This window comes from Nelumbo lutea, chromosome 4, assembly GCF_056320005.1.
Source record: "Nelumbo lutea isolate HS-2025 chromosome 4, American lotus-T2T, whole genome shotgun sequence".
Taxonomy (NCBI): domain Eukaryota; kingdom Viridiplantae; phylum Streptophyta; class Magnoliopsida; order Proteales; family Nelumbonaceae; genus Nelumbo; species Nelumbo lutea.
The window spans coordinates 18,164,244-18,295,858 of NC_142687.1; the positions used below are offsets into that span (position 1 = coordinate 18,164,244).

Below are 131,615 nucleotides of genomic sequence, written 5' to 3' on the forward strand. Positions count from 1 at the left end.
TAAGGCAGAGACGTGCTTCTTCTTGGTGCTGGCGGTGCCAATCATGTTAACCATGCAAGGTGACTGCTCATCCAAGATCATCAGGGTGTCGAGGTGAGGCGTCGGTGCAGCTTTGGCCTGTATCATGAAGTCCATTCCAAAGACAATATTGAAATCATCTATGTGGACGACAAAGATGTCAATCTCTCCATCCCAGGTACCGAGTTGTAGTCTTACTCGGCAGGCTATGCCTTCAATAGGTTTGGCACCTGTGTTAACTGCTTTGAGCCAGCCAGGCTCTTTGGAAATGGCCAAGTTTAGTCTCTTGGCCTCTGCAATGGATATGAAGTTGTGAGTGGCCCCTGTATCAACTAGGGCCCTGGTTGGCCTCCCGCCAATGGTTACATCAACATACCTTAGTCCTCTTTTGACTGAGGAGGGCTGTTTAGAGGTAGCCCCTTTCTTCTTCATGGCATTGAAAAGTTGGAGGGCGCCCACTCTTGGCGCTTGGGTACTCCATTCCCCATCACTCTGCTCATCATCACTTAGCTTGGCAATGAGGGCATTCAGCTTTGCTCGCTTTGGGCAATTCCTGGTGAAGTGCTCCTCCCCACAAATGTAGCAAATGGGAGGACGGCTTGGTCTCCCTTGATATCTGTTGTTGTAGTAGCTTTGACTTCCTTGCGGCTGCTTCCCCTTGTGGTGCTCAACTGGTTTGTGGTTGAAGGGTGGCTTCTCTTTCGGGGGACTGGGTTGTCTATCTCCCCCACTCAAATGCGTAGTACGCGGGTTGGCTGGTCTGCTTCCTTTGTCATCCGACAATCTTTGTTCACTAAGTTGTTCGGCCACGGCCATGGCGGAGGCAAGGTCCTGAACATTGCGTCGTTGGAGCTCAAGCTCGGCCCAGGGCTTTAGACCATCCATGAAGTTGAGTAATAAGTCCTTGTCTGACATATCGGTGACATCTAATTTGAGGGCTGAAAACTCTTTGACATAGTCATGGAGGGCATCGTCGTGCTTGAGAGTCTTCATCTTGCGACGAGCGAGGTATTCCACATTCTCTGGGTAGATTTGTCTCTTCAGCTCTCTTTTAAAGTCAGCCCAGGTACGGATAACACACGTACCACGTTCTATATCAACACACCTTCTGCGCCACCACAACATAGTGACATCAGTCAAATACATAGTAACAGTACGTACCTGAGTCATTTCATCAGTCATATTGGCGGCAGAAAGGTACTGTTCCATTTGCCATAGAAAGTTGTCAAGCTCTCTTGCATTGCGGGTTCCTGAATAGGGGGTTGGCTTCCTAATCTTGATGTGGGACGGAGTATGTGTAAAGGAAGTGCTGGTTGGATTAGCGATGGCCCTCTTCAGGATTGCACATTCTGCTTTAAGCTCCTCTAATTGAGCTTGGGTGTCGGAGGAGGAACATGCGGCGAACTTCATTGAGGCCCACTCCGCTTTCATCTCATCTAGCTGGGCCTGGACGGCCATTGATGTGGAGGTGCTTCTTCTCCACATTGCCCACTCATTCTTCATCTCATCGAGCTGGGCTTGAAAACTATCAAACCTGTCTTGGACCTACGAGTTGGAGGAGCTTGCTTCTTGCTGGCGCGCAGTGCTGCAAATTTGCTTGAGCGTGCCATTGATTATGTCTCGGACCTCGTCAAGGACTCCACTCAAGAGACCTTCAATCTCGACCAGTGTGTTGTCCATGGCTTCCATGTTTTGATGCAGCTCATCTATCGAGTCTCGCATCTCACCTACGGTGGCTTCACAACGTAGCATGCGCAACTCAATGGCTGCATGCTTGTTGGAAGATTTCTCACGTTTGCTGGACTTCGGTTCCTTGTCCTTGCCGATGTCATCGGCGGGCACATCATCGGCCTCATGGGCTGTGGAGAGTCCATGCTTGATCTCCACCACGATGTCCTTGTTATGCTTCATGCTATCACTCACGTCGCGGGCCGAATGGCTTAAGAGGAGCTCCTGCTCTAATACCAACTGTCACGGGGATAATTGTTGGGGCCCCGTGCGGCACTCGAAAGGGGCGAGTAAGCCTACGCAACAAAGCAAACACAAACAAAAAAGCAACAAGATGGAACGCGAATTAGCAAAAGGCTATTTGTATTGCATTAATCAGTGGCAAGCACAAGCACACAATACAGTGTCGAGGGGATCTCGTGCTTAACGTTTACACGCTTATGAACTCACTCGACTACCTACCTCCCCTCAAAGAGTACGTTAAGCTTTTGGGGGAGTGACAATAAGAAACATAAAAAATGGGAAAAAGAATACTATAGTATTACAATAGTGCCATTGGCAATCCCCCATACAAAAGTAAATGCATAGACCACCCATGGCACACACTTGGACGCTGGAGTGGCGGCTGTAGGCATGGTGATTGGCACTTGAAGGCGCGACGAAGAGAACACTTGTTACAATAGTGCAGGCCAGTTCGGTGAGGTGAGCCCCGAACTGCTATAAGGCAGGTCAGTTCGTTGAGGTGTGTCCCGAACTGCTATAAGGCAGGCCAGTTCGGCGAGGTGTGTCCCGAACTGCTATAAGGCAGGCCAGTTCGACGAGGTGTGTTCCGAATTGCCATAGGGCGGGCCAATTCGGGTTTCACTTGGGGCCCAAGGGAGAGTTCGGGTTCCCAGTAGTGAGTTCAGACTACTGGTAGGGAGTTCGGATCGCTGGTTCCTCCCTTTAGTGCTCTTGCCTTAGGCGCGTTGTTTGTGCCGAGCTGTTGCCTTTGCCACGTGTTGCGTAATTACGAGATCGGGCCAAATCTTCCTTCATCAATTGGCTCCCACTCCTCATGCCAAGAATCCTGCCCTGGCGCATGGAGTTTCGTGAGGTGGTAGGTGGATTTGTCCCATACTTCAGATCTTGATAGCGCGAGATGCATTGTCAAGGTTCTTCGGTTTTCTCAAGCGTTCAAAAGGCGGGAGACGCGCCTACCTGCTTACAAATGCTGACAGACGTGGTGGCGCACGCTTATTTTGAATTTCAAAAAAAAAGGCACGCCGTGACAGCGGGTCTTTTCAATTTTGAAAATATGCACTGCGGCCGTTTGAAAGGCGAGGAGACGTGCACTGGCAGTTTTGTCAATTACAGAAAGACATGTGTGGCGCATCATCAATTTTAGAAAGACGTGCACCGGTGCATCGTCATTTTTAGAAAGACATGCACCGATGTTTTGTTAGTTTCAGAAAGACATGCACCAATCACGTCTCAGTCTCAGGGGACGTGCGGTCAGCACGAATGCAGGCCGTCGGATTGGCTCTGATCTGCACAGTTGGTTCTCAGTTACTGTGGGTATAAATAGTAGGGGACCCCAGTCGATTTGTCACTTCCGCACTTTGCTTCTTGAGCTCGCGTCCAACTTTTCAGCTCGCGTCCAGGCCTTTCAACTCGTGCCTAGGCTTGTTAGTTCGCCTTCAAGGTTTTTTGCTTGTTCTAGTTTCCGGAGCCTTCAAACCTTTTTCTGGGTGAGTACTTTCCTGAATCCACCTTTTCTCCTCGGTGTCTAGCTTGGATAGCTCAGATGGTTCTTCAAGTAGGTCTAATGTAGGTTCTACCAACCGAGTCGCATCCCCTGATGGCCTTAGTAAACCTGAGGTGGAACTTGAGGACGAGTTTGAACCCGTAGGCTGAGCCGCTTCGGGCAATTTGGCGTCTACCTCTCGTCGAGGTCGAATGGTAGATAGGTTCGGTCCTTTGACCATGACGCCCAAGGGGCTCCAATCTCTTATTATCTCTTACAATTTGCTTGGGGGGTATTCCTATTTCATTCATTTGGGTAGCTTTCCTTGGGAATACGGTCCTGATGAGATCGTGATATTTTGGGAGCAGCTCGCTGCGGGGCTGCGATTGCCTTTCCACCCCTTCTCGCCGAGGTCATAAACCACTTCGGCGTTACCGTTGGCCAGCTTCATCCAAACTCTATTTGTAACTTGGTGGGGGCAATCTCCCTCTTTTGCGAACAGGGCTTCTCTTTATACTTGGAGATATTCTCCTCCATTTTAATGTTCAAGAAACAAGCGAGTTCTCTTCCCGGGGGTAGGCGGGCGTATCACCTGTCTCCTCGCCTAGGTTTTAAGCTTTTGCACGAACTTCCCAACAAGGTCCCGGCATGGAAGCGGGACTACTTCGGGGTGCAAAGTGCATAAGGGTGGCCTTGTCAAACCGGGTGGGGGGAGGCCGCCCTTGATTCTGGTGTCACTCTCAATAAAGAGACGGTGAAGGGCCTCCGACAATAGGCACGGCTAGGGCTGAAATGTCATTAGTACCTAACGAAGGCCAAGCTTATTGCGACCGGCCTGAGTTTGGGTAGGTTCCTTGCTCAGAGGTTTCTTGTTTCGCTTTGTTCTTTCATTTTTTTCTGATGTCGAACTCTTTTTTGCAGGTGTGATGGACTCAGAGAGGACTCGCGGTGGGCACCTATTCCAAGGCATGAAGAGGAGGAAGCGGGTCGCCAAGCAAACTCATACCAAGTTGCCCCAGGATGTGGAGCCTCAAGTTCCAGACTACACGTCGGAGGATCCGCCCAGGGAGCCTAAGGTGGCTCCTTCAATGTAGGAAGCGGCAAGGGCCCCTTATGCTGAGACAACTCACACGAGTGCTCCCGCCTACTCTAGTGCTCCTGCCTACTCTAGGTCCGCTCATATGCGAGCGGGCCCTCGGGCTCGGGAGCTCAAGGGGAGTTCAGGAGCGTGTTGTTGCCGAACTACACTCTTCAGAAGAGTAGAGAGGCCACTTTCCCCGAGGAGATCGCGGCATGGACCGATCTTCCCTTGAACCAGATCACCTGTCGTGCCGCAACTCATGCTATGGTGGTGAGTCAAATTTCTTGTCGGTCCTCTTTGTTTTTATCCTTCTTGTTGTCGTTCTTTTAATCACTTGTTCCTTTTGGTAGGTGAACTCTTCTATTCACGCCTTAGTGGCCCAGGTGGAGAGGAGCTCGAGGCAGGCGCGAGCTTCCGAAGAGGCTTTTCGTGCCGCCGAGGCGACTACCCGAGCAGCGGAGGCGGCTGCTCACGCTGCCGAGGAGGCCGCTCGCGTTGCTATGGCCAGGCAGGCGAGGTTTTAGAGGGATGTCGAGGCCATGGGGGTGGTTGTGAAGCATATGGCGGACCTTAGGCTGAACCTACAACATCAGGTCGAATACCTTCAGGAGGACATAAGGGAGAAAACGCAGATCTTTTCCCAAGGCATCGAAGTTGCTAAGAAGAAGGCCGTTGATGACTATATCGCCTCGTCGCGCTTTGACAACCTGATGGTGGATTCTTACAGAAGGGGATTCAAACTGAGCCGGTGGATGATCCAGAACACGTACCCTGAGCTCGATATTAGTGCAATATTCACTTCGCGTATAACTCAGGAGATGGCCAACACAGCTGATGGCGAGCCGGATTCCGAGGGTGAGGCAGGACCTTCGGGTGTCGTTGAAGTGCCTTATGATGAGGAAGAAGTAGCTCCAGGCTTGTGACTTTTTTTTAAATGTACTCTTCCTTTTCTTGCAATTGAATGGGCTTTTCTTTTGTTTAAGTATTGTTGTTCTTTCTCCTGAACTGACTTAATTGTCGAACTGATAATATGCCTGATCTATTTCTTGCCCAGGTTATTGCACTCACGTGACCTGTTTTGGTGTTTAATACTTCGCTTCGCCCGTCTCTTTGCCTATGCCGAGGTTTTGTTGTTAGCTCAGCATCTTGGCTTAGGCTTTGGTAGCGATTTCGTCCACTTCGCTTGGCGGTCTATAGGTAGTATCGCCTCAAGTTGACGATGTTCCGCGCTCGGGGTACTTGTTTGCCTTCCAAGGTTTCAAGATCGTATGCCCCTTCAAGCGCTCTCTTTACTCTGTAGGGCCCTTCCCAATTTGGTCTAAGTTTGCCTACGCCGGGTTCGGGCACCATAATCTTACGGAGAACCAGGTTGCCGACTCGGAAACTTCGCTTCTTTACTCTGGCATTGTAGTACTGAGCTACTTGCTGCTGGTAGGCCGCTGTTCGTATGTGCGCGAGGTCTCTTACCTCATCCAGTAGGTCGAGGTTGGTACGTAGCTCGTCTCCGTTTGTCTGATCGTCGTATGCTTCTAGTCGTAGTGTAGGTATTTTGACTTTCACTGGGATTACCGCTTCAGTGTCGTAGGTGAGGTTGAAGGGGGTCTCTCCCGTGGTGATTTTTTCTGTAGTCTAGTGAGCCCATAAAACACTTGGTAGCTCGTCCGCCCACAACCCTTTAGCTCGGTCTAGACATGCTTTCAGTCCGCACAGGATGGCTCTATTCATTACTTCTGCCTGACCCTTTGCCTATGGATGTGCGACCGATGTGAAGTTCTGACGAATTCCCATATTCTAGCACCATTCTTGGAATTTGATATCATCGAACTGCTTGCCGTTGTTGGAGATCAGTACTCGAGGTAGCCCGAAGTGACATACTATGTTCTTCCAAAAGAAGTTATGTATGTTACGGGCTGTAACTATTGCTAGAGGTTCAACTTCTATCCATTTTGTGAAGTAATCTACTGCCACCACTAGGAACTTTCTCCCACCTATTGCTGGTGGGAATGGCCCCAGGAGGTTGATGCCCCATTGCGCAAAGGGCCATGGGCTGGTGAGGTATTTGAGGTCGGAAGCAGACTGGTGGTGGATATTGGCATGCTTCTAACACTTGTCTCATTTTCTGACGAGCTCGATGGTTTCTACCTTCATCGTTGGCCAGCAGTATCCTTGTCAAAGTGCCTTTTGTGCGAGGGCTCTGCCCCTCAGGTGTCCACCGCATAGACCTTCATGAGTGTCGCAGAGTACTAGCTCGGCTTCGGCAGGTCGCAAGCAACGCAAGTAGGGGAGCGTGTAGGACCGTCGGTACAACTGTTCGTCTATTATGATGTATTTGGCTGCCTGGCACTGCACCCTCTTAGCTACATTGCGGTCCGCAGGGATGGTTCCGTCTAGCAAGAAGCTCGCGAGTGGGTCGATCCAGCTCGACTCTGCTTCAAGGACGAGAGCAACCTCCTCTGCCCCACCGAGAATGCTAGGCCAAAGTAAGTCCTCTATGTACACGATTCTCATGGTGTTGTGGCTTGTGCTGGCTAACCGGGACATGGCGTCGGCCTCAATGTTCTTGGACCTCGGGATTTGCCTGATGAAGTGTGACTGGAAGTTGAGCAGAGCCTCTTTTACTTTTGCCAAGTATGCGGTCATAGAGAGCTCGCGTGCTTCGTACTCGCTCGTAACCTGGTTGACCACGAGGTGGGAATCACTGCAGATGACTATGTGCTTTGCTCTTACCTTTTGTGCAAGGTTCAGCCCGGCTATCAGTGCCTCATACTCTGCCTCATTGTTGGATGCTGCGAACTCAAAGCGTAGTGCGTATTCCAATTTCGTGCCACCCGGGCCGCATAAGACTATTCCGGCCCCGCTACCCTATTGGTTCGAGGAGCCATCTACATGAAGGATCTAGGGCTCCTCATCTCAGTTCGTGTTTGGCCTAACCAGGAGAGATGCCACACTGGCTGCTACTTCACGGGGTTCAGACTCTATTGGCTTGGGAGCTCCGGGTTCACCCGAACTGGGGATCTCGGACTCAACCGGCCCAGGCGCTTCGAGGCTAAATGTGCACTCAGCGATAAAATCTGCTAAGGCTTGGGCCTTAATGGCAGTCCGTGGCTTGTACTGGAGGTCATACTCGCTGAGCTCGATGGCCCACTTCATCAGCCGACCTGAAACCTCGGGCTTGAGTAAGACTTGCCTCAGAGGTTTGTCAGTCAAGACGACGACGGGGTGAGCCTGGAAATATGGGCGGAGTTTCCGAGCTGCAATTACCAATGCATACGCTAGCTTTTCTATCTACGGGTATCTCGCCTCTGCTCCCTATAGAATTTTACTGACATAATAGACAGACCGCTGGACCCGATCCACTTCCTTTATTAGTACTGAACTGACCACCTCATCGCTCGCCGAAAGGTACAATTCTAAGACATCGCCCTCCTCGGGTCTGGCTAAGGTTGGCATAGTGGCGAGGTAGGTCTTTAGCTCGTCGAACGTGAGCTGGCAATCTCGGGTCCATTCGAACCCTTTGCCTTTGATTGACTTAAAGAAAGGCAGACAGCGGTCTGCTGATTTGAACATGAAGCGGCTGAGGGCGGCTATGCGGCCGTTTAGCCTCTGAACCTCTTTTACTTTTCGGGGTGGTCTCATATTTAGGATGGCCTTTATTTTGTCTGGATTGGCTTCAATACCTCGCCAGTTGACAATGTACCCTAGAAACTTACTCGAGATGACACCGAAGACACACTTGTTTGGGTTCAGTCTCATTATATATTGATGCAAAATTTGGAAGACAGAATCTAAGTCTTTTATTAATTCCTATGAGAACTTCATTTTGACGACCATGTCGTCTACATAACATTCTATTTTCGTTCCAATTAAGGGCCGAAAAAGCTTATTTACAAGTCTTTGGAAGATCGCCCCATCATTCTTTAGTTCGAAGGGCATGACCTTGTAACAGTGCAAGCCGAACTCAGTTATGAAGCTGGTTTTTTCTTCATCGGATTGGTCCATCTTGATTTGGTTGTAGCCTGAGTAGGCATCCAAGAAGCTTAGTAGCTCATGTCTCGAGGTCGTCTCCACTAGTCGGTCAATTCGGGGCAGGGGGAAGCAGTCTTTTGGGCAAGCTCAATTCAGGTTGGTGTAGTCAACGCACATGCGCCACTTGCCGTTTGCTTTTTTCACCAGCACTGGGTTGGCTACCCAGCTCGGGTAATGAACTTCCCTTATGAAGTCCGCTGCGAGGAGTTTTTCGACTTCTCCATCGACCGCCCTCCAGCACTCCAGGGCTAAGTTGCATTTCTTCTGTCTAATGGGTCTAACCACAGGGTCAGTGTTAAGTTTGTGAGTTATAAGGCCAGGGTCAATATCGGGCATATCAGTCGCGGACCATGCAAAAATATCTAAATTTTTAAGTAAAAAACTCACCAGTTCAGTTCGTAGAGGCTCCTTGACAGAAGCACCGATCTGTAGCGTTCATGCTGGATCTGTAGCCAAGGTCGGGATCACGACCGTTTCCTTAGTGGGCAAACCCTGCTCCGTAGGCCGCTCCAGTTCGAGGTCATCGGCTGCCTTGGTTTTTCCCTTCAGGGCGGCAACATAACATTTGCGGGACTCAAGCTGGTCGCCCCACGCTACCCCCACACCGAAGTCCGTGGGGAACTTCATTGCCAGATAGTAGGTGGAGACCACTACCCGCAGAATATGCGTAATTGGCCGCCCTATTATGACATTGTATGGGGAGGGGGTCGCGACCACCAGGAAATCGTGGTTGAGTCTGACTACGCAAGGCCATGTGTCGACTTCCACAGGTACTGTTATCTTCACCAGGGGCCTAACTTTCTCTCCGCTGAAGCCCACTAGAGAAGTGCTTACGGGCTTCAACTCGCTTCTCTACAACTGTAGTTGGTCGAACGCCGATTTGAAGAGGATGTCCGTCGAACTGCTTGAGTCTACAAGTACGTGCCGGACTTCGAAGTCGTTGATCCTTATTTTTATGACGAACGTGTCATCATGGGGATAGTGGACACCTCGCGCGTTGTCTTCTGTGAAAAAGATTGGTTCTTCCGTCTGAGGCCTCTTTGGAGGGTTCTGTTCTTCTCAGTCTGCCTCGTGAACTGACGTCTGTGCTGCTGCCGAAGTGCAACCTGCTACCACCAAACCACCCACTATCACATGGATGGTTCCCCGAACTGGCCTCTCTTCTGGAGGAGGTCACTGCAAGGCTTCGATCGGTTTGCTGCTGGACTCGGGAGCATCCTTTTCGTGCTCCCCTTGCCGATCTCCTTTATTATTATTGTCATTTTGTACAAAATTTCTCAAGTATCCGCGACGGATGAGTCCCTCTATCTCGTCCCGGAGATTATTACATTGTTCGGTACTATGACCGTGATCTTTATGAAAACTACAATATAGATTTTTATTTCTCTTGTTTGGATTACTCTTTAGGCGAGGTGGCCACTTTATGTAGGGGGCGTCCTTGATCGTCATCAAGATCTTAGTCCGCCTTGTGTTCAACGGCGTATAATCCGTCCGAACTGCTAAGGGAGCTCGGGACGGCTGGCTTGGCTTCGCCTCTCGGGCCTGACTTCTTCTGTCGCCTGGGTTGGCGGGCTCACCTTCTCTTTTTCTTTTCTCGACCCCGCTTTCTGTTCTTTGGTTGATTTCTTCCTCTGTTCTCATGAACTTGTCCGCGAGCTTGAGGAAATCGGCCACGGTTGCGAGTTGGCTAGCCACCATGTGCCATTTGAACTCCTTGTGCGTTGCCCCTCTCTTGGCCGCAACGAGTTGTACTGCGGGGTCTAATCGCGATATCTGCAAGCATGCTTCATTGAACCGCTTGATGTAGCTCCGGATGGATTCTCCTTCCCTCTGGACTACCCCGAAGATACTTTCCTCGGTTCTGGGGCACCGCTTGCTGGTACGAAATGTGCAGTGAAGATCTGCACGAACTGGGCCCAGCTTCTTATTGACCCGGGGGCTAGGTTCCGGTACCAGGTGCAGGCTACCCCCTTGAAGGTGGTGGTGAAAGCCACACACATGCACGACTTGCTGGCCCTAGCGAGGTGCATTTGCGACTGGGAAGCGTCGACGTGGTCGTTGGGGTCAAAGTACCCATCATACTTGTCCAAAGATGGAAGCTTGAAGTCTCTAGGCATGGGGACTACCAGGAGTTCTGACGCGAGGGGGGAAGGAACTGAGAGAATTGGGATAGTTTTTACCTTGTCCGAGCTCGTCTCTTCCTTGCCTCTAAGCTCGGGTAGGACACGGGTAGCAGTTCGGCGACTTCGCCGATGCCTTCGTTGAGCGGGCCTGGTGCTGGCGGTACTGGCCTCTGTGTTGCCGAGCTCGATGGGCCCAGAATGTTGGTCTGCTGCTAGGGCGCTGAACCGGTTCTCCATGAGTGGTAACTCAGGCTTAGAGCGCCGAGGTGGCTTTGTGGGCGAGGTTCCCGACCCACCTGCGAGCTACGAGGTGGGGGTAATTTTTCTTTGCTTTCGGCCTGGGGATGAGGCCTGGCTATTAGGGGGGTTCTGGAGTTGGGAAGCTTCTCCTCGGTGAGGGCGTCCACCTTGAGGGGAGGCCTTAACTGGCTTCGGGACAGGGTGTCAGGGGGGAAGCAGTGACTGGTTTAGGGGTAGCTGAGGGAACTGCTGCTGATAATGGTGTTGGGAGAGGTGGTGTAATACCTAGTGTTGCTGGAGTTGATGCTGCTGGAATTGTTGCATTTGGGCTTGCATTGCCCACATGCATTGCATTAGGTCATCCAGCTGGTTCTGGCGGGTCACTAGTGGCGAAGGTTGTTTCGATAGGGAGTGGAAGAGGGGTGTTTAATGTAGGAAGGTTCAGGGGTGCCACCGCTTGTGGCGCATTCAAACTGGGGATCCCATCCACTGAAAGAGGGATGGTGAACTGCCCTATGCACACCACGGGAACTTGGAGTTGCTCTCTAGTGGTGGTCGTTTCTGTGCCACGTCCGACATTGTTGGAGGAAGCCATGGGTGTTGGAGTTTTTTGGAAGAAGAGTAGGTAAGAGAGGTAAGAGAGATTTAGAGGGAGGCTTTTAGAAGCTATCCCATAGACGGCGCCAATTGATGGAGCGCAATCCGGCCGGTCTTAGCTATCAACAATCTTGTCTCTGACTGGAGCAACGGGGAGCCTGAAAATGGAGAAGATGAGGGAACTCTGGGGGGAACCCGGTGAGATAACTCCGAAGCTCAAGTTAGTATTCTCTCAAAGGCAAGATAAAGACCAGATGGCGCAATGTTCACATACCTTGTTGTTGGGGGTAGGGGGCCTTCTATAACCACTTCGGCGAGGTGTGTTCCGAACTGCCATAGGGCGGGCCAATTCGGGTTTGACTTGGGGCCCAAGGGAGAGTTCAGGTTCCCAGTAGTGAGTTTAGACCGCCGATTCCTCCCTTTAGTGCTCTTGCCTTAGGTGCGCTGTTTGTGCCGAGCTGTTGCCTTTGCCACGTGTTGCGTAATTACGAGGTCGGGCCAAATCTTCCTTCATCAAAACCCTTTCGATCCTTCCAAAACATCGAAAAAACCAAAAAACCAACTTTCACCCCGAGATCCATCAGATCCACCATTAAAACTGCCCGATACCTATTTGATGGCCCCAATCAATCCCCACTTACACCTCAACCATTAGACCTAGGACCTCCCAAAGCACCTACCCATGAAATTTCATCCTAAAACACCTTTGTCTACCCCTTGATCACACTTAGATTCTGTTTTGAGGCTCTAGATTAGTCGTAACAAACCTTTTCTAGATTTGCCCCATCTAGGCCTAGTTGAGCCAATCTAACCCCACCAATCAACCCATAAAACGTCAAAAACCTCTTTGACTGATCCCCAGAATACCCCATGACTTAATACCCCTCCTAAAATCACCAAAATATCCCTTCTTCCAAAATTACCAAAATACCCTTGACCAAAATTACCTCAATTACTCCTTTTGATCGATTCCCAAACTACCATCAATATTCCCATCACACCCTAAATTCCCAAAATGCCCTAGGAAAAATTACCAAAATACCCTTGAAATAATCCCTAAATTATCCTCTTTCCAAAATACCCTTGTCTAGATTACCCAAATTACCCCTTGAATCAAATCCCAAATTACTCTTCCTCCAAAAGTTACCAAAATCCTCTTACCCAAAATTATCAAAATACCCCTTTCTAAATTCCTAAAATACCCCTCGTACAAAATTCCCAAATTCCCCCAAATTCCCAAAAATACCAAAATGCCCTTCATACCTCAAATTTCTTAAATACCCCCTCTAAGCCTACCCCTTTGGACCCCAAGTTACCATTTTTCCCTTCCTTCCCCAAATTAACCTTTTTGACCCTTGAAACACTGACATGGGAGGATGCCCCCCTCCAAATCCTAACTTACCTACCACAGACCCCTCATTCATTTTGAGGAATTTCGAAAAACACGAGCACTCGAGAGAGAAAACGAGAGAGAGTTTCGAGGTTAGAGAGAAGAGCAGAATGTGAGAGGTTTTTGAGAAAAACAACAGAAAGGGCGAGAGACCGAGAGAGTTTGAGAAGAGGAGAGAGGTATTCGAACTGAGAAAGAGAGAAAAGCGGAGATAAGAGGGTAGAGACGACGGGAGAGAGAGAGCTCGGGTGGAGAGCAGAGAAAATTTGAGAGAAAGAAGAGAAAATCTGAGAGAGAGAGAGGAGCGGCGATTCAGAACAAAACCCGCGATCTCCATCTCCCCACCGGCGCTACAATCCTTCGTCGGACGAGTTTCGGCCTCCAGTTGATTTCCCGTTAGAACCTCAACTTATCACTTTTCTGCCGTCGATCTGCTTCCACTGCTACTATCGAACTGCCGACCTAAGAATTCCATATCGTCCATTCGAGTTCTTCAAACCCATCTGCGAATACCAGCATCGTTGATACTTGTAAAGGCCACAGAGGTAAAACTCATTACCTCATCCTCTTGCTTGAGGTGTTTTTAGCAATTCGAAGGTAGTTTAGTCTTCATCTTTTTGCCGTTCATATAATGTTTTTCTACTTGCTTGCTTTGGTGGTTGATTCTTGATTGGTTCGGAGTGTTCTCTTGTAACCGAGAGGCTGGCGTGTTTATTCACTCTTCAGACAGGTTTACTGAGTCCGAAGGTGGGGTTCTGATAGAAAGGGGGTGAAGGATTCCTCATCCTTTTGCTCAGTCCCCTGCGTCTAAAAGGGGACTGGTCTAGAAGAGAAGAAAGAAACACTATATTCCTTCGAGTTGCTAGAGAACCCGATTCTTAGATCCATTGTAATTGTAAGCAGAGAAGGGAAATCCAGTATTCACACTGACCAGAGAGAGGGGTGCCTAACCCCTTTCCTTTCTCTCTCAACTTACCCGGAATAGCCTTGTCTCGACCGGGCAGTATGGAGTGATTTTAATTCCGGGAGACCCATCACTCCCCATTACTGATTTCTTATGGGTGGCGACTCCGTCTGTTTGGCCATGAAGTGAACTGCCGGGGAGGTATTTTTCCGGCGTTCACAACCCTATTGGGAACCTTTTTTTTACATTGAAAAACGTGGCATTGAACCTTTTTCTTTTGCTTTTTTGCTTTCTCGCTTTTAGGTGTAAAGTACTTTTGGGCCTTTGGGGAGCCTTTGAGAGATTTCTCTAAAAACATCAAAGCTCGACGTTACAAGGTATTAGGTGAATAATAGTAAGCTTCGGAAGCTGCTCTACCGTTGTATCGGTAGCAGATAGGGAACCATGCCGTTCATGAGAGGAGATCTTCTAACGAGGACTAGGAAACTCGTAAAGGGTCTCGCCAAGGCCAAACCCATATGGCTCAAGGCCATGGAAGAGTTTGTTATCCACCTTCTTCATTTTGTTTTCTGTTTTTTCGATTTCATGATTGTGATAGATTTCTTAGCATTTTGTCTTGAAAAGAATTGGATTATTCTGCTCATTCTTACGCTTGATTGCATAAAACAGGGCTCCACCTGTGACTTTTCCTCGCACTGATGGAAAATTTGAGAAGATTAGTCTTCCTGAGGATGTATATATAAAGAAGTTCTTTAAGAAGTACCCAGATTCTAAACATGAAGATGCTATCAGGTATTGTTTTTGTTCAATAGAAGTAGCAATATGTATTTCTGTTATATATTGCATTCATTATATTTCTTCTGCATCACTTGTATTTGAAATGCTTCCAAAGTTATATGTTACTGTTTTTAGCTGCCACCGAAGATTCTCTAAAGAAATGGAAACGAATTAGGTTTTTTCATTTTTACTAGTATTGAAATTGGTATTTTTTTTACCTTGTTTGAGGAAATAGAGTTGTGCACTGGGATGCAACTTGACTTGCTGAACCAATGCTTGCCTTACCTAGCATGAGGAAAGCTGAGATGGGCACCAAACTCAGTTTTTGAAAGTTGAATCCAGGCTTAACTATTGTGAAATGGGACAGTCATTAGCTACTTTTATTTCAAAGGAATCTGAATGAGCATATTATGTGGAAAAAACAAGTAATTAGCTGTTAAAATCGTTCCCATTTTGTTTTTGAGTGTTGAAGAACAGAGACAAGAGCTTTATAGTAGATACACATATTGCAGAAATTACCAAGGGTTAATAAAAGAAATATAGATAAATATAACTATCTCAATGATTATTTAACAAATATATGAAGAACAGCTTTTATTTGTGTCAAATGTTGTTCTTATATTAAGCTCTGTTCACCCACTTTACTGTATCTAGGCTACAGGTAAGTCTCAAGTCCTCACATCTTTGTTCCTACTTCAACCAATGCCCCTTTTTTCTCTATCCCTGCTCCTTTAAGCCCTTCAAACTGCATCAGATAGTTCTGTGACATCAGGAAATTATTGGCTTTTAATACACTTCACCAAACCATTTCAATTCCTCTATATTTTTACTTAAAGATGCATTAGTTTTCAATTTATCTTTCTTAGCCTTCATATATAGCATTTGTCCTCAACAATCTCAGCTTGACCATTCTTATCTTCACCAATATTTTCTTCTTAATTATTGGATTTTTTTTTTTCATGGATCATGACTAGTCTAATGATAATCTTAAGGGTAAAAGACTTAAACATACCCTGAGTTTTCATAAATTGACTTAAATGTACCCTAAGTTTTTCAGAAAGACTTAAATATACCTTGTAACCCTTTTACACTTCATTTTCTTTTAAAGATTCAAAATATACCCTACATATTTCTAACCTGAGGGAAGAACACCACATTATTGCAACCCTAGTGGGGTGCATCACAAGAAGGCTATGCCAAACTCATGGCACACTCAAGGGCAAAAAACACAATCACTTTTGTATAGGAAACTTAGCGAGAACTCTGTGCCACCTGCAATTATGGAAGCTAGAGAAAGCAAAAAGTGGCACCATCATCTATTGTCCAAAAAACATAGGAATGGTAAACCATGCATATAGACATTTACCAAGAGAGCAACAACCTAAACCCCAGGAATAAAGCAATTACAAAATCCTTTACGGCAAGGTCAAGGTGTCTGGAAAAGTTGGCGTCATTCAACCTGTGATTGCCCATTACAAATGTAGTTATTGGCCCCGGCACCACATACTAGGATCCTAGATGTAGATATGGACCAGCATAATCATGAAGACGAAAATAGAAAACCAATCTTCTCCCTTATGAATTTCACTTTCATCCCACTAGATAAACCTGTGACGATAAAGAAAAAAACCCATAACAATGATTATTCTGATAGTGATGATGATCAGCTTGAAATTTAATACACACAATCCCCCAAAACCAAACTTCACCTGCAGCTAAACGGAATCAGGACTGAACCCACATTGCCGAAAAGACTTTTTTACGATCAGGTGGGGGCTATTCACATATGGAGACAAAAAAAGAAAGACACTATTGATTGTGCAAACTGGCCCCTTTGCATACAGACAATGTGCAAATGGCAGCATGACTTTTATTCATCTCTAAAATCTTCTCTCCTTCTGGGGAATGGATCAAGATGTCAAAATTGATTTCTTTTTATTATCAAAAGAAAAAAAATACAAATCTCATTTTGTAGCTCTGTGCATCACCCTCTGCACGTGGCAAGTTTAACCAAACAAACCACCCATATGATCAAAGAAAGTTTGGTTATTGAACTTTTTTAGTCATAAATCCTCAATGAAGGGGCCAAAAGGTCTTCTTGAAGAGTAGAAAGGTATTCTCACAGATCACTTGAGAATTCTAATAGACACCTCTTATTTCAACACTACACTGTCATGATAAGATGTAGCCTGTCTAGACTGCCCATCAAATAAGGAACAATCTGAATTTGTCATGTGGATCAACCTTACAGCTTGCCATGTCTGTGAACTTTTCCAATTTATGCTAGGTTCTGAGAAAAGGGATTTCTTTATAATTTGACATGTAGCATGGCCCAAAATGTGAAGCATTTTTGTATATGAAATGCAAAGAAATTTGGTCAGCCTAAGCTGCCAAGTGGAAGATTTTTTAAATGAATCATCTAGATTTATTTGTCTTGCAAGGTTATCCTTCCTTATCATTGACTACCAAGTCATCACTTCAAAAAAAGAATACCCGAATAAGGTATTAGCATTTTGGAAATCTTGAAATATCTGAGATGTGGCTGGTAGGAGGTTGAACAACTAAGAGATTTAAAATTCATTGGTTAGAGCTTAACCAGAACTTAGGTTATTGGTCTTTTGTAGTCTTATTGATATTCAATGCTTTCATAAGTGCAACATTAGTACTGATATCTTTTGAATCAGTAATTGAGTACTAAAAAACTGTTTATGCATGTTAGAAATTAGGTTATTGGTTTTCATTGTTTGTTTCTGTTACTGGCATGTCTGTTCCTCTTTCCATCAATTTCTCATGCGCTGCTTGGTGAGCTGTATTATTTTTTAGGGTAAAAAAGGTTTTAGACTTTTAGTTTCAGAAGCATTGGGAGATTTTGATTTGATTCAGAGCCTTGTAATTGTTCTTTTGTTTTGATTTACTAGAGAATAAAACAACTTACACCCAGTGGCTAATTGTTTTTTAATCAATGCTGAGCTGATGAGTTTTCTGATGGACTTATGAGTGATTTTGGCAGGCAACAGCCTATTGTTTCTGGCATTGCACATTTGCACTAGAGCAGTTCATGCTTTGGCATCCAAGATTGACGAAAGATGTGCCTGTTGTTCCTTTATAGAAGATGATTAATAGTTTTGATATGTCATGGAGTTTATATTTATCCTTATTTCATTTCTCTCATGTTACACGTGCACAAACACACATACATACAAACAAACAAACAAACTAGGAGATGGTTTTTTGGGTTTAGAAGTTGGATGTGTTAGCCTATCTTAAATTAAGTGCCAAAGTAAATTATGATTTTTAACTGGTTTAATCTCATATTGATGGTAAAATGCTCTTTTATTCTTTTAATATGAACGTTTGCACCTTTTGTTTTCTTTTATTTTTTATCCACTTTCTTGATTATGTTTTTCCATTATATTGTTTAGCTTCAACCATTAAGAGCTCAAAAGTAAGTTACAAGTTAAGCCTGTTTTCTTCTGATACAAAAAGTTTGCCAAGGAAAAGCTTTTGTGAATGGACATCCTAAAGACCCTTAGGTTATACCATTTTTTGGGAGGATATTGCTTTACAGTATGACATGAAATTGGTTAAAATTGTATGAGTGAACCAATTATTTGTTCAAAAAAAAAAAGTGCAGGGGTTGCAGAAATTTTGCAAGTTTTTTTTCGAGAATCTTAATTTATTAGATGTTCAGAAATCTTGTAAAAATGTTGGTACAGAAAAATCTATTGTAACTATAATATGTAGGTAAATATTAAGTTCATTCATTGCTGATGTTTGAACAGGATTTGTGGTTTTGAACCACCTCCAGCTCGTGTTTTTGGTTGGCGGGTGCTTGAATTGAAAGAACAGGGAGCAACTGAAGAGGAAGCGATGGCTGTAGCTGATGTATATATTTCTACGTGTCCATATGTTCATTCATTGTTGTCAGGATTATGCATTATATCTTCTTAGTTCTTACTTTACCACTCAACTTCTCTGGCTGTAGATGGAGTATCGAGCAGAGAAGAAGGCAAAGAAGCTAGCATACAAACGACTCAAGCAAATTGCACATCTCCAAGGGAAGAAGCCACCCCCCAACCCATACCCCAGTGCCATTAAGGAGATACAGGCCGAGGAGAGAAAGTATGTACGTGAGCGTTTTAACAATCCTAAGATACTTGAGATTGTGCAGAAATTGAAAGAAGAGAGAAAGCTACAGATGCAAGACAGGAGAGCAAATGGTTGGTAACTGAGACTGATCGAATAGCAGTTCAATAAGCTTGTCTCTCAATAGGGTCAGCCATAAGCTTGTTTTATGGGCTCTCTGTCTTAGTTTCAGACTTGTCAAATCTTGCAAGACAAAGTGCAGGATGTTTTTGTTGATTTGGGTTCCAGGTGCCGCAAAAATGGAATTTTGAGGACATGGTTAATTAACAATTTGGTATTGATGCCAGTTCGAGCCCTTTGGAAGATGTCTGATACTCAGGACCATCAGGAAAGGAAACTTGTTTGTTGGTTCTCTTTTCTGTTATTTTCCATCTTTTCTCTTTTTATTAATTCAAAATTCAAAAATCAAAATATTGAGTTCGAATCTGATCCTCAGAGTGCGCCTCACACCGACCTCATAGCAGTTTCAGCCATGCATCTGGAACATCTCCCATAAATAAAAGATTTACAAGCATGGAGATGTTTCAGATCAACGGTCAAAACGTGCTGTGAGGTCGGTGTGAGGCATGCTCTGTGAGGAGCATAGAGATCGGATCTGCTCCTCGCTGCGTGCCTCACGCCAACCTCACAGGAGTTTCAGCTGTCCATCTGGAACGTTTCCCATAAATAAATTCTGGCATTTTGAATTTCGAGGAGCAGATCCGAACTCGTACGAAGGTGATGGGATTCAGTCAGTGTAATGTCAGTTCAAACAACCATCTATCTTCCCATCAAATAAAGGATAGAAGTACGAAAATGTTCTCGATGCAAGGTTGTGCAGGCTGTTCGAACAATACTCAAACGGGCCTTGCATTAACAATACTCGTACGAAGGTTGTGCTGGCTGTTCATAGGACATTATCAAACCAAAAAAAAAAAAAAAAAAAGGTGTTCAGATGAAAGCAACCCTTGATATGCCATCATAAAAAAAATAAAAAAGGTGTTTTAATGGTTTCATATTTTAATAGTTCACCATATCAAATGACAAATTATCTAACCAAAAAATAAATAAATAAAGGTGTTTAGATTTCTACATATCGTAATGATATTGATACTTTTTGTAGGTTTCAAAGTATCAATACGTATTGGTATATCATAAGATTACAACATATATTAAAAGCCATTTTTAAAGGTTAATACCTTTTTAGATGCCTTGACTCGATTCTTAAAACTTAAAATAAATAAATAAATTAAGAGTATCACCTAAGGTTCAAAGTATCGATAGGGCATATCAGCCTTTTTTTTTAAGTTGCACTTTTTTTTTTTTTTGATTTTGGTTCAGAGGGGCTAATTTAAGTCCTAGCTACCCTCTAACCAAGCCTTGACCCGATATAACCCCTTGTAAGGGTGTATCAGGAAGGGCTTGATATGATATGTATCGATCGATATGGGTTGATATGCAACAATTTTTTGAACCTTGGTATCACCCCTATATCATGTAATAATGGATTTTAGGTATTGTGTATTAAGAATGGCAACAAGGTGGAGATTGCATTCCCCATCCCCGACCTTGACCCCTCAAATCAGCCCCCATCCCCATCCTTGACCCCTGTCAGGGAAAGGAATTCTCCATCCCCGAGCGGGGATGAATTCCCCGTCGAAGACCCGAATCCCTGGTGTGGCCATTTGGGGATGGGGATGGGGAACCCCAAGACTGATGAGAGAGAGAGAGAGAGAGAGAGAGAGAGAGAGAGAGAGAGAGAGAGAGAGGACCGTTGTGATTTGAGGTCAGCGATGAGAGAGTTTGATGGGCAACCATGGACGAAAGAAGATTGAAGAACTGGGTTTTAGTTTTCAATTCTTTCTTCTTTGAGTCTCTTTGTCCTCTGTCGAGTGGTAGTCGACGATGATAGACATCCGACGGACGAGTGGTGATAGCAACGACGATCGACGAGTCGACGACGAAGACGAAGGAAGAAGTGAATAACTAGGGTTCAGGGTTCTCTTTCTATCGAGTGTTTTTTAGAATGAATGGTATTAGTTTTTGTTTTTAAGCTTTAATCTTTTACAAAAAAATGAATAAAATAATATAATAATATTATAATATATGGGCCAGGGCAGGGCTGGGATTGCATTCCCCATCCCCGTCACCAAACCCGATTGGGGATTCAGGAATAACCCCATCCCCAACCCCGATCCTGCCAAAGTACTCCCCATACCCGACCCCGTCGAATCGGGGAGCCTGGGTACCCATCGGGGACAGGGAAAATTGCCACCCCTATTGTGTATCGATACTCTAAAATTCTCCCAGGATGGGGGTGAACACAATGGATTCATTAATTTGAAAATTTGTCATTGTTCGCCACAGAGTATTATTCAAGATTTCTCTTGAACAGTTGAACTTCCATGGGAACCTCCTTTTAATTTTTTATACTTTAATCATTATCATGACAACCTCCACGTACAACACATGTGCACACTTACTAGTAAAAAAATGTGTTTGAATTCTTGAACCTTTCTCGGTGGGCTAGAGGCCATGAGCCTTTGATTAAAGGGGAATGTCATAAAGCCATTCTTTCTTGATGTCAGTCCTAACATGGAGTAGGATACTTTGTTGCCAGCCCACATGTGCTATTTTTTCATGCAATACAGTGATATGAGCAAATTTCAAAGTATTGAAAACACCAAGTGTATCGATAAGGCAATTTTAAGAGACGTATCAGGATATGCCTTTGATACACATGCGTATCGGAGAAAAATTAAGATATGCTTGGAAACACTATAAATACTTTAATAAATCATAAAAATGCATCGATAACACTAAATATATGACCTCAACGAGATGTATATACATTAAATTAATATATTTTAATTGGTTTATAAATAAATATATTGTAGTTAATTATAATTTCATTAAAAATCTCATACTTAACTATAATTTATAAATTATATTTCTTAAGTTATAATTAATTTTTAATTCTAAAAATATAAAAATAAAAAAATAAATACTAAAAAAAATATCAATTGGTTTGTGGATATGATAGATCATCCATAGAATTATAATATATTCAATTATTGCGATCAAATGATAAAATATAATTAATTATTATTTATTTTTTAATTCTAAAAATATAAAAAAATATTAAAGAAGAAATTTCAATTACTCTATGGATATGATAGATAAATCCATAGATCTAACACATATTTAGTCTTTATAGGTGGAGAAAAAATTACATTTTCAAATTTTTTGTTAATTTATGTTTTCCCAAAAATCTTCATGAAATTTCCATAAATCTACTAATAACACAAAAAAATTATGATTTTGAATGTAAGTGTAAATGAACATAAATTTAAACATTCAAGAAAAAAAAGAGATCACAAGATATTATAAAAAATCAAAAAGCTTACCTACTTTTGCCATATTTATTCAAAATTTGAAAATTCTTCAAAAAAATTATCGATTCACACTTGTTTCTTGTAAATTTTTTGAAATCTAGCACTCTAAGAATGAGGTTTGGAGTTTTAGAGTCATTTGAGGGTGAAAGAAGGCTTACTGATACACCCCCGATACAGCCCAATACGGGTTTGATACTCATGAAAAAAGAAAAAGATGCCCAATATATTTTAGACCTTGGATATGAGGATGTACAATTACACGTGGAATTTTGCTGTGAAAGTTGCAAAGGTCATGGAATGAGATTAGGAGGGTGAAATTGGGGAAGGCTAGGGGGATTAGAGATGTGTCCTTTGATGAATGTCGTGGGGATGGGTATGTTGTAATGCAGTTCTGGCTCCACCGGTCCATCCAGAATTCCCGATAAGGATGGTTAGGAGAACAAAGAGGCGAAATCCCTGTCTGGTCCGGCTGGATGGCAGCACTGATGAGTGGAGATTGTAGACAGGACAGGAAAAGGAATGACGTCTCTAATGCAGTGGAATTGGAAATTAGAAATGGACAGGATTTCAAATGTAAGCCATGTAGCTGAAACCTGAAGGTGATGCCGGTATGTTTTCATCTATACAATTTAAGACTAACTCTGATTTTGTAAAATTATCTTGAGCAAAATAAATGTGCTGCATTGACACGGAATAGGTTCTTGTCTAATAGGTAGTTTTTTTTTTGTAATTGTACACTCCATAAGCTTATAGATAACCAAATTAGTGCATGAGCTTCCAATTTTGCTTTGAATCCTCTTGGTGAGCTTCAATTTCAGCCTCTTATTTGAACTACTCTGAGTCAGAATCTGATAATGGCATCTGGTATGCATCTTTTGGTTCTGCATCAGTCATGGAAGGAGGTAGTTGATCTTGTTTTGATGGTTTCATCCTATTTCTCTGACTGGGTCTGACCTTTTCCTGAAAGAAGCATGAAAACTTATTACTTCACTAATCTGCATTCACACTAAAGAAAATATAAAAACAAACAAATAAAAGAAAATATATTTGCTTTTGATCTTTTAAAAAAGTCTCATTTACTTACAAAAAAAAGGTTAATGAGTTAATTAAAGTCTGGGCCACTAAGGAGGATATCAACCTGGCTCTCCCTCTTTCATTCTTCACTCATATGAGAAGTAGTTACATAACCACCTCAATCCCTATTTAATCTCTCCCTTAGAGGGGAGGCAACAAGCCCCCCCTCCCTTCTGGAGAAAGATTGCTAAGCAACCCCAACAACTTCGAGATTCTTAGGGTGCTCAATCTCTAAAGAGTGAAGAGAGAAAGAAAAAAGAAATCGTAGATAGAAAGGAGAAAACCCCCAAAATATCTTTTTTGGGGATTACCTAACAAGAGAAGAGGAAAGACCTTTTCTTCTAGGTATCTACAGGTAGGTAGGTAAGTTTCTTTGCAAATATCCTCTTATATGTCTTCTCTTCATATTGCAATCTTCTTATCAACTTCTTGCTTTCACTCAGTCTCTAAATCTCATTCATGAAGGAAGAAATTGCAAACCATCCACAGTTGAGTGTTTCATTTGGTTGATTATGGTTCCTCTATACAAAAGACGGCTATTCAAAGAAATGTACAGGGATTAAGCAATGCAGTCTTGCTCTTTAACTTGGCTGACTTTTTTTTTTGTTCAGTTTTAACTTGGCTGACAATTGCCCCTTACAAATGCAAACCCATCAGCAGGTCAATTGTTTAATCCAATGACTAAGGTTCCCTCCAAGTGGCAAGATTCAGAATAACATTGTCTACAGCCAAATTACTTCGGCCGGTTATGGTCTTCCATATGAAGAAAAGAACCTCCCAAGTATTTGTAACAAACTATCAATTATCATATTTGTAAAAAGTGATGATAGCATAAATTTATTGATTATATTTCTCATTTCTATGAAGTTTGTGAAATTATACGAAAATAAATGAAGGATGGCATTAAGTGGCTAATATTGTACATATTGGTTTGTGCTTTAAATGATGATGTATTTCAAAAGGTTTTCTCTCTTCTTTTCAAAGATGTAATTAAGAAGACTATCTATAAGAGACCCCAAATTGACCTTACCCAAACAATAAATAAAAACTTAATTATTTAATTGAGTGAATTGTGGTATGAAAATTTCTTTAAATTTTCACACGGAAGTACATGAGCATAAACATGCCTTGAAGATGATTATAGCACTAACTTAAGTATCGAGTTGCAGATGTGCACTTGTGCTTTAGTTATTTATCAAATTCTTTAGACGTTGTTATATAGAAGAAGAATGCTACTTCAGAGGGCTTGTAGAGACAGGCAGATATGATAGTGGCTTGAAAAAACAAAATGTTGGTTTTGTGCAGAAAAGATTAGAGAGACTACAGGGAAGAGGAAAAAGAAACAAAAAACGTGTTTTTGCAGTACTTGATGGGTCTCGACAGTACTACAACTGGGTATTCAAGAAAGGGACTCTAAAAGAACTTGAAAGACAAGTGAAATAGAAAATACCAGACTCAAGGAATATAAAAATAGAAACCTTTTCATAAAAAAAGTACTATAAAACAAAAGGTAGCATAAATAACTTACAATTGGGTATTCAAGTAACCATTATAGACCCATTTTGTCTATAATGCAAAAATACTTTCAGATCATGTTTAAATCATTTAATTTTTGGCTTGTCTAGTAGGACATTGAATATATTTTCTAATATACCAAAATGATAACCTTTTGAGAAAGGTACAATCACAATTAAAGTGATGAGCAGCTAGATTAATATGTATAATGCAGCTACTTTCTCTCTAAGATGTACAATACATGGTCATCCAAAGAGATATTTTGAGTAAAGCTGACCTTTGTACTTTGTTGACTAGGCTGAGTTGATTGACTCCTACGCAAGTATATACTACCAAAAGAGATCAATGCTCCTAAGAGAAAGATTGGGCCAAGCCTTGGATCTCCCAAGAAATCAAAGATACTGTTTTTGATGCTCTGAGACTTCTGTTTAATTCCCTTACTCGTAGACAGAATACTTTGGGCACCTCTTGACCAGATTGGATCTGCCTCCTCAGGAATAAGCTCAGGGGTCTTTGTTCTCTGCAAGAAAAATGGATTATGATGGATACAAAATAGGATGGTCCAGAAAAGCATCATACAGTTTCGCAATTGTAACTTTATGGCAATATACAACATAGATCAGGCTCAACAAATTGGGGGGCGGGGGGGGGCGACTTTTCAACAAGTGGCATTATTGTCACTCTATCCCTGAGATTTTCATGGGGCAGCACTATATAAATTGCAAGGTGTTATTCAATGGATAATTGTTACTACAAAAACACTTGCATAAAAAATTTGGGTGCTACAAAGAAAACAAGTTTCAGACCATATCTCTTAGTAAAGCATGTACAATTAAGTGCAGAAATGTCTCTGATGTCTGATCTTGAAAGCATGCCACAAGGTTATGAATGGTAACTTACAAAGAAGGGGAGATCCCTGGAGTCACCATCTTTGATTATTTGTGATACCCACTTAATGACCTGCAGATAGAATATAATAAGATGGGACATGAGAAAAGCATAATATTGAGTAACAGATGGAGATATTAATTTACGCCATGGTTTGTGACTTTGTTTTGATCAGCAAGAAAAATTTATTTTATTAATTGAAAAGAGAGACTAGTACAAAGTGATGAATAGACCGCCAACCCAAACAACTAAAACAATTACAGTGAAGCCCAAAAGAGTTGCTGTCTCATGACCCCCTGTTTAGCAAGGGTATCAGCCATCTCATTTGCAGTCCAACCCACTTAAATTCAGCATTTAGTTCCTTGGAGATACTTTCCACTTCTCTGAAGGCATGCCTGCTGAAAGTCCACAGAACATGACTACTACATCTTGCTCATGAAGTAAACAATCTTAGAATCTTCTTCTGCCTCCACCTGTCAGTATCCCAGTTGCTTTGCTAATCAAAGTCCTTGCAACAGTGCACACAGTTCTGCTTTCAGAAAGTTTCCAACTCCAATAGGTCATGAATATAACACCACCATCCCGTCTTCAGAATTTCTGAAGACACCTCCTATTCCTGCCAATCCCGGATTGCCCATGGTTTGTAACTTGCTCATCAGTCACAGATATACATTTATGTTTCTAGGAAAATATGAATAATTAAAACTTCAATACCATTGCTCAGTTTCTAAATTATGAAATATAAGCAATTAACTCTGGACATCAGTTATTCAAAACAGAAAGAGCATATGATCCATAAGAGTTTATGCTTAAACCTTATTACAAATATAGCTTTGTTCTGTGGGGTCAGTTTGGAAAGAGTATAAATACAAATATGTAGAGTACAAAACCTTGTACTTTGTATATATTTGTATTGTACATATTTATATTTGTACTTTTTCCAAACTGAGTCATGGTAGAAAAAAAGAGGAGATGGAATAATGTAACTGCCAAAAGGAAAAGGAAAAAAATCTTGATAGGATGATAAATGGGTATTGCATTGTATTTTTCCTATCAAGTTTGTTGAACTTGCATCCTTATCTCTGATATCCAGTGAGATTAGAAACAAAAGACACTAAAAAGTTAGTTGGGAGTGTAACTGATATGTTACAAAAATATAATTATCAAATTGCTAGTTATCAGCAGTAATGTAACAAGCTTGCAATCTAAATGGTGAAAAGCAAACCATTTTTGAATAATTGCATTTCATACCTGTGGAATATCCCCTGAACCATTATATCTTGCCACTAGCTGTGATGCTGGATCCACATCGTTGTCTTGAAGTGTATCCCAAATGGTTCTGGGTTTCCTCTCAACCTTTATATCAGCCTCTGTAGAATTTCTTTTGTAACGCACAATAAATAATTGAGGTATATCATTAGGATCCCTTCTTGGACCACAGGTTTCATAGCTATTTTCTGAATGGAGGTAGAAAAAACAATATCCCTGGATCAACAGAAAATGTTAGTGGATTAACATTAGCCGATCATTTTATATTAAAGAAATGCAATGTTTCAGATAATGCCAGAATGAGCACTTATACATGAAATTCCTTCAGTGTGTCAGGGTGATGGAAAATATAATACAAGGAAAAAGACCTTTCACTTCAACAACCAAAAACAGTTTGCAAAGGTGCCCCTGAGGTGACGGCACCTACAAAATACAAATTGCCTGAGGAAGGAGGTGCTAAACAAGGTGCTTGTCTCAGTCAAACAAGACAAAAGGTCTTGCAACAAAACATTTCGTATCAATAAATTTTGTTGGTGACATTATAAAATAGCAACAATGGCAACAAAACATTTCGGAATATGCAGGAGAAGGGAGTAGAAGAAAAGGTAAGGGTAAGATCATCAGGGGTTAAGATGAAAATCCTGAGCTGGAATGTAAGGGGGTTGGGTGGAGAAATAAAGAGAAGCTTAGTAAAAGATACTTTCCGAAGAGAGAATCCTGACATTATTCTGATTCAAGAAACCAAAAAGGAAGAGGTGGACAGAAAGTTAATCAGAGCAATCTGGGGTTTAAGAGGCAGAAAATGGGATAGACTCCCAGCCATAGGCACTTCAGGAGAAATCCTTGTCATGTGGAGAGAAGATGTGGTTTCAGGAGTGGAAGTTGATAGAGGTGAATCCTCTCTTTCACTGCTTTTCACGAACAAGCCAGATGATTTTACCTGGACCCTAACAGCAGTTTATGGCCCTAATGATCCATCAAATAGGAGTAGATTTTGGGAAGAGCTGGATTCACTGCATGAACATGATGAGATTCCATGGGTTGTGGGAGGAGACTTCAATGTCACGAGATTCAGTCAAGAACATTTGAATGGGAAGAGGGTAAATAGAAGCATGAGGGAGTTCTCCAACTTCATATCCAGACACAGGCTGCATGACCTCCCCCTAAGGAATGGTAACTTTACCTGGTCGAACATGCAGGAGAATGCCATAAAGTTGTAGGCTTGACAGATTCTTAATTACTTCAGATTGGGAAGCTGATTACCCCTTGACCTTTCAGGAGATCTGCTCCTGATGTACTTCGGACCACTGGCCTATCACCTTAAGTAGAGATTTGGTGATCAGAGGAAAAAACCCTTTTAGGCTGGAAAAATTCTGGATGGATCACAAAGATTTCTGCAAAAAGGTTGCCTCATGATGGGAGGAATGCAAGACAGAAGGTTGGCCAGGGGATACAGATTTCTGGAAAAATTAAAATATGTAAAAAGGAAGCTAAAAGGATGGGCCAAAGAGGAATTTAAAGCCTTCAAGGAAGAGAAATCAGCAATCTTATCCGAATTGGATGATATAGACCAAAAGGAGCAAAGTAGGCACCTAAATGAGAACGAAAGAAGGAGAAGATTTGAGCTAAGAAAAGAATGGGAACAGGTAGTAAGAAGAGAAGAAGTTTACTGGAGACAGCGATCTAGGGTCAGATGGTTAAAGGAGGGGGACAATAACTCCAGGTTCTTCCACATATATGCATCTGGGAGGCGGAAAAGAAATCTTATAACAAAATTAAAAATTGGGCAACGAGAAGTGGAGGACCCTGAGGAAATTTCTGAAGCTTTCCTATACTTCTTTAAAGATCTTTACTCAGAAAGAAAACAGAGCTCTCTCCATAACCTTTTGGGAAGGGTTTAAACTGTCGGAGGAGAATAGTCTGTGGTTAGAAAGAGAGTTTCAAGATCAAGAAGTGAAGGATGCTATCTTTAGCATGGATGGAGATAGAGCCCTAGGCCCTGATGGTTTCCCAGTTCTATTTTATCAGATTTGTTGGAGCATAATTAGTTCAGATTTGATGCAGGTGTTTAATGATTTCTATCATTCAGCCATTGTCAATAAAGGAAACAATTCTAATTTCATATGCTTGATTCCCAAGAGAAAGGGTACTTTAGAAGCAAAAGATTTCAGACCTATCAGCTTCTGGGAATGTATACAAAATTTTAGCAAAGGTTCTAGCCGAAAGACTAAAAGTCCTAGGGGGAATCATTTCCCCAAATCAGTTTGCTTTCGTCAAAGGGCGACAAATCATTGACAGCATCCTAATAGCAAACGAATGCGTTGAAGAGAGGAAGATGAATGGCAAACCAGGGGTGATTGTGAAACTCGATTTGGAAAAAGCATACGACAAAGTAGATTGGGAGTGTCTCACAGAAATAATGAGATTAATGGGATTTGGATACAAGTGGATTCAGTGGGTTGAGGGATGTATAAGCTCCACCTGGTTCTCAGTTCTAATAAACGGGCAACCAAAAGGATATTTTAATGCTAGCAGAGGATTAAGACAAGGCTGCCCCCTCTCCCCATTGCTCTTTACTCTAGTCACATAAATCTTTAGCCAACTGGTGAATAAGGCTATCTCTCTTGGTCTTTTGAGAGGTTTTGAAGTCGGACGGGAAGCCACCCAGATATCTCATCTCCAGTTTGCCTATGATACCATCCTTTTCCTAGAGGCTGATGAAGAATTTGTATCAAATCTGAAATGGGTCATCACCTGCTTTGAATGGATTTTTGGACTGCTAGTAAACTTCGCAAAGAGCAGTATTGCTGGCCTAAATCTATCTGGTGCTCACTCCTTGGACACTTTCACAGAGATCTTGGGCTGTAAGGCAGAAAACCTCCCCTTCCTCTATCTGGGGATGCCCCTTGGAGGAAACCCGAGAAATCAAAACTTTTGGGAACCAATTCCAGAAAAATGTGAGAAGAAGTTAGCCACATGGAAAAGGAACTACTAATCAAAAGGGGGGAGGCTCAATCTAGTTAGAGCAGCATTGGCAAACCTTCCCACATACTACCTCTCTATCTTCTGCATGCCCAACAAGATAGCGGTTCAGGTAGAAAAACTTCAGAGAAACATCATTTGGGATGGAGGCGGGGAAAGGGGCTCTCACCTTGTGAAGTGGTCTCAGGTTAGCAAACCAAAGGAGGGAGGTGGATTGGGAGTAGGCCACTTGAAAGAAAGAAACTCAGCTCTTCTCAGTAAATGGTTGTGGCGATTCCCTCTTGAACCAAATGCGCTTTGGACTGCTGTAATTACTAGCAAATACGGAAAGCACGCCAACGGTTGGGATAGCAAGCTCCACTTGAATCGGGTCAAAGACACCCACCCTTGGAAAGGCATAATCTCAAACTACACTTTTTTCATATCCTTTATCAGATATAAGGTGGGAAAGGGCAATAGAATTAAGTTTTGGACAGATCTATGGTGGGGTAATTCTACCCTAGCCAACTCCTTCCCTCGCCTATTCAGCCTTACCATAAACCAAGAAGCTTCCATATCCCAGGTTTTACCCCCCTCCCCCCCTTACTTCAATTGGAATCTAAATCTTAGGAGACCTCTAAGGGACCTGGAACTTAGTGAAATCACTAGCTTCTTGCATACCCTGAGAGAGGTATACCTCTCCCAAATTTTCCCAGATCTCCATGTTTGGACCCTGAACCCATCAGGTAAGTTTTCAACCAAGTCTTGCTTCAAGGCTTTAGTTAGGGAAGATCAATCTACTGATCAGTACCCCTACAAGAGAATTTGGTGTGCTCATATCCCTTCCAGGGTATGCTTTTTTGTGTGGGAAGCCAGCTTAAAGAAAATCAATACTTACGACCTCCTTCAGAAAAAGAACCATGGAAAGTATTATCTTTCTCCCCATGTGTGCTGTTTCTGCCTTAAAGCTGGGGAATCTATCAACCACATCCTGATTCACTGTGAGGAAACTAGAAAATTTTGGAATTTCTTTCTATCACTCTTTGAATACAGCTGGGTATTCCCAGAAAATGTGGTTGATTGCTTAGGGCAATGGTCCGGAAGAGGTTTAAGCAAAAGAGGAAAAACTTTATGGCTGTCTGCTGCTCATGCTATCTTCTGGAGCATTTGGGAAGAGAGAAACAACCGGGTGTTTACCAACAGAACAAAAAACTTTGAGGAGCTGATTTCTATAATCTGTTATAGATGTTTCTTGTGGACCTTCAACTCAATTTACTCCAGAGGAGTTACTTTTGATGACCTTCAAAGAAACACCATAAATTTTCTTCACTCTAATCATAAACAGCTCATCACTTCCCGCAGTTTCAGATCTGAAGTGGAAGGGTAGACGATCTTGTACTTTGACGGGAGTGCTTTTGGAAACCCAGGTGCTGCGGGTATTGGAGGGGTAATTCAAAACAGAAATGGCAATATCAGATGGGCTTTTAGTGGGCCAATTGGGATAGCCTCCTCAACAAAGGCCGACGTCATGGCAGCTCTAACTGGCATCAGGATTGCAAAAGACATGGGCTTACTAAACCTTACCATTAAAGGAGATTCAGCCAACACCATTAACTGGCTTTCTAACCCTGACAGTGGGCCTTGGACTTTAGCCCATTACCTGGCTGAAGCGAGAGACATCCTCTCTTCTCTAAATGCTCATGTAGTCTGGATTCCGAGGGAGCTAAATTCTAAAGCCGACAGTCTAGCTAAATCTGGCGCTCACAGGGATTCCCTTTTTAGTGATAGTTTTTTGCCTATGTAACTTTCTGAGTGCTTAATTGCTATGTACATCTCCTCATGTACCTTTCTTTTCTTCGAATAAAGTTAACTTTTTCTTCAAAAAAAAAAATAATACAAATTTGTGGAGGACAATATACTTGGTTTGTGGATTTCATATATGTATCAAGATATTCAAAAGAACTGAATACAAAATCATTTTAAGATAACGTAATATATGACTATGTTTCATCTTAAACTAAATAAAGTAGAAAAAGGGCTGCCCAGTACACAAGGCTCCTGCCAATGTGGGGTCTGGGGAGGGACAGAGCAGAAACCCAACCATTGAGTCAAGGTCCACCCTCATAAATAAAATACTATATAAAGTACTACATGTTAATATAACCCACATAAGAAAGAAGATCAATCTCGTTATCCACTTAAAACAATAAGATGTAATAGGCAAAGATATCATAATTCACATTCACACATTGCAAGTTTGTCTCCTCACATTTGCTCCTACTCCTTTAGGCTGAGTTTGGAAGGAGTACAAATGCAAATATGTAGTGCAAAACCTTATATTTTGTATGTATTTAAGTTATACATATTTGCATTTGTACTCTTTCCAAACTGAGCCTTTAGGACAGAAAGTATCTTCATTACAACTCTTAGCTATGGATCCTCACCATTGTCTTGTTGAAAATCATGTCCATAAGGTTATATAACTAGGTAGATGTAAGGCTAGTTGTTGTATAGTGATAGCTTGGGAAATTATGTACATGAAAAACTAGGCGGATATAATTTCCAAAAATCATTTCAATAGATTTTATATATAATTTAACACAGCTTTTTATCTACCTAGGCTTTTGTACAATGATAGCTTTAACTATGTGGAAATTATAATTATGCAAAAGAACTGAATACAAAATGGCGTTTTCTACATATATTATTCAAAGTTTTGTTACCCTTTCTCAAGAATGTTTTCTTTTTAAATTAGATCAGCCTTTTTCTTGTTTGTAAAACGTTAATTATAATGTAGCCTCCTCTCTCTCTGTAATAGACAACCTAGGTCCTTCAACAGATTAGATTTGGTTCCGACTATATATTTATAATATCATAATTCTAAACAATCAAACTAAATCAGACTTTGATATATTATCAACTTTACAGAATTAGCAAAAAGATGAGACTCTATAACCCTTACCCTTCACTTGATAACTGAATGCCCCAACCAACTTAATGATAAATATATGTCAGCAATATGCATGTATACTTGTATACATACAAATACACTATTCAGATAGGATCAGGACAAACCCAAATTTGATAATATTATAAATGGATCTGCCAAGTGCAAAACTGCTTAGTTGGACTTGATTTGGATCATGAATCTTGATCTGTTGACAGCCCCACTCTGACTTCAAATAGAGCAGCGACTCTATGGATCAGAACTTGATAAAAATCAACCCAACCTTAAGGGTATCATTTTGGCAGTATTTATACTACTGCTGTAAGTGAAAAGGCTACAGCAACTTCACAGAAAGTTCTCTCTCTCTATATTTGAGTGCAACATACATCCATAGATGCTACCTTAGAGCTGCATGCAACCTTGCTTTTAAGGCTTCATTAAACATCCCAATTTCCATGCTTCTATGCTATAATCTCCAAAGTATTTATAACTGTTAGAGAATAAAAACCTATTCTGGGACCTCACCTAACAGCTTAATCTTTTAGGTTGAACGATTCCTTGACATGGTACCAAAGCCTGTTTGACCAAGTGGTCTAGTGCTTGATCCTCATCTCCCCCTTATAATTAATTAAATTTCAGCACAAGGTATTGGTGATTTGGTGGACCTTTACTTATTCACACTTCAAGCCCAACAGGCTTTCATGTGAGGGGGCATGTTGGAGAATAAAACCTATACAGGGATCTAACCTAACAGCTTAAACTTTTAAGTTGAACTGTTCCTTGAAAATAACTACCACTCCAGAAATCACATGACTGAAATCATACTCAAACTTTGTATTTGGTTGCTTCACATTTTTTTTAAATCAATCATGTTGGTAAAGACTCACCTTTTGGGCTTCTCCATCAAGCCATGTAAATGTTAAACGTTTCTCCTTCAACGCATCAGTTGCAGGCCTTAAATCCAAGAAATGAACACTATCAGCTGCATTGGGTTTATCATCATTTGATAATATAACTTGGACCCTGCGCATGGTCTATGAGAGTGTAAAATATATCTGTTATTAATGGCCATTAGATAATATAGACAAATTAATGACAAACAATGAATGCAAACATGAGACAGTAATGATGGTATCTAGTAGTGATGCCTAAAGATTGTATCAAGTTATCAATCATGCCATATAGCTGCCTAAGAATCTTAAGAACAAGATTGAAAAAAAAGAACACATTAGAGAACAGAACTTACTTCACGCATTTTATTAAGTTCCAGGCTTGGCCTTCCGGCAAGAATCACACAGTACCAAGTTGTGGTATCATATCCTGCACGGGAATAGCCCCGTGCATCACAACCCAACTCCATTGATGTTATGCTCCTCAATTGTGGAAGTTCTGGAAAGACAAGAAAGAAAAAATAATAATAATAAGGAACAGCCCTTAATCTGGAAACTGAATTGTTTAAGCTGCAAAGTACACCATCATTTATTGTCAACATTATCTAAGCCCCACACCAACTATCTAGGGTTGACCAAATCAATTCCTTCTTGCCATTCATTGATTTTAGGATTCATGAAATTGTATAGCAGAAGGTTTTTCTGGCTGCCAACTGATGCAACTGCCCTCCATTTGGGATTGTAACCAGCAATGCAAGGAAAAAGCCTGAGACTTAAAAACCTAGTCATATGCCCATACTATCAAAAGAATGATAATAATATCAAAGAGTAACTCCAATCATTCCAAGCCTCATTCTTCTCAGAAAAAAAAAATCTTCCTTTCTGAGAGATGCAATTGCAACCATTCCAGACATCCAAAATCAAGAAAGGCATAATCACTCAGTTATAGGGTTGTCACAAACAGAAATTAGTAATATTTACTATGTTCCAGCTAGAAGCATCAGAAATTGTGGCTCCTAAGCATCCTACACCAGTTCTCCATTTCCAGAGGCAAGATATGACAGAAAGATTGCACTTTCCAGAAATGGAATTTGCCAACTGATTACTAGAAGCCATCATAAACAATCATCCAATCAATTTGCCTCACTACTTAGACATTCCTAATTTCCTGCTTTTTCTCCATTGGCATTAACCAGAAAATCATTAACCATGGATCTAATATTTGTTTCTATATACTTTTCATCTTGACTGTTCCAACCCCAAACCTCTATTGATACCATAACTAGATCATATACAATGCAAATAATGAAGTTACAACTTGCAACTCCTAAACCCAAATTAAGAATAAAACCTAACCAAAAATCAATTCCTAGAAAATAAATTTAAAGCATGAAAACTCATTCAAATCTCAAATAACTCAAAACTAGAGTCTTAGAGTTATTCAGCATCAATAAGCTGGTCATAAGTCGTTCAATCTATGCCCACATCCAGGTGTTCTTTTCTTCTCTTTTTTCCTTAGCATAATCCTTATTTTTTTTTACGAACTCTTATCATTAAAGTGGAAAAGAAAACAAATACGTTTAACACTGGAGAATAGAAACAATGAGATACATTTTTCAACTTTTTTTTATTTGATATCTAGTTCAGAACACCATTTCTGAGTCAACCACTATAGCAACTTCCAGAGCTTAATTTTTTTTTTTTTTGATAAGTGAGAGCAATTTTATTAAATCAAATAACAAAAATACAATCAGCCTAGGAGGAGGCACGAGATATTACCCCCCTAGGACTGAACCATATACACCAAAACTGCCCAAGCCTGAGACACAATTACAAAGTAGCCCAAAATAGATCTCCCCTTGGCACCCCCCTTCTTGGCCAGAGAATCAGCCATTGCATTTGCTGATCTTCTAACCCACTGAAACCTGACAGTCATACTCCTTGTCATCCATTTAACTTTCTTTAACAGATCCCTGTAGCCCCAACAAACTGTTTCTGGCCTAATTAGCCAGCCTACTACCACCTTGGAATCCCCTTCTACTAGCAGATTTGTCACACCACTTTGACTAGCCATCTGTATACCTTGTACCGCTGCTAGTAGCTCTGCCCTTTTGAATCACCTTCACCCACTGGTCCTGAAAATAGAGACAACATATTGCTGTCTTTGTCTCTCAGAATCCCACCAATTCCCGATGGTCCTGGATTGCCTTGGCAACTTCCATCAAAATTCAATTTTACCACACCATCCGGTGGGGGAAGGTACTCGCCGAAAGTGTTCCTTCACAAAAGAGGGTAAAGTTTTCCATGAAGCAAAAGGATGTGAGCAATTAAATTTAAAACAAGTTACCTAATGCCAGCAGAGATTCAAAAGAATAGTGCTATTACCGTGCTGTTTATTTTTTTCCACAATATTTAAGAACTCTGAATTGTTGATGGATCCTGCAATGTAGAACAAAAATAGTTAGCTTGTTGAAGCTGGCAACATTAACTACAGCTTTTAGAAACAGCAACATAAGGGACAAAAGGAAAAATGCAAAAAGGAGTAACTGACACTCATAGTTAGCTTACCATGGTACACCATAGGTTTAACCCCTGGATCTTTCAGAAACACAATAGCAGGAGCTGACTCCACCTCAAGCCTGTTGTCAATTACAAAGGAAATGCCAGTCATAATGCATCCATTTACTGAAATTATAAAGCACCATACAGAAGATGGTGGGAGACTAAACATAGAGCTTTTTTACCACCAATTACATCTGTTAGTGCTGTTCAGCCGAACTGAGGAAAGAGAGAGAAGAGAGAAGAAGAAGAAGAGAATGAATAGTGTTGAACTGAGAAGACTGTTCGTCTAACCCAGTCGACCATATGCTTAAACATAACAAAATAAAAGTACAAAGACTGAAATGCCCCCGCATATGAGACATACAGCTAACACCTTACTTGGGGGAAAAGACTAAACTACCCCTCTTTAGTCGACTCTAACACCCCCTCAAGCTGGAGAGTATATATCATATAATCCCAGCTTGTTACATATATAGCTCACTCTTCCCAAACTTAACCTTTTTGTGAACAGATCTGCCCATTGATCACTTGTTCTCACATGCTCAGTAATTATATCACCATTGATGACCTTTTCCCTTACAAAGTGGCAATCTTCCTCTATGTGTTTAGTTCTCTCATGAAAAATTGGGCTGGATGAGATGTGAATTGCAGCCTGGTTGTCACAGTATAATTTCATGGGTTTGCTTATTGAAAACCCGATTTCCTGCAATAGATTCTTCAACCATACTAGTTCACATGTAGTATGTGCCATGGCCCTATATTTTGTTTCTGCACTGCTCCTTGCTACAACGGTCTGCTTCTTGCTCTTCCATGTCACTAGATTTCCTCCTAGGAAGGTGCAATAACCTGTAGTGGATCTCCTGTCTGATATAAAGCCAGCCCAATCTATGTCAGTGTATCCAACTATTTCAAGATCACCTCCTGGCTTGTATAGTAACCCACAACCTAGGGCCCCCTTCAAATACCGCACAATTCTAAGAACTGCATCCCAGTGAGGCACCTAAGGATTCTGCATAAACTGGTTTACCACATTGACAACAAAAGAGATGTCAGGCATAGTGATAGTTAGATAATTCAGTTTTCCCACTAGCCTTCTATACCTTCCAAGATTATCAAACAATTCACCTGTGTCACTTCCCAACTTCACATTCAGTTCCATGGGAGTTTCAGCTGGTTTAGCACCTTATAACCTTGTTTCTTCCAACTGGTTAAAAACATATTCTGCTGACAGAGGTTGATGCCTTCCCTTTGATCTAGCAACATCTATACCTAGAAAATACTTCAACTTCCCAAGACCTTTTGTCATAAAGTGATTTTATAGGAATGTCTTCAATCTATCAATCCCAACTCTATCACTGTCAATTATGACTATGTCATCCACATACACTACTAGTAAGATCTTCCCGGCCACAGAGTCATCGCTAAATACTGAATGGACAACTTGACATTGCCTCGTTCCAAACTCCTTAACCACTTCACTGAATTTTCCAAAACAAGCACGGGGAGACTGTTTGAGCCCATAGATCGCCTTCTTGAGCTTACACACCTTACCATCCTCCCCCTCAGCAACAAACCTTGGTGGTTGCTCCATGTACACTTCCTCTAGAAGATCACCATGGAGAAAGGCATTTTTAATATCAAGTTGAAAGAGAGGCCAATCATGCAAGACAGCCGAGGAAATCAACACACGTATTGAGCCAATCTTTGCAACTGGAGAAAAGGTTTAGACATAGTCTATACCATAAAGTTGAGAGTACCCTTTTGCAACTAAACAGGTTTTCAGGCGTTCCACTCTCCCATCTGGTAGATACTTAACAGTATACGCCCACTTACAACCAACATGTTTACCTGGGGGAAGATTGGTGAGTTCCCATGTATGATTGTGATGAAGAGCAGAGATTTCCTCTTCCATAGCTTTTCGCTACCCTGGTGAGGTAAGAGCCTCCTGAACATCCTTGGGTGTGGATACAGAGGACAACGGGGTAATAAACTCATGATGGGAAGCAGAAAGGTGAGATACAAAAACATAATTGGATATAGGATGTAGCGTGCAACTACGTTTACCTTTCCGCAATGCAATAGGAAGGTCATGATCAGAAGGCAATTCGGTTGGGGAAAGAGTTGGATCAACCATTAGAGTAGAAGGTGGTGGGGATGCTGGCCTTTGTCGATGAGTATACACTTGACGAATTGGTGGTCTTTCAATACACTCCTACATTGGGTAGGATTAGGTTCAGGCATAATGGGAACCACCAAGATGGAATTATCAACCAGAAGAGGAAGAGGAACCTCTGTAGGAAGAAAAGAGATATCAATAGTAGAGAAGTATGGCATCGACTCGAAAAATGTAACATCAGGACACAAAGGATTTTCGAGTAATAGGGTTGTAGCATTTATATCCTTTCTGCTTCTAGAGTAGCCAAGGAAGATACATTTAATGGAACAAGTATCCAACTTGTCTAGCCCAAGACCAAGATTCTGAAAAAAGCACACACACACACACGAAGATCTTGGAAGTCAGAGGATATGGAGACAAAGTGGGAAATAAGATGGAGAATGGAGAACGACCATCAAGAATGAACGAGGGCATGCAATTAATGAGAAAACAAGCAGTTAGGACTGCATCACTCCAAAAACGTTTAGGAACATTCATATGATGAAGAAGAGACTGAACTGTTTCAAGTAGATGTCGGTTCTTCCTCTCCACCACCCCATTTTGCTGAAGGGTGTGGGCACAAGATGTCTGATGAATAATACCATGTTGTTCCAAGTATTGCTGAAATGAAGAAAGAAAATACTCTTTGCCATTGTTGGAACGAAGAATTTTAAGTGAAACACCAAATTGTGTGTACACTTCAGCATGAAACTTTTGGAAAATGGAAAATAATTCACTTCTTTCTTTCATTAAATAAAGCCATGTCATTCTTGAACAATCATCAACAAAGATGACAAAATATTTGTAACCATTATAAGACTCAATTCCGATTGGAGCCTAACCATCTGAATGAACTAAATCAAAAGGACTCAACATGCGACTATCGACTCTAGGACTGAAGGAAACCCAATGGTGTTTCCCATACTAACACGACTCACTGCAAAGACGACAGACGACTCAATGATGGAACAAGAAGCTTGAGAGCTTTAAGAGATGGATGGCCAAGTCTACAATGCCACTGAAGAGGAGTCAAAGAGGTTTGAAGTGCAATGTAGATCCACCACCGTCAAGATAATACAATCCGCCAGTTTCATGCCCTCCACCAATCTTCTTCCCTGTCGTTAGATCCTGAAAAACACAAGAGGAAGGGTAAAATGTGATAGAACAATTGAGGGATTTGGTTAGTTTACTAACAAACATAAGATTAGAAGGAAACTTGGGAATGTAAAAAACAGAAGTCAAAGAAAGAGATGTTGTGTTAACATTACCAACACCATAGATGGGAGAAGTAGATCCATTGGCAAGGGTAACATTATTTGATGTAGAGGTTGGAGAAAGGGAGGAAAACACGCTTGGAGTCCCGGTCATGTGATCAGAGGCTCCAGAGTCAATTATCCAGAGTGAAGGTTTGGATGCTAGGCAAGCTATACCTGAATGAGCAAGGGTGGCAATATTCTGATGTGAGGTGGCCTTAAGAAATCTCTCATACTCCTCTCTTGGAATACTCATCATCTCCTTCCTAGAAGTAGTGGTGACTGTAGAAGATGCTGGATCAATTGGTTGAATATCACTGACTTCACTACCACCAACAACTGCATGATTAGCCCAAGTTGATGGTGGACCATGCAAATCATAGTAGAAGTTAACTGTGTGTCCTTCTCTCCCACAATGTGTGCATTTTCTAGTAGTGCTCCCCCTTCCTCTACTACAGCCTCCCCCTGAATCACGACCTCCTCCACTACCACGACCACCCATAGGGTTACCACAGTCTCCCTTAACCATACGACCACCTCCTTTGTGCCCATAAGAATCACCTCGAGTGCTAACAAGTGCTGATCTGTCAGATGGTATGTTACACTCTATGGGGGTAAGAGATATCCTACGGAGACGGGCAAACACTTCTTCTAGAGTAGGGAGAGTAGATCCTCCCAATATCTATGCTTTAACCGGTTCATACTTTGCTTTCAGTCCCACCAAGAATCGTGTAACATAGTTGTTCCCCTTGTTGATGCTGAATTTTGACATCCGGAGTCAAGGGATGATAGACATTAAGTTCATACCAAAGATTTCTCATACTGGCGTAATATTCTTCAAGAGTCTGATTTCCCTGCTGCAAACTAAAGTAATCTTGATAAAGCTGATAAACCCTTGTGGTGTTGTCTTGTCCAGAATAGAGCTTCTTGGCATGTTCCCATATATCCCTTGCTGTATCTAAAAACATGAAATTAACACTGATTCTAGGCTCCATACTGTTCCAACAACCACGTCATAATTTGAGCATCCTCTTGCTCCCAATCACTAAAACCCGGGAATTCAGCACTAGGTTTCTCCTCCCGTACATGTTTCACTTTCTTCTTAGCCTTCAGAAACACCTCCACTGACTTGGCCCACGGAATATAGTTTTCACCATTGAGTTTGATGGAGGTCATTTGGACATTTAAAAAACTAGAGGAGATCATTACACTAGATTTCTGGTCACCACTCGCATTACCCATCGATGCCATTTCAGTCTACAAAGTCGGTTCTGCCCGTCACACACAAAAAAACAGTTCCAACCACTGCACTACCGTTCAGCAACTACCACACCAGCACACTTGCAATCACCATGTACTAGACCTAGCACACATTCGGCCACTTCAAACACCACTGTACTGTGAACAAGCAGATTTAAAACCACAAAGAATCCCTCTTGAAACTGCTCATTAGAGAGTTCAGACCACCACAACTGCACCTACTCGACCACCACAGCTGTCACGCATGGTGACAGCAGTCCACATGAGATTTTTTTTTTTTTTTCTGTTCACTTGACTGCTGTACTCTTCCCTTGTCACCAGAAGTCAAGCCACCGAAACCCTAAAGGTTGCCATAGGAATCTGGGTTTTGCCAGTCTTCTACCCCAGATTTCTCGAACCAGAAAAAAATGGAAAAAAAAAGAAGACGAACTGAGAAATGTTAGTTGAGAAAGCTGTAATCGACTGTTATCAATGGCGCTCTGATACCATGTTAGTGCTGTTCAGCCGAACTGAGAAGACTGTTCGTCTAACCCAGTCGACCATATGCTTAAACATAACAAAATAAATGTACAAGGACTGAAATACCCCTGCATATGAGGAGACATACAGTGAAGACCTTACTTGGGGGAAAAGACTAAACTTCCCCTCTTTAGTCGATTCTAACAACATAGATGTGATTCAAAACTAATAAAATCAGTAGAATATTTCAGAATAAAGTAAAAGAAATCAGAGAAGAAGAAGGAGACGGCAAGGAGGAAGATTGGACAAGAAAGGAGGAGCTCGAATGTCTCCTCTTTCCCCTACTCTTTATCTTTTATAAAACATGCTTAAGTTACATAAATTACAAGGAGGCCCTTAAGTAGGCATCCACATCAACACTAAACTTAAAAAAACATAAAAAGAACTAAAGGCCCAATAAGAAAACATAACATGAATGAACTAATAAGAAAGACACTAATGGGCTAGGGCCCATTCGGCCCAGTCTCTCTACAAACATCAATGATAAAAACCACCAGAAAAGGATTAAATAAACAAAAACAATACAAATGAACATCAGGTAGATGATTGTTGAGTTGGGCCTAGTTGTTTTTTTATTCTTATTTTAAGCTATTTAGTTAGGAAGTTGTTGGGCTTTAGGCCCATTAGTTTATGTTTTTAAGTTGACTGTTCAACTACATTAGTAGCCGCCCTACTACTGAAATCTTTATCTTCCTACTCTTTTCTCCCTCTCTTTTCTTCTCTACTACTGAAATCTTTATCTTCTTCCCCTTTTCCTTTCACAAGAAATTCAACTAAATCCACAATCAATGATTTCTACTTGGTACCAGAGTAGGCCGAAGGTTCCTTGAGTTGTTTCCTCATGCAGCCCTAGATCGGCCGACTACATGGTGATTTAAGAGGCTGATCGAAGTTCTCAGGTAAGCCCAATTTTTGGATTTTTTGGTGGACCTATGTGCCCTGTAGCTGGTCTAGGGTTTCTCATAAAAATCAGGAAAAACTGGAGAAAGGGGAAGAGTCATGTTTCTATTGGACTCTTCAATTTTGACCTAGGAAGTGGCACCCTAATTTTTTAGGGTTCCTTGGAGTTTTTTGTAAGGGGCAGTTCAAGTCCTGCCTGATTTGGAGGCTTCAAGAGAGAGCGGCTGCCTCTTCTCTCTCTTTTCCCATCCCACAGAAAAATGAATCTTTTGTGAGAAGACAGTCTAGGACACTAGAAAGGTATTGTTGGTTCCAGAAGTGTTTCGTTTGATCTTGTTACATATTTTAGTTATTTTCTTTACATTTTTTGAGAAGCATGGAGGGTCACAGAGTTGAAAATAAGCCCGAGAGTGAAATGGGACCAGTGGGAGGATGTGATGGAGACCTTTTCGGGACTGAGACCATTACTACAGTTAGGTTGGATGGTGCAAATTACTTAGAATGGTCACAATATGCAAAGATGACCATTGGTGCTCGTGGGAAATTAGGGTATATCACTGGTGAGGAAGTGAAACCTGAAACTAGCAACTCCCGGTGGGTACAGGAGAATTATATGGTGATGACTTGGTTGTGTAATTCCATGTTGCCCCATATAGGTAAAAATTTTTTATGGGCAAATACAGCTAAGGAAATATGGGATGGGGTTGCAAAAACCTATTCACAGAGGGAGAATGTTGCTAGGGCTTATCAGTTGAGAAATCAGATTATTTCTACAAGGCAGGGAGATAGACCTATTGCAGCCTATTTTTCAGCCCTTAAAACCCTGTGGCAGGAGATTGACCATTTAGAGACATTTGCTTGGGAAACCACTAAGGATGCAGCTACCTATCAGAAACATCTAGAGAAGTATAGGGTGTTTGAATTTTTTACTGGCTTTAATCATGAGTATGATATTGCAAGACAACATCTTCTTTCTAGGGATAGTGTTACCCTCTCCCAGGCATATGCCTTTGTGTCAGGGGAGGAGAGCAAGAGAGATGTGATGATGAAAAATCCTGTTTCTGATCAATCTGCCATGGTGAGTACTGTGAAACCTAAACAAAGTGGAGATCGGGGTGGCAGTGAAATCAAGAAGGAAGATAAAAGAGATTTGAACTGTGACTACTGTAAGAAGCCTAAACACACAAGAAATACTTGCTGGAAGCTTAACCACATCTTGTGCCAACATGACTGAAAAATAAGAAGGGAAATGCACATATGACAGTTCTGGTGACATTCCGGCCCCTCCTACTACAACTACTCTGGAGTCTGTTGCAGCTGCTGCAGTAAGGGCCAAACTTGAGAGGTATGGGCAACTTTAGAACCAACGGGATACAGCCAGTTCCAGTTCAACAGCAAGCAGACAAAGTACAGGTGGCACTGGTGGAGTCTACTCTACCGCCTTTGCTCACACAAGTAGTTCACACGTCACTGCAAATTATGTTTCTACTTCAGGCAAGGAAGGACCTCCTTGGATTATAGATTTTGGAGCCTCAGAGAACATGACCCATAGCTCTACTATTTTTTCTTCTTACCAGCTCTGTTCTGGCAGAGATAGGGAAGGGATCTGTCAAGATTAGTGATTCTATTTCTCTACCCCCAGTCCTTCATGTTCCTAGATTGAGCACTAATTTGTTATCTGTTAGTAGTTTGATTAAGAACCTGAACTGCTCAGTAATTTTTTCTCCTGGTAATTGTATTTTGCAAGATCTGGATTCAAAGAGGGCGATTGGGAGTGGTCATGAAGAGAATGGGATCTACCTCCTGGATGTTCTTCCTCCTCATCAGAGTCATCATGTCAGTAGGGATAGTGAGTCAGGGTCTGTGGGTCAAATTATGCTTTGGCATAATCGTTTGGGCCATTTACCTTTTTCTTCTTTGAGTCTTTTATTTCCAAAACTTTTTGAGTTTGTTAGTTTGTCAAGTCTGGAATGTGAAGGTTGTCAACTTGGAAAGCATTGTAGACATTCATTTAAACCTATTAATAAAAGGTTTTCTTCTTCTTTTGATGTTATTCATTCGGATGTGTGGGGACCTTACCATGTTCCTTCTATGGGAGGCTATCGATATTTTCTCTTATTTGTGGATGATTTCTCACAATACTCTTGGATTTACCTGATGAGATCCCGCGATGAAGAACCATCCTTGGTGAGGCAATTCCATCAAATGGTGCTAACACAATTTGGAACAAGAATAAAGGTGTTTAGATCAGACAATGCCAGGGAATATTTTGAAAAACACCTTGCTTCATATCTGCTAGAATATGGTGTTCCATCAGAGCAGTTGTCCCTACAGTCCACAACAAAATTGTGTTGCAGAAAGGAAGAATAGACACATTGATGAGATTGCAAGAAGCATGATGAGCACATCTACAGCTCCAGTTCGGTTTTGGGGTGATGCAATTCTCACAGCAGTATATCTGATTAACAGGGTGCCCTCTCGTATACTTGGATTCAACACCCCATTCAGTCTCCTTTTTCTTGAGGGGGAGATGTTTCATATTTCTCTCAGGGTGTTTGGGTGTGTTTGCTTTGTACATGTCCTTGGTCCTCACTGCTCGAAGCTTGACCCCAAGGCAAAGAAGTGTGTCTTCCTTGGATATGTAGAAAATCAGAAAGGGTATTGCTGCTATGATCCATTCTTTGGGAGCCGGTATGTTACAATGGATGTCACCTTTTTTGAATCCACATACTTCTTTTCAAATAATCCTTCTCAGGGGGAGTGTTTTGGGGAAGTGAGTCAGCAGTCTATTCCTCTCCCAGTTCCAGTCCCTGTGTCTACTCCTATGCTTGACCATCCTGTGTCACCTACCTTACCACCTCCTTTGCGTCCTGCTTCTCAGCATTACTTACGACAAAGACTTCACAAGGAGGTTGATTCCAATGCAGCAGAACTCACATCACTTCCTATCGATTCCTTGGGGACCCCAGATTCGGCCGACATGGATTCAGGTATTCCTCTTGGTCCCGCTACTGTTTCAATTTCCAATGATTCTACTAACCCTATTACAGATAACCTTGATCTTCCTATTGCTCTTAAAAAAGGGAAGAGAAAGTGCATTGCTCATTGTATTTCACAATACTTATCCTACAGTGGACTTTCTCCTTCCTACCGTGTTTTTCTTTCCACCCTTGACTCAGTGTCTATACCCAAGGGTGTTAGTGAGGCTCTCTCCAAACCTGAGTGGAAGACAAGTATGCAGGAAGAGATGGCAGCTTTGATTAAGAATCAGACATGGGACATTGTGGATCTACCAGAAAGCAAGGAGACAGTTGGATGCAGATGGGTTTACACGGTAAAATATAAGGCAGATGGAAGTATAGAAAGGTACAAGGCAAGACTTGTTGCAAAAGGTACACACAGACCTATGGTATTGATTACTTAGAGACCTTTGCACCAATTGCAAAGATGACCTCTGTTTGGATACTTCTTTCTCTTGCTGCCTCATACTCTTGGCCCTTGTTTCAACTTTATGTGAAGAATGCTTTCCTAAATGGGGATCTGCAAAAGGAAGTGTATATGAATCTTCCTGCTGGCTTTTACAGTGATACTGAAAAGGGAAAGGTATGCAGCCTTAAGAAGTCACTTTATGGCTTGAAACAATCTCCCAGAGCATGGTTTGACAGATTCAAAAAAGGCCTTGATTGCTTTTCGATACACTCAGACTCAATCCGATCATACCTTGTTTGTGAAGCGAAGGGGATCTTTGGTGTCAGTCCTAATTGTTTATGTGGATGATATCATTGTCATGGGGAATGACCTAAGTGAGATTGATTGTCTGAAAAGGAATCTGCATAAAGAATTTGAAATTAAGGATCTTGGAGAACTGAGATACTTCCTAGGCATTGAAGTTGCAAGATCAAAACATGGAATTTTTATCTCTCAAAGGAAGTATGCCTTGGATCTTCTTCAAGAGACAGAGAAGCTTGGAACGAAGGCAACCAATACCCCTATTGATCAGAACCATAGAATCAATGCATCAGAAGGTGAACCAGTAAAGGACATTGGGAGATGTCAGAGACTTGTGGGTTGGCTGCTATACTTGTGTATGACAAGACCAGACATTTCCTATGAAGTAAGTGTGGTAAGTCAATACATGCATGCTCCACGAGTCCAGCATTGGGAAGTAGCTATCAGGATTCTTGCTTATCTAAAGGGACACCCGGGCAGAGGCATATTGTTTACTGATCATGGACAGTTGAAACAAGAGGCTTATACAGATGCAGATTGGGTAGGGTGCCTTGATGACAGGAGATCAACTTCAGGAGTGTGCACCCTTGTTGGGGGAAACCTTGTCTCATGGAGAGTAAGAAACAAACAGTGGTGGCAGGATCAACTGCTAAAGCTGAATGCAGGGCCATAGCACATGGAGTTTCAGAACTTCTCTGGATCCGTTTCCTATTAGAAGAAATTGGTGTACAGGCAGAGGAACCTATGATGTTATACTGTGATAACCAGGCAGCAATTAACATTAATCATAACCCAATCCGGCATGACCAGACTAAGCACATTGAAGTGGATAAACATTTTATTAGAGAAAGAGTAACTTCTGGAGAAGTTTGTCTTCCATACATTGCTTCTAATCTACAGCTCGTGGATGTTCTCACAAAAGGTATTGCAAAGAACAAGCTGGAGCATGATCTACACAAGTTGGGAATGTGTGACATTTACTCCCAACTTGAGGGGGAGTGTTGAGTTGGGCCTAGTTGTTTTTATTCTTATTTTAAGCTATTTAGTTAGGAAGTTGTTGGGCTTTAGGCCCATTAGTTTATGTTTTTAAGTTGTGACTGTTCAGCTACATTAGTAGCCGCCCTACTAAGGGCATCCTTGTAATATCTCATCCTTTAAGTTAAGTATAAATATAATGAGGGGTTGGCGGCTAGGGTTAATTCAAGAATCCTGGTTGACTTCCTACTTTTTTCTTCTCTACTACTGAAATCTTTATCTTCCTCCCCTTTTTCCTTTCACAAGAAATTCAACTAAATCCACAATCAGTGATTTCTACTATGATTATTAAAGTAAAGCCTTTTAGGCTACAACAAATACAAAGGGATTTTCATTTACCATTACGGTGGTACTGGTTTAGAAAAGCATCAGTTTTTTTTTTTTTGTCCAATGGGTATGCATCAAGAGCACCTTCTCCAATCTTTTGGTGGGAAAGTTCAACTTGAAGCCTTGAAAACACAACCTTGAAGTAACCGACACTCATATAGCCTCATACCCAAATATCCCCAAATAATAAAGCTTCTGGATATTCTAATCACCAGACATGAAGAAAACAGAAAATGAGCCAAAAAAAAAGGTTTGTGAAATTAGAGAAGATATGCACATTGAGCATCCTCTGAAACACGGGAACTGGTGGAGCTTATTGAATACTTGCAAGGAGCCTTTCTTGATAGTTTATCTTATGATTGTAGAGTTTGGATTAACATAATGGATCTTCCTCTTGTGCCTCCTTTTCTGCCATTGATTCTTCTGTTCCTTAGATAACTTTCCAATGAAAGCAGTCTGGAAAGGCCTGGTTTCTCTCACAATTAGAGACTTTGTTAAGAGGTGGTCCACCTAACTGGTGTCTATCACTCCATATGTGCCTTTTTTGTAAGGCAAGTTGTGAGACTATGTACCATTTACTAATTTCCTACTCTTGCATCTCCAGCATGTAGGAGTTTCCTTTTCTCTATTTCAATGCACGTTGTCCTGAGAAAGTGAGGAATTTATTTTTAGATTCTTTCTTTTCTCCCACCAAAAAAGGAGAGCATGTGGAGACATACTGAGGCTGCAGTTATATGGACAATTTGGGAAGAAATGCCCGAAGCTTCAAGGATGAATATCATACCAGAGAAGCATTGATTGATAGCATATTAGTAAGGGTTGCCCATTGGGTGAAAACTGTTGTAATTCTGTTAGAGTGTGCTGCAGGGGTGTTTTAGTCTTTCTCTTATTCTTCTCTATTGTAAAGCTGTTGCCCTAAGTATATATTAGCAATAGTAGCGCTGCCAGCTCATTCTTTTGGTGCTCTAGTCTTCCTCTCTTCTTTCTCCTCTTCTTCTTCCTCTCTTTCTTATTTTCTTCTTGGATTTCATGGTATTGGAGCAGGGATCTGGGCTCTAAAAATATTCAAATCATGTTTTCTCAGCTAGAACTTACCTTTTTTGACTGGGAAAGGAGAATGCTTAAATTGGACTGATCTGGACACTTTTTTCTCCTTTTTTCCTCTCTCTTGGATGTTGTACTAAGAAGAGGTAGTGATACTTGTGGTGACAGCTGAATGCAGTGAACAGCTTTTTTGAGGTGTGAAGCTTCCTTTTTTGTACTGTAGATCATGGGATCCTTTCTTTTACTCCAGGTATGTACTGTAGTTTTGGTGACAACTGAAATGTGCAGTGAGCTGTGAATGTCAAAGCTTGTAGTTTTGGGGGACTGTCTCTTTTTTATGAAGTATAAGGGCAAGGTATCTGTCCGTCTAGGGTTTCCAGACCTCTATTATTGTTGAGTTTACCGTTTGGGTGTGCTGTTATAGCCTTTTGTGATCAGACTGATCTATTACAGCTTGGTAGCTGTGGTGTGAGGTGTGTAGAACCTTGTTTTCTCTTGAGAAATCAACAATGTGAGTGGTTGTTTGATGGCTACTGTAGACTTGGCATCATCTAGTGTTACTTCCTCTCAAGGAAACCTCAATGGAGGGATGGACAGTCTAAGTTTTTCCATGACTATAACTCCCTTGGATGGGCTAAACTACTTGGAGTGGTCCAAGGGTATTAAATTGTATGTCACGGTTAGGGGAAAGGCTGGTTGCATGAATGGGAAGATTAAAGACCCTAAATCAGGTTCAGTGGAACATGATAGGTGGGATCAGGAAAATAGTATTGTGATATCTTGGCTTCTGGGTTCCATGTTACCCCATGTGAGGAAGAACTTTATGTGGGCTGATACTGCTTGTGAGGTTTTATTTATTTATTTTTTTTATAGGAAATGATAACTTTCATTAATTTACTATGAGAATAAATACAACTGTCATCTACAGAGACATAAGGTGATCAAAACAGCCCAAAACAAAGACTCTCGATTAACTCCTTGCTTTTCTAGAGTATCAACTAAAGCATTTACTGGCCTCCTAGTCCATTGCTTAGCCATCTGAGCCCCTGGAGGAGGGCCAGCACTTCTGCTCTAAACGAGTCACCCAACCCAATTGGGTGAGGTTCAATAATTCCCTTATAGGTTGTCTAAGGGACCATGTTCCCAAACTATTTGTTTGCATCCAGCCTACTAATAATTTTGAGTCTCTCTCCACTTATAACTGTTGAAAGCCCAATTGCTTAGCCAATCTGAACCACTGGAGGAGAGCCAGCACTTCTGCTCTAAGCGAGTCACCCAACCCTATTGGGCTGGAAAAAATGGCCAACATTATTCCTCCCACATCACTAAAAATACCCTCAATTCTAGAGAGGCCAGGGTTACCAACAGATACTTCTTGCAAGAATTGGGAATAGGCTAAGTCCACCTACTCGGAACAAAAACAATATGCTAAGATATATCAACAAATACTGCTTTCTTTTGTTGGGTTCCTCCTAGATACACCACATGACAGCGAGCGACCACCTTCAAGTATAGACTGCCCCTAAAGCATAACTTGCAATTGCTTGTAATGAATAGAAGTGTAATAAAGAGGATTAAATGGTTAACAAGGGATATGACTGTATGACAATATTGGGTTCCAAGGGTTGCAAATAATTTGGCTGATTCATTGGCCAAACAAGGGGTAAAAAACTGCCCTTTTCTCTTTCCAAGGATTCTATCATATGTATTTAATACTTCACAGGCTGCCTCAAAAAGGATACTCTATGGCAAACCATCGAATGCCAAATCCTTTTGTCAGGGAAAGAGAAGAGAGAGGAGCCCTCCACTAACTTTAGGAAGTAGGATTTAACAGAAAAAGTGCCAGTAGATGGAGACCAGATGTGCTTGTCAGGAAAAGAAGGGATCAAGATGACCATAGAAAGGGAGTTTAGCAAAGAGGAGGCATCAAGGGATTTTCAGAGCTCATTGGAAACTAATGTTGTAAGAGAAACCCTGATCTCCTCTAATGATTACTGAAGAGACCAAGTACCCTTGTCCAAGGTCAACTGGAAGAGGTTAGGGTAGGTAATAGCAAGGGGTCTGGGACCAGCCAGAGGTCTATCCGAAACTTTATCCACTGACCATTACCAAGAATGCATCTCAGGAAAGGGAAAATAAATTAGAAAGTTGGAGAAGCTCCCTGAAATCAGTAAATAGACGGTTTGAGGCAGTATTGCAGTGGAATAGGAAAGGATGGTATGTAACAGTAACTGACATCCTTGAAGGAGGTTGCTGGCAGATAGTCTGTCTGCCGGAACGAAAAGAAAGTAGGGGTTGGAAGATGATCTCTGAAGAATTGCAGAAGTTTCTCTTTTTCACCATTCCAGATTCTCGGAGAGAGAAGTTATTGGAAAAGTGTGCAGAAGATGACCAACTGGCTGAAACAGTGGAGTTTTTAGAATTTAATAGGAATGCAGAGAGTACGGACGATGATCAACAGAACTTGTAGGGACTCTTTTTAATTGTTAGCTTGGTTAATGTGCCTAAATTGTCGATGGAGGTGGAAAAAGGCAAATGGGAGAAGAATTATGTTATTTGGACAAAGGAGGGAGTGAGAGATTGGAACCCAGTCTTGAAATCATGGATGGAAGAACTGAAGATTAAGAATAGTGTTGTTTGTTTACCTTTTAGCTATAATAAGGCTATTGTCGATGCAGGAAATGAAGTATTGGAAGTTTCATCAATTAGAACTGTTGCAGGGTTGGTGTTGATTGAAAAATGGAAGGCGTCCTGCAACGAGAAAGATTTTACAGAGGATTGTGTTACTATTAAACCAAGTAGGACTGCCGTTTAACCTATGGAAAGGGGATTTGATTAAGAAATTTGCGAATGCGATAGGTGGATCACTGAAGGATTACTGCTTCGACGATTTGTATGCAGTGAAGATCATATTGACCGGAGTGAAATTGGAGTGTATCCCTTGCTCTTGTGACCTGTAGATTGAAGATCAACGGAGGAAGGTTTGGGTTGTTGCGGAAGGCGAAGCGGCGCTATGGAACGGCTATTTCAAGGTTGAAGATGATGAGCTGATTAAGGGATTTACAGGTGGCAGAAAGAGAATGGGAGGAAAAAGAAGCGGAAAGGAAGTGTCTGTCTCGGAAGATGAATAACCTTTTAACTTGGGTCGAGAAAAGAGCTCATCAAAATTGGAAAGCAGTTTGTTGGTTTTTAAAGAGGCAAACAATGGGGTGCTTCTTCTAGGGACAACAAAGTATTTTCGAGGGACAAAGTTAAAAAAGGGATAAATTAAACAGGTGTCTTCCTTTGGTGATAAAAATGGGCCAGATGGGCTCAGTAACCAAAAGAGACAGTTAGGGCTGGATGGGCAAGACAACTCAAAAGGAACTGGGCCCAAGTCAGCCTGTTTACCTAATGGGCCTCTCAGTCAGATGTTGATAAAGAATAGGGAAATTATGGAAAGAAACTTACGTCTATCTTCATCCCTGGTAAGTTTTAAACAAGCTCCTTTCCCGATTCACCCAAGACAAAGAAGAAATATGGCTGGAGCTAAATCGGGTAAAAGAAGTTGGGGAAGGGCTAGTAAGTTCAAACGATTGTAGGCAAAGAATTCAGCAAGCTTTAAAAGTCAAGCTTCAAAGCTTCCTTGGAATGTTGGAAAGACGAAGAAAGAGGTTTGGGAGTGGGTGACTACAAGGTTTGTCCGTTCTGATGAGACGAGTTTGCCAATATGTACGATAAGATCAAAGTTAGAATTAGGATCAGACAAATGTTCGGGTGAGTCCCAAGTGCCTCTTTGGATCTACCAAAAAGTTCTGTAAAGCATGGTCTCGAAACAGGGGAGGATCACAGGGACTCGATGAGTTAAGACCTTAGATCTTGCAGGATTTGAAAAGGATGGTGCAAATGGTCTAGACAGTGTGTCGAAGAGCAATCTAAGCCCAAGGACGTTTGACAGTGGGGAGTTTGATCAAATGTCCGGGAGAGCAACAATTGTAGCGGAATTGGATAAGATGTATGAGGAGGAAGGTGGAAGAAAATCGGTGGTAGTGGGTAAATTAGGGGTGGATCTGGGCAGGAGAAGGAATGGAGGAACCTCAGATATTCCTGTTAATGACACGCTTAAGACGGGGGAGCTCAGGAAAACCAAAGGGTCCAAAAACAGGCAGCTAGTTCATGTGACCAAGGTTTTTCATAGGCTTAAGGAAGGGCTTCTAGGGGACAGCCCCAGTGGCATATTCAAAAGAATCTATAAAAGAAAAGGAGTGAAAATGAAGGTTAGACAGTCCTCTTCAAAAGACAGACAAGACTTCTCCTACGGAGTTAGACCCCGCTAACATGATGCAAGTTTCTGCTCCATCCTCTTAAAAATATGAAGTTTCCTCAAGGGAGAAGTCGGAAAGAATAGATTTAGAGGGCATCAGATCCTTTGCAGACACAATTGATTTAGAACAACAGAAGTTTCTGTTCCATCCTCTCAAAAAAATGTGCTAAATCCTTTGCAGAAACACTTGCCAAACAATGGGTGGGAAGGAATCAAATGTTTTGGGCTATCTTGTAATTCTGTTGTTCCTTGTGGGGAGAGTTAAGAGAGTTTACCTCTCCCTATACCTGTACTGGTTTCTCATTGCTTAATTCAAATGAAATGGTTCTGTTATTGATAAAAAAAAGTTTATAAGACATCTAAAAGACAAAAGTCTTTTATAAAACAGAGTAATAGAACTAGAAATTCAGAAGCAAAATGTCTACATAGATTAGCATCATAGAGATGAGGATGTTGAGATAGATGAAAGGTGATACCGGAAAGATAGAGATAGAAATCAATGCATTTATGGTATCAAATGGTTTGTCAATATGTGATAAAAGCACACTGACATTTAAAGAAGAAATTAAATGTTAGGATGTGATTGCTCCAAAGATTCAGATGCAAATGGTGGAAGGAGTGTAAGAACAGGAGGTTTACAGTCAAATCTCTCTGCAATGGCTTTGGTTAGGAATCAAGTGGAAGTCTCCTCAATCAAAGGAATCTGGGGAGAACCAGTTCCTCCAAGAGTGGAGGCTTTTGTTAGGTTGGGATCAATGGACAGAATTCTCACTCAAGACAAGTTGAAGAAGAGAGGATTTCATTTGCCAAACAGATATATTTTATGTCTGTCAGAGGAAGAGAACATTCTTCATTTGTTGGTTATCTGCAGTTATATGAAAGGAAATTGGGTTTATTTCTTCAATCTTTTCAGATGAATCAATGGTCTCCTAATAAGTATTCCGAGATCTTTGAATTTTGGCGAAGAGTATCCGGGAACATCAAAGCCAAAATCCTTTCGAACTGCATTCGTTTTGCTGTTTGCTGGGAGGTGTGAAGGAAAGAAATAGAAGAATTTTTTGAAGGGAAGAAGAAGAGCAAATAAAAGTTGGGGGCAATAATCAGTTGAAAGCTCTTAAATTGGGTTTTAGTTCTCCCAGAATTTGAAGGCCTCATGTATAAAGACTAGGCCGAATGGGCCCTAGTATCTTTTCTTGTAGTGTGCTATCTATTTATTTGTTTGTTAATGGGCCTATCTTTATGGGCCTGTTATTTCTTTTTGTAAGTTCTCTTTATGTTACTGCCTAGCTGGCCGCCCACTTAAGGGCATACTTGTAATTAACCTTAAGAATGATAACAAAAGGATTAGAGAAGGGAGGGAAGAGATATTTGAACTCTTCTTCTTCTTCCTCTTCTTTTCTCCATCTTCTTCCTTTGTACTGCTGTTCTCTACTTTTCTTCTTCTTTTCTCTCTAATTTTAACCAAGTTTGTATCAGTTTTGGAGGACTGATTCACATCTCCTCAAAAAAGAAGACTTTGGTTCAGATTTTTGGGGTACTTTGAATGTTTAATTGATGTATTATAGGTTTAGTGTGTTTTGATCCTTGTAGTTTCTTTTTTATATGTTAGTTGGTGATACCTTGTTACCTAAGCCTTGTGTGCCTTTTTATTGTTCAATAAATTTTCTTCTTAATTTTCTTCAAAAAAAGGATGATATATATGTTGCATTACAATTTTATAATAATGGATATGGCACTAAATAGTGGGAATGGTGGAACAGGGTCATGTAACGGCCCCATAAGTTGGGATAAGGCTTTGATGAGTTTGAGTATTTCAATTTATTAAATCATCAACAATGATTAATTAATTGATAATTGACCATCACCATGTTCAATACTTGGAGAGTTCTATTTTCTATCATATGACAGTTGTGAAAGAAAAGTAGAAGAATATATTAAGACATATCCTGGTATACTCTAAGCACCTTTTGAAAGATAGTGAGTAGTGACTTACCATATTTGCCCATTTTTTTCAGAGGAATGCTATTATGAGCATTTTTAAATCATAGCAGGGTGCCATATCCTATTCAACTCAACTAAGCCTTGTCAATATATGGCATCAGCTATATAATCCTGTTACCATCATTCCACTCTGTTCAATGCCAAATCCACTGTTATGAGCCCTTAAATCATCTCAGTACTTCAACCAATATCCTTTTTGGTCTGCATCTTGCTCTTCTAGATCTTTCGAGTTTCAACTCGTAACAGATCACTTCCCATTGTGCTTTCCCTCATTTTATCACCTATTTAGAGCTACTCTAGTTTCCTTCAAATAATTTCATTTCTGTTCCTACCCTATCTAGTTTTCCTACTCATCCATCTAAGCATTCACATTTTTGCTACACTCACTTCTGGACATATTTCTTGGCTGCCAAACACTCAGCTCCATATAACATTGTTGGCCTTATAATTACACTGTAAAATTTTCCCTTTTAAGCCTAAATGGTATTCTCCTATCAAATAGGACTCTGAATGCACCCTCCATTTTTCCCATCCTGCTTTACTTCTATGGGTGACATCCTCCTCAACCTCTTCCCTCATTATGGATTATTGAACCAAGATAATAGAATGAGTCACACTGAGATATCTCTTGGTCTTCAATCCTAACTATATCCTGATTTCCACTCCTAAAAAAGGCCTATACTCCTTATTTTAGAACCTCTTTTTTTTCTAAGGAATTTGTCCATAAATTGAAATTTTCTTTTAATCCCTCTCAAGTTTCATCACTTAATACTATTTCCTTAGCAAACACTGTACACCATGGTGCCTCTTCCTGAATATGTCTAGTCAATTCATCCATGACTAGTACAAGCAACTTATCAAAACACACACACTAGTAGGGTTCTGCCTACTTCAGGAGCTTCTTTGAGGGAGCTCAGGCCTCCTACAGAAGAACAGAGAAGAGAAGATGATTTTGGTGCTCAAAAGGTGATTTCCTTTATTGCTATTCTGTTACTTATAGCCCCTTACATCACATGGGGTATGCTCTCAGTTGTAACTAACTAGCTGACGTGGTCCCCTCACATAGGTCTTCAGATAAGGCTGTATGGGTATTAGGCCTAGCTGTGTTCCTATCAACTCCCCCAACATTGAGATAGACCTTGTCCTCAAGGTTGACGTGGGGAAATTCATGCCGCAATCGAGAGTATTCCTCCCAGGTGGCTTCTTCTTCCGGCAGGTTGCTCCACACTACCAGGGCCTCTTCTATGTAGTACCTTCCTTTGCATACCCAACGGAAGTCTATCAGCTTGTGGAGCTCCATGATCATGACTCCTTCCTCAGTGAAAGCTGGAAGGGTTGCCTGAGTTTTGTGCTCTTGACCCACTTGTTTCTTGAGTAGGGAAACATGAAAGATGGGGTGGAGTTTGGAGGATGGTGGTAGTTCTATCTTGCAGGCGACTGACCCGACCCTTTCAAGGACTTTGAAGGGTCCATAAAATTTGGGAGCCAATTTCTGCCAAGCTCGCTTGGCTACTGAGGTCTGCCGGTAGGGTTGAAGCTTCAAGTAAACCATGTCATCAGGCTGAAATTCAAAGGGGTGGTGCTTGCGGTCATATGTATCCTTCATTACCTGCTGAGCCTGTTGCAGATTGTTCTTAATCTCTAGCAAGATTAAGTCTCGGCTGGTGAGGTACTCATCTACTGCAGCTACTGTTGTGGAGCCTGCCTCGTAGGGGAGAATGGCAGGGGGGTCTCTCCTATACAAGGCCTTGAAAGGTGTCATCCCGGTAGTCACATGGAAGGTGGAGTTGTACCATAGTTTTGCCCAGGATAACCATTTCAACCACTATTTTGGTCTCTGCCCCGCGAAGCACCTCAAGTAGGTCTCGATGCATCTATTAATTACCTCTGTCTGCCCATTGGATTGGAGATGATAGCTAGTGGAGTGAGTCAGGTGTGTCCCTTGGATTTTAAAGTAGTCCTGCCAAAATCTTCCCATAAATAGAGGATCCCGGTCAGAGACGATGGAGGCTGGTATTCCATGCAGTTTTGTGATGTCTCTCACGAACAGATCTACTACCTGTGCTGCTGTGAATGGGTGTGACAAGGCTGAGAAGTGGGCATATTTGCTAAGTCTGTCCACTATCACCACGATCACCGTCTTGCCTTGAGTATCATATTTCTGCTGCTGACAGGTTGGGCAGCTGGCCACAAAGGTCTGCACATGCCTCCTAATTCCCCTCCAATAGTAGTGTGCCGCAATGCGATGACAAGTCCTTAGTACCCCTGAATGACCGCCTTCAACGGAGGAATGGAACAGCTGTAGAAGTTCCACAATGTGTGGAGATGATGAAGGTAGAACCAGTCTTCCCTTATAGTGCAAGAGGGAGTCCCTCAAGATGTAGCCCAACGTTTTGGTTGGATCCTCGGCCCACCTTCTTTTGATAGCCCCCAGCTCTTCACTGTTCAATATCTTCTGCTTAAGAACCTCCAGTAGCGGGTACACAGGTCTAGATTCTGCCATCAATTGTAACTCATTTTGCCTTGACAGGGCATCTGCTACCCGATTAGAAGTTCCAGTCTTGTATTCTATCAAATAATCAAACCCCAGCAACTTAGACACCCATTTTTGTTGTTCTTCCGTAAGGAGATGCTGCTCCAGCAGATATTTGAGGCTCTGTTGATCAGTTCTGGTGACAAAGCATCGTCCAAGAAGGTAGTGGCACCATTTAAGGACTGATAGGACGACAGCCATTAGCTCCTTAACATGGGTGGATTGGGCCTTGGCACAAGGGGAGAGAACCTTGCTATGTGGGCGGAGTGGAAACTGCTGTCTTCAAGGAGTTGAAGGCTTGTTGGGCCTCCGCCGTCTAGTAGAAGGCTTCCTTCCGGAGGAGTTGGGTCAGTGGTGCTGCCATCAGCCCATAGTTTCTGATGAACCTTCTCGGGATCGGGCTTCACCTCCCGTTCCTCCACCACGTGACCAAGATAATGTACTCTACCCTGCCCAAAGACACATTTGGAGAGCTTGGCCGAAAGCTGATTTTCCTTAGCACATCCAGGGTTAGTTTCAAATGTAGGAGATGTTGCTACCAATTAGATCTATAGATAAGAATGTCATAAAAAAAATACTAAAATAAACTTACGAAGATAGGGCCTGAAAATGTCATTCTTGAGTGATTGGAAGGTTGACGGTGCATTGGACAAACCGAGTGGCATGACTAAGAACTCGTAATGGCCATCGTGAGTCCTAAAAGCCGTTTTATGCACATCACCACTGTGGACTCGAATCTGATGATACCCTGACCTAAGATCCAGATTTGAGAAAACCCGGGCCTTTCGTAATTCATCTAGGAGCTCATCGATCAAGGGAATGGGGAACCGGTCCTTAACTGTAATGAAATTCAATGCCCAGTAATCCACGCAAAACCGCCAAGAACCGTCCTTTTTCACTAGTATAACTGGGGAAGAATATGGGTTGTTGCTGGGTTGTATGAAGCCCTTTTGTAGGAGGTCTTCCACTAAGCACTCAATTTCTTGGCACTGATAGTATGGGTACCTGTAGGGCCGGACATTTTCTGTGCTGCACCCGGTACGATGGGCATCCGATGGTCATGAACTCTCTTTGGAGGAAGCCCATGTTGTTCTTGGAAGACTTCAGGATACTTGGCCAATACTTCTTGTAGCAGTGGATCTAGGCTACACATGCCGCCACCGTTGAGCGTGGGCTTCAGATGTGGGCTAGGAGTGTAGGCCCCTAAGAGCATGAAGGTGGGCCGGATTAGGTCCCAACTGGTTTTGATTATGGAGCTGAGGATAGCTGGTTGTGGGATCAGCAACTTGGACCCGCTTAGAGTTATGGGTCGGTCTCCTCTTTGAAATTCCATGGTCAGTTTGGACCAATCACAAACCACCCATCCCAATTGTTGCAACCACTATACCCCAAGTATGATGTCGGCCCCACTGAAAGCCAATGTGTATAGATCAGCGCAAAAACCTCCCCTTGGATGATTAGCTCCATGTCTTTACAGACCCCTTAACATGGTATCTGATTATCGTTGGCAACTTGAACATTGAATTTAGAGGTGGGTCTAATGGTTTCCCCCATCTGGATGGCCAACTCATTAGAACTGAAGTTCATCGTACTCCCGCTATCCACCAAAACAGATACCTCCCAACCCTTCAACTGACCCATAACACGCATGGTTTGGGGTGACGTAAGGCCAGTGAGGGCCTGTAATTAAATCTCGGGCAGGCCAAGCCCGAATATCATATCAAGGCTAGCTGGGTTATTTTCTTCAAGACCCTTCACCGCATGCTCTTCCTCTTCCGGCCCATCTGTTTGTAGCAAGAAAGCTTGTTGGGCCTTGCATCAGTGACTTGGGCCGAATCGTTCATCACAGTTGTAACATAGGCCCTTGCCCCTACGAGCTTGCATCTCAAGCCCATGTTAGCCTTTTGTATGGGACATTGGGCTTGAAGCCTTGGGTTTCTAGTTTAGTGGGTCCCATAATGGTTGGGTTTGGGTCGGTTCTGTTTTTCGGGTTGCGTCCCGTTATAGGAGTCTTCAAAAGGGGTCCCTGAGGACGACTCAGTGTTCTTCTGAGTCTACTGAGTTTTTCCTCGTAAAGCCTGGCCAGTCCTACCGCAGCCATGACTGTCGGAGGTTGCATGGATTTCACCTTCACCCGAATATCCTCCCTCAATCCTCCAATAAAGTTGCCTAATAGAGCATTTTCCAGTCACCCCTGTACCCTAGAGGATAAACGCTCAAATTCCACCTAATATTCTCTCACTGAACCAATCTGGCTCAATTTAGCAAGTTGTTCATCATAGTTTTTGAATCTAGTGGGTCCAAATTGCACATAGAGCATCGACGAAATCCGCCCAAGTCACTTGGGGATGTGATCAGCGAAACCATTGGAACTAGAGAACTGCTTCTCCTTCCAGATGGATAGCAGCGATTAAAACCCTCTGATTCCCTAGTATTTCATGGTACTCAAAGTACCTCTCAGCCCGATAAATCCACAGTATAGGGTCCTCACCTAAAAAGTTTGGGAAGGTGATCTCGGTCTGTCACAACACTCCATTTCCTCCAGATTGGTTGTTGGGTTGGCTGCTTCCTTCTCCCTCACCTTCAGTGTTCTCGCTGATTGTCGCCTTCTCCAGCTTGGCCAAGACCGCTAAGAGAGCCGCCTTGGTCTCAGTGGTGTCTGATACCACTTGGTAGGGTTCTACCTACCTCAAGAGCTTCTTCGAGGGAGCTCAGGCCTCCTACAAAAGAAAAGAGAAGAGAAGATGATTTTGGTGTATGATGTTTTTTATGAGTAGATGTTTTATGTTAGTTGTTAGATAGGAGGTCGAAACCACAGTAGTTATGTGAGTCCAAATTTTATTATGTTTTTGTGTCTTATATATGCTGTTTTATGTCTTGCCGCCCTAGAAGGACATAGTTGTCTTTGTACTGCTTTATTATTTTTAGTATAAATAATAAGTGAAGGGGGCGGCCAGATTATTGCTCTCCTTTCTTTTCAACTTCTCTTCTTCTCCTTCTCTCTTCCTTCCTTCTTCAAGAAACTCCTTTTATTTCATATTTTTCAATTCAGCAAGCTTTCTACTATTTCCTTTATTGCTATTCTGTTACTTAGAGCCCCTTATTACATCACATGGGGGTATGCTCTCAGTTGTAACTAACTAGCTGACGTGGTCCTCTCACATAGGTCTTCGGATAAGGCTGTATGGGTATCACGCTGCTGGGCTGATTAGTGGTAATAGGCCTAGCTGTGTGCCTATCACACACACAAGCACAAAATAAAGAAATGAAAAAGGAATGGTGTGAACAAATAAGGGCTGAACGCTGAACCTTTTTTTAACCTTGGTGAAGTCCCATTATAACTTGAAAGTTTGATGTCTCTCCAATAGCTGTTCCTTCTAACATAGTTGTTAACCCTCATATATGTCCTAAATTAGGTCCACATACCTTCTTGGTACTCCTTTTCTAAAGCCCTCAATATTAGATCAAATCCTATTGTTTGGCAGATAATGGAATCAACTTTCTATACATATAAAGAAAAAAAAAAGCCTTTATGGAATAAAAACCAATCAGATAGATTATGCTAAAACAAAGAGCATAACCATTATTTATGCAGCCTATTAACATACATGTTCCACCAGAAGGAAGATTCCTCTTCTCTCCATAAGACAAATGCAAAGGAGGCATAAGCCCAATAGTCCCTAGCAGCTTGACGCAGGAATGGTGCAGCACGCTCCCCAGTTTTTGAGAAGCAAATAACCTTTATCTATAAATCGGAAATAGCAAACAACTAGGATGTTATTACATGGAAATGCCTGAAACAATAATTAAGTAATAAAATCTAAGTTATGTGGCATTGTTTCCATGGAAAATTTATGGAGACAACCAACAAGTGGGTTATATTCCTACAAATTGAATGGAAAAATTACATTATAAAAACAGTCTCGTTAAGTGATGGAATTGTAGCCTATGTGAAATTGGTTTATAATTCCTTTAGTACATGGATTACTACGCAAAGTGTACATTTAGAAATAAATGCAAGCACTTTATTCTGTTGTGGGCACCGGCATATTAAGCCAATTAAAACAGTGATGTTTCTGAACTTCAAGGATCAGTGTATTACAGAATAACCTAACTATGGCCTTTCGTTGTCATTTCATAATTGATTCCATGTAGATGAATATATGTGCATTTAAATGCCCTAGAACTATGCAGTTTAGAACCAGGTGGTCATGTGTCCATCAAATGGACCTGTGGTAAATTGAGAGAGAGAGAGGGGGGGGGGAGACAGACAGACAGACGGACAGAGAAAGATCTGGGGCTCCAATAGTATGGAGACTGATTAAAAACCACAAGACCATCAGTTGTTTCTCAAGCTTGACTTTAGTTTAAACCAAACAAAACACTAATACACTTGAATCTCAAGCAAACAATAGGGTACCTATGCCTTGGCTTTAGACTGAAAATGTTAAGGGGATTTTCTGGTCATCAGGTAGCAGGATTCATCAAAGACCTGAAGAAAATTATATACATATTCCCTTGTCTTGCTATATTAGTTTTTTACTTAAAATCTTACTTTTTTCTATTTTCAAAGTCCTTCATGCAGGCTCACGGGTTATGTCAAATATATCATGCACAGATTTACAGCTATACCATAATGAAAGAACTACTTACATTTGTCTTAGGCAGTTTATATAACAAACAAACAATATATGGCCCACTTAGACTAAAAAGTAATATTGTAGACTAAGCAAAAATGATCAAACACAATTGGCATCAGGTAAAACAGTTAAAGTTTTGTAAAGGAAAACCAAGAATTTTCAAATTTAATTACAAAACTAGATTGTATAATACTGACACCATATTCCTCAATGAACACTATCAGCACTAAGTGGAGCACAAGAGATAGTATTATAATGTAAGTTGGTGATAATATTGAAGATACACGGAGTAGCAATGTTATTGCCCACCTAATGGACATAATTACTACTTTGAGCCAGCTCAATATTCTTTTCCAACATGAAGCTAATCACAGTTTTTGTTTGTGTAATAGATTATTTGATTGATCTATTAGAATCATTTACATTTTCTATGAGTTTAAATTTTGCTCGACCTCATTCTATCATGTACTTTTGACTCAGAGGCTGTGTTTTGTTTGAAAAAAAACAAGAGGAAAGGCAGGGAAACCTACACAGGTTTGTATATGTTTCCCTACCTTTCCACACCTTTTCTTTCAAACCAAACACAGCCTTAAGGTTTACAGTACAACTTCACAACATATTATTTTATCTACAACCTTGGCTTCTTATCTTTGTTTAATGGTTTGGAATAAGATAATAATTTAAAAAGGTGTGTCTGCACTTCTACCATTTCATAAAATATCATTCAATATTTTTGCATATCTCACAATGTTTCTACCATGTCTACAACTTACACAATATTTCTGACATTTCCAACATGTTTCCTATATTTGGATGATCAGCATTTCCACCAACACTGACATTTTAAAGCTACCACATTTTGTGAAGTGAAGCACAAGGAATTGTTCATGATCCAGATCATGGTTCACAGCAATCAACTGCATTTACAATTCCACTTTACTTGTAGAACAAGTGAATTAATTTCAACTTTATGTAGGTTAAGTGCATGATATAAGAAACATTGGGGGTACTGTAGCCCTAACCACCAGGCTTCAAATATGAGTCCAGCCAACCGATTACCAAAGTGCTGGACAGATAAGCAGGCCTGCATTACTAGATTATAAATTTCCATGCTTATTAATGCAATGTCAAAAAATATTGACTACAGAAAATGATATATACACAATGTATATAAACAGGCTTAGTTGTATATTTATATGATTATACTATGGTTATGATTATATATGATATAACAGGGTTGAGCCAGCCCAGGGTAAAGAGTTTACTGAGTAAGATCAGCTACAGTTAATTGATCTTCATGTAGCCTGTCCTAAATCAGTTAGAGTCAGCTGTCCCACAATGTCATCACCTACTACCAGAAAGAGTCAAGAGTTATCCATATTGAATTAATTATGCTCGGATTAATTAAAACCTTTAATGTTGGTACGCTGATATAAAGAGAACTTCAGAATCAGCATAATTCACAAGGGAAGAATATGCCAATAACACTTCCAGATTCCAACATATACTGACAACCAATAATCAAGGACTTATACAAGAAAATAAATACATACGATTGAAATATTGGAACTGAGTGGATGAACCTGTACCTTATGATGACCACTCTTTGCAATGAAATCTTGTCCCTGAGATAAAGATATATTTCCACATCATTTCCAGTGGACCATAAATATGATGTGCTAAATCAGCATGGTCACTGACTGAATTAATGTGGGTGATAAAATCAAACTAGTAAAATAGTCAAAAGTCAACCATTTCAACTGATGCATCATTACCAAATTCAACAGAACACCAAAGAAAAGGCAAGGACTGCAGAATGAAGGCCAAAGAGACGAATACAAGACAAAATTACAAAATAAATAACTTTCTCTCAATTCTACTCTTAGCTAACCAACAAGAACATAGTTGGGCCACCACTACAATCAGACATTCCAGTAAGAAGCTAATAATCTATCCAAGTATTCTTGTTATTAAAGCATCAAGAATACAAGGATGTCAGTGGGACAATTTAAATGGTAAACTCATATTGACCCAACTCTATCAGGTTAGGGTTGGATCAGCCTTAATCAGGTTTAGGATCAGATTCGGGTTGATGCTGACCCATGCTAAACCCGGGCCATTGGCATTGCAGTATTCAAATATTTGTATATAAAGCCTTGGTTGAGCATAAATTTAATTTATGTGGGACAAGTTGGATTAGGTATGTCACAACTTTCACAGTATCCCGTCCTTGTTTAGTAATATTGGATGGGTTTCAGGTTGAACCATGCCCATGCTGAACCTGACCCATTGACATCCCTGTAAGGCGTTCAGCACCAAAATCAACTATAGATTGTATCCTAAGAGTCACCATCCTGAGATATTACTGTCAATAAGGCCCACTTTCACTTGACATATGCAGCTTTACTATGTAAGACAGATCAAGTTCAGGGCTACTAGTAATAAACTTGACAAGAAAAGATATTCAAGAATTACCAGTGACTCCTTTGAGTAGTACAAGATACGAGGTAAACCAAGAATTGTTGTTGCAAACCAGTCAGAAACTGCATCTACTGATAGATCTCCTTGATACCTATTCAAGAAGTTCATTAGCATCCCTTTCATAAGAGCATCAATTTTCTTTTATGTTTTTTTTTCTTTCTTTTTCTGAGTGGATTGGAGGAATTTACAATTCTAAATGCATTGAGCATATAGAAAAATGGGCTATTTCGCCATCAACCTCAAATGTCAACTTTTTTTTTGGCACTAGGGGAATGGGTTACACAATGGTGGTACTGCAGTAGCCCTCCCCCAACCTGCCCCGACCCTGGTGAAGGCAGGATTCATTCCCAGGTTTCAACTAGGATCAGTCGGAGGCTTTACCAGCAAGCTAGCTGGCACCTTCAAATGGAAAAGTAAATTACTCAGGAGACCTATTTTTCATCTTGAAATTAACAAACCCTTCGGGAACTCACCTAACAAGACAATCTGAACTTCTACAATCTTGAGGAAATGCAACAAGCATAGGTAGGCCTGTACATATGATCAGAAGTCAGGAACTTCCAGGTGAAAGCAAAACAAAAGGAAAAGCACCCATAAAAACAAACTTTAGATCAAGATCTAAAAATCACCATAGAAAACTATGGGAAACATACAACTTACAAAGTTGCAAAAGATTTTTAATGCAGATTCCTACATAGATAATGCGATTTTAAACCTACATTGGATTTGCATTTTTTTTCTTAAGATTTCTTTTTAGTTAAGAAGTTATTCAGGAGGTAGTGAGATTCTTAATGGTGGAAGATGAAGTTGGGTTGGTTATTACTTTATTATTTTATCCACTAAAAGACAAAGTCATAACTCATTAAGTTCAGCCACTTCAACCATTATCAAATGAATGGTGTTAACACAAAGAACTGGCATGTCCATAAACTTTATGGAGAGCTTAGCTGCTTAGGGCCCCATAGAGCATAAAACCATCAAAGCACAAGGAAAGAAAGAAAAATAATTCTCAACATATCAATCAATACTCTACGTTGTAAAGCATGCAGGTTCTCATTTTATCATTTGGATAACAATGTTGCAATTTCCATTAACCAAAACTAATTAAGTATGACAGCAGATGTCAAGTAGGTTCGAGCTGGAGATCAGGGTTCAGGTGTTTTTTCGTCATTTTATTCCATTGAATAATCATCCCTGTTTCTTGGCTTGCCACGGAACTTCAGATTAATGGGAGTTATTATTTGTTCTCTGTTTGATATCCCTTGGCCCTGTCCCACTAGTGATCCTGAGGTTAATCCCACCTAAATGTGCCCCACTGTTGGCATAAGAATTTTTAGGGAATCTTCATACAACATAATTCACTCAATTAAAGCTTTTATTATTTTGTGTATGGGTCTCCTTGATTACATCCCTGTGAGAAGCAGAGATAACCCTTTTATTCAACATTGCCAAATTCTAGTGAGAATTCTGGTCTCATCTGATAAATGAAATTCATTTGTAAATTGGAAATCAGTCAAATTATGTAATGGGTTGTAGGCCCTTCTTCAACTTGCGGGAGTCCTAAAGTCAGCCAAGTTAAATAACAAGGCTGTAGTCCTCCCAATTACTACATTTCATAAGAAGCCATAGTCAGTTGGATTAAATAGTTGGAGTGTAGATGGCTTAAGCCCCATACATTATTCTTCAGATTTGGCATTTGTAGAGTCATTACAATTGAAATCTTAGAGTTGATCTAATGGAATAAAGGTATAAGTACATGGATTTAGACCCTATGGAGAGTGTGCTGTAGACACTTGAGTAAGTGACCACAGTGACTCACGTTGCATCACAAACCCAAGTTTGGTGACTCACAGTGCAATCCAACTCAGTGGTTAAATCACAACAGGCATACTCGCCATGAGACATAGTAAACCATTGTCACAGTGCAGAACACAACCGAGCTTACCGCAGACATTAGCGTCCCACAATTCTATGCATCAATGCAATAATCCTCTGCGCTTCTATGACATATCACCAAAGCGCTACAGCGCAGCAGCATAACGTGCCCACAAAGGTCTGTAACAACATATTACCTGAACACCACAGTACAGTAGTATAACACACCAAAAGAACTGTGATGATAAACCAGCACCTTAATGTTGCAAAAAAATGTCCAAGGCATGGGAATCTTCCAAAAGCAGGGTGGTAACTACACTTCAGCTCACATGCAGACTCCAAGGAGAAGGGCAGGACACCAAACCCAGGGATCTCCATAGCGACACGTGGTGAAACCCCACTCATGAACTCTTTGTCCTAGATCTAACCGAATAACAAACTTTCCCACTATGGGGAAGTTCCCTCTTATATTATGTGATTTCATATTTTGTTAAGGACTCTTCTCTATAAATAGAAGAGGAGATTACAGATGGTAGCAGCAATGTTGGTGGTGAGGAGGAGATTCATATGGAAGACAATTTTTGCTTTAAGGAAGTGAAGGTCGGGAGGTTGGGTGTAGATCTGGGCCGAAGAAGCAACACCTAGGAGAAGGAGGAGGCACTTGTCGAGGTGACTGTCAAAAAACCACACAGTATAAGAAATCATGTCATGCATGTGACGAAAATCTTTTCCAGGTTGAAGCATGGTCTGGTCGGAACAGACCCAACAAAGAATTATAAATGGGTCAATGGAAGAAAATGTGCAAAAGGTATTGGGTCTGCTTGATCTGATCTTAAGGGGTCAATGACGCAGGCTCAATCTTCGGGTTCCCAATTGAGGAAGGAACAACAAGACAAGGTGGGTGTTGACGGCCCTAATGCTGAAGAAAATTTGTTGTCACAAACTGGCAATGATAAGGATGGTGTTTCTCACTGTATGCCACTCCAGAAATTAGTGGATAGAGAGGTCACAATTAGTAAGAGTTTGGGTTTATTTTTTGGGGGTGATGAGGAGTTTGCTAGAAGGGCCTTTGACGAGTTTGAGAGGAGGAAAAGGGGTGAGAAATTGAAAAGAAAAGCTCATACAAAAGGAGGCAAAGATTGGGACAAGGATAATTCAGGGCAGGAAGATGCATTCGTGGACGAAGATTGAGACCTTGTCTGTTTCACAAGCTGAGGATCGAGGATCATTGGATTAGGTGTCTAGTTGGCGGCCACCTTAGTTTTGAGGGGTTTCTTACTACTTTCTTGGTTGTTTCTATTGTTCTCTGGCTGAGTTCGGTTTGTTGAGTCTGTAGGTCTGTCATTTGTGTGTTTTTGGGTTTTGTTATGGTTTGTTGTTGTCCCAATTGGGGTCCTCTGGTTGTTAGTCTCTTTTCGGGTGATTCCTTATTGTTAGTGTCAAGTATGTAGGAGTAATTTTTCCTTTGTGCTTGTGTTTAGGTGCTGATGTAAGTTTATGTTAGATTTAATGTCCCTAACTTAAGTAGGGGCATATATGACTTTTCCACATTATTTTAGTAATATAAAATACATCTGGCTGAATGGGAGAGTGAATTTTTTCTCTTATTTGAATCAGAACCTTTTCTCCTTGTTTCTCTTCTGCTCTTCTCCTTTCTTTCTCTCCTTCTCTCTTCTCTCTCTCTTCCTTGACTGTTATCAGTCTAACAGGCAGAACGAACACTAACATGGTATCAGAGCTAAACTGAGCAAATCGGATCTGCCCAGAATTCTGTTATCTGCGCACCCACCTAGGTTTTCTCTTATTTTCTTTGCCACCAGCTAGAGATAAGGGACAGGGCTGAAAAGGAGTGATCGCCCTCTTACCTTGGAGGTTTCTATGCCTCCAGTTGTGGTGTTTGTGGTCAGTTGCTGCAGTTTCTAAGAAGTCCTCCCCTAATCGATGAAGAGAAGAGGGCTGATCCGTGTGGTGCAGTGGGTGTCTGTGTGGTCTGATTTTCGGTGACCAGGTAAGAGGTTTTATGCATTTTTTTTTGTGTGAATCAAATGAGAAGTCTATTTCAGACTGTATGGTGGGATTTCAGATTGTAGTGTGCTAGGGTTTGTGCACCCTTCAGTGTGATTCGAAGGGGGGGGGTTCCTCAAACAGTGTTGGGAAGTTTCAGGCAGTCGTGGAGTTGGGTTTGTGGTGTAAAGAGTGCAATCTGCAGCAGTAGTAAGTGCTGAAATCAGGGTGTTGTGTGATCTAGTGTGCAGTTAGCCAAATTCAGCAATATCAGAATTCAGCAATGGGAGACAACAGTGATAACAAGACTACGTGAATGTTCAAATGACCTCCATTAAGCTGAATGGAGAAAATTATGTACCTTGGGCCAAATCTATAGAAGTCTTTCTTAAGACAAAGAATAAGGTGAAGCACATAAGGGATGAAAAACCTTCCATTGATTCTCTTGAGTAAGATGATTGGGAGCAAGCAGATGCACAGATAATCACATGGTTATGGAATAGTACAGAACCCAATATTAGTATAAAGTTCATGTTCCTTGATACTGCCAAAGAAGTGTGTGGCCATGCTAAGAAGCTGTATTCGGGTCAAGACAACACAACTAGAGTATATCAGTTGTACCAGGAATACATTAATCTACAACAGGGTAATCAGAGTCTTGAGGAGTACTATGCTAGTATGAGAAACATTCGTAATAAATTGAATGTTTGTCACCCCTGCCCCCCACTTCTAATGTCAAAATTCAACAACAATAGAGAGAACAACTTGATGTGACTCGGTTTTTGGTGGGGCTGAAATCTGAATATGAACCAGTGCGGGCTAAGATACTAGGAGGGTCAGCTCTCCTTCCTTAGAAGAGGTGTTTGCTCAACTCAGAAGGATTTCCATTGCATCTACCGAGAACCCTAATATTTCCGATAGATCAGCCCTAGCAGTATCCAGAGGTTGTGGTGTTAGAAGTGGAGCTCGGGGAGCTCAGTCTGGCCGTAATGGTAGTAGTGGACCGGCATATGGCCGGAGTGGTGGTAGTGGACCTACATATAACCGTGGTGGTGGTCATACTAGAGGTCGAGATTCAGGGGGAGCCCGTGGCAAAGGACGTAGTTCATGTTCAAAGAGGTGTACACACTGTGGTCTGGATGGACATACCATCAATTATTGCTATGACTTGCATGGCCCACCTTCAACTTGGGCCAATCATGCCGTGACCAGTGATAGTAGCTTCAGACAGGAGAGCCATTTAGCCGACTAGGTACCTCCTACATCCACAGATGTTGTTGGGAAGGAGATGATGAGTATTCCCCGTGATGAGTATGAGAGGTTAGTACAGGCCACATCTCAGCAGAACACAGTCACTCTCACACACTCAGGCATGGCTTGTCTATCATCCACACCCCATCCCTGGGTTATTGATTCTGGAGCCTCTGATCACATGACTAGAACTCCAGGTGTGTTTTCTTCCCTCTCTCATTGCTCAACATCACAATTTGTTACCCTTGCTAATGGTTCCACATCCTCCATTTATGGTGTTGGTAATGTTGACCTGGACCCTGTATCCCTATCCTTAGTTTTGTATGTCCCTAAATTTCCTTTTAATCTTATGTCTGCTAGTAAGACCAAGTCTCTTAACTGCTCCACTACCTTTTACCCCTCTTTGAGTGTTTTTCAGAATCTCAAGACGGGGATGAAGATTGGTGGAGGACATGAAGCCGATGGATTGTATTATCTTGATGGTGGTGGAAGTACGTCAACAACTCTCCAATTGTCCCTCTCTCCTCTCCAGTGGCACTGTTGATTTGGTCATCCTTCACTAAAAGTTTTGAAGTCTTTGGTTCCTTCATTGAGTCATCTTTCTGTTTTGGATTGTGAGTCGTGTCAGTTGGGGAAACATCATTGTGTTCCCTTTAGTCCTAGAGTTGATAATCGTGTATTGAGTCCTTTTTCTTTGGTTCATTCAGATGTTTGGGGTCCTTATAAGGTGATGTCATACAATGGATATAAATATTTTGTCATTTTTGTTGATGATTATTCAAGGATGACGTGGCTCTATTTAATGAAAGAAAGAAATGAATTGTTTACCATTTTCCAAAAGTTTTATGTTGAGATTCGCAACCAATTTGGTGTTCACATTAAAATTTTTCGTTCTGATAATGGTCGTGAATATATCTCTTCATCATTTCAGGACTACCTAGACCAACATGGCATTATCCATCAGACTTCATGTACCTACACCCCACAACAAAACAGGGTGGCTGAGAGAAAGAATCGTCACCTCTTGGAAACAGCTCAATCCCTAATGCATCACATGAATGTTCCCAAATCCTTTTGGAGTGATGCAGTGCTTACTTCCTACTTCTTGGTTAACCGGATGCCCATGTCTATCCTTGATGGTCATTCCCCATTCACCACATTGTTTCCTACCTTGTCTCTGTTTCCTCTCTCTCCTCGAGTTTTTGGATGTGTTTGTTTTGTTCATAATCTTGGGCCAGGAATGGACAAGTTAGATGCACGGTCTATTAAGTGCATCTTCCTTGGCTATTCCCGAACTCAAAAAGGGTACAAGTGTTATCACCCTAGCTCTCGACGTTCCCTTGTATGTGTTGATGTTACTTTCTTTGAATCTACTCCATTCTTCTTGGGGTCTGGTGATGTTTCTTCCTCCTCCCCTTCCTCTTCCAATTGTGGACTTTGCTCCTCTTATTCCCGCAGTGACCAAGTCTGTGCCTCCGATGCCACCACCTGTTGATCGACCACCAATCCATCATGTGTATACACATCACCCACATGTACCGGCACCTCCTCCAGCTTCATCATTGTCGACAGATCCGGCAATTGTTACCACACCAGCCCCAACCCCAGTATCTGATCTTGATCTTCCCATTGCCTTGTGGAAAGGTAAGTGCAGTTGTACCCTTAATCCTATTTCTAGTTATGTTTCACTGACTCACCTTTCCACTTCCCATCACCAATTTATCTCTTTATTATCCTATGTTGTTATACCTAAGGATGTCCAGGAAGCCCTTGCCTCTCCAGGATGGTGTCGTGCAATGGAAGAAGAACTCTCAGCTCTGGCTCATAATCATACATGAGAACTCACCACTCTTCCTCCTGGTAAGCGGGTTGTTGGCTATAAGTGGGTTTATACGGTTAAGTATTTACCTGATGATAGTATAAAGCGGTTGAAAGCTAGATTGGTTGCTAATGGGTATTCCCAAACCTATGGTATTGATTACATAGAGACTTTCTCCCTGATTGCTAATATTGGTTCAATTCGTGTTGTGATTTCTCTTGCTGTGATGTATGATTGGCCCCTCTATCAACTTGATATCAAGAATGCCCTCTTGCATGGTGATCTGCTCGAGGAGGTCTATACGGAGCAACCACCGAGGTTTATTTCTCAAGGGGAGGATGGTAAGGTGTGCCGGCTACTAAAGGCCACTTATGGGCTTAAACAGTCTCCTCGAGCATGGTTTGGTAGATTTAGTGAGGTAGTAAAGAAGTTTGGTATGAAATAGTGCCAAGTTGACCATTCCGTCTTCAGTCATGACTCTCAAGCAAGGAAGATCCTATTAGTGGTGTATGTAGATGATAATGTCATTACCTAGAATGATAAAATGGGCATTGACAGGTTGAAGATCTTTCTGTAGGATAATTTTCAGACAAAGGACCTTGGTAAATTGAAGTATTTCTTGGGGATAGAAGTAGCAAGGTCCAAGCATGGTATTAACTTGTGTCAGAGGAAATATGCTCTTGATTTGCTTGAAGAAACAGGTTTGTTAGGTGCTAAACCAGCTGAAACTCCTATGGAAACAAACACTAAGCTGAGCAGTGATATGGGTGCAGTGTTTGAAGACCCTGGCAGATATCGGCGGCTGGTGGGTAAACTGAACTACCTAACATCACTCGGCCAGACATTTCATTCGCAGTTAGTGTGGTAAGTTAGTTCATGCAGAAACCTCTGGTTCCACATTGGGACGCGGTTATAAGGATTCTAAGGTATTTAAAGGGGGCTCCTGGTCGTGGTTTGATATACAGAAGTGGTGGAAAACTTGAAATAGAAGGATATACTAATGCTGATTGGGCCAGCTCTGTATCTGATAGGAGATCTACCACAGGCTATTGCACTTTTCTTGGGAGTAATCTGGTGACATGGAAAAGCAAGAAGCAGACAGTTGTGGCAAGAAGTAGTGCAGAGGCAGAATATAGAGCTATGGAACATACTACTTGTGAATTAGTGTGGCTAAGGAACCTTCTACAGAAGATGGGATACACTGTTGATACTCCAATAAATCTCTACTGTAACAATTAGGCTGCAGTTCACATTTCCTCTAATCTAGTGTTTCATGAGAGGACCAAACACATAGAGGTTGACTGTCACTTTGCTAGAGAGAAGGTGCTGAGTGGAGTGATAGACACTACATATGTCAACACAGGGAACCAGTGGGCAGATTTGTTTACTAAAGGGTTGAGTCGGGGGAGAGTGGACTACATATGTAACAAGCTGGGATTATATGATATATACTCTCCAACTTGAGGGGGAGTGTTAGTGTCGAGTATATAGGGGTAATTTTGTCTTTGTGCTTGTGTTTAGGTGCTGATGTAAGTTTATGTTAGATTTAATGTCCCTAACTTAAGTAGGGGCATATGTGACTTTTCCACATTATTTTAGTAATATAAAATACATCTGGCTGAATGGGAGAGTGAACTTTTTCTCTTATTCAAACCAGAATCTTTTCTCCTTGTTTCTCTTCTGCTCTTCTCCTTTCTCTCTTTCTCTCCTTCTCTCCTCTCTCTCTTCCTTGACTGTTATCAATCTAACAGGCAGACCGAACACTATCACTTATCACCTTTCTTTGTATTCTTCTTCTTTTTGATTTTTCTCTTTATTCTTCAAAAAAAAAAAAAATAGAAGAGGCTTAAAGCTCTCCTCTGAATACATTACCCTCTTTGCACTGTGTCCTCAACCTCTATTGCAGCCTCCATTAAAGCTCCTTGCAATCTTCCTTCTTTTTTTTTATCAGCAATGAAGGTTGATTCATTAATTAAAATATATGAGACTAAGTACAAGCTGATGACCCAAATGTCATCCCCAAGAACTACAACCAAAGTTACAAAGAAGCCCAATATAGATGTTGCCTTGCAGCACCTTGTTTAGCTAAATTATCTACTAACCCATTTGCACTCTTCCTAATCCACATTAAATCAGCATTTAAATCCTTTGTTAATCTTTCCATTTCCCTAAAGATATGTTTGAGGGTCCATGGGACATGTCTGTTACATCTTGCCCAAGATATAATAACTTTTGAATCCACTTCCACTTCCATCTGTTGAAACAATTGCTTTGCCAACCGGAGCCCCTGTAGTAATGCCAATAACTCTGCCTTTGTTGAATTTGTAATGCCAATTGGCCCTGAATATAGAGCAAATATCTTACATTCCACATTCCTGATTGCCCCCTCTACTCCTACTACTCCTGGGTTGCCCATATAGCTTCCATCAAAATTCAGCTTTACTTTGTTAACCTCTGGCAATTTCCATTCAGCTCTTAGGATTTCCTTTTCTCTAGAGGACTGTGCTCCTTCCATGCCCTTGGGATGTCAATTACTGAGAAAAGTTGGAAACTGTCTAAGGTTTTTATCCACAATGCAATCTCACTTTTATGTTGTCAATGACCTCTTTTAAAATTATACTTTTTCCAGCTTTCTTTCCTCCCAAACTCCCCAAGAAATAGCTTCTTTATTAGCCCTCCACATTATTCTCCATCTTTTCTTTTGTTGCCTCAAGAAGTTAGGATTGAAGATGTTTGTCACCTCTTGGGGATGGACCCACCTGCAGTCAAAGAGAGAACAGAAAAATTCCCAAATATGAAGCACAAAGGAACATGATATCGATAAATGGTAGAGGGACACTCCACCATCCCTACAAAGAAAACACATATGAAGAGAGAGGCAAGTAGTAGGCCTCCTTTTCTGCAGCAAGTCACATGTATTCTATCTTACCAAGGAAAAAAGTCCAAGAGAAAGCTTAAATTTTTGGTGGGGTAGGCTTGCTCCATATTTCTTTCACCAGGATAACCATCCCTTAGGGTCTAGCAGATGCAAGGTATTTGGAGAAAGAGGAGCAAGAGAAAAGCCCATCTGGGGAAATTACCTAGAACCTAGAACCCTCCAAGTTGGAGTCTAAGTAGACTGTCTGCAGGGTTCCAAGAAGATCAACCAACAAATTGCACTCTCTATCCCTAAGGCCTCTTTTGAAACCAGGGTTCCAATTGATACCTGAATGGGAAACCACACCCAGAAGAAATGGCATAAAGGTCAAGGAATTGATCTTGCAATTACTTTGTGCCACAACTTGAAATCTCCACAACCATTTTCCCAACAAAGTAGTATTTCTATGAGCAATGTTTTCTAACCCTAGACCCCTTGCTCTTTTGGCTTACTAGCTGGTTCCCACTTGACTAAATGAACCTTTTTTCTCCCCTAGTTCCCATAAGAAATCCCTCATGAACTTTTCTAATTGTCTTGCTATCCTTGCCGAGATGCAAAAGGTGGAGAGGAAGTTTGTAGATTTCTAGTGTGGCCCTAATCAAAGTGATTCTTTCCCCTAAGGATAAATAAGTTCTCTTCCAAGAGGCTAGTTTCTTTGAGAATCTCTCAACCACCGGCTTCCAAAATCCTTGTCCTCGGGTTCCCCCTCCAAAGGAAAGCCTAGGTAAGTAATAGGCCAGCTCCTAATCTCACAACCCAAGACCTCTGCAAAACTCAGAACTTGGGAAATCAGTACTGTAGACCACCCAGTGTTGTACCCCTACTACATAAGGAATTAAAGTATTAAACATTACATGTAGATTCTCACCCCAGGCTACATTTTTGCAAATTCATACTTAAATATTTTATTGCTTTGCTTATCAAGGAAATTCTGATATTTATTATTTTCCTTGGTTATCCCCCATCGCCCCTCCATATGAGCATGAAACATTAGATAGCAGTTTTTTATAAGTAATTAGACAAGAGTTTTTCAGTTATTAATTTAGCTTATTTGACAAATATATGTACTACAGGTCTAAACCTAAATGGAATCTCCTATTCATCTTTGAGGTAGCAATATTAATGAGACAAATAGCTGTAAATTATCAATTCAACAATCATAGGACTTTACAATCACCTTTGAATTCATAAGAAACCAAAACTGGCAGATGAACCAAAAGTGAGAACATTACCATTTCGAAAGAAAGGTTGGCCAGTGGACTTCCTCTCAGCAAGATACGTTGAAAGCCGGATATCACCAAGTTCCACCATAGCAGTGCTACCAACTCCCACCAATAAAGCAGCTGAATGCACAAAAACTATTTAGTATACATTAATAGTGTTTGGCCAATCAGTAGAACATGATGTAATGTCACAAATTATTTTGATAAGTGATGTAATGTCAAAATTTTAAGAAAAAACAAAACTAGTATCAGAAAAACAAATCAAACAAGTATGCAGAGATGCAAGAAACTTGTGATGTACACCCCAGGTCTCTTTTCTTTTTTTGATGAATAATAGTAATTTTATTAGTTCAAAAGCTGATTTAGAGTTGTGAAATCATACAACATCCCAGGGAGAGGCGTGAGCTGCAGCCCCTCCTTGAATCTTATGCTGTACCCCCAGCTGGTTTGCAAATTGCACCCCTTGTACAGCAGCTAATAGAACTGCCCTGATAGAGTCCCCACCTCCTAAAGGACCCAGGTAGAGCAACAGAATCTCTCCCTTCTCATTTCTCAAGACACCCCTCATTCCAGATAATCCTGGATTACCCATGCTACTTCCATCAAAGTTCAGCTTCAGTGAGCCTTTAGATGGAGGAGACCAACTTGTAATTGACTTATCCTTTAAGGGTGAACACCTTGCTATTGCTGACCAGTTTCTCCAAGAGTCATTAAAAGAGAATTGATGAAAGATTTCCAAAGTCTTCAGCCAAAGTGTTGCCCTATGAAAACACAGTCTTTCAATTCCTACCTGCTCCTTTCCTTTTCTTGAAAGGTTCTAGCATTCCTTTCTTCCCAAAGAGTCCAAATCACGGCAGCGCAAGCACATCTCCACATAATTCTCCCTCTTTTTGTAGGCAAAGAGAAAGTAGAATGGTTAAAGATCATGCGAACTTCTGCTGGTATACTCCAACTACTCCCAAACAACGAAAGTAGCCAAGCCCAAAGGTCTACAGAAAAAGGACAAGATATTAGTAGATAGTAACAATCCTACTTGTGAACTCTACAGAAGATACACCAATTGGGAGAAATACAGAGGAAATGTCATCTCTTTTGTAGGTTATCTAGAGTGCTTACTTTTCCATAGAATACTTCCCAACAAAATGCCATAATCTTTGGGGGAACAGGACTACACCAAATTTCCTTTGAAGGAAAAGGTTGTTGAGAAGAATGATGAGAGATAGACTTGAAGTAAGAAGCACAAGTAAAGGTTCCTTTGGGCCTAGGAGTCCACACACTTTTATCTGGCTTGGAGGGATCCAAGCAAATCTGATTAAGGCAACATAACAAGTCAGAGAGAGATTCAATTTCATCATCCCTTAGTCCCCTATGAAACCCAAAATCCCAATTAAGAGCCAAGGGTGTTCCCAATGGTGAAACAAATTTTGAGACCACCTCTTTTTTATACAAAGAAACAAAAAATAGCAAAGGGAAAATGTCCTTTAGGGGGGTGTCTCCTACCCAAAAACCCTCCCAAAAGCGAACAATGTTACCAGAAAAAACTTTAGACCTGATAAAATTAAGAAATTGAGGAAGGGTGTTGTGAATGGCCTTCCAAGGTGTTGTCAGGTTAGCTTGCCTTGAGAAATGGAAATGGTCTTCCATGAATGCTTCCCACCACCTCATGCCACAACCTCTCACTTTCCAATGGCCATTACCACAACCATTTCCATTTACCTAACAGATCTTGATTTTTTTCAATCACCCTCCCAAGTCCCAAACTCCCCTCTTCTTTACTTCTACAAACAATTTCCCAACTAACCAAATGATCCTTTTTTTCTTGTCCCGGCTCCCACAAGAAGTCTCTCATCAACTTCTCCAACTTCCTAGCTTCCCTAGCCGGTATCCTAAGACAGACAAAAAGTAAGTAGGTAAGTTAGCCAACGTAGCTCTTATTAAGGTAATTCTCCCTCCTAAAGAGATATACTTCTTCCACGAGGCTAATCTCTTCTCAAACTTTTCTAGCATTAGAGTCCAAAATCTACTCTCCCTAGGGTTTGCCCCTAATGGAAGCCCTAAGTATAACATAAGCCAAGAAGAGATGGAACACTCAAGACACTCCGCAATAACCTCAATCTCCCCATCCTCCAAGTTTATACCTGCTATGCAACTCTTTTCTAGATTTATTTTCAAATTAGAAATCCTTTCAAATCCTTTGATCAGCTCCTTTAGGTTTGCTACCTTCTCGCTAAAGCCTCCTTCACAGAAGATCATTAGGTCAGCTGCAAACTGAAGGTGGGTGGCTGGGATTTGGTGTCTCCCTATTCTCCAACCCCTAATGGCATCTTCACTATCAGCCTTAGTAATGATCCTACTAATCACATCGGCTACTAATGTAAAAAGGAAGGGTGGTGAGAGTGGACCCCCTTGCCTAACACCCTTACAAGCTGGAAAAAAGTCCCTCACCACACTATTTACTAGAATGGAGTAGTGATAGGTACTGATACACCCAGATATCCAACTACACCACTTGCCCCCAAATCCACAGCTTCTCATCACCTCTAATAAAAACTTTCAGTCCACCAAGTCATAGGCCTTTTCAATATCCAATTTACAAATAAAACCACTTTACCTAGACCTTTTCATTTCCTCCACACACTCATTCGCAATTAGGATCTGATATGTTATTTGTCATCCTTGAATGAAGGTCCCCTGAGTTTCACTAATGATAGAAGGAAGAACTGTTTTGATCCTCAAAGAAAGCACTTTATCTAGAATTTTATAGATGCTTGTCACCAGACTAATAGGCCTATAATCTTTTGGGTGGTTGGTATCAATATTCTTAGGAATCAAGGCAAAAAAAATGGCATTGATTCCAGGGCTTATTATATGATTATTTGCAAATTCCTTAAAGACTTCAACTAAATCCTCTTTCAGCACCTCCAAGCAATCTTGATAAAAGCTAATTGTAAAACCATCTGGACATAGAGCCTTGGATCTATCCCTTAGAAAGATAGCTTTCTTAATCTCTTCTTCCTCAAAATTCCTTTCCAACCACATTTCCATTCCGTCCTCAATTCTTGGCCATTCCATCCCTCCCACGATTGCTCTATCACTCAAAGGTCTTCTATAGATCGATTTGAAGTGGTCCACAAATTTTCTGGCTATGTCATCCTGGTTGGTAATCACCTCCTCTCCTATCTCTAGCTTGGTCACAAAATTCTTTCTTCGTCTCTCATTGGCCAAGTCATGGAAAAATCTAGTGTTCCCATCGCATTCCTTAATCCACTTGTGTCTAGATTTTTGTCTCCAGCTAATTTCTTCCCTCAATAACACTTCTTCCAAATCCTTTTTCAATTATCTCCTTAACACCCTGTCATCCTCGGTTAAACCATTTTGAGATTCCTTTACATCCAAGTTTTCTATTCGAGAGATTAGGCTCATTTTTTGCTCCTCAATTCTGCCAAATTGATCTCTATTCCACTCTTTTATTTTGGCTCTCAACCTCTTTAACTTCTTATGGAACTTGACCCCCTTCCATCTTACCCCCCTCACCTCCTCACCCCACCGTTCCTTCACTTTTTTCACAAAATCTTGATGGGTAAGCCACATATTTTCAAATCTAAAAGGTTTGGGTCCAGTAGGAAAAGTCTCGGTGCCTATCTGGATAAGACAATGATCAGAGGTGACCCTAGGTAATGCTCTAGCAACCAAGTTTTCCCAACTATTCTCCCATGCTAGGTTAAATAAAAATCTGTCCAACTTTGAACACAAAGGAGTTTCCTGAAGGTTGGACCAAGTAAAACTGGTTTGCAGCAATGGTATTTCCTTCAACTCACAATATTCAATAAAACCATTAAATTTCCTTACTTGTTGTGATTACCTGTTGGAGATTATTGGTTTCTTCAGAGAATCTAATGACATTAAAATCCCCACCCAGGCACCAAGGGCCATCATGTAATTCCTCCCGCATCCCATTTCTCTCTCTATAGGAGTTAGGGCCATAAACGTTGGTTAGAACCCATACACACCCATCCTCTACATTCTTAAACTTAATGGAAACGGAGAATCTGTCTATCAATTCTTCCACATCCTCCCTCCACAGTGTTACAATCACCCCGAGGCTCCCTAGGAAGGAGATGAAGTCCAACCTACACCTCTAGACCTCCAGAACCTCCTAACCCATCTCCCATCTAATTCCATCAATTTGGATTCTTGTAAAAGCACAATGTCGGGTTTTTCCCTTTGGAGTAGATCTTTGATTACCCTTCTCTTTCTTGCACTACCTAGACCTCTTACATTCTAGTTGATAATTTTCGTCGAGACAAAAATAGCAAAACACCCACTAAGAAGCCTTAGTCTCCTTATCTTAGACCCTTCCTCCTCTCCCCTCTACCACTAAATTCTAAATGAGAGCATAGAAGCATAAGGCTACGTTTGGTTGCAATGCAAATGCAAATGCAAATATGTACACTACATATTTACCCATTTTTCGGTTCTTGAATGCAAACACGGTTCACATTTTAAACCGTTTTTGCATTCATCTTGTTTGTTTGAAATCGGTGCAAAAAGTGTGGGCCCATCATTAAATGCCCCAACTATCTTATGCTCCAATGCATTAACTTTGGTCAAAAAGTTAATTATCAAAAGAACACAAAATTGTATCCAAAAAATAGGTACAATAATGCTCTCTTCTTAGAGTACAAAAGTGTCAGAAAATACAATTTTGCTCTGATAATCATTACTTTTTTACGTTTCAAACAAACGCTCGCAAACGCGAACCGGGGTACATAAATACCCCGGTTTGGCATTTGTATCGCAAACAAACGGAGCCTAAGAAACAAAACAGCCAACAGAATGGAGCAAGAATTAACCAATTGTAAAAACCACCAGCACAACATCGATACAAGCACCAAAGCAGACAAACAGGGGCCATTAGTTGATGTATTGGTAAAATATTGGGCTGTCAAGTGTAATAACACAGGTTCAAGGCTGAGAGCGGCCACTTTGTGTGTGTGTGTGTGTGTGTTAAAGGTTAGGACTGTATCTGGGGTCTTGGGAGAAGAAATCAAGAGTCTTCATATTCTTGAACCATTAACAACTTTGTAATTTTAATTATTTGAAGATTGATTTTTAGTTTGTTGATGTTTTAGGAATAGAGTTAAGTTTCACTTTTCTAGAAATTAACTATTCTTAGTAAGATCAAAACTACTATCTATGATAACTTTCAAGTTTACTGTATAGTAATTTTCGTAATTACTATTTATAGAAAAATTGTCATTTGCCATTTTTAGTAATTTCTGGTGTCTTTACAATAAGTTGGTTTTAGTAGGGTTAGTAATTGGTATTCAGAGTTACTTTAGCATTTAGAATCATCAATCATTATTTCAGTGTCCTCATACATTACCTACTGGGTTGCCTTGCTGAAACTGACCTATGTAAAGGGAGAGCAAAGCATTTATGCTTGGTTTATATTTGAAATTTAAGAGTTGAATGAAAAGTTTCTTTTGAAGTTACTTGTGGATAAGAGTGTTATCTTCTCTCTTTTTCCTCTCTTTTCTCCTAAAAGTGCAATCCTTCTTCTCTTTTTATCTATTTTAGACCCAAACCTTTCTCATAATTCAGATCCTTAATTTCCCACTTCCTCCCACCACATTCATCGAAATAGGACATTCTGCTTTTCAGAGTTATTTTAGCAGTTAGAATCATCAATCATTATGTCAGTATCCTCATACATTACCTATTGGGTTGCCTTGCTGAAATTGGCCTATGTTAAGGGGGAGCAGAGCATTTATGCTTGGTTTATATTTGAAATTTAAGAGTTGAATGAAAAGTTTCTTTTGAAGTTACTTGTGGATATGAGTGTTGTCTTCTCTCTTTTTCCTCTCTTTTCTCCTTAAAGTGCAATCCTTCTCTTTTTATCTATTTTAGACCCAAATCTTTCTCATAATTCAGATCCTTCATTTCCCTCTTCCTCCCACCACGTTCATCGAAATAGGACATTCTCCTTTTCATCCTACACCAGACGTGTTCAATTTAGAACCATAGACCCAGCTTCTGTAACAAGATGCTGAAGGAGCCACAGACCGTCAAGCTATTCTACACATCCGATCAATCAATGTTGCTTCTCCTTCCACCTCCATCCAATAAAACCCCATGGCAGACATTAACCTCAATCCATGGACAAGGAAGAACAGATAAGCTCCAATAGGATTCCCATATCCACTGATGCCTGAATACAACCTTCCATCATGCCTACTAAAGACATCTCCAAAGCTTGACTGGCGTGCATTTCCATTTGAGCACCATCATAACTTAATTTATAGCTCTTCTAAGAGAAGGTATATTATCATAATCAATAGTCAATTTGGAAATGAAGAGGAAGCCACCACCACCCAGCCTCCAACAATATCATCAACTGAAATACCCTGAAATTCTCCCACCTAGTTAAGAACCAGTGGATAATGGCGATAGTCACCAAATCGTCATAAACTAATTATTTTACAAATATATTTGATAGCAACAGTTAACTTTCTAAATAAATGCCCTGAAAGTCCCCCGCCTAGTTAAGATCTGGTGGATAACCATGATAGTCACCAAATCATCACAAACTGATTCTTTTTCAGATATATTTGCAGAAATGGTGAACTTGCTAAAAAAATACCCTGAAATTCCCCCACCTTATGATCCAGTGGATAATGGTGATAGTCACCAAATCATCACAAACCGTTCTTTTTTGAAATATACAGAAACTGTGAACTTGCCAAATAAATACATTTATTTTAACTTGGATCTTTTTAGCTGGTTCAAGAATTTAAGATGCATGCAATAATTGGTTAAGATTGGATACATACAAAAGTTAAATCTGAGTCAAAATAAAGACTAACTTATAAGAAACATTTACCTCAACTGCAAATAAGGACTTGACTTGTGCAACTTGAGAGTAGGGGTGCTCACAGTTCGGTTAACCGAACTGTGGGCCTATTTTTGAAACCAAACCAGTCCTACCGGTTTCTAGAAAACCGGTAACCAAAACCGAACCGAAGCCGATCGGTTGAACGGGGTTTGGTTGATCGTTGGTTCAGTTCATCAGTTTTTTGGTTTTTTATATTTATAATATATATTATAAAAAACATATAATTATATAATAAAAATAGAAATATATATATAAATTATTATATTTCAAATAATAAATAATATATTATATATTATAAATATATTTATATATATATATTGCATATTTATTAATTTATAGTATAGAAAATATAAAATGTATATAATATAAATAATATACATAAATATATAAAATATATAGAAATATATGTATACCGGTCGGTTCAGTTAACTGTCGGCTTTTTTATATTGGTTAAACAAAACTGAACCAGTACCTTTGGTTTTTTAAAAGTACCGAACCAAAACCAAACCGACCGGTTCGGTTTCAGTCAGTTTTTCGGTTTTTCTTGCTCATCCCTACTTGAGAGTGGCACTTATTGGATTTTGCACTGAATCATCAAAGCATTTCATTACCTATGGCCGACACCTTAATTTCACTTAAAAATATAAACCTGTTTCTTTGCTGCAAACCTATGAAAATTTGATAATTAACCACCAGAAAAGGTAAATATAATTGTTGTCCAACATCATAGAAACTTAAAATATTGATTAGTTAAATGGGGTGATCAAAAGCACCAACAATAAGAGGTAACAAATGATTCAAATTAAAACACCATATGAATACTTAACCTCTATTTAAGTTATAACCACTAGAAAAATAAAGAGCATACCAATTCTCTTCCAGTTATTAGAGAATAGATTACAACGTTTGCTCCCAGATGAATAAACCTGAATCCCAATTCCAAGAGTTAGACAATGTGAAAGAGTTAATTTGTGAAATCAAGGATTGTATCAAGAAATGCAGAACAGAGAACACTAATAGCAACTTGTGGTTATTAATCCTATTCAATGAAACCAGTTTAATACCCAGGTATTAAAGCCTCAGAGTTGTTAAGTCAGGTTTAAGATACACATCATGGATGGACATGGATGGGGGAGAAGGGGCACTAACTGCAAAAGATACACAATGAAGTCAACCTGGAATAAAATTATAGAGAAAAGAAGCATGGTAGATGGTTTCAAATGGGAATTGTTGGTGTGAAAATTTTAAGAAATTCTCATACAACATAATTCACTAAATCAAATGATTGAATTCTTATTTTTTTTGGTTAAGGTCCATTCAGGGAATCTTACGGATAGTTTCCCTTGATTACACCCTCTGCAATAGAGGAATACCTTTTGACTCTGACTTGGAGAAATGAATGTATAGAACAAATTAAAAAGAAAAAAAAAAGAAAAATGGAGAATTCTTGAGAAGAAAGTTCCATTTACATTTCTTTACATATCTCAACTTTATAGGAATGAGAAATACAATATAAAATCAAGAAATTTTACAACATCATTTTACTCTCTCTCTCTCTCAGTCTATCTTCAAAACAAATAATTCCTTTTCACTCCTTCCTTCTTTACAATAAGCCATAATCAACCGAATAAAAATCAGATCATAGATGGTATCATTCTTCTGGATTGTGTGTGTGGGAAGAGATCAAGGGAACCATAGTCAAATTACACATCAGACTGTAGATGATTTTTATCCCTCCTTTCTCCAATCTTCAGATCTGCATTTGACGGAAGCCATAATCAACCCTTGGAAAGAAGATTATGTGAAGAAGCATTAGGGTGGAAGTTTATTGGTCCATATGGGAAAAGAGAAACTCAAGAATATTTTCAGACAAGGAAAGAACCACAGAATACTTATTAGAACTGATACACTTAAGGGTAGTTCACTGGCTGAAATCTATGGAGCTATTCTCAGAACTTTCCATGGCTGACTTATTGAGAAATTGGAAAGAGATAACTACCTCTGCCCGATGTAAGAGGACTCCTAGGCCTTCTTGGTCCCCTCCTCCCTCTAGATCCATAAAATTGAATTTTGATGGTAGTAGCTTAAGGAATCCAGGGCCTTTTGGGATTGGGGGAGTGTTCAGGAATGAGGATGGGGTTATTACTGCCATGTTCTCAGGCCCAATCAGAGACGGTGACTCTCTTAGGGCTGAGATTCTTGCAGTTCTGCAAGGAATCCAAAGAGCAAGAGAATTAAACATCAGATACTTGGTCCTTGAAGGGGACTCGAAGGTGGTGATTAGGTGGCTGAAGGGAGACAACAGTGATTTGTGGAGCTACAGCAATGAAAAGAAAAAATTTAAATGGCTGAGTAGGGATATTGAGGTGAAGTACAGCTGGGTGAAGAGAAGTGCTAACTCAATTGCTGATGGATTAGCCAAGCAAGGGGCGTTTAGGGAATCTCTGTTTTGGGCTAATTTTTAGCTTCTTTCTTTGTTTTTTTGTTGTTGGGGAGTTAAGATAGTTTACCTCCCCCTTTGTAATTCAAGTTTCACAAAACTTATTCATTAATAAAGCTTATCGTTATTGATCAAAAAAATAATAATAATCAACCCTTGGGAATGAGGCTGGAGATGGCTTAATCCCTAACTTGCTTTGGTAGAGGAACCATAATCAACCAAGTAGAAGCACTTCATTGTAGATGGTTTCTTTTCCTCTACTTCCCTTACAAGTAAGATTTGGAAATTCAATGAAAGAGAGAAGGAAAAGGATACGTAATATCAAATAGAATTTCTGGGAGATGCCTGCACAGAAAATTTTCCTTCACCAACCTGTGAGAGTAGTGTTTTCCCCTTCTCTTCCCTTTTTTTTCTTTCTTTTTCTCCATGAGACTATTTTCTTCTCTTTCACTATGACTTCCATAAGACTCTAAGAGTGTGGCTATCTAAGAAATCTTTTCTTTGAAGGGAGTTTGAAGCATCCCTCCAAGAACTTAAAATAGATGTAAAGAGACTAGGCCGAATGGGTCCTAGTATCTTCTCTTGTAATATCTTTTCTTTTCTTGTTGGCTAATGGGCCTGTTGTTTCTTTTTGTTTAATCTCTTTATGTTACTGCCTAGTGGCCGCCCACTTAAGGACATACTTGTCATTACTCTAACATTAATTCTTAATAAAAAGGATTAGAGAAGAAAGGGAAGATAATTTCGAATCTTCTTCTTCTTCCTTCTCTCTTCGCCATCTTCTTCTCTTCTTCCTTTTTTTTCCCTCTAATCTTCAAATTTACACCTAATATTTGAGGACTGATTTACATCTTGGTATCAGAGTTTGCTAAGGGCTACAGTCAAATGTATACTATCTTGAGACATTTGCCCTTGTAGCTAAGATGACCTCAGTCAGGGTTTTGTTATCTCTAGCCGCTACTTTTGATTGGCCCCTACACCAGTTTGATGTTAAAAATGCCTTCTTGAATGGAGACCTACATGAAGAGGTCTATATGCCTTTGCCTCCAAGGGTGTATGGGAAGGAAATGCAAGGCAAGGTGTGTAAACTGTAGAAATCTATTTATGGTATCAAACAGTCTCCTCGGGCTTGGTTTGAGAGGTTTAGGGCTACTCTTGTCTCCTTTGGCTACACAAACTCAACCTGATCATACCCTGTTCCTGAAGAGAAATGGCTCTCTGGTGACGTTCTTGATAGTTTATGCTGATGATATTATGGTCACGGGTAATGACACTCAAGAGGTCAGTAAACTAAAAAGGTTTCTCAACTCTGAATTTGAGATCAAAGATTTGGGAGATCTTCGGTATTTTTTGGCCATTGAAGTTGCTAGATCGAAGGATGGTATCTTCATTTCTCAGCGTAAATATGTCCTTGACCTCCTTGTTGAGACTGGTAAACTTGGAGCTAAACCAATCTCCACTCCTATTGATCCTAATCATAAGCTTTCTGCTACAGATGGCGAGTTTTTATCTGATAAGGGGGTGTTTCAGAGACTGCTTGGGAAGTTGTTATATCTTTGCATGACTCGGCCAGATATTTCCTATGTAGTAAGTGTTATTAGTCAATTTATGCATTCTCCCAGAGATACTCATTTAGCTGCTGCAGAAAGGGTTCTGTGTTACTTGAAAGGTACTCCAGGGAAAGGTATTATGTTTGCTAAACATGGACACATGAAGCTGGACGCTTTTATTGGTGTTGATTGGGCAGGATGTATTGATGATAGGAGATCCACCTCAGGTTATTGTGCTCTAGTTGTTGGGAACATTGTGTCATGGAGTAGTAAGAAACAGTTTGTAGTTGCTAGATCCTCAGCTGAAGCAGAATACAAGGCAATGGCACATGGTGTGTCAGAATTACTGTGGCTACGATCCCTTTTAGAAGAATTGGGGGTTGACTACGAGAAGCCAATGATGCTCTACTGAGACAACCAAGCAGCTATCAACATTGCACATAATCCTGTTCAACATGACAGAACTAAGCACATTGAGGGTGATAGACATTTTATAAGGGAAAGAGTTTCCTCATGAGAAGTTTGTTTGCTATTCATCACATCAGATGAACAATTGGTTGATATCTTGACCAAGGGAGTTCCAAGAGGGAAAATGACACAATATATAAGCAAGCTGGGCATGATTGACATCTATGCTCAGCTTGAGGGGGAGCATAGATGTATCTTCTCTTGTAATATCTTCTCTTGTAATATCTTTTCTTTTCTTGTTGGCTAATGGGCCTGTTATTTCTTTTTGTTTAATCTCTTTATGTTACTACCTAGCTGGCCGCCCACTTAAGGGCATACTTGTCATTACTCTAACATTAATTCTTAATAAAAAGGATTAGAGGAAAAAGGAAAGATAATTTTGAATCTTCTTCTTCTTCCTTCTCTTTTCGCCATCTTCTTCTCTTGTACTGCTGCTCTTACTACTCTTCTTCCTTTTTTCCCTCTAATCTTCAAATTTACACCTAATATTTGAGGACTGGTTTACATCTATAGGGATTGAAGTAGTTATGTAACATCCCCTCGCTGTAGGTGAACGACATCCAATCTCCCACTTAAAGAGAAGGAACACCAGTATGTGACACCTCTTTTAATCTAAATGGGCTTTAGTTAGTCCACTAGCCAACCCATTTAATTGGGTTGTAAACAATTTTATATCTAAATGGGCTTTAGTTAGTCCACTAGCCAACCCATTTAATTGGGTTGTAAACAATTTTATATTTACTGGATTCCGTAGGCTCACAATTGAGCCCATTCTCTTCTAATATAAACTTTTCATTTAATAGGTGTGGAACTCTTCTATACCTCAAAAGTTCTATTGGAAGGAACTATTGAACAAAATACAGGTTGATGAGAATATAAGAAGAGTGGGAGTCCAAATTTAACTTAAATGCATATGTTGTAAGAATTCAAAGGAGGAAACCAAAGATTCTTGGTGCTATCAAGATTGCTTCCAATCCTGTATTTCATGATTGTACAAAGCATATTGAAGTTGACAGTCACTTTATTAGGGATCTCCATCTTGTAGGCCATATTTCACTACCTAATGTCTCTTTTGGGCTTCAGCTTGTAGATTTCTTACTAAAGCTAATAACAAAAACACAGCATACCTTTCTTATGGACAAACTGATGCTTATTCCTCAGCATCAGTTTAAGGGGGAGTGCAGAGACATAGAGGGTTAATTTCATTTTTTATTATTTTTGTATCTTGGGAGCATATTTGCATTATACTCCTTGCAACTAGATTATTTTACAATTTTTGTACATTCCTTGTATCCTGAGGATAGAATTGTCCTTTTGTGTCTTTAATATAAAGATCAATTTTTGGGTGTGTGTGGTTTGTTGAGACACACCCATTCAGTTCTCTTTTACCTTTCTTCTCTACCATTCAAACCTACTTTTATAGGTGCAAGGTGTGGCACAGGCCTTTTCAAAGCATGGAGCAGAAATACAAAAAATGACAAAAAATCAAAAAGTGCAAAAAAAGCAAAAACTAAAGATATTAAACATAATATTAATTAAAAATATAAACTTATAGTTTAAAATAAATGTTTTAATAATACTATTATCCAAAACTAAAATACATAAGCATAACGTATAAAACATTATTCAAATGAAAATTTAAAAACAAAATCAAGCATATAAAACATATTCAAGCATGTAGAACCCTCAACCTCTTTTTCCCCAAATTGCATTACTTCAAATAGCTAATGTGATGCATTTTACATTCCTGATTCTACGAGTCGTTGTTGTACCAAGCCCCTTTAGGCAAGCCCAAACAAGTCCATGTTAGGGTTTTAAATTCTTAATCCCAACAAAAAGAGAGATTGAGGGTTTTACATGCTTGATTGTGTGCCTAGGTATGTCTCTCGCCTAGAGCCCAGGCACAGCACTTTCAAATGGCATGCGGCTGGTGCACCTAGGCATGTACCTAATGCAAAGGTAACTATGCTCCCTTTTCCTAGGCTACTTTTTTATATTAATAAAATTATGGTGGCCACCCCTCCACCAGGAGTAAATTTCGGGGCTGAAAAAAGTGTAGTCATGATGGTTGGCAATTGGGCATGTTATCCTCCCTTGGCAAGTCAAGGCCCAGGTATGCCCAGCCGATACAAAATACTAAAATAGACTTAAGTACTAACTAGAATCACATAGCATACATAAAAGAATAAGTATTAAACAAGACAAAGGATGAAGTTAAACTCCTTGAGAGACTTGGCCCCTTAGGTTTCAGCAAAGAGAAGCTAAACTTTTATATTCATAACAAATTTCTCATTCAGATGGGTTCCATGATTGGCAAATGAGAGTGTTGATTTACCATCTAGGGAAGTGATCACTAGAGAACTGGTTTGGAGGCACCTGGCCCGGTGAGTGTTTTGTTTGGAGATTTTAACTTGCGGATTTCACACATACTTTATCCAATAAACTTTTGTGGCCACAAGGAAAAAATGCCTTCTTTTCTTTTTCAGTTCTTCTTTCTCCAGTTTCTGTATTCCTCTTTCTGCAATCTAATTATATGGTCTAATATCCATTAACATTTCAAACTCTTTTAAATAATGGATCACATTGATATTTGATCATTTAGCCAACCCCATATAGTTGGGGCAAGGCTTAGATAATGATTGATATATTGATCCTTTATCATAATTAGTGTTGCATGCACACACACACAGTAGTGAGAATCTGACATGTCTCCAAGAGTCTGACTCCACAAGATGAAAAAACATGGACTTGTGGACACATCAATGGAAAAATATATAATATTAAAATAGCTTATATTTTTTTTGAATTTTAACATTATATACCTGCAAAACGGGGTATAAAATGTAACCTTTATTACCAAGAAACATTTGGTATGAAAAATGGAACTTGTCTTGTAAGTTGGTTGTCCATTTTATGTCAAATAAGCTAGAGGAGATAAAAACGGAAATATTGCATGGAAGTCTCCTCAGATATCTGAGTGTCAAACTCTGACATGTGTCCAACTCAGACATGTTGTCCACTTAGGAGAGTCCATGCTACACTTCATAATACAGCAACAGTAGAATTATAATATAATCTGTCATACCTGAACTAACCATGCCTCTGAGTTCCCAATAGTAGCTTGGAAATCCTCAGATGTAAGAACATTAAAAGCATTGTCTGTAGAACCTGAAAAAGAGTATTGTGCATTAGCACTTAATACTGCTACAACTTACAAGTAACCTACTTGAAATTTTACCAATGAACACAAACAATATGATGGAACCTCATAACTAACCAGAAGAATTTAAAAGTGGGAGGTCTACTTCTACAAAGCTTTCTCCAATATATTGTCCTTTAACCTTTTCGATAACATGCTACAGCAAAGGAAGTGGCTTTAAATGAGTCAAGTATTAATTAAACCAACCACATGCAGTAGGCTTAATTGTGACTGCTAAAAACTCACAAGTTGCTCATCAATGCCAAATTGATCATAGTCCCTCTTCCATAAGGGATTCCTCAGTAGCTCAAAAGCATAGCGGATCTGCAAAGGATTTCCATATAATATAACAAAAAATCTAAAGATAAACACAGGAGACCAACATAATGTTAGAAAATCTTTCAGAGTAAAACCAACCAGTTTTATTAAACAAATTCCTCTTTATAAGGCTCAAACTGCTTCTGTATGAATATGAAAGTTGGATTGTAAATATCCAGAGATCACATAACCCAGCTTCTAATAAATTCTTTTCTGTTTTCCAATTACGGTAGCTTCTTTTGACCTTTCAAGAAACTTTGCGAGGAGAGAAAAAGGTATACTTTCGTAATCAAAGTGAACTATAGGGGCTAAATATCCCATTGCCAAATTCACTTTACTTATCAAAAAAAAATCCATTGCCTAACAGTTAAAAGGAACCTCCATTAAAAGTAGAATGTTTTCTTTCTTTCTTTCTCTCAGTGAAGAATCAACAGTTTTAGGTAAGCCTAGGTCTGAGATTGGCTAATATGAAGATTTCTTTTTGATATTTTTGTATTGGTAGGTGTCCCTTCCGTAGTGTCATCAAAAAAGGGGAAAAATCCCAAACAAAAACTCAACCCTGATATGATTCTTGATTTTGATAACTTGTCGATAATCAAGCAAAAAGCAATTTCTTCAAGAAGTAATTAAATATTAGCTCATGATTTCTTTTTTACTAGAAAATATTAAAAAAAAAGCTACTTTCGATTAAAGCCGTAGTAATAAAAAAGCAAGTTCATATTCTAAAAGAGTTGGGGGATGGGATGAAGGACATGAGTTGAGGTAGTGCAAAATGAATCCAAGTGGTCACAATTTGGCAAAAATTATGGCCCTTGATAAAGGAAATCGACAAAACAAGATTTCTATAGCCCAACCCTGTTGGGATAAGACCAAGGTTTAAAGTATCAGAAATGCAATGTGTATCGGAGAGACAATTTTAAGAGGCGTATCGAGATACGCTTAAGATACGCATGGATACACTAAGAAACTCATATAAACCTAGAAAATATTTAAAAAAAAAAAGCTACTTTCGATTAAAGCCATAGTAATAAAAAAGCAAGTTCATATTCTAAAAGAGTTGGGGGATGGGATAAAGGACATGAGTTGAGGTAGTGCAAAATGAATCCAAGAGGTCACAATTTGGCAAAAATTATGGCCCTTGAGAGAAAGGAAATCGACAAAACAAGATTTCTGTAGCCCAACCCTGCTGGGATAAGACAAAGGTTTAAAGTATCGGAAACGCAATGTGTATCGGAGAAACAATTTTAAGAGGCGTATCGAGATACGCTTAAGATACGCATGGATACACTAAGAAACTCATATAAATCCTAAAAACCTATGCTAATTACAATAAATATGAGTTTTATATCACTATAAATAAGCTATTTAAACATAAAAATCCATATTTCAGTGATTTATACAAAGTGTGAAATATTGAAACATAATTGTAAACCGTTGAAAAATGAGGAAATAATTAAAATGTTTGTGTATGCATACATACCATAGTATTTAAAGAATCAATAAAATTTGTATTAATATTTAACATGTTTTAGAAAATAGGACCGATTGGCCTATTGGACCGGTTGGACCATGACTAGATTGGGTTAAAAATTTGCCAAAATTGCCAACCCGACTAGTCAAACTCGAAAACTAGTGAATCAGTCCAGGTTTTAGAAAGACAACTGATTTTTTAAATTGTTTTAGCACATTAATGTTGTTAGCATAGGGGTATTTCTGTCTTTATACTTAGATTAAGGTTGCCGATCTGTAATATTGTGTTAAAACCAGTGCTCCTTACTTAAATAAGGGCACATACATCTTTTCCATTAATTTTAATAATAAAAGCACATGTCTGGCCGAATGGGAGTTATGTTCTTTGACATTCAGATCGAACCAGATTTTCTTCTTTTCTCTCTCTCTCTTTCTTCCACCTTTCTACCTCTCTCTCTACGTGACTGATCTCAGGCAAACAGAACTCCAAGGTAGGCCGAATCATAACATGGTATCAGAGCCACTCGAATCTGCCTCGATTTCTGTTTACCTAGATTTCTATTCTCTGTGCACCCTATCTAGGGTTTCTCTTGATTTTCCTGCATTCAACAGGAGATAAGGGAAAGGGATGAAAAGGAGTGATCGCCCTCCCCCCCAGAGGTTTCTATGCCTCCAGTTGTGTCTTGTGTGGTCGGTTGTTGTAGTTTCTAAGATCGCCCTCCCCTAATCGATGAAGAGAAGAGGGCCGATCTATGTTGTGCAGTGGCTGTCTTGTGTGGACTGATTTTCTGCTCGTGTGGATGTTCCTTCAATGATAAGGTAAGAGATTTTTGTGCATGATTTCTGTTGTGGATCAAATAGGAAGTATGTTTCAGATCATGTGCTAGGGTTTATGCTGTTTTTATGTGTATCGAAGGAAGAATTGTGATCATATAGTGGTGAGATTTTAGGTAGCCATAGGAGTAGGGTTTGTGGTGTAAAGAGTACACTTTTCAGCAACAACAAGTGCTGAAATCAGTGTGACAAGTATGATCTAGTCGTGTGCAGTGTGCAGAATTCAGTGGTAATAGAATTCAGCAAGTGTGCAGAATCGGTGATAACAGAATGGGAAATAACAGTGATTATAAACCTAATGTGATGGTGCCTACAGATTACTTGAATGTTCAGATGACCTCCATTAAACTAAATGGAGAGAATTATGTGCATTGGGCTAAATCCGTTGAAGTCTTTCTGAAGGCAAAGAAGAAGGTAAAACATATAAGAGAGGAGAAACCCTCCACTGACTATCACGAGTATGAAGACTGGGACCAAGAGGATACTCAGATCATCACATAGTTATGGAATAGTATGGAACCCATGATTAGTGTAAACTTCATGTTTCTTGACACTGCCAAAGATGTGTGGGACCATGTGAAGAAATTGTATTAGAGTCAGGACAATACAACCAGAGTGTATCAACTGTATCAAGAGTACTTTAATCTGCAACAGGGCAATCAGAGTCTTGAGGAGTACTATGCCAGTATGAGAAACATACGTAATGAGTTGAATGTCTATCACCCTCTCACTTCTAATGTCAAGATTCAGCAACAACAAAGAGAACAACTTGATGTGACTAGATTTTTTGTGGGACTGAAATCTAAATATGAACCAGTACAGGCTTAGATACTAGGAGAATCAGCTCTCCCCTCTTTAGAAGAGGTATTTGCTCGACTCCAGAGGACTTCTATCGGATCTACTGAGAACTCTAATATCTCAGATAAATTTGCCTTTGTTGTGTCAAGAGGCCATGGTGCTAGAGGTGGAGCTCGAGGAGCTTAGTCTGGCCGTAGTGGGAGTAGTGGTCCGGTGTATGGCCGAAGTGGCAATGGTGGGCCTACTTATAATCATGGTGGTGGTCGTACTAGGGGCAGAGATTCAGGGGGAGTCCGTGGTAGAGGACATGGCTCAGGCCCGAGGAGGTCCACTCATTGTGGTATGGATGGGCATACCATTAACTATTGTTTTGATCTACATGGTCCACCCTCAACCTAGGCCAATCATGTCGTGACTAGTGACACCAATTCCAGCTTTAGACAGGAGAATCGTTCATCAGATCAAATAACTCCTACATCCACAGATAGTCCCGTGAAGGAAATGGTGAGTGTTCCCCGTGATGAATATGAGAGGTTTATCCAATCACAGCAAAACACGGCAACTTTCGCTCACTCAGGTATGGCTTGTTTGGCATCCACACCCAATCCCTAGATCATTGACTCTGGAGCCTCCGATCACATGACCGGAACTCCAGGTGTGTTTTCTTCCCTATCCCATTGCTAAACATCACAATCTGTCACCCTTGCTAATGGTTCCACATCCTCAATTTGTGGTGTTGGTAATGTTGACCTAGACCCTGTATCTCTCTCCTCAGTTTTGTATGTTCCTAAATTGCCTTTTAATTTTGTCTGTTAGTAAGCTGACCAAATCACTTAACTGCTCCATTACTTTTCATCCCTCTATGTGTGTTTTTCAGGATCTCAAGATGGGGATGAAGATTGGTGGAGGGCATGAAGCTGGTGGACTATATTATCTTGACGGTGGTGGAAGAACTTCAACAGCTCTCCAATCATCCCTTTCTCCTCTCCAGTGGCACTGCCGATTTGGTCATCCATCGCTAAAAGTCTTGAAGTCTTTAGTTCCGTCTTTGAGTCAACTTTCTGTTTTGGATTGTGAGGCGTGTCAGTTTGGGAAACACCATCGTGTTCCCTTTAGTTCTAGGGTTGATAACCGTGTGTCGAGTCCTTTTTCTTTAATTCACTCCAATGTTTGGGGTCCTTATAAAGTAATGTCATATAATGGATATAGATACTTTGTCATTTTTGTAGATGACGTGGCTCTATCTAATGAAAGAAATAAGTGAAGTGTTTAACATTTTTCAGAAATTTTATGCTGAGATTTGTAATCAATTTGGTATTCACATTAAAGTTTTCCGTTCTGATAATGGTCGTGAATATTTATCCTCATCACTTCAAGAATACCTGGACCAACACGGCATTATACATCAGACCTCATGTACCTACAACCCACAACAAAACGGGGTGGCTAAGAGAAAGAATCGCCATCTCTTGGAAACAACACGATCCCTCATGCATCACATGAATGTTCCCAAACCCTTTTGGAGTGATGCGGTGCTTACCTCTTGCTTTTTGATTAATCGGATGCCAACGTTCATCCTTGATGGTCATTCTTCATTTACGATCTTGTTTCCCGCCTTGTCTCCGTTCCCTCTTACGCCTAGGGTATTTGGGTGTGTCTGCTTCGTCCATAATCTGGGTCCCGGGATGACAAGTTCGATGCCCGTTTTCTCAAGTGCATCTTCCTTGGCTATTCTCGGACCTAGAAAGGGTATAAGTGTTACCATCCTAATTCTCGACAGTCATTTGTGTGTGTTGATGTCACCTTCTTTGAGTCTACTCCATTTTTTTCCTCCTCATCACCTCCTCTTCCACTTCCTGTTGTCGACCCTCTTCCCCTTGTTCCAATTGTGACCAAATCCTTGCCTCCGATGCCACCATCTGTTGAACGCCCACCTATCCGCCATGTGTATACACATCGCCCACGCGTACCACCTACTACTCCTCCGGCTACATCTCCGTCGACATATCCGGCTCCAGACCCGAACCCAACATCTAAGCTTGATCTCCCCATTGCCTTGCAGAAAGGTAAACGCACTTGCACCCTTCATCCTATTTCTAATTATGTTTCACTTACTCACATTTCTACCTCCCATCGCCAGTTTGTCACTTTGTTATCATCAGTTGTTATCCCTAAGGATGTTTAGGAAGCCCTTAACTCTCCAGGGTGGTATTGTGCGATGGAAGAACTTTCAGCCCATCATCATAATCATACTTGGGACCTCACCGTTCTTCCTCCTGGGAAGCAAGTTGTTGGTTGTAAATGGGTTTATACAGTTAAGTATCTGCCTGATGGTAGTGTTGAACACCTGAAAGTGCGATTGGTAGCAAAAGGGTACTCCCAAACTTATGGTATTGACTACACAGAGACCTTCTCACTAGTTGCTAAGATAAAGTCAGTTCGTGTTGTGGTCTCTCTTGCAGCTATGTATGATTGGTCACTATATCAGCTTGACATCAAGAATGCATTTTTGCATGGTGACTTACTCGAGGAGGTCTACATGGAGTAACCTCCAGGGTTTGTTGCTCAGGGGGAGGATGGTAAGGTGTGCAGACTAAGGAAGGCTATATATGGGCTTAAACAGTCTCCTCGAGCATGGTTTGGTAGGTTCAGTGAGGTAGTAAAGAAGTTTGGTATGAAACAGTGCTAAATTGATCATTTTGTATTCAGTCATCGCTCTCCGGGAGAAAAAATATTGTTGGTGGTGTATCTAGATGATATTGTTATTCCCGGGAATGATAACATGGGTATTGACAGGCTGAAGACTTATCAACAGGATCATTTTCAGACAAAGGATCTTAGTAAACTGAAATATTTCTTGGGGATATAGGTAGCAAGATCTAAGTATGGTATGAATCTGTGCCAGAAGAAATGTGTGCTTGATTTGCTGGAAGAAACAGGCTTGTTGGGTGCTAAACCAACTGAAACACCTATGGACACAAATACTAGGCTAAGCAGTGATATGGGTGAAGTGTTTGAAGACCCTGGCAGATATCGACGACTTGTAGGTAAACTGAACTACCTAACCATTACTAGGCCAGACATCTCATTTGCAGTTAGTGTGGTGAGTCAGTCATGCAGAAACCTCTGATTCCTCATTGGAATGCAATTCTGAGAATTGTGAGGTATTTAAAAGGGGCTCCAAGTCGCAGTTTGATATACAAAAGTGGCAGAAAACTTGAAATAAAAGGGTATTCTGATGCTGACTGGGCAGGTTCTATGTCTGATAGGCAGTCTAACACAGGCTATTGCACTTTCTTGGGAGGTAACCTGGTGACATGGAAAAGTAAGAAGCAGACAGTCGTGGCAAGAAGTAGTGCAGAAGCAGAATATAGGGCTATGGCGCATACTGCTTGCAAATTAGTGTGGCTAAGGAACCTTCTACAGGAAGTAGGGTACAACATCAATACTCCAATGAAGCTCTATTGTGAAAATCAGGCTGCAGTTCATATTTCTTCTAATTCGATGTTTCATAAAAGAACCAAGCACATTGAGGTTGACTGTCACTTTGTGAGAGAGAAGGTGTTGAATGGGAAGCTAGACACTGCATATGTTAATACAAGAAACCAATGGACAGACTTATTTACAAAAGGCTTGAGTCGGGGAAGAGTGGATTACATATGTATACTCCCAGCTTGAGGGGGAGTGTTAGCGTAGGGGCATTTCTGTCTTTATACTTAGATTAAGGTTGTTGATCTATAATATTGTGTTAGAACCATTGCTCCTTACTTAAATAAGGGCACATATATCTTTCTCATTAATTTTAATAATAAAAGCACATGTCTGGCTGAATGGGAGTTATGTTCTTTGACTTCCAGTTCGAACCAGATTTTCTTCTCTTCTCTCTCTCTCTTTCTTCCACCTTTCTACCTCTCTCTACATGACTGATCTCAGGCAAACAGAACTCCAAGGTAGGCTGAATCATAACAAATGCAAACTTCTAAAGGCCATAACTTTTTGCTGAAATGTCTTATCATGGTGACCTTTGTTTTTATTTTGGGTAACTTTTCAATATAAGTGCCTTATAAAAAAATTGAAATTAAAATAAAATATATATATATATTATAAAAGAATGCAATTATATAATTTGAATATATTAGAATCCAATATATAATTTATAACATTGTATATATGTATAATAATATATTATATGATATATATGATATATATAATATATATAATATATATAATATATTACGTCATCACAATTTGACCTCGGTTGAACCTCTAACCTATGAACCTCTCCCTTTTTTGGTTTGATGTCCAGCCTGGTTCTTTAAACATTTAATGATGAATTTTAGCTTTTATTGGTAATCATCTACTAACAAACAAATTTAATTAAGAATTAAAGTACAAATTTATATGACAAACACTTGTGGTATGGCATAGTGGTAGACTTGTAGTCGTTACAAACAAATGACTAGGGTTCAAATCCCTTTATCCTCTATTTGTGATTTTTAATAGGCAAGTTAGTGGCATGTCAAATTCAAATTCGAATTTGAACATTGCCTTAAATTCACTATTCAATTTGCCTTTAATAGCGTGTTATTATATGTGATAATTAATTAAGAGTCATTGAATTTGAATTTGAAAAGTTACTAATATTAAGAGAGGAGGGAAAATAAATTTGAATTAAGATCATTAAATTCGGAATTAAATTTCAAGTTGTATCGCTCGGTTGATACATACAGTGTATCGAACTGTATCAGGATTGTATCAGCTGATACAGACCCGAAACAGACTGATACTAATGAAAATACACGAAACATACAGATTCTGTATGTTCCGTGTATCAGATCTTCAACAAAATGCAACGTATCAGCTGATATGGACCAATATGTTGTGAAGTTTTAAACCTTGGATAAGACTCATTGTGTTGAACTGAGTTATATATGAAGAACATGAAGCGAGAAGGGGAAAAAAAAATTTGCTAACCTTGATAAAATCAGATGTAGCAGGGACTTCAACTCCGGAGTTCCTGAAATTTTACAGAGTCTGGTTTAGCAACAAAAACAAACTATTGATGAACCAAAAGAAATGGCCATTGCCATATCTGAAGCTGCAGAAGCAGAATTATAAAAGGGCAGCCCAATGCACAGTCTCCTGCCAATATCCCAGTCCAATCTTATTAATAAATGGACCAGTCCAATTTGATCCAATTATGAACAGATGTCGGAATCCATCCAACTTTAACCAGTTGACTTAGTAAATCCAATCCATTTGCAGCCCTAAATCATGGAAGAAGCCCGGCCATTATGGAGCCTGCTGAATATGAAGCAGTACAATTGGCATCTGAACGCATTATCCCATAAGGCCATAACAGGTAAATCAACATTAGACACTGATGCTTTCAAATATAATTTCCAGTTCAAATGATCTGCAATAGCAATTGCTGAAGAAGATACTAATTAACGATCTGAAAACACTGAGTCTTGAAAGGAAGCTCCTTCCTTAACATAGATTATACAAAGACAAGCATACACGAACTTTTTTTATACTCACACCAACCACATACTCAGTTTATAGCGTAAGTTCAGGAAAGAAAAATTGCTCATAAGTGTTCCAAGTCGATGAAATCAATAAACTGAGAAATTTGAGCAAAATATTTTAAAAAAGGTTACCATTTGGATGAAAGCCTTTCGTATGCTTCGGTGACTTCTTCAATGGAGCTGTACCTCTCGATACCGAGAACTGCCGAACGAATGAACACAAGATTGGCTTACAATGTTAACAAGAACCAAAACGAATAAAAGACCTACAACCAGTAAAAATTACAGCTCAAAGAGAGAGAGAAGCAACTCACCGTCGTAATGAGAAGGAGGGAAAGCAGAAGGAATAACAAAGAGTTGATAGAATAGGGAAAGGGAGAAGAGAAGCAGAGATAGTGAGTATGATTTGACAAAGGAAGCTATGGAAGCAGTTTCCATGATTTTTGTAACCCTAGCTGTTACTTTTGGCAGCACGAAGAAAGGGAGGACGTCGAGCTCCTTCGCATTGGAATTCTTTTTCCAATTTATAGTTTCGGGGGATAGGTACCCTGCCGTTTGGCACCGTTTTGCCACGTTGCAGCGCGAAGAAAGGGAAAGAGTCAGAACCGAGTCCAGACTCGGGAATCCTGGTCGCCTTGGGACTTCGAGTCTTCGACTAGTCAGAGAAAGCTAACATGTGCGATAACGGTCATTGTAGGAGACTTAACCCTAATAACGACCAACAACCAAATCGACGGCGGGATTTGATCCCCCGCCAGAAACGTTACCAACGGAGCTAGTTGGCACCGTCAATAGAAACCGGATCTGTTCCTCACACAGGAGGCCTCACAACGACCTCACAAGCGTGACGGGATCTGCTCCTCACGAATGGGCGCTTCACGTGCACATGCACATCCACCATGCATTAGGGTGACAGGATCTGTTCTTCACAAATGGACGCCTCACATGTACATTCACCATGCATTGGCAACATCTCCCATGAATAATAACAAATAAGTACGAAAGATGTTCCCAATGTATGATAGGATGTGTATGTGAGGCGCTTGTGAAGTGCCAGGTGTGAGGAGTAGATTCGATCTCTGCATTGGGAACATCTCCGGTGAATATACATTATTAAATAAGTATGGGAGATGTTCCAAATGCATGGCAGGAGGTGCCAATGAGGCGCCAGGTGTGAGGAGCAGATCTGGTTTCCTCACAAGCTGCATCAAGAACATTTTCCATACTTATGTGTCATTATTTACAGGAGATGTTCCTAATACACGGTGGGATATGACTGTAAGGTCATTATGAGGCACAGATCTTAATTCCTGTCAATAATATTATTAATTCAATGGGGTGAAGCATGAACAATCATTCTCCCAAAAAATTAATAGTGTAATAGATAAATGTCGAGTACATTAAATTATCAAAATACTAGTAGAGTACTTATTGCGATTTAGTATGAGACCGGATCTACTCCTCACAAGCGCCTCACATGCACATCCTACTCTGCATTGGGAACATCTCCCGTACTAATTAATTATTATTCACGGGAGATGTTCTCAATTCATGGTGGATATGCATGTGAGGCGCCCATTTGTTAGGGTGTAGATCCCGTCTTATTCAGTATAGACTATGGACCGATAAATTGAAGTTTTGATACAATGACACAGTAGCATCTTGGACTAGTCTGGCACATGTTCCTACTGACCCGGTCCCAGTTTGGGTATTGGAATGGCTAGGTCGAAGGCTCGTAGCTATCTTACTTTTGGATCAACGATTGGTTAAAGGCTTAAAGCTATTTGGGCATAGCCTGTTCCATCCCATTAGTTCTTTTTTTTTTTTCTAAGGTTAAAAGTGTTGAGATCGGCTTCCATCACTTAGGGTAAACTTTGTGCCCACACCGTTCTAACAGCCTTTTTCAATCTTGCATTATAAATATTTCCCCATGAAATAAAGCACATAATAAAGGCTGCTCAAATAGACTTTGCCTTGACTGAAGCCGAAGTCAGAAGTGTTACACACAATGGGGTAGTAAGTCCCCAAAAATCAACAAAACAAATAAGAAGGGAAAGAAGAAAGGGAGGAGATACTAAAGTCTAAAAAAGGGGAAGAAGAAGAAAGAGCTTTGCGATCAAGTTAACCCATCGCCTGGTTAGCCTCTCCGAAAGCATATACTGAAGACCTCCCTTGAACAGAACTCTCCTCCACAAGCAAGCAATTATTAGTTCACTTTGACCCCAATAAAAGGAGGCTAATGTGTTTGGTTTTTATGATGTGTACAACTTGGGTGGATTAGGATTGGCATTTTGTTAAAATTTTCAATGGACCCAACCAGAAGAGGTTAAAGTAGATCTGCAAATTGGGCCATGCCAGGCCCGGCCATGCAGCCCAACCTGGCCCAAGGCTCAGCGCATGAACCAACCTGACTGACAGCATTGCCTGATCCCACCTAGGCCCATGCCACGGGCCGGGTTGGGTCAAACCTCTGAAGTATCCTAGAGGTAGCAAGCACAGCAAAGCCCAGCCCACGGGCTGGCCGCAGGCCATGCTGTGCTGACCTAATTTAGACCTCTAGGTAAAAAGGCTTGAAGCTATTTGGGCATAACCTGTTCCAGCCCATTAGTTCACTTTGGCCCCAATAAAAGGAGGCTAATGTGTTCTGTTTTCATGACTTGTACAACTTGGGCGGATTAGGATTGGCATTTTGTTGAAAATTTCAATGGGTCCAAGCCCAAAACAGTGTAAAAAATTAATTCAAACCAATCGAAGTTATACCCCTATTTTAAACGAATTCATTGGTTTATAAGTCCAAGCTAGTATTTTCTCTTGCCAATCCAGATGACCCCATGTCAAAGTAGGAAGAAAACTGAACCATGAACAAGAGATAGAGTCCTCTTCAAATTAAGTTGGCGTCTAATCTAACCCTGATATCGATCTGCTCCGACCTTGATAAGGATCTTAAGTTTCCCTCTGGACCACTCTTTCATGTGAGATCATATTAGTGATCTGTACGAGACAATACTCATAAAGACCTAATAGCCAAAATGAACTCTTAAAACATAAGATTGTTTTTGTATCTAATCAAACATATCTTAAGTTTAAATATTCTTCTAAATGTAGGGAAGTGTGTTAATCCTCCTCTCTAAGGAGGTTTATCGAATATGAATTGTTTTTTGTTGTTATGAGTCTGAAAAATAAATCAAAACCATCTGATTTAAAAAAAAAATGGTTCTTAAAACAAAAAACACAAATAACATATTCTTGAATTTCGAGTTTAAAAACATGTTTTCATCTTACGGGCAATATTGGGAGTGTTCGACAACATGGTTAGTTTTATTTTTGAAAACAAAATAAACTGCCACATTAGCAAAACAAAACCAACTTTTCTAATGCTGGCAGTTGCTTGTTTTTGAAAATAAAAACAACTATGTTGTTGAACACCCCATCATGCATGTTTCATGGATCACATGATATCTATAACCTATGATTTGCGTCTTTGTTTTCTAAAACCATTATTTTGTCAGAAAACAAAACATATATTACCTGTTCAAGAAGTTTCATTTTTTTATTGATATGGCAATTTTTAAAACAAATAAAAACAAAACTTTCATGTGAAGTCCAAATATTCATTTAAAACATAGAAGTTCATGCAAACAAGGTGAGGTAAAACCTCATTTTTTTCATTGGGGATGTAGCCTAATGCTACATAGTGAACTCCAATTCTTCTTATAGGGCTGCAAATGATGCCTGTTTGATTAACTCAAATTAGAATATGATATATAGATAAAGGTTACTTAAATTCAATCAATTTACAACCGGATCAAATATGGATCCACCCTTGTCTTATATAATACTTAGATATATGTACTTATATGGATTAAACATGGTTTGAATGTTGTATGCCTTACCAAGATTCAAGTTACTTACAATTCATCATTTTATTTATAATACACAATACTCTCTTAATATTATATATATATATATAGTATGTTATTGATCATTTGTAGTTTAAGGATTTTTTTATTGTAATCTCCTTCAAAAATCTAATTTACAGCTAGTCTACTAGCAGCCACCGCCCCCCCCCCCCCTCCCACACCCTACAAACTCTATTCTACCTGTAAATTTAACATTAATCCATGGACAGGATTCAGTCCACCCCTAATCTATTAGTAGTTCCACCTATGGGTGGACTGAACGGTAAAAACCTCCCCCATTGTCTCGTTTTAGGCACCATTAGAAAGCCAAAAGGGTGAAAGAGGAAATTTAATAACACTACAGCCATGGTCTCAGTATTTCCTTTGACCCCCCAATAAAGTAAGGACAAGTCAATAGTTAATTAAAATAACCAATAATTCAAATTTAAAACAATTTTTGGTGTGTCTCTATTTTATTGGGGGTCACAAGAATTTGCACTTGAAGACTCATGAACTGTTGGTTACCTGTCATGTGAATACAATATAATGATATATGATCAGTATTTACATGCTTTAACGTACATTCCTATTGAAAATCCAGCAATGGATTCCAGAAGAGATTCCTCTGCTTGAATTTTTGACACAAGTATTTCTTTAAAACACACACTACACATAATTAACATTGAATTAAATGCTTCAGTTTTTTTTTCCCCGAAATTGATGCTCAAACTGATTATGTGTCCTTTGAAATCTTTAAGAACACTTATGTCCCAAATTTAAGCATTTATCGGATTACACCAATGGATAACCAGCTGTTCACATTAATGGTTGATGGGTTGAACCTTTGGGTTCTAGTTCAACCCACCTGTTGCCACTAATGCAACCACTAACTATTTAGCCATTTCTTATAAACTAAACAAATAAATAAAAAGAAAGAAAGGGATGGCATTCTTATCTCAGGGGAATCAAATAGATTAGGTATTAATGTCTAAAAGGATTTCAAAAATTTTAGGTGAAAAAAAAAATAGTCAGGTCAATTAGGTTTCTTAGTGCAAACAAAAAAATTCTGCACACTTTGAAAGCAAGGCATCCAGTTGCACATTGAGAATACTTCTCCATGAATTTAACATACATGTATGGAAGATATCCCTGATATGCTGCTGGGATGGCATGTGAACATAATTAACTTTTGTTTGCAAGAGATCTAGGCTCGAATACATGAAGATGTTTCGGAGGCCAACTATGCTGTCATGACAAAGTTTCTAAATAGCATCTAAAAAGTCTTTGTTGAAGATACCGTCTATGAATAATGTAATTCCCACGGAAGCCAAGGTTAAGGCTGATCAGGTAAACTTGAGACAATTAGGCTGCATTTGGCATTTCTTATTTAAACGGTTTATCTTTTATTTGCAGTTAAAATGTCTCTATGAATAATTAATTTTTAATGGCAAAGAGCATTTGATATTCCTTACTTTAAGGACTTATTTCCTTTTTTATAATTAAAAAGTCAATGTAGTGAGTTTCAATTGACACAACCTGCACTGAACCCTATCTCTAGAATGCACCTCCTCTTCTTGTCCTGCTTTCATTAAAATAAGTAGTAGTCTGATAGCTTGAACAACTCCTAATTAAATGCTTCAGTGGTAAATGCCTTCAATCTCCTCTCAGCATGATTGTTTAGCATTTACCTAGTAAGCCTGCCACTCAGCTGGTTTGGGCTCTCCAAGCTTAATGTACGTATACAGTAGATAGACGTACGGCAAAAGAGTAAAGGAAAGCCAATTAATAAGCTCGGTTGGGGCCGGACAAGCTTATAAAAGACCCATGTGAGATCAATATACTGTACGTTAGTTGCCCATGGTTTACCATCATATTCCACATATGAAAACTAGGAAAGAGATGAATAAATGGGACCTTGCTGGCGCATAAATAATAGTTGAAACCATTCTTAACAAAAAGCTGACCTTTGCTCCCAGTCCCAGGTTCCCACACAGACCCAGTTCATGCATCTAATTAAGTTTGTTTTTATTTATATTTTATTTATTGAGAGATGAAAGATCTTGGGCATTCCACCTCTAGCTTTTCTTCCGGTTTACAACCATGCAAGTTATTGGATGCTCCCTATTCACAGTACATTGCAGCCACACATCTCATAATATAAAAGGGTGATGCGTGGTTACAAATTTGCAATTCAAGGTGGGTAGAGTGTAATAGTGGGCAGGAAATCTGGTTTGTCGATGGTGGTGCTTGCATATAATGTCCCTTTGCATGTGGAGTACAATCTTTCCTCAAAAAATTTTATAGAATATTGAAACGATACATTCAGATTGAAGAAAATGCTATATGTTTATTGATGAGTAAACTGGTATATGTAGAGATACAAGAGTTTTAGATAAATATAATTTCTGGGAGTGTATCTCTGTTGTTGACAACTAGCAGGGGAGATAAGGAAATACAGGGGATAAGGATAAACGATATGAATACAAAGGCTTATCACAAATAAAGAGGTTTATCGCAAGAATCACGAAGGTTTGTTGTGTGATTCTGGTGTGGTCCGACACCCCCCCTCAAGCGATGCATGGGTGTGAGTGCAAGACTACGATACTTTGCTTCAGTGCTGGAGCATGAGACAATAACGTGTTTGTGAGATGACCAGGAGAGAAGGTTGTTGCCAAGATATATGCAATAACCACATTGCGAGTTGCAAGTGACGATCATCAAGACATTCGGCCCAATCAGAGTTAGAGAAGATATGCATGGAGGTGATGGAAGAGGGTGTAATACAAAGGCCAAACTCAATGGTTGACTTAAGATAACACAAGATGCGTTTAACAAAGGACCAAAGAGCGAGAGTAGGGGTTTACAAGTGTTGACAAGCTTTATTTACAACAAAAGCAAGGTCTGGCTAAGTGAGAATGAGGTATTGTAGTGCACCAACAATACTACAATAAAGTTGAACATCTGGGAATGGGTCACCATCGAATTTGAAGAGAGTAGTACCAGGGGCCATGGGAGTATGAATGGGTTTCATTCTAGCAAGTCCAGTGCGCTCAGGGAGATCTTAGGCATAGTGACGTTGATTTAGAAACAAACTATAATATGTCTGAATGGCTTCAATACCTAAAAAGGAGAGAGGGCCGAGATCTTTAACTGCAAAGTGAGATTCCATAGCTGATATGAGATTAGTAATAGCAGAATGTTGGGATCTAGTGAAGATGATATCATTGACATATACAAGAATGTAGAGGCAATGAGCATCGCGTCACAAAATGAAGAGAGAGGAGTCTGCTTTGTTGACTGTAAACCCATAATCCAAAAGGAAGGAGTTGAGCTTGGAGTACCAGGCACGAGGGGCCTGTTTGAGCCCATAGAGTGACTTTCTTGGGCGTCAAATGTGAGAAGGCCGAGAATCATCAACAAATCCAGGTGGCTAGGACATGTATACCTCTTCACAAGATCGTCGTGCAAGAAAGCATTTTGTATATCAATTTGATGCAAAGGCCATGAGAGAGATACAACAAGAGTGAGAAGAAGCTGAATAGTGGAGGGCTTGACAACGGGGCTGAATGTCTCAGTGAAGTCAAAACCTTCCCTTTGATGAAAGCCCTTGGCAACGAGATGAGTTTTGTATCGATCAATGATACTGTCCGATTTGCATTTGAGGCAAAAGACCCACTTACAGCCAATGACATTGCAATGTGGAGGGGGAGATACTAGCTCCCAAGTGCCATTGAGAAGAAGCACATTGTATTCCTCAACCATGGCAGCACACCAGTGTGGATCTTTGTTTGCTTGTGAGAAGCATATAGGCTCAGGGGCGTAAGTTGGAATGGGGTCGCGTGTAGCAACAAGAGAAAGAGGTTTGCAAGGTTTGAAGATGTCGTTTTTGGCTCGAGTGCGCATGGGTTGAATGGAGACAGGACCAGTGACAGGTGGAGGAAGAGTTCATGGAGGCTAAAGCCACCCCCATCAGAAGTTGGTCCTGTTGAACCCACAAAGAGTATGCAAGATTTTCCTCGGTGCAATTTTCTAGCAGCTGAAGTGGGCACTTGTGAGTGTCATTGACGAACCCAGTAAGTTTCGCACCATTCAGAATATGAAGAATGTGGAATTTCCAAAGGAGATAGCTTTTACCATCCATTTTGACCGAGACCAAATTTGTGAGACTGTTTCCGAAGAATACCAATGATGGAGTTGAAGACTAGGCTATTGAGGTTGCTGTAGTTGAGAAATCGGAGGCCATTGCAACACGAACAGGGGTTATCACTGAGGCTAAGTTGATGGCTCTGATACCATGAAACGATACACTTAGACTGAAGAGAATGGTATATTATTATTGATGAGTAAACTGGTATTTATATGTAAAGATACAAGAGTTTTAGATAAATACAAATACTAGGAATGTATATATGCTATTGACAGATAGCAGAGGAGATAAGGAAATACAGTGGATAAGGATAAGTAATATTAATACAAAGCTTTATCGCAAATATAGAGGCTTATTGCAAGAATCACCGAGGTTTGTTGTGTGATTCTGGTGTGGTCCGACACAATATAATCAGCTTTCTTTTGTACTGAAAAAAAAAATGTCACAGAGCAATGACAAGAGATCAGAGCTATCCTTCTTCTAAAATTAAAGTCTCCAACCAAGGAGGGCGTCTTGCCGCATAGCCATACCAACCAACTGCATGTGCTGATGTGCAAGAGCAGACTGCAACCACTTCGTGAGATATTCGATTAGCACACCTGCTAATCCACACAAAAGAGAGATTGGAAACGACGAGCTAAGTCTTGAATATCTTTTGAGATTGGACCCACTTCACTCTGGAAACCTTTCCACCCGAGGGACATTGCTTTAATAAGCTCTTGACAGTCAGATTCTGCTATTAAACAAGGAACCTTGCACTAACAGCTTCCACAAAACCTCTCCTCAGAGCCAGAGCTTCTAAATTTAACACCGGAGTTGGGTGAGTTCGCCTGCCTCTTGCTGATATCAAGGAACCTGAAGAAGATATCAGAACAAAACCTATGGCAGCATGAGAGAGATTTGGGTTCCTCGAAGCATCTATGTTTAGTTTGACATAACTAGGCAAAGGCTTTTCCCAATGAACTGAGACTTGGTTAGGTTGTCTTTGAGTTCCACCTAGAGAATCCTCTTCCATCTGTTCAGATATTAGAGCCCGAGCACTATTTATGACTGAAGTCGAGTGCTCATCTTCTCCTTGATAGATTAAAATGTTTCATTTTCCTAGCTAGACATCCAAATGAGCCAACACACTATGGCGTATATTCTCACTATTGCTTGACTGAATGACCAATCAAGCTTTAATTAATTGACCAGAAAAAACCCTGTTTGGTGCAAATGTATGATTACGGATGGCGGAAAACCTTTAATTATCCTGGTTAATATAATACTAGTGGGATCCATGCGAAACTATATTTGTTAAATGAAAGCTATATAATAGAAAGGGTTATTTACTAAAGCACCCCTATAGTTTCATGGATTTACTAAAATCTACCCTATAGTTTGTATTTTACTAAAACACCAATTATAATTTGCAATTGATTTAATCAATTTTCCATTAAATGATAGTGTAAAAAGACAGTGTCGACCCTAATGTTCATTTAAATAAATTTAATCAAAAGAAAATAAAATACCATTTTTTACCCTAATAAGACACGGACAACCACTCTATTGGCTATATTTGATCAATATTGTTTTTTGTACAAAAAAGTGTTAAGGGTATTTTTAGAATAAAAAATCATGGGCCTAATGGCAAAACAAACACTCCTCAATGAAAGCTTGATTAAGTGAATAAATTATAAAATAGATGTGATATCTTAGTAAAATAAAAACTATAAGGTAGGTTTAAGTAAATATGTAAAACTATAAGGTGTGTTCTAGTAAATGGCCCTAATAGAAACACATAAGGGTATACGATTGTTTTATATCTTCAACTTTTTAAATAATTAATTATTATTCATATTTTATATAATACTTTTAATAAATGACCAACCCGATCAACTCAACTAAGTTGGATTAGTTCCGCTTTGGCCATTCGTAAATCGACCAAAATCGGATGACCTAACAATTGATATATATTAATATTTTATATTTTAAATATAATTTTTAATATGGAAAAGTGAGAAATTTCTCATATTTCTTATTCTAAAATATTTTATGTCATAAATTTAAAATTTAAAATTATTTTTTAACAATTGCACTATATTTCTTAAAATTTATTTTTTTTAAGTTCAAATATTTTGGACCGACTAACCAAACAAAAAAATTGACCCAAACCGATACAACTTGAGTGGGTTGGTTTTCACAAATGATCAATCAGTTTTAATTAACCAACTTCCCATCCTAACCAAGTCAATTTGGTTGTCCAAACAGCCTACAACCGAACTGAACCAACTCATGAACACTCATAATTTTAGTTAAATTAATAATTTCATCTCTGATAAATAAAAAAAGTTTAATCTCGATTAATTATTAAAAATTTATAGTGAAAATACACAATAATTGAGAATATATTGATAATGAAAAAATAAAATAATTTTAAAAATACAATAAGTACTAAAAATATTAAATTAATCAATAAATAGTATAATCTCAAATAATAGTTTAATCTCTAATAAATATTAATCAATAAGTTATAACAAAAATACAATAAATACAATAAGTATAATAAATAAAATTTAAAAATTTCAATAATAGTAGTTTAATCACCAAAAACTATTAAAATTTTTTTGTTAAATAACAAAAGAAAAATAAATTTACATATAATTATTGAAAATACATTTATCACATAAACAATAAATAATTACTAAAATACAATAAATATTAATATTAATATATATAATTATATAATAAATATATATTAAGAGTTTAAAATGATTATTAATAAATATTAATTTTATGAAAGCTATTTTCTCGAATTATTAATTGATATAAGTGAAATTATTTATTTACAATATTATGTAAAAATATTAAATTATTACCAAAGTTTTTCATTATTAATTTTGTAAAATATTAAATTATTATTAATTTCAATATTAAGAAATAATTATTTTTCTACTTTTCAGATATTTTTTTTTTAATTTATTACATAACTTCATTATTTTTACTAATTTAAAATCTAGTTTCGTTAACTATTTAGTTATTTAAATACTTAAATGATATGTAAAATATTTAAAATTTAAAGTATTAATTATTTATTGAATTTCATAATCCATTAAAAATAAAATTTTACTATTTTTAAATAATTTCATTATTAATTTTGTATGATATTAAATTATTATTAATTTTAATATTATGTTATAATTATTTTTCTACACTTAAGAAATTTTTTAAATTTATTACATAACTTCGTTATTTTAACTATTTAAAATCTAGTAATGTTAAATATTTAGTTATTTAAATATTTAAATAATATGTAAAATATTTAAACTTTTTTGTTATTTACTGAATTTAATAATACATAAAACTATAATTCATACTATTAATACATAATTTCATTATTAACTTGTAAGAAAATTTTTAAAATTATTACAAATTTTCGTTATTTTAACTATATAAAATGTAGTTATGTTATATATTTAGTTATTTAAATATTTAAACAATTTGTAAAATATTTTTATTTATTTATTTATTTATTTATTTATTTAATGCTATTACATATTACTACATATTTTTTTATATAATTATTTATAAATTTATAATATTTTTCTATATAAGATATTTATTTCTTACAATATTAAAATAAGATTTTTATTTTTTAAATTTAAATTTTTATTGTTTGAATAACATATAAATTGATGATCCAGAAAAACCGAATTTAAATTGTTAGTACATAATTTCGTGATATATTTTGTAAAAATAAAAAAAAAATAATTTTTTGTGTTTTTAAATCCAAACTTTCTTTAGATATTGATAAAAAGTGGGGGAGAAGATAAATAGGAATTAGAGATAATTTATATATTTATAATTTTGAAAATACATTTATCATTAAAAACAATAAATAACTTCTAAAATACAATAAATATTAATTTTAGTGTACATAATTATATAATAAATACAGATTAAGAGTTTAAAATTATTATTAATAAATATTAATTTTTTTGAAAGTTATTTTCTTGAATTATTACTTGATATAAGTGAAATTAGTTTTTTACAAGATTATGTAAAAATATTAAATTATTATTAATTTCAATATTATGTTATAATTATTTTTCTACTTTTCAGAATGTTTTTAAATTTATTACATAATTTTTTTATTTTAATTATTTAAAATATAGTTATGTCAAATGTTTATTTATTTAAATACCTAAATAATATGTAAAATATTTAAATTTTAAAATATTAATTTAGTTACCCATAAAATCATAATTTATATTATTATTAAATAATTTAATTATTAATTTTGTAATATATTAAATTATTATTAATTTCAATGTGATGTTATAATTATTTTTCTACTTTGAAGAAATTTTTTAAATTTATTACATAATTTCGTTATTTAACTATTTAAATTCTAGTTATGATAAATATTTAAATAATATATAATATATTTAAATTTTTTGTTATTTGAATTGTATTTATTGAAAGCTCTTATATATTATTAAATATTTGAAAAACATTTAAATTGATAACCCGGAAAAACAGAATCTGAAATTTTAGTACATAAATTTGTGATATATTTTGTAAAAATATAAAATTATTTTTTGTGTTTCTAATAAATATTTTAAAGTTATTATTTAATTTTGTTAGAATATTTAAATAATTATTAAATTTTTTAATCCAAACTTTCTTTAGATAGATATAGATAAAAAGTAGGGAGAGAGAAAAAATAGGAATTAGAGATAATTTAGGAGAGAAACTCTCTACTAAATTAGAGATAATTTTGGAGATAAATAGTAATTAGAGATAATTTAGAAGATAAATAGAAATTAGAGATAATTTTGGAGAAAGTGGGGGAGTTAGTTTACAAAAAATTTAGGAGAAGTGATTATTTAGGTTTGGGAAGTGCATCTCTTGGTTGTTTTAAAAATGACATGGAATAAAAAAATAAAAAATTCAGAAATATGAGAAAATTTCTTGACCACTTTGTTTTAATATAGATAGATAGATAGATAGGAAAATAATAAATAGTTTTTGGCTTACCAATGTTTTAAAAAGTGCTGTTGTTCGATCTGCAATCAGGAAATAATGGAAAGATCAAGGGCCTGGTGATTTACTCATAAACCACCAAAGAATTATGGAGTTTGTTCTTCAAATAAAATTGATCATGAATTTGGGGGTGAGCATTCAATTTATTTGGTTAAAAATCGAATTGAATAAATCAAAATTTTAAAAACCAAAATAAAAAATGAAAATCAATTTATGAAACTGAATTTCATTATAATATATTATATATAATATAAATATATAAATATATAAATCTTTAGTATATTATATATCATATGCTATATATTATGTATTATATATTACATGTTATATAATGAAATTCTGTTAATTGAATTTTTCAATTAACCGAATTTCAAATTCTAAAAATCAAAATTGAAACCAAAATTTTCAAAAATCAAATTAACCAAACCAAATTAACTCAAAATAAAAATAAACTGAAAAAACTGACACCAAAATTTTCAATTCAATTTTTCAATTTTAACCCAATAATATAAACCCCAAAATCATGATATTCAATTTAGACAAAGAAGAAGAAGAGACAAGACAAAGGAAGAGCTCCTAAGAGGTAAGAATTATTTTGGGTCATGTGTTGGGAGCCTTGGCTAAAGGACTAGGGTTTTCTTGTTCAGCTTGATTTCCGAACCTTCCATTTCAGCGTCAATCTCCTCTTTCCTATTTTTTTTTTTTTGGTGGTCTATCCTTATCGCCTCCTAACTAGTAGAAATGATGCCATATAATTAAGATCAATATTTAAGTTAATTAGTGAAAAGAAGTATTAATTGATAATATGCTCTCCTACCCAAAAAATAATAATAATAAAATCTACAAAATAGGGATCATGTGCTATGATATACTTCAATAGTCAAATGGAAATCAATGTAATCCAAAGCACATTGCCATTAGCTCCATCTTACAGAAAATATGATGATCAAATAGACCATCTAAATAAAATCTGGTACCTAACTTGACGCCATTTGTTCACTGTACAAACAAGTTGTAGGTCGACAGAAATAAAAGAGAAAAGAAGAAGAGAGGGAAGAGAGTGGGAAGAGATAGGAAGGAAATGTTTTGTATTATCTGTAAGGCTGGCGGCGCATATGAAATTTCACAAGCTGTGTCAACTTGGCTATATGAAAATTTTCCTTACACGAGGTAGCATGGAATCTAACAATCATGACATAACTATGCTGTTTTATTGATCCAATCAACCATGTTTAGCAGTCCTAGACTTTGGGGTTTTATTTTATTTTATTTTATTTTTTTTTCACTTATGTAACAGCCTTTCCCCTAGTTGTGATGTATAGCTTGATGCCTTCGGACCATTCCAAATAATTTAGGCCATCAAAGAGGGCAATAGACATAGAGAAATTCATGCTGTCAATTCCCCTGTTTAAGTTTCCTTGATAGGAAGTAATGCCAGAGGTTGTTAAATCCTCAATAGCCATTTTTCTCACACTTCACTACTGATTTTTTTTCAAAAAGAAATCTGAGATAGAAGGTTCTTCTATAGTTTGACGAACAGCTCCAAATATAGTTTTAGCTAGATTGTAGGTCAATAAACCTTACCTGAATCACTTCAGCTCATAAGAGAAGGAGACAACCAACCCCTATAACCTCAAAACTGTGACATTCACAATGGTCATACACTTAGATATGAATGTAACAGTACATATCCGGCTTCCACGACCTATAGTCTATAGAAAACCCTTAGGAGAAAACTCCATATTGCATTCGCCTGCCACTACAAACCTAGGAAGACTCCTTATTGCATTCGGTTTCCACCACAAATTTAAAATAGCACTTTACTGCATTCGGCTGCCACCACAGACTTCTTCTTGGTACAACGACCAAGAGAGAAGAGAGAAAGAAACTAGAACTGAAGGTTGCGCCCAGAATAAGAATGCAATGAGGTCTTCATGTCCTCTTCCAATCAAAAAAAATTCTTAGATGAAGAACACGATCTGAGAAGGTTGCATGCAGATTAGATCAGCGCTCTGATACCATGCATATCAACAGAAATAAAAGATAAAAGAAGGAGAAGAGAAAGAAGAGAGAGGGAAGAGAGAAGAAGAAAATGTTTTGTATTTTCTGTAAGGCTAGTGATGCACTAAGTTAATATTTATACTTAGGGTGACAACTTACAACAAATATCATGGACTGTAAGAAGTGATGGGTGAGACTGTAAGAGGTATTGTAAGTGGTCCATTTGGAATTATTATTTCTAAATTGAATCCTAAAGCTCGGTTTGGAAGGAGTACATATGTAAATATGTAGAGTGCAAAATCTTATAATTAATTTGTATGTATTTGCATCACATTTATGTTTATACTCTTTTCAAACTGAGCCTAAAAAATAATAGTGAAAGCAATGTATGTAGCATTTCAAGACTCCTTTGTCTTGATTAAACAAGGGTTGATTATCAATTTATACGAAAGCATGATTAGTTATTTCCTTCTTATTTAACTTCTAACATATTAATAACTCTTTGCATATACATAGACATGCTTATGCTGAAGATGCCTTGGGGTCTAGTTGTATAGGATGGCTGATTTAAATGAAAAAAATTGGAATTTTTTATCATATTTACACTATATGTAAAAGTGTGAAATTCTTTTTGGACTAAGATTACATTTTATTTCTTTGTTTGAGAAAAGGGTATAAAAGTCATTTTAGTATAGTTTTAGTGCCAGTTTTAACGGCTATTATAATGACCAACATTTTTGTATTTAATCCATCTCTAATTGTAAGGGTTGAAATTGTAAATTCAATTATTACTTTCCACCTTATTTAATCCTCTCTCATTAATTAAGTCTTATACTTAAGGTATTAAATCTCATTTTCTCTTATTAAATCCTATATTTTTAAGTTATTTTTCACTAATAAATGTGACTAATCATATCTATGTCAATATTTTTAACAATATAAACCTATATATTTTAAAACAAACTCAAAAACAAAATTATTCTTTATTCAAGGGGTGGCTAAGAAATTCAACCTTCCAAATCAAATTGATCAACCTATGAAGTCATGGTTAGATAATAATATTTTTTTAAATAGAAATAAATATAAAAGATTTACAAAAATATAGAAAAAAATAGACACATTTATGATATTTTTGTTAATCAACTTAAAAAAAGAAGTTTAATAAACAATAATTATTTTTATTGATAATGAAAATGGAATGCATAATTTAGAAATGACCAAAAATGAAATGTAAAAATCAATAATAAGTAGTTCAACTTTCAGGTTAAATGTGTTAATTTTTAATGTCATAAATAAATAATAAAAATTAATAAATAAATAAAATACATAAATTTTGCAAAAAAAAAAACATTTAGGCACATGTATAATGTCATGTATTTATCATATTAAACAAAAACTAAATGTGATATATTAGAACTATTAAAAATGTAAAAAAATATATAAAAAATTGAACACATTATATAATTCTATATTTACACTATCATTAAAAATATGAATAGGATTATAGAATTTTATTTTGACTAAAATCAAGGTTTTAGAAACCTCCTCTAAGGTTTTTGACAATCATAAAAAATCTCCCTTATATTTTTACTTTAATAAATACCTCCCGTGTAGTTTTAAAAAAACCATGCAGGTACGTAGATGGAAAGGCTGATGTATTGCATTTATTTCTTTAAAATGCCAAATTTACCCTCTTACCTATCCGCTGTGGTATAAATTTACCACGGGAATACCTTTAACCTGTATGTATTATCTCGATCAGACTTCTCTCCCACTTTTGTAGTTCTGTTTAAACTTCTCCACCCCTGAAAGTCTGAAACTAGGCAAAGTTGACACACGAGATCATCCAAAAACATTTGAATCCTAACTGTATGGTTTCTATAATAGATTAAGTTCCCATTTAAGTCTCCGATGAACTGTCTACATTCTTTGAACTTTCTGATAGGTGAACTTTACCTACTTTCTCCTATGGACAAGCGTTACCTGCATCTGCATTCTCAACCATGAGCACAACACAGCCTAAAAAATGAATCAAATGATGTAAACTCCAAACAAGTAGAGGCTGGGCACCATCTTGTCACGTGATCCATGTTGAGAACAACATAAGCAACCCCGCAATTAGTAAGAAGGCAGCTTAAATTAACTTGCAGAGAACACCATCTTATATAACTTTGAAATATAACCAGAGCCTATAGCAATGCACGGTAAGGTATGACAATCCAAGCTTAGAGGTAATTATTTGACTATCCTTACACTTCCCAACCTCATGGAAATTCAAAACAGAAATTTACTTGATCGATCCTTGAGCATTTTACAAACTACTGTAGTGGTTTGCGTCTTACACTAACATTAGTTTAATCATGGTTTTTAAAAACGAACCGGTGGCTGAACCGGTCAGGGGTCCAGTTACCGGTTTGAATGGTCTGACCGTTTGATCTGAATGGCTGGCCCGTTGTAGCAAAAAATTAAAAAAATTGGAAAACGGTCAAAATGGTTCGAACTGTTAACCGGCTAGTTCAGCAGTTTGCTGACCAAAATCAGCGATTTTGGAGGAAAACATAACTGACCAGGTGATCGGTTCCCAATTTTTCCAGTCTGGTCCGGTTTTGAAAACCACGAGTTCAATGGTTGATCATTCTTGGTACCCAATTCCACTACCGTTAGGGCTGTTTATAACAAGACCAAACCGACCAAACCGACCTGAACCAACTTAGATATATATATATATATATATATATATATATATATATATATATATATATATATATATTAGCTTTATTTCAGAAATATATATATATATTATATATAAAAGTTCTGACATATAAAATATCAGTTTTAATCCATCAAATCATTTTTAATTTCCAGGCATCCCGCCTTTGCTTTCTTAGACTTGAATCTTTTAGTGTTCACACCGAGAAAATCATTCACAAAATCGACCCAAACTGATCCAAACCGACTAGATCGGTTTTACTTAGTATTGGGTCGGTTTCGATTTCGATTTCATTTCTAGGTAAACCGACCAGGTCAGGTCGGTTGAAAAACCACCAATAAACCAACCCAACCCGACCCATGAACAGCCCTAGCTACCGTAGTGGTTGCATACCCAGGTGAGAAACTCCTAAAAGGTTAACAGATTGCCAACCTGAAATATAGCAAGAAACAAGACGCTAGGATCCAAACCAAAAGAATATTCCTATTAACCGTTCTGTGTGAGACGTTGATTGCATTCTCGACCAGATGAGGTTTCAAAGGATGGGAAAGTGCAAACAGGAAAAGGGAAGTATGAGCGAGACAATCCTTTTTAAGTTAAAATTAAGTGATATTGGCGGTGTTTTAATAAATTTAAACTTGAATAAATAGCCAAAGGGTTAAATTGGTAACTTGAAAAAACAAATGCGTTATATCGTGTTTTCCGCGCATCCGGAAACTGCATGATTTTTCAAAATTATAGGGGAAGGTGATTGTTAAAATCAAAATACAGGGGTGTTTTTTATAATTGTCAGAAACCTCAGCAGGGGGAGGTTTTTATATATTACCCAAAAATTAATTAACCAGAAACGGCTTAAAAATGTCAAGAACACGCAAAAGTTTTCAGCTTATATTTCTTCTTGAAAAATTTGCTCCCGGGTTATATCTCAATGCATGGCTCAGATTTTTCCTACGTTGGACATGAAGGTCCATGACGTTGAGCTGATCAGTCTGACCGTACCCTCATTTAGGGAGTTATGGGCCATATACGTGCGTATTTAACCAATCAATATTGTCACTTAATTCGGGTTCCCAGCCATCTTCTCTTTCTGTATTTACTAGCTAGAGACTCTCCCAGTAGCCCCACTCGCATTTACCAGATAGCTTCTTCTGTGTGCACTGTGCAATGTTGGATTTAACTGCTTTCCAACTGGAAACTATGCAGATTATATTGGGGTACCCCATGCTCAGACTTAGAGACAAGGGGGTCCAATGGTCCAGTTTAATTAGGACGTTGCATGCCCAAGTCAAAATATATCAGCTAGAATGCATCATTCTTAATTTTTAAGAGCCTGACTTGAATATGTATTATATTAGCCAATATCTATAGCTGACTAGCTGATAACAATAACACAAAAATAGGATGGACTAAGGGCATTAAAGATCTGATATCCCACCACAAATATTGAGTTCTTTTTCCCATCGGAATGGTGTTGGGGACAGTCACAATTTCAAACAGTCATAAATATTGAGTTCTTTTTCTCATCGGAATGGTGTTAACTTTGAATTGTACCTCTTGATCACACCCGACCGAATTGTGATCGTTGATCTCATCAATAATGATCAACGGTCATCAACGCACCAGTAAAGTGCACTGCTAAAGCACCTCACTGCGCCACACACATGCACGCACACGCGTGCACGCGTGTTGCGCGGTATTGAATCCTCATACTCTCCTCTACTAATTCTAAAGAGTGTAAATCAAATCCTATTGAAATACTGAAAACAAACCTTGTAATTATCCAATATGGGACAAATTCAAAATTGAGTTTTTTTTTCTAAGAGAAAAACTGATTTTTCAACTAAGTATTCAGATGCAATTTCTCATGTAATTGATCAATCAAACCCATTAAATTTAATCTCTTATGAAATTAAAATCCAACAAATAAATTTATTCATTTCACCGAATACGGGAACCACCCACCCAGCCCATGCCAAGCCCTTTGATGATGAACCATCGAGTCACTGGCTCTATCGCTTGGGTCTGACTATATGGGCAGGGTCTTAATGATGAATGTGATGATTTTTTGAGATGACCATGATCAAGTGGCTTACATATATATTCTCACCCTTTGATTTTCTTGGTCAACAATAAATGACTGCCGAATTACGTTGACACATGGAGATTTGTTAGCCATCCGCATGACAACTCATTTCCCATTTCTCATCTCTCATTTCTAATCTATTATATGATATAAAATAAGAAACCAGAATAGCTATGGTGAATGTATATAATATAGCATGTTAATTTAATGCATAATACCGATGCTTGCTTCATTGCTTGATATGACCATGTCATACTTTATGCTTTCTTCCTTCTCTACTTTACTCATCTCATCTTAACATGTGCCATTCAACTAATAAATATATTGTAAAAAGCCTTGACCCCCACATGTGTAAAAGCTTTTCTTCAGGCTGAGGACTAATCTAGTGGATCCCACAATGCTCTCTCAAAATAACATTGTGTTGAAAGAGTCCACATTAGTCCGCATAACCAAAAAGAAAGGAGATCGAAGAGAATCTGGGATAGTTAATGAAAACATTAATATCGACAAGGGAGTCGAGGTGGCCTTAATTAAATCATATCCTTTCAAGTCAATATTTAGTTTTACACTTTTACTCGTCACACATCTAATAAAAAATATAATTAATTATTTATATAAACCCTGTGCCCAGTGGATTGAGTAAATTACTTAAATATACCCTCTAGTTTGGACAAGGAAAACTACTTATATATACATTTTAAGATGACCTATATGACATAAACAAACTCTCTACTTTGATAAAAAAACAAGTAGGGATGACAAATTTCCTCATTTCCCTGATTCCTGTGGGGATCCACCTCAAACGGGGTGGGGATGGGGATGATTTCCCCTTCGCAGGGATGGAGATGGAGAAATTTTCATCCCCGAGGATGGGGCGGGGACGGGGAGAGCATTCCCCACCTTATGGGGACCCCGATTTCTGCCCATAGGATCCCCACTAATATATATGTACACATACATCTATATATTAATATTTTAAAAATATGATTGAATATGTTTGAATCTTTTTTAATAGATTGTAAATTTTAATTATTTTTTAAATAAAATAAAAACAAAATTATTAACATTATAAAAAAATTATGGGGAATGGGGATCCCCGTGGGGATGGGGATAACCTTGTCCCCGTTAGCGGGGATGGGGATGGGGACGGGGATATCCCCGTCCCTGCCCCGCCCTATTGCCATTCCTAAAAATAAGTGTCACATTAGTAAAATTGTATTGTTTGTGTTGATGTAGTAGTTGTTTTTTGTTTGGGATTTTTAAACTGCACTTTACCTCAGAATTTTAATTTGCAGCCCCTTCCTAATCTATTAGTAGCCCCCTTATAAACCACATCTTGCCCGTGAATTTGACATCAATCCACGGGTAGGATTCAGTCCACCCCTAAAAATCCTAACTCCACCCTAGGGGTGGACTGAACTGTAAAACCCCCTTTTTGCTTTTGGAAACAAAACTAATTAACCTTGCTGTTGAACGCCCCCTGGCATTGCTCATCATCTCCTTCCTCTACACCACCAAACCAAAGTGGCAATGAAAGGGATTCTCAAATCATCACTCCACTTTCTCTCTCATCATCATCATCTTCTTCTTCTTCCTGTCTGTCTCTCTTCTCTCCTCAACTCATCTACAAACCTTGACACCTTGTGCACCACCAAACCATAAGGACTCTCTCTCTCTCTCTCATCCATTGTTTGTCCCACAATCAAATTAGTTCAACATTGTCACTCTTCTTTAAGAAGTAAACATTGCAAAGAAGCTAAACAAGACCATTCGATCTCTCTCTTCTCCATTTGTAGCATCAAAGTTGTTACTGCCAGCACCAACCGGCATCGACTTTCAGTAGTGATTGGTTTTCGTCGGATGATCAAAAGGGGCGAAGGGCATTTTTGGCCTTCATCTTTCTTCCGTTACTCTTAACAGTTGAGTGGTCAATAAGGCATATGTTAGGGTCTATTTGGTTTGCAGTTGGAGTTGGAAATGGAATGGTCTATTCTCATAATCTGTTTGGTTCAGACAGGGTCACAGGAATGAGAATGAGAATTAGAATAAGTAGGAATGAGATTTCATTACCAAAAGAAGGATAGGGAATGGGCATTCCCTCAAATAGGGGAATGTCATTCTGATTCCACCCAACCAAACAGTTGAGATTGGAATAGCCCATTCCGATCTGTTTGGTTCAGACAGGGTCACAGGAATGAGAATGAGAATTAGAATAAATAGGAATGAGATTTCATTACCAAGAGAGGGATAGGGAATGGGCATTCCCTCAAATAGGGGAATGTCATTCCGATTCCACCCAGCCAAACAGTTGGGATTGGAATAGCCCATTCCGATTCTGATTCTAGACTCCTATTCCCGCACAGCAAACAGGGACTTAGCAGTTTTCCAAACTAGAGGGTGTGTTTATTAATCCTAAAAGTAATATTTTATTGATTTAACAAAAAAAAAAAAGAGAATACCCCACATGCAAAAATTTGATGATAATTAAATAATTATCAAATAACTTTATTGATTTTTTTCCATAAAATATAACTCCCCTGCTCTGAATGTGAATACTTTTGAACAAAGCATACATCTTAATATGTTACGCGGAACATCCTTAGAATTGATTAGCTAAATAATGAATAACAAACGGTTCAAAAACCTTGTAGCAATTAGATATCATAGCTTCTTCTGACTCTAGAAGTGGAAAGTTATTATAAAATCAGGTTAATACCATTTAGTAATTTTTTTACTGCATCTGAAGATTGACTACACACACAAAAAAAAAAAGAATCATCACTCAGTACTATCCAAGTTCTTGCTATTTAGGTATTGAATTTATACCTTCTTTTATTCTTCTGCCTTCTATTTCATGCTTCAGTATTATCTGAAGGGAACAGTGAAGTGAATAATGAACCCATAACCATACAACTACAGCCAGCAATAAGTGCACCAATGGGTCTCAGGTCTCACCAAAAATATAAGTAAATAAATACATAACTGCACCAATGGGTCGTGTCTGGGTCGCATGGCACCACAACCATATGTATGGTGTGTGTCTTCATTTTGTTGTGTTAAGGATTGAACCCATCTCCGACCGGGTTTATTTCAGCCATAACCATGGTGGTCAGTCGTACGTACGGGGTACTCAGATACCTGATGAGCGAGGCAATTGGCAAATGTAATAATGTTATGCAACATCTCTCCATTGACGAGAAATAAATTGGTGACGGAGAATGGAATGCGACAAGAAACTAACAGCAGTAATGTCCATTCATTAATGCGTACATCCTGTAATTGACGACTCATACCTCATCATGTGTGTATATAACTATGTATATTACTTAATAATTTAATATTAAAGAATTATAAGGAGAAATATTTTCTACACGGGCCGTCTAGCTTTTCCTCGTTGAACAAGGGGCACATTATTCAGTTCATCATATCTACTGCTTACAAACTCTATGGACTATGGATCATTGACACCGGTACTGAAACCTAAATTAGAAGATATACACTAAACAAAAAGAAGATGTCGAACTTCGCTGGCTTGACTCGGACGAGTTGCCTTGGAAATTTTCAACACAAAAAACGATTAGGTAATGGTTGGCAAACTCGGATGAATTGCCATGGGTAGAGGGGACTAAGCTTTAATTTTCACTTATAATAGCATGATGACAACGCACTTGACGTAGGTTGACAAGTTTGGGTGACTAACAACTTTTTATGTCAAGCTTTCCGGCGATTTGACCCTAAAACACCGGTGAATCCGATGGAGAAGAGTTCACTAGGTTGAGTATGTTGTTCCAATAATTCTTGTTCTCTTCATAGTCGTTGGTTCCACGGCTGCCATTCGCATTATGAGAATCTCTACTTCCGTCGGATGAGTTCCGGTCATCTGAGTGGTTGAGAAGAAGATCAGTAAAGCCATCTATGAAGTTTGAACTGGGTACATGTCCATTTCCCGTCTTTGAAGACTCTGAGGTCCATGAGTCCTCTGATGCAAACACTGAATCCTGGAAACCTGTCATGAATGTTACTGAATTTTCCATTCGTTCTTTGTATTCGGGCAGGTGGATTGACTTCCCCAAGCCTACCCAATCTTCTTCACCTTCTTCTTTGACAACTCCTCCTCCGTATGTACTTGAATTGCCAACCAATTCGGTCGTAGTCGTTGGGTTATCGCCATATCCGACAGTTGGGATTGGCACTGCATTTTCGGAGAAGCTCAAAGTTGATGTCGGAGACTCAAGGTCACGGCCGTTGACGATACCGGAAATGGCACCCATTTTGCTCGACTTTGACCACACTCCTTGCCAAGCTTTTAGCACGTCGAGACACTGAGACGACGCCGGAGGATCTGATGATGTCTTGTTGAGAAGCTGAGACGAAGTGGAGCCCGAATCTGAAGCCGATAAGCCGAGCTGATGTTGAAATGAACTGGACCTCAATTTGGACTCTCTGACCAATCTGGTTTCGGCTTCCAGGCGAGCACTCTCCCACTGAGCCATGTGGCTAAGAGTGGCAGCTGTCTTGGACTGACCGTCGACCGAGCCGAGGGCGTCGCTCTTGGGCTTGTGGGTCACCGGATCTATTCCCATTTTGGCTAGCCGTTTCTTGAGGTGGGTGTTCCAGTAATTCTTGATCTCATTGTCAGTTCGCTTGGGCAAATGCGTTGCAATAGCCGACCACCTGCAGTAAGAAAGAACAAGATGGGTGGGTAAATACTAGTTGAAACCGTATATAAAATCAAATCGTAGATGACATTTCTAGCGTTCTAATCATCTAAAGACAGAAAAAATGTCAGTTTCCATTTTAGATCAAAGACGACCATGCTCATTTTCTATGTCATCTTGAAATCGTAATTCAAGATCCTCGGCATGTAAATTAATATATTCTCCTAGCTAGTAAACTCTTTGTTTTTTGTCATAATACGAATTGGAGGAGCAATAAACCCTAAATAATGTAAAACGAGAAGGACACATCTCCGAACAACATTTGTGTAGGTGTCGGGTTGTAGTTAGTGGTTGAGAAATTAAGACGAAGCCCGTATTCATTGAAAGGGAGAGTTAGCGTAATTGTGCACTTACAATATTTTGGAAGTTGAAACTTGACACAGAAGCTGGACAAGGTTAAAGTTCATCACCAATATGCCCAGGGAAGAGCCAAACAGAACAAAGAATGATGAACCAATAGCTCAGTAATGCTGGATCGAGTGGCCTATGGCCCTTGGTATCTTTCAAGTAGTTTATCGTAATTTCACGAGGAACCATTAACAAGCGCTACTGCGCTAGAGAAGGGAAAAAAAGAAGTTGCTTATGTGCAATCTCTGTTAAAAATGAAAGAATTATTTGATTCTAGGGTGACTATCTAGTAAAGTTTGTTGTTCTTCGGATAGCACTTTCTATTGTCCTACTGTCATTTCTCTTTGTCATCATCACCTTTTCCTATATATCGAGTTCCTTTCTTCTTAAATCTTTCTCAAATCTTCTTTTGTCGCGACATAAAAGAAAGAAGATCTCGTCAAAGGGATTATATTAATAGAGAACCACTGAGTGAAAATGGCTTCACAGTTTACACAGTTGAAATTCCAGACCAACCAAACTGTTTTAAAGAAAATGATGATGAGGGAAAGACAATAAAAATGGCTAAGATCCCATCTAAACAAATTCAAATCCCAAATAACAAATCTAGTATTGTTAGAAGAAAAATAACGATATGCTCCGAGCATAAAACAGCAAGCAGTAAAACAGTAGTGTAGCAACCGTTCACCTGTTCCCTAGAAGAGCATGGAGTTGAATAATAGTCTGTTCTTCCTGCAAACTGAATTTGCCTCTTTTAATATCAGGTCTGAGGTAGTTAGTCCACCTTAGTCTACAGCTCTTTCCACACCTCTGAAGACCTATAAACAATATATGTACTGGATTAGCTAAACCACAAAGCTAAACCAAGAATAAGTTGGCTTATAATTAACACAAAAGAAAGAGGCGGCCAAAGGTAACCAGCTTTGGCGGGCAGGGCTCGCCAGCTTCCATGTCCGTGTTCTTCAATGTAAGCTAAGAGTTTCTGATCTTCTTCAGGCGTCCATGGACCTTTCTTCAGGCCAACCTTCTCGCAGCACGGAGACCGCCCCATTTTGGATCCCAAGCAAGCGAAGGTGGTCAGAGGTTATGCTTCGTTTAACTGCATATGATAGAAGATTTAAATAGAAAGGAGCTGATGGTGGAGAGAACGGGTTACAGTGGGATATATATAAAGGGGAGACAGCGAGCGAGCGAGAGAGAGAGAGAGAGTGAGAGTGAGTGATAAATACAGATATGGGCAAAGAAGAGAGGCCAGCGAAATATAGGGGATAAAGAAATAAATACCGATCGATCAGAGTATATATGAAATTATGACAAAAATACCCTTAGGTTCCAACAAGCGAAACAATAAACATTCTGTGTCGTGACAGTAAGGCAGTCTAATCAAGAGAATGTGTTAACGAAGAAGAGCTAGTTGCACCAGCTAGCCTTTCAGCAGCACTGCAACCCCGCAATGGTACACGTCTCCCAGCAAAATTTTAATGTGGCCTGTTCAGGTCGATTGGCAGCAATATGTTGATTCGGTTAGTGACATCATAAGGGCAATTCGGTCTTTGTATATATTTATTTTATTTATGGGAAAATCCACTTTAAAGTTTGGAGTTTAAAAGAGTCGTATTGATTTCAGGCGAGAATACATAGCAAGGTGCATGGATCCGAGTTGTGAGTTGTGAGCGAGTTGCCCGAGTGATTAATATGAACACCATTCATCAGAATTCATTGCGTTGCTCAATTAACCTTGGCCGAGTGGCTGAGTTAAACTCGCTCCAATATATGCTGAATTTTTTGAAGCATCATGGGCTGAGTTAGGTCAACAGGTTTTTTTTTGTTGACGTAATAATTGTTTATTACAGGATTAGCTAATATTAAGTGGATCACTGAATTTGGAACCATGGAGTTTAGTGTGAATTGAGTCACTAAAGTCCACGGCGGTATCATGCAATTCGGCTCCCCAATCATAGAAATGATGATGGCAACCAATATAAGACGACGATCTTGCCCTTGCATTGTTCTCTAATAGTAATAATAGCATTACACAACTATTGAGGGTATAATGGTCTCTTCGGTTCTTTATCCACTTATTTATTACAAGTCCAAATTCATAAATATGCATCCGTAACTGGGGGCCAGTCCAAAGGGGATGCACAAAATGAGATGGCACGAGGGCCAACTCCGAAACAAACACCAAAAGACCAAGGGCAAAGCGGTCATTCCGAGAAGAATGAAATTCACGGTCACACCCGATATACAGAAGCGAAGCAGGGTTGAACCATGATGATCTCGACTTCCATCAGCACACGTTGCAAGCATGCAGGAGATCATTAAGAGGAGTCCCACCGTAAAGATCTTTGATCCTTCTGCAGGTACTCTAGAGACTGTATCTCATTGGCTTGTTTTAATTTTTTTTCCCTGTTTTTTACCTTGGAAAAGAAGTTGCGTCTCTTACCCCAGCTCCACGTGGAAAGGTAAGTTTTACTGTCTTAATTAGAAGGGAGGGAGTCAGAGAGGGGAGCATGGAACTATGGAACATGGCTCGTGGGGCATCCCTTGATTGAGAGTATTTAATGGCGATAAGACAAAGAGGTGGGGAGGACCCACCAGGAAAAGGCGAAAATAGCAAGCATTTGTGTTTGTGGTCAGCCACGAAAAGGACTTCTAGGGACCCAGATGGTAATTGGTGGAAAGGACAGTAGGGTCAGTCTCCTTAATTAATTTGATCCCTGCCAGCTCCAGCCTTGTATATGGTCCAAACTTGAGTAAGCACCCTAATCAATGATCCCGCGTCACACTTGTTCAAAGTCTATAAGTCCACGTACACGGGCTTGCTCTCTCCTAACATTCGACCCCCTCTGCTAAACTACCGGGTTGAAAGTTTCGCTTTTCTGATTTTCACATGTAAAGCGCTTTTGCTGTTTAGGCTCGTGTCCAAATGAAAAGGAAAAGTTTTAAGTTTACAAGTTTAGACTTAAGACAATTTGTGGAGAAGTTAATTAACTTAAAACAAAGTAACAATCCAATTCCAATTCTCTTACACCAAAGCCAAACAGGCGACCAGTAATCCTCGTATCAGAATGTATATACCCACTTAATTATAGGCATTTTGGCATCACACACCCTTCCTTGAAATTAATTAATCAATTGTTTAGTATATGATTTGTAATGTTGGTTCTTTATATTATTGATACTTGATGGCTTTTAAAGAAATCAAAGGAATTAATTTAATTCTGGGGTGATATATATTAACTTAACATACTATAAAAAACATATTTATTACTAAACTCTAAAATGCAACTGTGCGCGTCACCCTACTCTTTGCATCGTTTGGATTTGCTTCTCACAGCACTTGGAGTCACACATCTGTGACATCTCTAACTTGTAAGCAGTGTTTCTGAACCATTGTTGATCGGACCAATCGGACCATTCAGCCTAGGAACCAATCAGGAAACCAATCCCATTTCACCTTTAACTTCTTTTTTGGGCAAAATTGTTGATTTGATCAGCAGCCATTGACCCATTTGATCTGGACAATAGTTTTTTGTCTTTTATTTTAATTATTTTTTTAAAAGTTTTTAATTTTTAATTTGGAACAGATTATTCATTTGAAGCATATGGTCGACCACTGACCTAGAAACCAATGGCCAAAGTGGTTCTGAACTTTTGATTCCAGATTTAAAAAATGAAAACATTGCTTGTAAGTTATTATTCATGAAGAGATGTTCCCAGTGCATAACTACAACATGCTGGAGGGGCAGGGGACCGAGGGGAGCCATGGCCCCCCTTATAGTCCAGAAATCTCTACACATAGTACATTTTTTTATGTTAGTTTATTCCCTCCCCCCCCCCCCCTAGCCCTCCTTATGGTCCATCCATAAGTTTTTGCCCCCCTTATAAAAAATTCCTGTCTCCACCCTTGACATGCTGTGAGGTTGGTGTGAGGCACATTCTGTGATGAGCACATCCAAATTCTCTTTTGTATCCTTATTCTCTTAGGCTGTGTTTTGAATTGGTGTAAAACATCATCAATGTAAAAGTACATCGATGATATTTTACACTGAAACATGAGGGATATGACTGTTGCACTTTGAAAAGCATGATGTGAGTAAATTTTTACATCGATTTTATTGATATAGTATTTATATCGACAACCGATGTAAAACTTTATGTTTGATGAAATTTTACATCAATTCACGGGGTAAAACTCCACTCCATCCAAACGTTGACAAATCTAAACCAGAGTGAAGTTTTACATCGATCTTCATTTACACTTCAACCAAACACTGACAAAACAGAACTGACACAAATTTTTACATCGATTCCAAACACAGCCTTTGGCTATGTTTAATTTGAAGGAGAAAAAAAAAAGAAAAGAAAATATGGGAAAATTACCTTTACAAACCTTATATAGATTTCCTTGCATTTCCCTACTTTTTCGTTCAAACCAAACACAGTCTTAGTGTTTCGTGGTTTTTATTTAAAAATACAAAAACATAAAACATGGGATATTCACAACCGATCCATTTCCCTTTTATTAGCAAACATGTAATCATTCCCATATTCCCATATAGAATATAGTCCTGTTTTAAGACCAGCTCGTGGCCTCGTGCATCACATGGGCTTCTCTTCTAGTAAATTCTTTATAGTTGGATTTGAAAAAAAAAATAAGAAAATCATTATTAAATACTAATAAAGTATTTATTAAAGCTCAACATATAACTGGAATGACAGTTGATAAAAGCTGTAGTATGTTATTATTTTTATATTTTTGACAGACTTTACGCAATGTGTCTTGATAAACTCCTATCTACATTTATTAAACTAGGTCATGAAGTTCAAATTGCAAGCGGTCTTTAATGTTGGCAATTAAACAAAATAGTGAAACTAATGCGCAGTTTGAAAATAATACAAAATACAAGATCTTACATTCTATAAATTTATTATACTCCTTCCAAACTGAGTCTAAATTACTGTATGATCCATTAGTACAATGAAGGATACTTAGTTGGTACATCTTCTAATACAACAATTAATGTACGTGCATTGTAATAGATTCCCTATATGCAATTACTCACAAGTCGTCGGTAATGTTTTTACACGTTAAAGATTGGGATATACAGTGTCTTTAAGTTTGGATTTACGGCACTGTAAAGGCAATTTAAGCACAGGCAAACAGACAAATGCACACGGTTGACCCCCCTTCTCTCATGGGGGACCAATTAATTGAATGAGTGTAAAGACTTCGGGTTAGTGAAGTTACTAATCAATACTGTATTGTCAATGTTTCCTGGCTTTCCAGGCTGAAATAGTGTGGCATTGAATTTAGGGAAACGTGTATGAAATTGGGGTTATTATCAGTCGAACAAGTGCTGTATCTCCCATGGTTTTCAAAACCGGACCGACTGGACGGTCGAACTGGAACAACCGAGAACCAGTCAGGTGATTGGTTCCGTTTTTCCCAAAAATCGGATTTCTCCCCAAACTGTTGATTTTGGTTAGTGAATCGTTGAACCAGATAATTAATCGTTCGAATGGTTTTGACTTTTTTTTTAAAATTTTTTTTTATTAGAATGGGCCAAGCGTTCGGTTTGAATGGTCAGATCATTCAACCCGGTAACCGGACCCCTGACCGGTTCGATCACCGGGTCGGTTTTAAAAACCATGGTATCTCTATATTAGTATTTTTTTTGTCAACTCTGCAGGTCTGTAGGGTGAGAAGAAGAAGAAGAAGAAGAAGAAGTTCTTGTTTAATAATCTAGCCCCGTTTGGTTCATGGGAATAGGGGTTTAGAATCGGATTTGGAATGGGCTATTCTAATTCCAACTGTTTGGTTAGATGGAATCAGAATCCCATTCCCATTACTGCTGGAATGGCATTTCCCATTTGAGGGAGTGGCCGTTCCCTGCCCCTCCCTAGGGAATGAAATCTCATTCCTGCTGATTTCAACTCCCATTTCCATTCCTGTCTAAACCAAACAGACTATGGGAATGGACCATTCTAACTCTGATTTCAACTCCAACTGCTAACCAAACGATCCCTAAGATTTTCTTCAACATATTATAAGTTTATCGGTTTAATTGGAACTTAGTATGGATTTAAAGTTGGGGGATAGCTTTAGAAATTAAAAAAAGAGAGTGCATACATAAGAAGATTAAGTTAAACCTCAACTTTGGCATATATAATTGGTTCTTGTAGGCAAATTTAGCATCATATTATGGCGTAGGTGTAAAACAATTCACATTCAGAGGAGCTATAAAGAAAATCGAATTTAAGCCAAAATAAGAAAAAGAAGCAATGCAAAATTTAATTCAAGGTTTTACAATAATGGCCTATTCCTCGTTTAATTTACATTTATACTCTTATTATGCTTCCTACAAGAAAGTATCATAATCCTTTTTTCTTTATAAAGAAAGGATCCTGATCTAATTTGATATTCTTTATTAGAAATAAGTTAAATCTCTACAAAAGGGAAGTCCCTATTTAAAGTCAAATTTGAAAATATTGTTTTATTGGAAATTGATACATATTAACTTAGTTAACAAATCAGTGCCAACTTGGTAAAACAATCCAGTTTTCATAAATCTTGTTAGCTTTATTCTATATTGCATCATACAAGAGAGGTCTTATTATAACTGGGCCCCTCAAGATTAATTCTTGTGATACTTTTTATTTCAAACCAAACACAGCCTAAGAAGAATAGTGGTGATTATGCTAGAGCTCTTAGGCTGTATGGATATATTGCAATTACATACATTCAATGTGTACTACCAAAAAAATTCAATGTGTACCCTGTATAGTCTCATATGTATGGGTATTTAAACACTGATAGGACACCTGTTACAGACTGAATTGAAAGTGCAGGACAAATGAAGTTCAGCAGATCACGACGTGCGACGGTGTGAGTCTTAAATGAGTTAAAAGCTGCACTTGGAAGTTTGTTGAAGCGTGCCTAGCGATTGGGGGATGGTCAAACTCGTCTTAAACACCGGCCCCACGCTATGCACCAGATCCACCGCTCGTGATGAAGCATCCGTATTCAAAAGATTTTATGGGTTTAGCCAACTTGCTGTGTGACTTAACATTTCTTCTTATAACAGCGCGCAGAGAAATAAACGCATGATAACACCTAAACTTTATTATTAATTAGCGGGAAATAACACCTCAAAGAGGGTTTGAAATAAGCTCTAAAATTAATGAAAATAAATTCACACCAGTTATATATAAAATGTAGGGAAAATTATGATATGGAAAAGATATGATACGAAAAGAATTTTGATCAATCAAAACTTATTCATGAATTTTGATAAATAACAGCTAATTTATTATTATTTTTGTTATTTCGATTGTTTTCTTGAGATCATAAATTTTTCATATCATAATCAAAATAAGATCCTATAATCTTTCAATTATCATTGGCATGGAACGTTATCATTAGTTACACAGCCTGTTATATACAGCTAAAGTGTTCAGTAGTTGATCCAAATTAATTCAACTAGAGAAACAATTCACTCAGGGCAATTGAACAAAACGATGAGCGGATTCCAACTTCAAATTTTTAAGGGTTTCGACAAAAAACATTTTTTACAAGATGCCAGAGTCTGGGGCATGTTGAACACTTTCAACTGTTAATATAATTTGACTTTCCCGTGGAAGCTTCTCTGGCTGCCCTGTGTCGAAAATTTCAG

At 39.2% G+C, this 131,615-nt stretch overlaps 3 protein-coding genes and 1 long non-coding RNA gene across 5 annotated transcripts; 2 read left to right on the top strand and 2 right to left on the bottom strand.

The window, feature by feature from the left end:
- Positions 1 to 12,841: 12,841 nt before the first annotated feature.
- LOC148854305 (uncharacterized) lies at positions 12,842 to 19,120 on the top strand. 2 transcript variants are annotated; one of them, XM_088940894.1, is made up of 6 exons: positions 12,967 to 13,474; positions 13,656 to 14,034; positions 14,137 to 14,372; positions 14,503 to 14,625; positions 18,393 to 18,495; positions 18,596 to 19,120. In XM_088940894.1, the coding sequence occupies exons 3-6, from the start codon at positions 14,278 to 14,280 to the stop codon at positions 18,836 to 18,838; spliced, it is 564 nt and encodes a 187-aa protein (XP_088797020.1). In that variant the 5' UTR covers positions 12,967 to 13,474; positions 13,656 to 14,034; positions 14,137 to 14,277; the 3' UTR covers positions 18,839 to 19,120. The 2 variants fall into 2 exon arrangements, with proteins under 2 accessions (XP_088797019.1, XP_088797020.1); XM_088940893.1 differs by lacking the exon at positions 13,656 to 14,034 and having other exon boundaries at positions 12,842 to 13,474.
- Positions 19,121 to 22,460: 3,340 nt separating this feature from the next.
- Positions 22,461 to 24,123, top strand: LOC148854306 (uncharacterized). The gene is made up of 2 exons (XR_016094780.1): positions 22,461 to 22,738; positions 23,865 to 24,123. It is a non-coding gene; the product is annotated as an uncharacterized LOC148854306 (long non-coding RNA).
- Positions 22,696 to 99,645, bottom strand: LOC148854307 (DNAJ heat shock N-terminal domain-containing protein). The gene is made up of 20 exons (XM_088940896.1): positions 99,320 to 99,645; positions 99,138 to 99,207; positions 98,452 to 98,494; positions 90,304 to 90,381; positions 90,136 to 90,214; positions 89,944 to 90,026; positions 83,269 to 83,326; positions 75,515 to 75,625; positions 64,890 to 64,947; positions 64,411 to 64,507; positions 63,525 to 63,560; positions 60,904 to 61,040; positions 36,243 to 36,313; positions 36,060 to 36,113; positions 34,031 to 34,173; positions 33,672 to 33,818; positions 26,859 to 27,092; positions 25,620 to 25,679; positions 24,997 to 25,239; positions 22,696 to 23,090 (listed from the first exon to the last, which is right to left on the bottom strand). The coding sequence occupies exons 1-20, from the start codon at positions 99,441 to 99,443 to the stop codon at positions 22,962 to 22,964; spliced, it is 2,055 nt and encodes a 684-aa protein (XP_088797022.1). The 5' UTR covers positions 99,444 to 99,645; the 3' UTR covers positions 22,696 to 22,961.
- A 22,527-nt stretch (positions 99,646 to 122,172) lies between these two features.
- LOC148854308 (transcription factor MYB16-like) lies at positions 122,173 to 125,199 on the bottom strand. The gene is made up of 3 exons (XM_088981911.1): positions 124,855 to 125,199; positions 124,625 to 124,754; positions 122,173 to 123,544 (listed from the first exon to the last, which is right to left on the bottom strand). The coding sequence occupies exons 1-3, from the start codon at positions 124,985 to 124,987 to the stop codon at positions 122,605 to 122,607; spliced, it is 1,203 nt and encodes a 400-aa protein (XP_088838037.1). The 5' UTR covers positions 124,988 to 125,199; the 3' UTR covers positions 122,173 to 122,604.
- Positions 125,200 to 131,615: the final 6,416 nt, after the last annotated feature.

Coding starts and splice junctions, on each gene's coding strand:
- LOC148854305 (XM_088940893.1), top strand. CDS start 14,278: ATGCCGTTCATGAGAGGAGATCTTCTAACGAGGACTAGGAAACTCGTA. Junction 14,373..14,502: donor TGGCTCAAGGCCATGGAAGA/GTTTGTTATCCA, acceptor TGCATAAAACAG/GGCTCCACCTGTGACTTTTC. Junction 14,626..18,392: donor AAACATGAAGATGCTATCAG/GTATTGTTTTTG, acceptor ATGTTTGAACAG/GATTTGTGGTTTTGAACCAC.
- LOC148854307 (XM_088940896.1), bottom strand. CDS start 99,443: ATGGAAACTGCTTCCATAGCTTCCTTTGTCAAATCATACTCACTATCT. Junction 90,027..90,135: donor CCCACTTTTAAATTCTTCTG/GTTAGTTATGAG, acceptor ACTCTTTTTCAG/GTTCTACAGACAATGCTTTT. Junction 64,948..75,514: donor CCAACCTTTCTTTCGAAATG/GTAATGTTCTCA, acceptor TCATATGTACAG/GCCTACCTATGCTTGTTGCA.
- LOC148854308 (XM_088981911.1), bottom strand. CDS start 124,987: ATGGGGCGGTCTCCGTGCTGCGAGAAGGTTGGCCTGAAGAAAGGTCCA. Junction 124,755..124,854: donor AGCCCTGCCCGCCAAAGCTG/GTTACCTTTGGC, acceptor TATTGTTTATAG/GTCTTCAGAGGTGTGGAAAG. Junction 123,545..124,624: donor CATGCTCTTCTAGGGAACAG/GTGAACGGTTGC, acceptor TTCTTACTGCAG/GTGGTCGGCTATTGCAACGC.